The sequence below is a fragment of the Microplitis mediator genome, chromosome 8 (genome assembly GCF_029852145.1).
Source record: "Microplitis mediator isolate UGA2020A chromosome 8, iyMicMedi2.1, whole genome shotgun sequence".
Lineage (NCBI taxonomy): Eukaryota > Metazoa > Arthropoda > Insecta > Hymenoptera > Braconidae > Microplitis > Microplitis mediator.
In genome coordinates this window covers 6,462,012-6,581,576 of record NC_079976.1, presented here as the reverse complement: position 1 = coordinate 6,581,576, position 119,565 = coordinate 6,462,012, and the positions used below count along the sequence as shown (strand labels likewise).

General features: G+C 28.9%; 13 protein-coding genes across 20 annotated transcripts; 3 read left to right on the top strand and 10 right to left on the bottom strand.

Annotated features, from left to right (window-relative positions):
• Positions 1–12,030: 12,030 nt before the first annotated feature.
• Positions 12,031–15,563, bottom strand: LOC130673079 (uncharacterized). The gene is made up of 4 exons (XM_057477987.1): positions 13,926–15,563; positions 12,837–12,908; positions 12,671–12,760; positions 12,031–12,590 (listed from the first exon to the last, which is right to left on the bottom strand). The coding sequence occupies exons 1-4, from the start codon at positions 15,030–15,032 to the stop codon at positions 12,525–12,527; spliced, it is 1,335 nt and encodes a 444-aa protein (XP_057333970.1). The 5' UTR covers positions 15,033–15,563; the 3' UTR covers positions 12,031–12,524.
• Positions 15,564–17,324: 1,761 nt separating this feature from the next.
• LOC130672870 (nucleolar protein 58) lies at positions 17,325–22,435 on the top strand. The gene is made up of 5 exons (XM_057477637.1): positions 17,325–17,512; positions 17,703–17,779; positions 18,816–20,257; positions 20,334–20,426; positions 22,223–22,435. Exons 1-5 carry the CDS (start codon positions 17,468–17,470, stop codon positions 22,363–22,365), a joined length of 1,800 nt encoding a protein of 599 aa, XP_057333620.1. The 5' UTR covers positions 17,325–17,467; the 3' UTR covers positions 22,366–22,435.
• Positions 22,436–25,568: 3,133 nt separating this feature from the next.
• Positions 25,569–27,928, bottom strand: LOC130672869 (fizzy-related protein homolog). The gene has a single exon (XM_057477635.1). The coding sequence runs from the start codon at positions 27,353–27,355 to the stop codon at positions 25,841–25,843; it is 1,515 nt and encodes a 504-aa protein (XP_057333618.1). The 5' UTR covers positions 27,356–27,928; the 3' UTR covers positions 25,569–25,840.
• Positions 27,929–30,567: 2,639 nt separating this feature from the next.
• Positions 30,568–33,988, bottom strand: LOC130673276 (gastrulation defective protein 1 homolog). Its single transcript, XM_057478245.1, has 2 exons — positions 33,842–33,988; positions 30,568–32,754 (listed from the first exon to the last, which is right to left on the bottom strand). The coding sequence occupies exon 2, from the start codon at positions 32,746–32,748 to the stop codon at positions 30,817–30,819; it is 1,932 nt and encodes a 643-aa protein (XP_057334228.1). The 5' UTR covers positions 32,749–32,754; positions 33,842–33,988; the 3' UTR covers positions 30,568–30,816.
• A 1,332-nt stretch (positions 33,989–35,320) lies between these two features.
• On the top strand, positions 35,321–39,200 carry LOC130673544 (lipase 1-like). The gene is made up of 7 exons (XM_057478579.1): positions 35,321–35,457; positions 35,536–35,716; positions 35,801–35,915; positions 37,428–37,671; positions 37,735–37,890; positions 37,965–38,192; positions 38,919–39,200. Exons 1-7 carry the CDS (start codon positions 35,371–35,373, stop codon positions 39,078–39,080), a joined length of 1,173 nt encoding a protein of 390 aa, XP_057334562.1. The 5' UTR covers positions 35,321–35,370; the 3' UTR covers positions 39,081–39,200.
• On the bottom strand, positions 39,180–40,304 carry LOC130673545 (poly [ADP-ribose] polymerase 1-like). Its single transcript, XM_057478581.1, has 2 exons — positions 40,276–40,304; positions 39,180–40,182 (listed from the first exon to the last, which is right to left on the bottom strand). The coding sequence occupies exon 2, from the start codon at positions 40,149–40,151 to the stop codon at positions 39,180–39,182; it is 972 nt and encodes a 323-aa protein (XP_057334564.1). The 5' UTR covers positions 40,152–40,182; positions 40,276–40,304.
• Positions 40,305–42,798: 2,494 nt separating this feature from the next.
• On the bottom strand, positions 42,799–73,529 carry LOC130674055 (probable serine/threonine-protein kinase ndrD). 7 transcript variants are annotated; one of them, XM_057479344.1, is made up of 17 exons: positions 72,955–73,529; positions 72,510–72,622; positions 71,029–71,086; positions 67,837–67,897; positions 67,206–67,287; positions 66,243–66,343; positions 66,002–66,164; positions 65,054–65,229; positions 52,955–55,181; positions 51,455–51,658; positions 51,129–51,375; positions 49,418–49,972; positions 48,151–48,368; positions 46,582–46,784; positions 46,328–46,503; positions 45,446–45,610; positions 42,799–45,361 (listed from the first exon to the last, which is right to left on the bottom strand). In XM_057479344.1, exons 1-17 carry the CDS (start codon positions 73,016–73,018, stop codon positions 44,871–44,873), a joined length of 5,304 nt encoding a protein of 1,767 aa, XP_057335327.1. In that variant the 5' UTR covers positions 73,019–73,529; the 3' UTR covers positions 42,799–44,870. The 7 variants fall into 7 exon arrangements, with proteins under 7 accessions (XP_057335327.1, XP_057335328.1, XP_057335332.1 ...); XM_057479345.1 differs by having other exon boundaries at positions 67,837–67,894; XM_057479349.1 differs by having other exon boundaries at positions 53,588–55,181; positions 72,955–73,492.
• A 3,181-nt stretch (positions 73,530–76,710) lies between these two features.
• On the bottom strand, positions 76,711–81,944 carry LOC130673509 (uncharacterized). 2 transcript variants are annotated; one of them, XR_008990896.1, is made up of 6 exons: positions 81,751–81,944; positions 81,440–81,682; positions 80,933–81,100; positions 77,492–77,594; positions 77,176–77,315; positions 76,711–76,828 (listed from the first exon to the last, which is right to left on the bottom strand). XR_008990896.1 is itself a non-coding variant. In XM_057478531.1 (3 exons), exons 1-3 carry the CDS (start codon positions 81,815–81,817, stop codon positions 80,991–80,993), a joined length of 420 nt encoding a protein of 139 aa, XP_057334514.1. In that variant the 5' UTR covers positions 81,818–81,938; the 3' UTR covers positions 80,340–80,990. The 2 variants fall into 2 exon arrangements, 1 of the variants encoding a protein (XP_057334514.1); XM_057478531.1 differs by lacking the exons at positions 76,711–76,828; positions 77,176–77,315; positions 77,492–77,594 and having other exon boundaries at positions 80,340–81,100; positions 81,751–81,938.
• LOC130673508 (putative ankyrin repeat protein RF_0381) lies at positions 79,061–80,812 on the top strand. Its single transcript, XM_057478530.1, has 2 exons — positions 79,061–79,197; positions 79,437–80,812. Exon 2 carries the CDS (start codon positions 79,514–79,516, stop codon positions 80,720–80,722), a length of 1,209 nt encoding a protein of 402 aa, XP_057334513.1. The 5' UTR covers positions 79,061–79,197; positions 79,437–79,513; the 3' UTR covers positions 80,723–80,812.
• A 1,039-nt stretch (positions 81,945–82,983) lies between the features above and the next one.
• Positions 82,984–84,802, bottom strand: LOC130673322 (protein draper-like). The gene is made up of 6 exons (XM_057478295.1): positions 84,550–84,802; positions 84,239–84,481; positions 83,928–84,170; positions 83,617–83,859; positions 83,306–83,548; positions 82,984–83,237 (listed from the first exon to the last, which is right to left on the bottom strand). Exons 1-6 carry the CDS (start codon positions 84,800–84,802, stop codon positions 82,984–82,986), a joined length of 1,479 nt encoding a protein of 492 aa, XP_057334278.1.
• A 1,252-nt stretch (positions 84,803–86,054) lies between these two features.
• LOC130673321 (transmembrane cell adhesion receptor mua-3-like) lies at positions 86,055–89,156 on the bottom strand. Its single transcript, XM_057478294.1, has 11 exons — positions 88,904–89,156; positions 88,593–88,835; positions 88,282–88,524; positions 87,971–88,213; positions 87,660–87,902; positions 87,349–87,591; positions 87,038–87,280; positions 86,727–86,969; positions 86,416–86,658; positions 86,105–86,347; positions 86,055–86,062 (listed from the first exon to the last, which is right to left on the bottom strand). Exons 1-11 carry the CDS (start codon positions 89,154–89,156, stop codon positions 86,055–86,057), a joined length of 2,448 nt encoding a protein of 815 aa, XP_057334277.1.
• Positions 89,157–89,786: 630 nt separating this feature from the next.
• LOC130673320 (protein draper-like) lies at positions 89,787–92,266 on the bottom strand. The gene is made up of 9 exons (XM_057478293.1): positions 92,014–92,266; positions 91,703–91,945; positions 91,392–91,634; positions 91,081–91,323; positions 90,770–91,012; positions 90,459–90,701; positions 90,148–90,390; positions 89,837–90,079; positions 89,787–89,794 (listed from the first exon to the last, which is right to left on the bottom strand). The coding sequence occupies exons 1-9, from the start codon at positions 92,264–92,266 to the stop codon at positions 89,787–89,789; spliced, it is 1,962 nt and encodes a 653-aa protein (XP_057334276.1).
• A 941-nt stretch (positions 92,267–93,207) lies between these two features.
• LOC130673319 (fibrillin-1-like) lies at positions 93,208–107,404 on the bottom strand. The gene is made up of 34 exons (XM_057478292.1): positions 107,315–107,404; positions 106,866–107,201; positions 105,924–106,070; positions 103,827–103,949; positions 103,289–103,360; positions 102,964–103,206; positions 102,456–102,881; positions 101,031–101,276; positions 100,792–100,962; positions 100,409–100,651; positions 100,170–100,340; positions 99,787–100,029; positions 99,476–99,718; positions 99,165–99,407; positions 98,854–99,096; positions 98,543–98,785; positions 98,233–98,475; positions 97,923–98,165; positions 97,612–97,854; positions 97,301–97,543; positions 96,990–97,232; positions 96,751–96,921; positions 96,368–96,610; positions 96,057–96,299; positions 95,746–95,988; positions 95,435–95,677; positions 95,124–95,366; positions 94,813–95,055; positions 94,502–94,744; positions 94,191–94,433; positions 93,880–94,122; positions 93,569–93,811; positions 93,258–93,500; positions 93,208–93,215 (listed from the first exon to the last, which is right to left on the bottom strand). Exons 2-34 carry the CDS (start codon positions 107,191–107,193, stop codon positions 93,208–93,210), a joined length of 7,452 nt encoding a protein of 2,483 aa, XP_057334275.1. The 5' UTR covers positions 107,194–107,201; positions 107,315–107,404.
• Between the last annotated feature and the right edge of the window lie 12,161 nt (positions 107,405–119,565).

Sequence of the window (119,565 nt, the reverse complement as noted above, 5' to 3'; positions counted from 1 at the left end):
AATGTTAACAAATAGAAATGTATGTTTTTATGGTCAGTTGCTATGATATGTACTCGTTGCATTGTTAATAAGATGAATTGCGTGTCACTCGATATTGATGGTATCATTGAATTGCCAATAATCTTAAAACAGATTGATAATAGATATAATTGATGTACACGGAGATGAAATTTCTACTTAGTAAATTAGGAAAATAAAAGTGTAATTTAATCAAAATAATTATACGAACTTTATTCAATTTTTTTATGAGGCTCATTTTACTTTACACTCCATTTTTATTAATAGCTGAATCTTCTTATGCAACAATCCAAGTGGCTGGTCGAGACCTTGATCAATAAAATCTTCCATAGATACTACATATATTTGCACAAGAGGACATCCCTGATTAAAAGAAACGATTCAAAACGATTTGCAATGTTAAATGCCCATAAGAAAGACGATTCAAAAGTATTCAACGTATTCAAAAGCATTAAGAAGTATTTACAATTTTTTTTTCTAATCGTTTTAAATCGTTTCTTTTAATAAGGGTATACTAAAAACAATTTAGTAGCAGTCTTGCGTTAATTCTGTAAAAGTGTCTTGCGAAAAACCTCTAGGTATCGATGTCTTTATATATCTACAAATCTATCACAAGACATTTTGCAGATTTGGGCCATAACTAATTGCCAATGCTTGGCCGAGCGACGGCAGTCAGACATCAGCCAACCTACGGCATTTTTTCCATTAACGGCGACTTTGCATGGTTAAAAATCCTTCTCTAAATTGTATTATAATTACAGCATATGTTGTAATTGTGTCAAGTATCTGTAAAAATAAAACAATTAATTATTAATTAAAATGATTAACTATCAATAATTATTTTTATTATAAATATATATAATTACAGTGAGTAAAAAAGGATTATCAATTGATGTTATATCAAACGCACGGCATTCTAATTTTCGATGCAATAAACTCAGGGATAAACTGCACAGCTGTAATTAATAATAAAAAAAAATTTTTAATAAATATATTAATATAAACAAGTATAAAATATAAAACTATGTTTACTGTTTCTTTGCTTTCATTGTCCATTGTACACTTATTTTGAAGTACGTGTATACAATATGACGTCTTCTTGCCCTTCAATTAAAAAAAAAAATTAACAAGTTAATAAATTGATAAGTTAATAATTTTTTTGTAAAAGCAGGAAAAATTGTATCAAAAAGAACTCTATTGCTATTAATTTACCCCCCACCCGCCATTTGTGGTCCCTGCTCCATTTTTGGACATGAAATACTTTATTTTAATTAATGAAAATGTATAAAAAAAACTTTCAATATCATAGTGTGATAACACTACTGTATTTTTGAACTCATTTAAAAAATTAATTGTCATTGCGTATTTTACAAACTTGCGTTCAAGGTGTGCAATTATTTTATAAAAATTTTTCAAATTTCCAAAACTGGCTCTAAAGCGGCTATAAACAATACCTCTACCTTTCCTGAGTAAAAAAAATTATTTGAAATGATTTAATACAAATTAAATTGGGTGATAAATAGGGGGCATTCCACGCCAAATCGACCACTTTTGAACCGACCCCTTTAGATTTGGCTGAAATTTTTTCTCTTTTTCTACCCCATCAAAAACGTTTCTCATAATTTTTTAAAATTTTTTCACCCAACCGAAAAAAAGTTATTAATTTAAAAAAAAAATGGCTTTTTTTATTTTAAATAGTTATAACTTTTTCAAAATTCGACTGATTGGGACGTTTTTTTTTTTCAAAATTTTTGTTTTTAAATGTTCTTTTTGAAAAAAAATACAAAAAAATTATTGCAACCTATCTTCATTGTTTTTTCGTAGATTTTTAGAAAAAATCAAAAATTTTTCGATGTTTACCATTTTCGATTTTTTTTTTTATATAAAACTTTGACATTATCTGCAGATCCTCAGATTTTTTCAGAGTGATGTTTTTTCGATTTATATTTTTTTTTTCCAATTGAAAAAATTTTGAAAAAAGAACGTCCCAATCAGTCGAATTTGGAAAAAGTTATAGCTATTTAAAATGAAAAAAGCCATTTTTTTCAAAAATTTATAACTTTTTTTCGGTTGGGTGAAAAAATTTAAAAAAATTATGAGAAACGTTTTTGATGGGGTAGAAAAAGAGAAAAAATTTTTAGCCAAATCTGAAGGGGTCGGGTTCAAAAGTGGTCGATTTGGCGTGGAATGCCCCATAGAGATACACTTAGTATGGATTAAATCATTTTTCTTAATCAGGGTTAACTGCTTTACATTTATTACTTTACCTGTTTAATTGTTTTTGTGACAATGTTAGTCATAACGACGAATACAAAAATTATCAACAAGAGTAACAGGATATCACTCGTGAATTTGTTCAAAAAAATATAAATAGTTTTTTTAGGCCGATTCAGCAAATTCTTTACACTTAATTTTTTCGACACTCTTATTAAACGCCATAAATCATATATTGTAGTCATGCCATATGCACCGAAATAAATAATTCCCAATAAAATAGGTAATCCATAAAACTCAAAAATTTCACACCATACATCACACAATTCACTATGAATACATTTAATATTATCAAGATCGCGAGCTATTGATCCACAAATTATTCTTCTAGTAATTATAATTCTCGGATAATAAATTTCACTTGATATCAACTCGTCATCTTCATAATCACTATTATTATCAATTAAATTACCCAATTTCAAAATTGAGATATTAATCATTTTGAATTGATTATTAATTATATTAATCATTAATGAGAATTGCATTATCATCCAACTAATTACTAAACTGGGTATGTATTCTAACAGTTCAGATATCCAATCAAATCGTCGTAATCGAAATATTAATAAACAAAAGAACAATAAAAAATTAATGAATAGTATAATATAAAAATTATTATCACTTTTGTAATTATTTTCCGTACAATAGAACGCTTTTAATTTTTTATTTAATTTAATTAATTTTTCAGTTGAGTTGAATATTTTTTTTTTACGCACAATGTAATGAAACCATGTAATTAACGTTATTATTTTTCCCAAACTTGGAATTATTATAGCAATCATTACAAAGGAATAAAAACTTTCAATCGATCTTTTACCGGAATCATCTGCAAAAAACATGAACCAAACGTAGAACGAAGACATGACAATTATAATTACACAATTATAAATTATGCCGATAATTGAATTTTTGAATAAATTATTGCTATAATAATTCATACGAGAATTCTTAATAACTTGAGACACATCAATAGTCCAGGGTGATAATCCAATGGCTTTAAAAAAAATGTATTGTAATATAATAAAGAATTTTTTGAATTTACAAAATAAATAATTTTTGGTTTCACTTATCCACGTCATAATTATTTTTGTATTTTTATAAATATAAATCAATGGGAAGGTGATGTTTTATACGTGAAAGTGTATTGATGACTAATGTTGACAAGTAGAAATAAATGTTTTTATGGTCAGTTGCTACTATGTGTACTCGTTGCATTGTTAATAAGATGAATTGCGTGTCACTCGATATCGATGGTATCATTGAATTGCCAATAATCTTAAAACAGATTGATGGTAGATATGGTTGATGTGCATGGAGATAAAATTTTTACTTTATGAATTAGGGAATTAAAGTAAAATTTGATAAAAATAATTATATAGACTTTGTTAATTTTTTTTGTGAAGCTCATTTTACTTGACATTTAATTTTTAATAATACAATAATTTGCTCAATAAATAAATTGCTAAATAAAGTAAACTACGTAAACTCACTTCAATAAAAAATCGTGTATTATTATCAAATAAACAATTAAGACGTTTGAAAAAACCGCCAGAATTATTCAAAATAACAAATAACCATAAACAATAGGGTGGGTTGAAAAAAAACTTTTTTTTTGTTTTTCTTAGCATGGGGGTAGAATTTGTACTTTATTTAAAAACAAAATTTTTCAAGAAAACAAAATTTCTTTACTCAACATTTTGAGGTGGCCCACTCTTTTTTTAAATAAATAATTGATTAAACGGGGTAGTTCCAACGAAAAAAATTTTTTTTTGTCTAAAATCGTGGAAAACATCTAATAATTGTCGAATGTGATTTTTTTTTACTTCACTTTCATTTTAATTCAAAATAAAATGCTTTTCATTTTTGACTTTTTTACTTAAATTACAAAAATAATAGGAAAAAAATTTTTTCAACTTCTGACTTTCAATTAGCTTTCAAGGGGACACCCTACAGATTCTAGAACACCATGTAATTTTTTTCGTTAGGACTACCCCGTTTGATCAATTATTTATTTTAAAAACGAGTGGGTCACCTCAAAATGTTGAGTGAAAAAAAATTTTTTTTTTTTTTCAACTTTTTTTTTTTTATAAGGTACAAATTCTACCCCCATGCTAAAAAAAACAAAAAAAAATTTTTTTTGAACCCACCCTAATAAACAAGATACATTATTTAAATTACTAATTCCACAAATTAATGAAATATAACTTCGACAAATTACTCGTACACGTGAAGAAAATATTGTTCCATTAATATAATCATTAAAACTCAAACTAGCTAAATATTTTGAATATTCATCTTTTGTGTACTCTCAAATTTTTTTTCTTACAAGATAATTCAAGCTTTAATTAAATAAATTTAAAAAATAAATATTAATTGTTTATTACACGGTTGACAAAAATTATTGAATCAATTTTTAAAAAATACCGATTTAATAAAATAACGAATTTGTGATGATAAAATTGATGATTCATCACCATCATTAACTAATTTATTATTTTTAAGATGTAAAGTCAACTCCTGATATTTACTTTTAAGTCCATATATTATTGGTTTATTTAAATTATTAAGTAAGTTTACGAAATTATTTTGAAATGTATGACCATGAAACCGATTATTTATATTGTTACAACGTCCCCTAATTTCATCTGTTGAATAATTGAAAAAAAAAAATAGTTTTCAAAAATAGTTCCTTGTTCGCTAAAAATAAATCATATAAAGCCATATATACTCTATATGTGCAATAAATATCCACATATGGTTCATAATTGCTGTATATATGATCCATATATACCTACATATAGAGTTTATATGATTCATTTATTCCGTACGCAGAGTAATTTTTTTTTAACTCCAGCAGTTCGAATAGTAGAGTGAATTCGGATTTGAATAAAATTCATATTTACTCCAAATCCACTTCTCATTTTTCACAATATAATATAGTACTTACATCCCTATGTAAAATAATTATATAAATGTATGTATATTAGACTGATTCAAAAAAATCGATTAATTTTTTTTTTCGTCATTATATCGAAAATATTGTTGGAAATGACGAAAAAAAAATACTGTGAAAGTTTGAGCTCTTAAAACTAATATTAACAGCTGCCGCATCGCAATTTTCTATTTCCCGTTTAAATAACATGGGAAAATTTATTTTCTAAGTTTTGCAATTTTGTAGCTCACGGTGGGACCAATACTTCCAAATGTTCAAGACATATTCCTATGGGAAATTTGACGCTCTACAAAAAAGGTCTCTTATAACTTTTCGATATTTTCATGTCTTCAAAAGTTATTCGAAGGTAAAGTTAGATTGACGATAAATTTTTACTTTTTTGAATTTTTTGACGCAACCATCAACTTTATCGGAAAATTTTACACTTTTTGTAGAGCATTTTATTTGCTATAACTTATCTCCGAAAAAGTTTTCGATATTTCTCACAAGTCGTAAGTTATTTGCAATTAATTGAAAATTTTCTTAAATAATCTAAATTTTGTTGCTTAAAATTAATTATATCAAATTTTCAGTTAATTGCAAATAATTTTTGTAGAGTGTCAAATTTCCCATAAGATTATGTCTTGAACATTCGGAAGGATTGGTCCCACCGTGAGCTACAAAATTCCAAAGCTTGAAAAATAAATTTTTCCATGTTATTTAAACGGGAAATAGAAAATTGCGATGCGGCAGCTGTTAATATTAATATTAAGAGCTCAAACTTTCACAGCACTTTTTTTTCCGTCATTTCCAACATTATTTTCAATATAATGAAGAAAAAAAAAATTAGTCGATTTTTTTGAATCAGTCTAATATATGTAGTAAATAAATAAAAATAATGATAACCTTAACTTTCAATGATCATTAACGAGAGATTAACATTTTTATTTAATAAATAGTATCCAGCAGTTAAAATCCTGTTAGCCCACCACCAATAATAATTACGTCATAATGATCTTGATTATTATCATCATAATTAAATTCTATACTTTCTTCTATTTATTGTAATTATATTTATAATTCATCCACATAACATTAATTAATTACAGAGAAGGTTAGGTATTTATTTATTTAAAAAAAATTTGTTTTGTTCACGCGTGCGTTTAATTATTTATGGATTGAAAGTGTATGAAAAATGATACTTATATAACATTAGTAATAAAAAAAAATTCTAATGTCTATTACTGAGCAGTTTATATAATATATATATTTAAAAATTCGTTTATATATCCTTAGTATTATACTAAATCTGTTCTAAATTGTATCATAATTACAGCATATGTCGTAATTGTGTCCAATATCTGCAATATTGAAACAATTAATTATTAATTAAAATGATTAACTATCAATAATTAATTTTATTATAAATATATATAATTACAGTGAGTAAAAAAGAATTATCCATTGATGTTATATCAAACACACGGCATTCGAATTTTCGTTGCAATAAACTCAGGGATAAACTGCACAGCTGTAATTAATAATGAAAAAAAAATTTTTTAAAATATATTAATATAATAAATATAAAATATGAAATCATGTTTACTTTTTCTTTGCTTTCATTGTCCATTGTACACTTATTTTGGAGTACATGTATGCAATATGACGTCTTCTTACTCTTAAATTATAAAAAAAATATGCCAGTCAATAAGCTTGTCAGTAAATAATTTTTTGTAAAAGCAGGAAAAAAGTATCAATAATAACTCTATTATTGCTATAAATTCTACACCCCCCACCGCGATTTGTGATCATTGCTCTATTTTTGGGCATGTAATACTTTATTTTAATTAATGAAAATAAATAAAAAAAGACTTCCATTAAAATGTTATAATCTAAAAAATTAATTGTCATTGCGTATTTTTGGTAAAACTGGTTCTAAAGCGAGTATAAACAGTACCTCTACCTTCCCTAATTAAGAAAAATTATTTGAAATGATTCAAAACAATTTGAAATAATTAAAAACAAATTAAATTGAGTGATACATAAATATACACCCGGTTGAGAAATCCGGTTCACTTCGATAAGATTTGATCGGAAATTTCCGATTGAATCCTATTAGAGTGAATCGGAAATTTCCGAAAAATATATTATTTTCTGATTGAATCCTATTCAAAATTTTTAATCGGAATGAATCGGTACCAATCGGGAAATTATATTTATATTTCGTTATTATTTTCCGATTGGAACCGATTCATTCCGATTGAAAATTTTGAATAGGATTCAATCGGAAAATAGTATTTTTATTTTTATGCACTTTGTCCGATTGAATCCTATTCATTCCGATTATACTCCAATCGGATCCCAATCGGATTTCAATCGGAATTCTTAGCCAGGGACACTTAGTATGGATTAAATCATTTTTCTTAATCAGGGTTTACTGTTTTACATTTATGATTTTACCTGTTTGATTGTTTTTGTGACAATATTAGTCATAACGATGAATCCAAAAATGATCAATACGAGTAACAGGATATCACTCGTGAATTTCCTTATAAAAATATAAATAATTCTTTTAGGCCGATTCAGAAAATTCTTTACATTCAATACTCTCGAATGTATCGTCGCCAACCAGATAAAATATATCGTAGTCGTACTATTTCCACCGAAATAAATAATTCCCGATAAAATAGGTAATTCATAAAAATCAAAAATTTCACACCATACATCACACAATTCACTATGAATACATTTAATATTATCAAGATCGCGAGCTATTGATCCACAAATTATTCTTCTCGTAACTATACTTCTCGGATAACAAATTCCACTACTTATCAACTCGTCATCATCATAATTACTATTATAATCAATTAAATTACCCAATTTCAAAATTGAAATATTAATCATTTTGAATTGATTATTAATTATATTAATCACTAATGAGAATTGCATTATCGTCCAACTAATTACTAAACTGGGTATATATTCTATGAATACATATGTCCAATGAAGTCGTAATCGATATATTAATAAAAAAAAGGACAATAAAAAATTAATAAATAATATAATATAAAAATTATAATCACTTTTGGAATTATTTTCCGGACAATAAAACTCTTTTAATTTTTTCTCTAATTTAATTAATTTTTCAATTGAGTTTAATATTTTTTTTTTACGCACAATGTAATGAAACCATGTAATTAACGTTATTATTAATCCTAAACTTGGGATCACTCTAAAAAGCACTACATCGGTATATGTCGAGTCCAAAAGTCTTTTATGGGAAATATCTACAGAAAACATAATCCAAATGTAGGACGAAGCCGTGACAATTATTATTACACAATTATAAATTATGCTGATAATTGAATCTTTAAATAAGTTATTGCTATAAATTATCATACGAGAATTATTTATAACTTGAGATACATCAATAGTCCAGGGTGATAATCCAATAGCTTTAAAAAAAATGTATTGTAATATAATAAAGAATTGTTTGAATTTACAAAATAAATAATCTTTGGTTTCACTTATCCACGTCATAATTATTTTTGTATTTTTATAAATATAAATCAATGGGAAGGTGATGTTTTATACGTGAAAGTGTATTGATGACTAATGTTGACAAATAGAAATTAATGTTTATATGGTCAGTTGCTACTATGTGTACTCGTTGCATTGTTAATTAGATGAATTGCGTGTCACTCGATATCGATGGTATCATTGGATTGCCAATAATCTTAAAACAGATTGATAATAGATATGGTTGATGTGCATGGAGATAAAATTTTTACTTTGTAAATTAGGAAAATAAAGTGAAATTTGATAAAAATAATTATACGAACTTTATTAATTTTTTTTGTGAGGCTCATTTTACTCGACATTTAATTTTTACTAATACAATGATTTATTAAATCAATAAATTGCTAAATATAGCAAACTAAGTAAACTTACTTCAATAAAAAATCGTGTATTATTATCAAACAAATAATTAAGATGTCTGTAAAAACCGCCAGAAATATTTAACATAACAAATAACCATAAACACGATACATTATTTAAATTACTAATTCTTCAAATTGACGAAATATAACTTCGACAAATTAATCGTGCACGTGAAGAAAATATCGTTCCATTAATATAATTATTAACACTCAAACTAGCTAAATATTTTGAATATTCATCTTTTGTGTACTCTTTGAAATTTTTTTTCTTACAAGATAATTCAAGCTTTAATTAAATAAATTGAATAAATAAATGTTAATTTTTGATTAATTTATTGACAAAAATTACTAAATTAATTTTCAAAAATTACCGATTTAATAAAATAACGAACTTGTGATGATATAATTGATGATTCATCATCATCATTAACTAATTTATTATTTTTAAGATGCAAGGTCAACTTTTTATATTCACTTTTACGTCCATATATTATTGGTATATTTAAATTATTAAGTAAGTTTATGAAATTATTGACCATAAAATCCATTATTTATATTATTACAACGTACGCCTGTATTATTACAAATTTCATCTGTTGAATGATAAAAAACAAAAATTGTTTTTAAAAATAGTTCCTTGTTCGCCAAAAATAAATCATATAAAGCCATATATACTCTATATGTGCTATAAATATCCGCATTCAGTTCATAATTGCTGTACATGATCCATATATACCTACATATGGAGTTTATATGATTCATTTATTCCGTACGCAGAGTAATTTTTTTTTAACTCCAGAAGTTTGAGTGGTAGAGTGAATTCGGATTTAAATAAAATTCATATTTACTCCAAATCCACTCCTCCTTTTTTACAATACAATATATTACTTAATAATAATTGCGTCAGAATGATCTGGATTATTATCATCATAATTGAATTCTATACTTTCTTCCATTTATTGTAATTATATTTATAATTCATTCACATGACATTAATTAATTAAAGAGAAGGTTAGGTATTTATTTATTTAAAAATAATTTGTTTTGTTTACGCGTGCGTTTAATTATTTATGAATTGAAAGTGTATAAAAAAATTATATTTACATAAAATTAATAATAAAAAAAAATTTTAATGTCTGTTACTGAGCAGTATATATATATATATATATATATATATATATATATATATTAGGGTGGGACAAAAAAATCAATTATTTTTTTTTTTACAAGTGACACGGAAAAATGGGTTGCTAGACACCTTAAAAAAACTCTCACGAATTATGAGTTCTTAATTTTAATAGGAAACTGAGAAACTTCAAAATATTTTTAAGTTTTCTTTTATGTGTAAGTATCTTTGTCTACATTTAAAAAAATAAATTTTACATTATTTATCGCTTAGTTAATTATTTGTTATTAAAAAAAGCAAAGTTTTTATTATAAAGATATGATATGTTTCAGTTCCAGAGAAAAAAATGTCCAATTAGTGATGAAAAAGTTTTTATCACAAGTATTTCAATTTTCAACTGCCCGATGAAAAAAGATTTCATACAATTATATATAGACTATATATAATTATATATAGACTATACATAATTGGATAGAACAAATGGCCCGATCCAATTGTATACAATTTGTATAGAATTGTATACAATTTTTATACTGTTGTATACAATTGGATCGGGCCATTTTTTGTATATAATTTTATACAATTGTATAAAATCTTTTTTCATCGGGTGAGTTATTAATTTTTAAACAATTCTTGTTGTAAGTAGGGTAATTTTTTCGATGCACTTTAACAACTTGCAATAAGAAATAAAATACAAAACAAAAATTCTGTAGAGAAGAAATTTTCCCTAGGACAATATCTAGCTATAGTGGAAAAATTTTTAAAGCCGTTTTGGAGACGTTATCGAAAAAAAACAACATAATTGTAATTGCTAATAATTAAAAATAAAATGTTTAGAATTATTCCAAAAAAACTTTTGAAAATTTTGAAAATAAAAGTCAAATAATATTCATATCAACGACAAAAAGTGGAATTTGTATGAAATTCATAAATTAAATTGAAATTTTTCGATTATCTACTCAAAAACTCTTAAAAACAGTAAACATGAAAGTTTGATGATGAATATATCTTTTGAACGCTTTATTTAATCGTCAAAACATAAGACATCATTTTTATAGAGCAGTCAATTTCCTGCAAAAACTTGTATTGCGCATTTTATAATAGTTAGTAAATTCGTCTTAAAATAATCAAACTTAAATCTCCAATATCATTTAAATGGTGAGGTTTACGGAAAAAATCAGAGATACCTTTTTGTAGAGCATTCAATTTTCTACTAAATTCTTTCAGAACATTTTTCTGTACAATCAATTAATGATGAGGTATGAATTTTTTTCTAGTGGACTGAGAAAAAAAAAACTGCGATGAGCACCATCTTCCTATCAAAATTAAGAGCTCATAATTAGTGAGAATTTTTTTAAGGCGTCTAGCAACCCATGTTTCCGTCTCACTTGTAAAAAAAAAATAGTTGATTTTTTTGACCCACCCTAATATATATATTTTTCAAAATTCATTTATATATTTTTAGTATTATATCCCATACAAAATAAAATTATAAAATATAACGAGCAATCTAATTAACATTTTTGATTAAGAAAAAAAAATAATGTCGTATTATTTTTAATGTAATTACGTAATTTTGTTAAATAAAACTCATTAAATTTAATTGATTATTTATCAAGAACCCAGTTGAATTATCTTGCTCTACCACCATTGTTAAAAATGACATTTATTATAAAATTTTATGACTAATTTTTAAATTAAATTAATCTTTGTAAATAAAGTTATAAAATTGCGGTTGGTGATTGCAAATAATAACGAACTAAAAAATATATAAATTGTTATTATTGTTATAAAACTTAGTTTACTTCAAAAATAAATAATTTTTAATTAAAGAAAACTATAATAACAAGTTAGTTGAATAATTAATAATTGATTAATAGATTTTTTCATTTAACAACAAGCAATCATGGAACACTGATTAACCAACAGAAGCCCGCAACGTTGCGAACCGATAATCAGCAGTCATTGGCCAGCCATCGGCAGCGTTGTATGACTGGCGTTTCCTTTATGGAAAGTCACATTCTGATTTGAAATCAGTAATACCATAACATATACATTCAAAAATTTAATTAAAAACTCATTTCGATTTAACTATACGCTATCTTGCTAAAAAGATAAACGGCTGTTGGTAATTAACCAGATTTGGGCCATTACTAATTTCCAATGCTTGCCCGAGCGACGGCAGTTAGACATCGGCCAATCTACGGTATTTTTTCCATTACCGGCGATTTTACGTGGCTAATTCTACTCTAAATTGTACTATAATTACAGCATATGTCATAATTGTGTCGAACATCTGTAAAAGTAAAATAATTATTTATTAATTAAAATGATTAATTATTAATAATTATTTTTACTACAAGTATATATAATTACAGTTAGTAAGAAAGAATTATCAATTGATGTTATATCAAACACACGGCATTCAAATTTTCGTTGCAATAAACTCAGGGATAAACTGCACAGCTGTAATTAATAAGAAAAAAAAAATCTTTAATAAATATATTAATATAATAAGTATAAAATATGAAATTATGTTTACTTTTTCTTTGCTTTCATCGTCCATTGTACACTTATTTTGGAGTACATGTATACAATATGAAGTCTTCTTACTCTTAAATTAAAAAAAAAAATTTGCCTGTCAATAAAATTATCAGTAAATAATTTTTTGTAAAAGCAAGAAAAATTGTATTAATAATAACTCTATTGCTATTAATTTTACTACCCAACCGCCATTTTTGGTCACTGCTTCATTTTTGGACATGTAATACTTTATTTAAATTAACGAAAATATATTTAAAAAATCGGTCTATCGCCCTGATTAAAAAAAGCGATTTAAAACGATTTGAAACAAAAAATTTTAAATACTTTTTAATGCTTTTGAATACCTTGAATACTTTTGAATCCCTCTTCTTATGGGCATTTAACATTGCAAATCGCTTTTTTTAATCAAGGCGGTTGACCCTGCGGGCCAGCCCTGAAACTTCCCGCTATATTCGAGATCCTTGAGCTCGAAAACATTGTTGTGAATACGTTTTCGAGCTCTTCGAGCTCGAAAAAACTTAAGGATGCCGTTGTTTTCGAAAAAAAACGTTTTTACCATTTTTTCTCCAACGATATCTCTCAAACGAATTGACCGATTGAGACGGTTGAGGTGGCAATCGACGCATTTTATCAAATTCTGAAGCTGATCAAATTTTGAAATTGATTCACGAGTCGTTTTTGAGAAATTTCAAAAAAACTAAAAAAAAATTTTTTTTTAATTGTTTCGATAACGGTTTCTCTTGAACTAATGAACCGATTTTGGTAATTAAGGTGACATTCGACGCGGCTTATAAAGTATTAGAGCTGATTAGATTTTGGAATCAATCCATTGAGCAAATTAAAAGTTATCCAGAAAAAAAATTTTTGAAAAAATTTTATTTTTGAAATATCTCCGAACGCACCCTACCGAAACTTCCAAAACTGGCTCTAAAGCGGCTATAAACAATACCTCTACCTTCCCTGATTAAGAAAAATTATTTGAAATGATTTAAAACAAATTGAAATGGGTGATATATAAATATACACTTAGCACGGATTAAATCATTTTTCGTAATCAGGGTTAACTGTTTTACATTTTATATTTTACCTGTTGGATTGTTTTTGTGACAATATTAGTCATAACGATGAATACAAAAATTATCAATATGAGTAACAGGATATCACTCGTGAAATTTTTAAAAAAAGTATTAAAATATCTTTTAGGCCGATTCAGCAAAGTCCATAATTTCAATACTCTCAACAATTTTATTGATAACCACAAGTCATATATTGTAGTCATACTATGTCCACCGAAATAAGTAATTCCCAATAAAATAAGTAATCCATAAAAATTAAAAATTTCACACCATACATCACACAATTCACTATAAATACATTTAATATTATCAAGATCATGAGCTATTGATCCACAAATTATTCTCCTCGTAATTATAATTCTCGGATAATAAATTTCACTTGTTATCAATTCGTCATCATCATAATTACTATTATTATCAATTAAATTACCCAATTTCAAGATTGAGATATTAATCATTTTGAATTGATTATGAATTACATTAATCACCAATGAGAATTGCATCATCGTCCAACTAATTACTAAACTGGGTATATATTCTAACAGTACAGATGTCCAATAAAGTCGTCGTAATCGAAATATTAATAAGCAAAAGGACAATAAAAAATTAATAAATAATATAATATAAAAATTATAATCACTTTTGTAGTTATTTTCCGTACAGTAAAGCTCTTTTAATTTTTTATCTAATTTAAGTAATTTTTCAGTTGAGTTTAATATTTTTTTTTTACGCACAATGTAATAGAACCATGTAATTAACGTTATTATTGTTCCCAAACTTGGGATTCCTATAGCAATAATTCTAGCGGAATATATCGTGTCATAACGTCTTCCATGCTGATTATTTGGAAATAAGATAACCCAAATGTAGAACGAAGCCATGACAATTATTATCATACAATTATAAATTATGCTGATCATTGAATTTTTGAATAAATCATTGCTATAATTAATCATACGAGAATTATTTATAACTTGAGACATATCAATAGTCCAGGGTGATAATCCAACAGCTTTAAAAAAAATGTATTGTAAGACGATAAAAAAATTTTTGATTTTGTAAAACATACAATCTTTGGTTTCACTAATCCACGTCATAATTATTTTTGTACAACTCATTTGCGAAGCAAGGAGATGTGTTCTACTAGCGCTTACTCGATCCGAGCTGATTCACTCACGTAGAAAAGATTTTACACTCGTTCAAATATACTCAAAAAGATTTAAATTCATACCATTTGAAAGATAATTTATTAATGAATAAAACAAATACAATTTCAAGTCTTTTTTTTTTTAAATGATGATTGAAAAAAAAAAATTTCAAACAAATCCTGTGATGACCCTCAGTATGTACGGATGTTGGTAAACGCATTAACTACAAAAATACACAACCGATTGATCTATTTTTTTTTTTATTACACTTGAATTCTTAAACATAAGAACCCTTTTAAAAACCACTATTCAAAACTTTTTGGTTCAATCACAATTAATATAAATAAAAAACTGACAATTCACGAAAAAATATAGCGGTCATATTTTTTTTTGCACAACTCATTTGCGAAGCAATGAGATGTGTTCTACTAACGCTTACTCGATCCGAGCTGATTCACTCACGTAGAAAACATTTTACACTCGTTCAATTTTATTTTTTTATTTTTCAATGTTTTTTTTTTAAATCAATACTAAAGAAAAATTTTTTTTTATCTGCAATTAAAAGTTTTTTTTTTTTTTTATTATCATTATTACTATCTATAGCATATAGGGGCGCTGTCTATCGACCGCCTTTTTAAATTATATTTTACACTCTAACTTCACATTATTTTTCGCTGTGTAACGGCGAGAGTAAAACTTTCTTTTTTTTTTTTTGCAGATGTCTTACACTTGGTTCGTAGATAAAATAACTTACGGTTTTTTTGAGCAAAACTTGCGCAGAACATTTATTAAAAACATGCTTACGCATTACTTGCGACAGATTTTCTCAACAAACGCTATTCAACTATCTCTGTCACTTTAACCCTTCCTCTGGCCTAGGATGTATATAAATGTAAATTTATATATTTAGCGCTTGTTGATCAAATCTATCGCAAACCAAGCGTGAGCAACTTTAATAAATTTCTGTCGCAAGTTTTGCGCAAGAAATACGTGGGTAATTTTATTAGCAAACTATGCGTTAACGTTCAAAATTCTTTAAACACATCATTTATAGTTTTTTTGGCTGTACAAAAATTGTAGTGTAAAACTCTTTACTAGTATTTGCAGCAAGATTCAATCATATTTAAAGACGTAAACAACTAGAATACTGGTGATCAAGTTTGCGGAAGATTTAATAAGATTTTTAACGGAGTTACTGACACCAAATTATTACTTGGATAGAAAAAAACAACCAAAGAATGAAATTCACACTTTGACAGTTTTCTCTCAGCGGTATACATTTTACCCCCCCCCCCCCCCTTTCCCTACATTAAATAGTGACTTTAAAATTTTTTTATCGCACATGTACTAAAAAATAAGAGTGTCAATGTAGCAGAAAGAGAAATTTAAAATTATAAATAAATAGAGAAAATAATTTAAAAAATTCACTTATTAATTTAAAAATTTTTTAAATGCGCATTCTTTCTAAATTTAATTTTATTAATTTTTTACTCTATTCATTAATAATTAAAAATTTTTTTGATGCACTGTTGAAAATATTTTGAATTTCCGTGAATAAAATGCCATGAAATTTCAAATGTTTCTTGCAAAATCGATTTAAGAACATTATATTCTGAATTTTAAAATTCAAACTTGAATTTTCAAATTCGAACTTAAATTTCAAAACATTTGATTGAAATTTACAAAGAAAATTTGAAAATTCAAAATATCTCACTAATTTTAAAATTCAACAATGGAACTTAATATAAGTTTATTAATATTCAAGTACATGTTTTAACTTTTAAGATTATTTGAAAATTCAGTTAAAAACTTTGTACCTTAATAATTTTAAATTTGTCTGATGTTTGCTACATTCACACTCATTAAAAATTCACCTGTACAAAAATAAATTTATAAATATTTTTCAAAATTACATCACTTTTGATGAATTTCTAATAAATTTAAAAACATAGATTTACATATATTCAAGTCGATATAAATTCACCATAATGATAAATGTCCACATTGTCCCTTTTTGTGGGCACAGCAAAAAAATACAAAATTCAAGATTTTTATTTTTCCCGCTCATTTAAGTAAAAATTCAATTTCAATAAAAAAAGTCGAAAATAAATTCATTGATATATTTGATATTAACAATATATAAATCAAATGTCGTAATTAATTAATTGTTTCATTTATTACTTGAAAAAAAAGAAGTTATTCTGTGACAACGACTCGCGTAGTAGAAACGCCATCTTGGTTTAAAAAAAAAAGTTTACCGGCACAACGCAGAACGCATTTCCATAGCGCGTTGCCATAGTGTACACGCACATATAAATGTCGCGTGGTTAAGTAATTAATTCTTTATAAATTTTGTTTTATATAATAAAAATTATAAATTAAGTGAACAATAAAAGTATTTAAAGATGTTAGTTTTATTTGAAACTCCGGCGGGATACGCGATTTTTAAGGTAATACTTTTTTTTTTGTATTTAGAATTTACTAGGTTATTGTAACCTCAAACAAACACGTGCTTAGCATTTGTGGAGGCATAAAGAAAAAAGTTGTTTCATTTCATTAATTTTATTTTAAAATTTATTACTTTACTTATGACTATTTTTTATTTAAAATATATATAAATATACATATACTTTCTTTCAGTTACTCGACGAAAATAAATTGGAGAAAACAGATAATTTATATCGTGATTTTGAAACTCCAGAAGCGGCAAATAAAATGTGAGTTTTTAATTATTTTATGAAGTAATTTAATGATCCTCAAGATCGCAGACAATTTATAATTTTCGAATTTTTTTTTAACAAATTAATTACAAAAAAATAAAAAATATGCGCATGTAGATAATTAAAAAATCTATGGGTGCAATTTTTTAAATATTTTTTCTTTTAATAATTATTCGTTTTTAAAAAAATTCACAAATTATCAGGTGTCAGTTACTTCAGAATCATGTAATTTAAATATGATACGGAAATCAGCAGACAATTACAACTTTTTGGACTTTTTTTTTAATAATTTAATTTAAAGAAAAAAAAACTAAAAATATGCTCATGTAGAAAATTCAAAAAACTGTAGGTGCAATTTTTTTTGGTATTTTTTTTTTTTTTTATAATTTATCGTTTTTTAAAAATTCCAAAAATTATTAAACGTCTGCTAACTTCATGATTATAATTTAAATAATAATTTTTTTTTATGGTCCTGAGGTTTACAGACAGCAATTTTCGGATCTTTTTTTTAAACAAGTCGATTACAAAAAAAAAAAAAAAAATATGCACAAGTAGAGAATTACAAAACTATAAGTGCATTTTTTTTAAATTAATTTTTTAAATGGTACTGAAGTTAGCTGACGTCTAATAATTTCTGGAATTTTTTTACAACAATAAATTTAAAAAAATTGCACTTGTGGTTTTTTAATTGTCTACATGTGCATTTTTTTTCTTTTAACTCGAGTTGTTCAAAAAAAAACAATCCACAAATTATTAATTGTCTGTTAACTTCAGGATCATTTGAAATTATCCGACACCTAATAATTTTTGAATTTAAAAAAAACGATAAATTATAAAAAGAAAAAAATATTTTAAAAAATTGCACTTGTAGTTCTTTTAACTGTCTACATGTGCATATTTTTTTTTTTTTTAAATTGATTTGTTTAAAAAAAATCCAATAATTGTGGACTGTCTGCTGAGTTCATGATCATTTTAAAAATAATTTTGTAATTAAAAAATCTCGAATTATTAATTAAAAAAAATAAATTTACAGTTTGAAATTGAAACATTTCCAAAAATTCGCCGACACAACAGAAGCCCTAGAAGCAACAACCGCCGCAGTAGAAGGAAAACTCAGCAAAACTCTGAAGAAAACTTTAAAAAAACATTTCGGAGACCTTCAAGATTCTCTGGCAGTAGCCGACGCAAAATTAGGAAGCGCCATAAAAGAAAAATTAAATTTATCATGTGTCAGCAATACATCAATCCAAGAGCTGATGCGTTGCATCAGAAGTCAGATGGATTCTCTGCTATCCGGTCTCCCAAAGCGGGAAATGACCGCAATGGCGCTGGGTCTTGCCCACAGTTTATCTCGCTACAAACTAAAATTTTCTCCAGACAAAATCGACACAATGATTGTCCAAGCTGTCGGTTTACTTGACGAACTCGACAAAGAATTGAATAATTACATAATGAGAGTACGCGAATGGTACGGATGGCATTTTCCAGAGTTAGGAAAAATTGTAACAGACAATTTAGCGTTCGTTAAAACGGTTAATCTCATCGGTACACGTGACAACACATCAGCAACAGATTTATCAGAAGTACTTTCTGAGGATATCGAAGAAAAAGTTAAAGAAGCTGCCGAAATTTCAATGGGAACTGAAATAAATGATGGCGACATTTTAAATATTAAACATTTGTGTGATCAAGTCATTGAAATATCGCAGTATCGTGCGACATTATACGAATATTTGCAGGCCCGCATGATGGCAATGGCGCCTAATTTGACGGTATTGGTTGGAGAACTTGTTGGCGCTCGTCTAATATCATCTGCTGGATCACTGATCAATTTAGCTAAGGATCCATCATCAACTTTACAAATTCGTGGTGCAGAGAAGGCACTTTTCCGTGCGCTTAAAACTAAAAAAGATACACCTAAGTATGGATTAATTTATCATGCTCAATTAATTGGTCAGGCGTCGGCTAAATTGAAGGGAAAGATGTCACGTATGCTGGCTAATAAGGCCTCGCTTGCTACTCGTTTGGATGCATTGGGTGAAGACGATGCTGGAGTTAAATTGGGAATGGAGCACAGAGCCAAGTTGGAATTGAGACTAAGAATGTTAGAGGAAGGAAATGTTAAGAGGATCAGTGGAACTGGTAAAGCTAAAGCTAAATTTGAAAAGTATCACAGCAAGAGTGAAGTGATGCAGTATCCAGCTGCTGCGGATGTTGTTGTTGGCAAGAAGAGAACTCATGATGAGAGCAAGGTCTTGATTGAAGAAATAAAGACAGAGGATGAGGAAATACCGAAGAAAAAGAAGAAGAAGGAAAAGAACGAGGGTGAGGGTGGAGAACAAGCTGAAGATAAAGAGAGTGAAGCTGTAGCTGGGCCTGCTGGTGGGGAAAAGAAGAAGAAGAAGAAGAAAAAAGCACAGGAAGCTGGACAAGATCTGGTTAAGGAAGAAGTCACGGAGGAAGTTGACACTAAAGGTAATTTATTTAGTTTGTAATTTGGTAATTTTTGTTTTTTTATTTCGTTGTTTAATTTTTTTATTTATTTTTTTAGAGCAAAAGAAAAAGAAGAAAATTAAAACGGAAATTGATGAAAGCATGGAAGTTGCTGATCAAGTTACTGAAGAACATTCTGAAGAATCTAAAGGTAAATTTATTTTTAAATCTGGATATTTTTTCGTTTAATTTTAAAGGTCACGTTTTTTCTTTATTTATGAAGAAACACTTTTTTTTTTTGTTGAAAAAAAAATTAGTGTCAACGCGTGTAAAAAAATTTGTTTTTGAAAGATTCTAAAAAAGTTTGACATGTAAAACTTCTAAACTTGAGACAAATTAGAACTTCGAGTGGAACTTTTTTAATTTTGATTTTACCCTCTTTCATCAAAAAACGTTTATAAAAAGTTCAAAGTTTATGTACTTGAAGATCGAAAAGTTTTTCGCGCTTATACGACTGCTTAAAGAATAGTTCCTTAAGTCGGAGGTGTCCTACGATTTTTGGCTGACATACCAGCATCTATGAGCGAAACATTTCAGAAATCTAGTCATCCAGTAGATTTTTTACTTCTCAATTTTTTTTTCGGTGCGCGAAAAACGTTCCGATCTTCAGGTACATCAAAATTTGAGGTTTTTGAACTTTTTCGGAACGAAGGTAATATGTAGTAAAATTATGTTTTAAAAATCTTCTTTTTTTACCAAAATTTCGCTCTTATAAAATCCTAGACAAACTTTTTTTTTTTTTTTTTTTTACTATCAAAATTACAAAAGTTTCACTCGAAGTTCTAATCTGTCTCAAGTCTACAAGTTCCACATGTCGAACTTTTTTGTAACGAATTTTTATCACTCGAAAAGTTTCAGTTTTTAATTTTAATTTCAAGAACTTTCTATTCGATTTAAAAAATTTTTAAACTTTATGATATTCTGCCGGTTTAAGTGGTATCCAGGTGTTGTTCCTCGCAATTCGTAAGGAATTTGATGTTCTTCAAAAGTATCCATAGTAACTTTACCTCAAACAGTTTCACTTTTGTCTTGCTAAAATCAATTTCTCTATAAAAATTACCTTATTTTGCCTGTAGAGCTTAAACTAATAATGTTACACAAAAAATTTTGAAATAAATTTTGTAGGAAATTTAATTTTCTTCAAAAAACGTCCTTTGAGTCAAAACGCTAAAGCCAATAATTTCCGAGTTACAAATATTTTAGTAATTAAAAAAAAAAAGTAATTTATTGACTTTTTACTTTTAAAATTACGAAAGTATCTGTAACTCGTGAGCTATTGACTTTAGCATTTAAAGTCATAGGAACTTTTTTGAAGAGCATTAAATTTCCTACAAAATTGTCCTCAACATTTTTTTTTTATTTTCATTAGTTTACGTTCTGTAAGTAAAAGAAGATTAATTTTACAGAAAAATTGACTTTCGCTACAAGTGAAATAGTTGGAGTTAAAATTACTATGGGTAATTTTGAAACTTATTAAAATTATTGCTGTTATTAATGTATATAAATATATATATATTTTTCTTTTTACTTTCTTTTAATTTAAGTCGAGAGCGTAATAAAAAAAAAATATTCCCAGCGAAGCAGGTGCAGAAATCGCTACTTTGTATTAAAAAACAGTCAAGGTTCATATTTTAAAAATATCTCAGCTGTTTTTTCACCGTAGCTCGAAAATTTTCATTAAGAAAAATGGTGACCAAGCAAAAATTAGTCCCTTTAAAATTATTTACGGTTAAATTTTGTTAGATGTTTAAATGCTTCTTCATATGATGGGAAATTTTAGTCAGTAAAATTTTAATGTCCGTAACTGGGATTTTTAAAAAATGATGTCTAATTAAACGGGTTTCTAAATTTAATTTTGAGTCTACTGTGATTTTCTGGAGCAATTTAATAAAATAATAATATTAAATTTTTGAAAAATTATAATTTTTATTTCTTGATTTGTTGCAGAACAAAAGAAAAAGAAGAAGAAAAAAAAGTCCGAAGCAAGTGAAGATGTAGAAGTAAAACAAGAAGTTGATGAAGATGTTCCAGCACCGACAAGTGAAAAGAAAAAGAAAAAAAAGAAAAAATCACAATCTGAAGATTCATAAATTTATCTTTCATAATTGTATTGATTATAATTAATTATTAAAACTATATATTATATATTTTTTTTTTTTTTATAAATAATATACCACAATTTTTTCCTCCGCATTGTAAATAAAAAAAATTACATCTCTCAATATTTTCAATATTTTTTGTAATAATATTGTAATTTAAATTACAATGAATTAATAAAAATTTAAATAAAAACAAAAAAAAAAATTTTATTTTTAAAAATACAGTAAATTTTTAATTACTGCGAGTGAGTTAATCTACGATACACTAAAATAAATCGAAGTGCCAATAATTGGTATTGTAATCTCGTGTATAAAATAAATAATGACTAAAAAATGTCATCTTCCTTCGCATTTGAGGTGTGCAATTACATGATCCTCAAATTTAAAAATAAAATTACTGAGTAGTAAATTTTTTAACACAAACCAATATTTTCTTTAGCTATGGCTAACAATATTATCTTGGTTGATGAAATATCTAAAATTTAGTAGTGAAAAAAGGTGATAGATTCCTGAGAAATCTCGGCTTCTTATATAATGACTAAGAATTTGAGTTAGGGCTCGCACGCACTTACACTGGAATGAATTTCTGCATGTCTGGTATTTGTCACTATGAAAAAAAGGGCAACCAATTTGGCATCTGACAAGCTACAATATTTTGTTAATAACTACTGTATACTCTTTATTATTAAGGGCATTCTCAGACGGTCCCCTCCCCCTCCCCTTTTTTTGTAATTTTCAATGACAACTGTCATTAGCGTATCAAAATTTTATCAATTAATTAAATGTACCTGAAGATCGGAACGTTTGTTAAAAAACGAAAATAAAAAAACAGAATGAAAAGTAAAAATCTACTGGATCTAGATTTATGAAATTTTTCGCATAGGCGCTAGTTTATTAGCCGAAAATTGCAGCCACCCCCAATCACCCTCACGCAGTAGAATTTCATAAATTTTTTGACTTTCGTTGCGCGAAAAACGTTCTGAGATTAGATCATTTCTCACGCAACAGAAATGAAAAAAAAGTATGCAATTTGACTGCTTAAGGAGTAGTTAGGGTCGGCCTGCAATTTTCGGCTGACATATTAGCGCGTATGCGAGACATTTCAAAAATTTAGATCCAGTAGATTTTTCACTTATCATTTTGTTCCGACCAGGTACATGATTTTTTTAAGAATGTCATTATACAATTATCGAAATCAATAAGTTTGTATATGAATGACATACTTTTTTTTATTGAATTTTAATGATAATAAAAATATCCGAGAGTTAATTGACAAAGATTTAATGAACGGCCACGTAGTGACTACAGATTACAGGTTGCTCGTTACTTGTAATAATAATAATAATAATAATAATAATAATGAGAATATTATAGATTGATAATTATATTAACTAACGATACAAAACATATAAATAAAACAATTTCTGTTGTTTATTTGTTTATTTATTAATATTTTTATTTATATTTTCAGACAGTGCTTAGAGAAAAATTAATTTCATTAATTATAATTTATTAAGCAACAAAATTATAAACATAATTAATTTATTGCTTACGAATGTATATCGGATAACTATAATGATATTTTATAAAGTTAAATTAATCTGTGAATTAAAAAAATGAGTTAGCAGTTCGTAGTATTTTTTTTTTTACTTTATATTTATTTAATGATTCACACAAAATTAATAACAAAAATCGATGTAAAAAAAAACATTTATAAATAAAAAAAAAATTTTAGAAATTAATAGAATTTAATTTTCTGTAAAAAAAAAATATATAAAAAAATATTTGATTTATTTCAATTATATTGAAAAAAATGTATGAAATATGATTGCAATATTACATATATATAAATATATATATATATATAACATTAAATTTTTAAGCATTTTTATATTTTTCAAAACCCTAAACCCATTAATTTATATTTATATATATTTAATATATTTTATTTATGTATATATTGATTTATTTGTACAAAAATGACCTTTAATTGATTAATTAATAATTATAACTAATTAGTACAATATGTAACTAACTACTTATTTCTTATTTCAAATGGAAAATAAAATTTGCATTTTTTTTTCTACTAATTAATTAATTAAAAAAAAAAATTACTAATTAATAAAGTATATTTATATATATTTTATTACAATGCTACCTTATAATTAGAAAAAAAATTTTATTGACTTTGTAGCAGTATAAACAGCCTTTATATTCATATATTTTTATTAATATTATTTTATGTAAATATATTTATATTTCTTTTTTTTTTTAATCCTTTTTATCTTTTGTTATATGACTTGAGTGCCTGCTTACTAGTTGAATACTTAAATTAATAATAATAATAAAAGCAAAATATGTTACTAGTTAACGTATAATTATTTTTTATATTAAATACAAACGCAACTTAGTTCTTAATTACTTAGTATTTTATTAAGCAACTAAATTAATTATTTTATTTAAATAATTATTTGAATGGAGACAATTTTTTAAACAATTAATTATTTACTATACAGTTCAATTGATTTAATTTATTTTTGCTGCACGTTTTTTTTTATTTACACGGTAATTAATTTTTTACCAATAAATTGAGAAAAAAAATTTTCTATCTACTAAATTTTTTTTTAGTAAAACGAAAAATAAAAAAAAAGAAAATGAATTGTCTACACTTTAAATTTTTGAAAGCTGCAATAAATTTTGAGAAAAAATTTTTAATACTCTTACATTTGAAAATTCATCATTGAAGTGCAAAAAATTTTTTATAATGTAAAATATATAAGAACCTTGTCATATTTATTAATTTTTCGGTATAAAAATTAATTTATTCTTGTAGATCAGGATTCAAATTATCAATTAAATCAATTTTATTTTTTCAAAATTGTAATCAAAAATTTTTTTCTTACCGTGTATCCAAAATTTAATTATACTAAAAATAAATATTTATTTTTGTAATTAAAAATATTAATTTTTTTCTTACCGTAAAAAAAAAGTTTCATCTTAAATTCAAAAATTAAAAATTTCCCAATTATTTTTACTTGGCATCAAAAAATTAATTTTCTAATTTTCCACTCGCTTACAAAAAAATTAAATTAATTTTTTTTACCCCCATTTTTTTTTAAATATCTGCAAAAATTATCAATACAATTTTTGAATTTTTTCCCTCAAAAAATTCAAATTACTCAAAATAATTAACACACTGGTAATTAGTTAATAATTAGTCTCCAATCCAAAAAAAACTTATTGCACAAAAAAACTAAAACTCCAATTGCATTCTTGAAATATATATTCATATATTTATATATCAATCACTCATAATAATTATTACAAGTAATTTAAAAAAAAAAAAAAAATATATATAATTGCAGTTTCTCAAATAAATTCTTATACTAAAAAAAAAAAACCTTAACAATATAATATTATATATTAATAAATATATACAAGACAAAAAAAAATATTACAAAAATATTTATCGGATACTAGTAAACAAATTAAGTCCAGATTTATTTTCCTTTTGACTTCTAGCTTTGCTGAAGACATTCCAAAATCTAAGAGTCTCATCACCCGCACCAGTGACGATCGCTTCGCCATCAGGACTCATTGCCAGATAAAGAACCCGGTAAGAGTGTCCAGTTAACTTGGCAACCTGAGTTAAACTCGGATATTTCCAGACCAAAATTTGATTCTGCGAGTATCCATGAGTGCTGACCAACTCCGAACTGTGTTTGCTCCAAGCGAGATTACAGACTTGAGACCCAGTATCGACACATTGCATCGGTTGTCCAGTCAAAGTGTTCCAGAATCTGATACATCTATCAGCAGTACCACCACCAGATGCTAGAAGACCGTGATGATGTGGAGACCAAGCGATGGCTTTAACAGCAGCGAGATGTTCCGTATATGTTTGAACTGGTGACAGTGAATGTAAGTTCCAGACATATAGTCTATTGTCATTACCACCGGATGCCAGATACTGATTATCTGGTGACCATTTAAGTCCACATACTTCTTGACGATGAGCACCGAGTCTGCGTTCACCAACAACACACGGAGTCCTGACGTCACGTTGTAATATCAGTCTATCACGACTTCCAGATGACAAAATTTCACCGTTCCAAGCAAGCGCACCAACTCTAGCACTGTGACCTTGTAATTTAGCGACTTGTTTATTAACAGCAACGTCCCATACTTGAATGTAACCAACGTTGGTACCAACAGCAACCAAATTACCCCTTTCATTCCAAGCAACTGATGTCACACTATTCCCATCACCAGACAAATCACATAATCGCGTTACCTGACTAGTACAAGCTGACCATAAATAAACACAACTGCCTAGACCAACACTCAGTACATTTTGGGATGACCAGTCAACTAAATTTAAATAAAAGTCATCTTGCAATTCTGGAGCGTCCAATACTTTGAAAGGTATCCGTGAAATTTTACGCGTTGTTTTACGCGGTGATCTTAATAATTTTTGACTTTTTGCAGACAGTGGTGACAATGAATAAGGCGAGCTGCTGTCAAGTGTACGGTCTTTTGACGGAGTTGAATATTTAAATAAATTTTTACCTTGCAAAATAGATGAGGAATAATTACCACGTTCTTCTGTTTGATTTTTGACGTCTTCGATACTCGCACCAAGTAATTCGTTTTTTAAAAGTGATGAGTAAGCGATACCGTCACGATTTCCTTCACCATTTTCACGTGTACTTTTTTTGCTGATCAAACTGTTGCGAGAAGATTCGGTTATCATTGAAAATGTTGTGTGCCAGTTGTTACCTGATCGTAGTGGAATAAAACGATCGTAGCTGGTTGAAGATTTTGACGGCGAAATGTAAGTCGATGATGGGCTCATGGTGATACTGCTGCTGCTGGTTATTATCGATGGTTTATTATTATTATTTATTGTATTCGTGTTCTGATGATTGCTGATGTCGTTGCTGGGTTTCAATAAACGTTTTTCGTACTCGTGATGATACATTTTTATTTTTTTTATATATTTTTTATATAATTTTTCACGCACGTAACCTCAAAGTCATTACACTTTTTTTAAAATTTAAAAAATTTATTTTTATAGAAATTTAGGATTTATTTTATTTTTTTTCTTATGGAAATTTAAAAAATTGTTGATGTGTCAGGTGACGACTTTTTTTAAATGGACATTTAAATGCGTGCGCTTCGTTTTTTTTTTATTTTCTTCTTTTGGTTAATGGACGAAACGATTTTTTTTTTAATGACGGACTTAATGACGAGATAGCATTAGAAACTTTTTTGATAATGGAATATTGAGTCACTAATAACACACGGGGCAGTGAACACACAGACGGCGAAGGTTTTATGGGGGAGAGAAAATTTTAAATTGTTATCTTTTTGTTGACTAGGAGGTAACTTTTATTTAAGTTTAAGGTTTCTTTTTTTTTAAATGTGTATACGTAAAACACAAATCACTAGCACGGATATACCTCCCCCGATTTATTGGTGTGTGGAGAGTGTGGATTGTGGATGTCGACTTGGTCTGTTGTCTTTTTTTAACTTTACATGGACTGCGAGTGTGTGGCGTTGCAGGGGACAGTTAAATTATAGATGGCGGGAGCGGAGGTTCATTTTAAAAATCAATAATTTTTATACTTTAGAGCGGGAGTTTTTGAATTTTTTTATTTTATTTAAATTTATTATCGCTAGCACACGGCTTTGTGACAGCTATAAAATAGAAATTTTGAAGCCGTTTTTTGACGTCAAGACACCAAAATTTTGACAAAGCAGAAATTTATCACCGAGAAAATATCTGCTTAAGACTTGACGCAAGTGACGACTAGGAATTAATTACAAATAATTGGCAGAGAAGTCATCTAAAGAATTTTTTTAATGAAGTGACTTTTTTAGGATGGAAAAAAAAAAGACAAATTTGCTATGACTCCTAGGAGCAACATTGGTAGGTCTTATTTATATAAACAAACTTGGGTTTGAAACAAAAAAAAAATTTGTCTGTCCTTTTAAATGACATCTTCAAGTTGTCTCTGTGCCACTTGGGATATGACTGATAATTAAATAAAATTAAGGCCAGTTTTTCAACTAAAGATTTCTCAAACCCGGGAATAAATTTTTGTTGCTGGTATATCGATGTATTGTAAATATATGGATATACTTACAATAGCATTTTAACCCTGGGTTAAAAAAAATCTTGGGTTGAAAAACTGGCCCTTAATGTGTATGTAGAATAATTTAATAATTTAAATTTTTCGGCGGGAAACATTTAATAATTTATATTATTAAGAGAATTAGGAAAATTTTATTCCAGCCAAATCTCTACAATAGAATTAGTTTGGGCTTTTTTCAAATCGGGTTTATTTTTAATCCGGGCTTAAATTATTATTGCTGGTATTAATGTATAGATATACCAGCATTATGGCCCTTGATGTATTAAATTTGGTTTTGTTGAAAAGGTTTTGTCTTGAGTTTGTGCCGTTTCAACTCTTTTTTATTGTCAAGTATTGAGATAAATAAATTTATTTATATCATTGGCAATACTTTTAAACCAGGCGCGAAAAAAAAGACTCTCGTATTTATTTTCTCTAAATAAATTAATATTTCACGGCCAGTTTTCAAACCAAGTTTATTTTTAACCCGGGTTTAAATTATTATTACTGTTATATCTACTGGCTCGGCTGGAACAAATCTCAATTAGAATAAAAAACATAAAATATGAAATCGACATCATAATCCTATGTATGATCTGCAACCTTAAGGAGCGAGAAACACTCGAACATATTTGCTGTAGATGCCTAAGGTACACGGACTTCAGAACGGCTTTTAATTCACTAATACTCATTTCCGATATCCTTATGATCAAGACGACTCAAGAAGCTAAAAACCTGTGCTACTTCATCAAGAAATGCTTGAACTTGCGTGCATTCATGCTATCCGAAAATTAACGCTTAAAGTAACCCAATCTAACTTAACAGTCGTGTTAGAATAATCCTAACGAATTTTGAAATCCGACTGATTGCCACTGTAATTCGTATCGTTGCATAAATGAGTTCAAAACTCGGTGTAGTACTATATAAAAGGACCTTCAGGTCACTTGTAAAAGATCTGGTATATCTATATATTATTAATGTATATAGATTAGAGTGGTTGTTAAAAATGAAATTTTTTCAGACGTTTTAAGGATTACAAATTTTGAAAATAACATTTTTCTAAGTATATAGAAACTGTAACAAGCATTAATAATTGATATGTTACGAGTTACGAAGTTGTCTATATTTAAGAAAAAACGTTACTTTTAACATTCGTTATCCTTAAAATACCCGATTGATAAGATCGAAAAAAGTTTTTTTAAAATATCTTCATAAATACACATTTTATAAAAAAAATGAACATGGCCTTTTTTGTCAAGAATCTAATTTGCTACAAAATTGTTCCCATGGTTTTTTCCTTTAATCTGCATATTTCATGAGATATTTGAAAAAAACCGCGATTCATTGCAAATGAACTTTGATCGCCCTTCGGCACGTGTTCTTTATACTTAAAATGAAAAAACCAAATTCTCCACGTATTTTTTCATTAAAAAAAAGCTTTTTATGGGGCGTCTAAGAAAATTTAATTTTTAACGACCACCCTAATATAGATATACTAGCAATATAAATTTAAACCTGAATAAAAATAAGCCCGGTTTGAAAAACTGGCCCTTAATTATTCTATCGAATATATCTAATATCCGTAATATTAAGAGATGAGAATAAAAAAAATTTACTCCATGGAATGTCTATATGATAAAAAAAATTAAACGAATTTAATTTAGGGCCAGTTTTTCATACCGGACTTATTTTTAATCTGGGCTTAAGTTATTATTTCTGGTATATCTATATATTACTAATGTATACATAATTTAAATCTGGATAAAAATAAACCCGATTTGAAAAACCGGCCCTTAGTATCAATGAAAAGATCTTGACTTTAGTTTCTACCTTTTCATAGTTTCAGATGTTTCTATTCAATGTCTCAAGTTTTATGAATAACTATAAATATATCTATAAATTTTGCGCTAAAAAATCTTGATATGATTTTACAAAATTACTAAAGAAAATTTTTTCAAATTCAAATTTAAAAAATAAATGATTATTACATCTCCGATATTTTTTAGACCTGACACTAAAAATAAATATGTGACATATGTTTGTCACATTTATTTATTTTTATCCCTTACAACCCTTTAAAATATAATTATTTTTAGTCACAACTTAAGTGATTTAACATCAACTCGATAATTATTTTTTAATGACTTCTACAAACTCCATTTAAATTTATGTAAAAAAAAAAATTCAATATTCATTTCATTAATTTTTATTTTATTTACATTTATTATTAATAAATTAAAATTACAATTTTTTTACTTAAAATCTAATCCTTAAAATTTATAATTCAAAATATATTACAAAAAAATTAAGTTTTACTTTTTTTTTCCGGAGGTTCGTCATCATTTTCCCCATCAGCAAAAATAGTTTTCGGTTGTGTCTTTTTGTACGCAGGCGCAATCCAATAAGGATTTTCTTCAGCTTCTTTAGCATACTTCAAAATAGCTTCCCTTGGATCCTGATCATCTTCAATTCTCTTACTCAGTCCCAAATTTCTTATAACAAACGAACTCAGAGTACCTCCCGAAGAAGCGACACGTCCTCCCTGACCAGAAGTTATCGGCAAGTCAGGTCGTCTTGACTTGACCGGGTCCATCCTGTCTTTCTCCATCTGTTTCCTCACCGACTTGGGACGGTCTTGTCTAAAGAGCGGCAGAGCATGCGGGGTAATAATTTGCTGGGTCGACATCATTTCGATATGATTCTTCTTGTGTCTTGTCTTGACTACACACAATTTAGCTCCTCGCAAACTTTTCTTAGCATCGTAATATGTCTTGACAACTCCGTTACCACAACCAACAAATATCTGGTTCAGTTTTGGATGCCAAAGTGTTTTGATAACATGAGAATTAGTTACTTTTATTTCATTGACCAGCTGGAAATTTTTAGTGTCATAAAATAAAACCCGACCGTACGTCTGTCCCTTAGCCAAAGACTCTCCTGTTATAATCATCGAGTCATCGGGACTAAACATGCAGTCAGTGGTGTCGTATCGTGAAAATAAATTATCTGCCAGGTGAATTGGTTTCTTGAAAGCTCGCAAGTCCCAAAGTTTTAGTGTGTCATCGCAAGACCGTGTCGCTAAATTATTACCGATGTAAGAAAAACTAATGCTGGATATTTCCGATCCACTGGTATGGGCGTCGCGTAAAATTAATGAAGGATTTATAAAATTTTTACGATGATCCCACATCTGAATTGAGCCGTCGATGCATCCGCAGGCAACGACACTGCCCTCGCGACTGTAAGAACAAGTTGTGGGAATTGTTTTAACGCCGTTTGATGCACGGCATTTGATAAGATGTTTGTGTCCCCTTGGACGATACAGGATCCAAATGCGACAAGTGCTGTCTTGTGAACAAGTTAAATATTCTTCTTTGGTAAACGGATGCCAGGCACCGCAATTGAGACCCGCAGTGTGTCCTTTAGTGCGAGCCATGTCCGCGATATACTGATCCCCTTTTACAGTCTCGCATTTTTCGAAACCATCACGGTCGAGTACTTTCGCTTGGGCTGCTCCGGATACTACGAGTATCACGTCGCCGGTCATTGAATACTGGAGACATTTTATTGGATGATTCTCAAACGGCTGGAGAGTACGGAAGCTACGGAGAGACGAGTCCATGCCGGAAAAATCCCAAAAACTTACGTCGTAGTCCACGGATCCGGATGCCAGACGAGCTCCAGATGGATCTGCTGCTATTGCGGTGATCGCTTTCACCCCGTGAGTCATTGACACTTCGTGGGTACAAGGAATTTTGTCAATGATTGAAGAATCTTCGGACTCGGAGTCAGAACTGTAGTCTTCGGAGCCTGATGATTCAGTTGGGAGTTTTTTCACTGATGTTTGTGGAGGTTCTGGTGGAAGGGGTCCGATTACATCTTCGTCATCATCAGCTGACTCGGGGTCACTTGATTCAGGTGCAGGTAGAACCGGGTCCTCTTCTGGCTTAGGCTTCTTGGAGATTGTCTTGCTGATGTTCTCCATCATTTCTTTGACATCAAATGATTTAGCTTTTTTACCGAATCCGCTCATACCCATTACTTTTTTTAGTTGTTCACTTTCTTCTTCATCTTCTGCCCTAATTTCTTTCATTTCCGTTATCTTGGACTCTTGTTTACCAAAAACACCGAAACCTGATGATGATGCTGCTGATGATGATGATTCTTCTGGAGGAGCATCATCAGCTATTTTTTTACTCAGACTTATTTTTCCAAATGTTATTTTTTTACTCATCATTATTATCTGGAAAATATAAAATTGATAAATAAATTTCGTTGTTAAAATTATTATTATTATTATTAATAATATTCGGTCATTTTTTTTTATTTTTTTACTGTACCCTAAAAGATAATTTCTTATACACAACTAGGGATCTAGTTGCAATTTTAGACAAAATTTATAATAATAATTTAATATTTCGCTTAACTTATCAAGTTTTTCTCCAAATTTAAAAATAATTAAAAAAAAAATTTTTAATTTATGAATGGGAATTATGAAATACGAGAAATTAAATAAAATAATTAAGTAAATTTATAATACTGAAGTTAGCTGACGTCTAATAATTTTTGGATTTTTTTTCAAAACAATAAATTATAAAAAAAATATTTGAAAAAATTGCACCTACAGTTTTTTGAATTTCCAACATGTGCATATTTTTTTTTTTTTTTTTTCGCAATTGATTTGTTGAAAAAATCCAAAAATTGTTGACTGTCAGTTTCAGAATCGTGCAAATTTTTAAAGATCCTGAAGTTAGCAGACAGTTCAAAATTTTGAAATTTTTGTTTGAACGACTTAATTTAAAAAAAAAAATAAAAATAAAAATAAAAATATGCACATGTAAAAAATTTGATAGACTGTAGGTGCAATTTTTTCCAATATTTTTTTTTCAATATTTTATTGTTTTAAAAAAATCCAAAAATTATTGGACGTTGGCTAACTTCAGAATCATAATTTTTATAACTTACGTTTCGTGACATATGACTAAAAAAAAATTATTGTAATTATTTTTAACAATAATTTTAATTTATGTCATACAATTATTTTTTTTTCAATTACTAAATATATAATGATCCTGAAGTTAGCAGACAATTCAAAATTTTTGGATTTTTTTTTGAACAATTAAATTTGAAGATAAAAAAAAAATAAAAATATGCACATGTAGAAAATTTAAAAAACTACAGGTGCAATTTTTTAAAAAATTTTTTTTCTTCTGGTTTATCGTCTAAAAAAAAATCAAAAAATTATTAGACGTCTGCTAACTTCAGTTTCATAATATATATAGGTTATAAGTATAATAAATATTTATTGTTTATATACTACTTTTACTTACATTTGATAATTACAATTACTTGTATGTTATACGATATTATTATTGAAATAAAAAATGATTATTAATTAATTATCAATAATATTTATAATAACTTATTTATTTAATACATTTTCAGTATTTTTCATGTCACAAATGTTTGTTATTTTTTTTTTCTTGGTTAGAATTAATGTCATAACAAAAGTGCACATGCGCATTTCATTTATGGTAGCGCTCATGCGCAGACTACTTATCAACCACTTGACTAAGGCGCGGTAAAAGTTTGAATTTTTGAATTTCAATTGAATAGATAATTTATGTTAATTCACTGATATCTTTATCGTGACAACTTTTTCTTAAGTTTATAATTTAAAATTCATTTTCGAAACTTATTTGAAAAAACAAAAATATTTGTAAAAAAAATATTCAATTTTAATAGTAAATTAAGTGACAAGGGATGAAATAAAATAAATACAGGCTAGGGTGAAGTCCACCTGAGCCAAAAAAGAGGGCTAACATTACACCCGTTCGTGTATTTATTTTTCATCCTGTCACTCGTTCCCAGATAACTGAGATTTCTCAGCGAACGTTTGCTTTTCATTTTGCGGTCCAAAATACCAGCCGCAAATTTTGGGCAAATCAAATTTTCACAATCGCAATTATTATAATTAAGATAAATTTTATTTTCATTCAGATAAAAGCTGTCGATTATTTTCACTTTCAAATAGTATATTGTGTCACAAGGGCTGAAACAAAACAATTTCTGACCAGAGTAAAGTTGGCTGACATCACCCGCAGTCTGACATCGTGTTTTATCCTGAGTTACACACAATATTTTTCATGATTACCTGCATTGGAACTTAGTTTCATTGTCAGCAGCCAGTCAGAAATAAGTTAATTTAAGACCAATGGTGCAATCAACTATTAGCGTAAGCGTAAATTGTCATTTGCAATTTATAATTTAGCAGAAACTATAAATACTATTCATTATTCACACTAATTTTTATAAAACTTAATCACAAAGTAACAACTGTTATTTACGTAAATGAAATTAATCGTCTACTGAAATTACTTGTAAGCAAAAGGATGTAGAAACACTGAAACTAAGTTTTGATGCTGGTATTATGAAAATATAATTGACAAGTCTTAAATTTGTGACGAATTCATTACAGAATAAGCTAGTGAATTCTATTACTACAATGGGGTCATCAGTTTGCCATAAAATCAAAAAATAAAATTTCATATTCACCATGAAAATAAATTTTCTGATCCATTTTTATAAAAATTCGACTCGAGCCGTCAAATATCGTATGAAAAGTTTAATAAGGAACTTAATTATTTTTTTTTAGCATTTGGGCCTGCTAATATATATTTTTTTAAATTTATGTACTATGATTATAAGTTATTTTCCTTGTAGATAAGCTTAATGATCAATTACTTTTTGTTAATCAACTTAAAGTAATTAACATAACTCCCATTGCACCGGAGCATTTAACGAGTAAACTAGAATACCCAGTATTGTTTAAAGCGTTCACGTAATCAGTTAATTTAAAATGACATGCGTGTTTTTACATATTATTGCAATTTTAATAACGTCCGTCACCTACTCCACGAGCGATATTTTCGAGTCATGGCCAACAGTGATTGACTTTATTATTCTTACATAAATTTATGGTTTTAAATATTAACACATATATTTCTTATCTATTTATTTGTAGAATAAAATATTGGAACGTGACGGGTATAATGGAGAAACTCATAATATTACAACTGAAGATGGATTTATCCTGAGTGTTGACCGTATTCCGGGTAAATTAAATTCAATTCCGGTATTATTGATGCATGGGCTATTGTTAGACTCGACAATGTGGATTATTTTAGGGAAAAATAAGTCATTAGGTAATAAGTAATAAGTAATGAATAATTAGTAATTAATTATTTAATATATATTTTGCGTACTTAATTTATAAAATTATTGCTTAGCATATTTGTTAGCCGATCGAGGGTATGATGTTTGGATGGGAAATTCTAGAGGAAATACTCATGGGATGTCACACGTTAATTTGACAACGAATGATTATGAATTTTGGGATTTTAGGTAAAATAATATTTATTTTGTTTTTAAATATTAATCTATTAATTATCGTCATAGATGAAAACTATATATATTAGGGTTTCCATAATGGGGTGAAAAATTAACAACCCAGCAATCTCATCCCATAACTGACCCTTTTATGTACACTATCAAAACAATAGGCAAGATCAGTTGTCGTGGGATCAGTCGAAATAGAACTATGTGATTGTTACTTTCTATAGTGAACGAAGAAAACAAAATAGAAATTTTCCCTTTTTGGGTTTTTTCTAATGAAGGACATCATAAAGAAAGAAATTGTTTATATTGTGTGGGGTTATTCCCAACAGAAAAAATTTGAAAAACTTGTAATTATTTGTAAATTTTTAAAATCTGCGTGCTCAAAAAATATTTGGACCGAAAAAAGTATATTTCACTGAAAAAAGGTAATTTTTGTCCGACGATGTCTTGGGAGTAAACTAACCGATTTGCACGTACTTTACGACAACCAATGAGGCTTCTTCAGACTTAAATTTGATTCAATTTTGAAACAAATCGGTCGCGTGAATTTTGAATTATGCAAAAAAAACCACAAATAAACTTCTTTTTTATTTTTCGAATTATTTGGAAATTACTCTACCCATCGACTTTAAAATCTAATCAGCTTTAACTCTTGATGAGCCCTTTCTATTGCCGCCAAGTTTGTTCAAATCGGTTGATTTGTTCCAAAGATATCCTGAACAAAAATTAGTTTCCACACACACGGACGTCCATCCTGAAATAGTCAGAATAACAGCATCCTAGGATCTAAAAACGTCAAGATCCGATGACAACTCGATTTTTAAAAATTGGACCCAAACCAATAACTTCTCTTTTTTCAAAAATTTTCATTTTCATAACGGAAAGTTAAAAAAAGTTACAGGCGCCTGTTCCTTTTTTATTAGGTACTTTTCAGAGTTTTTTCTGCTACATGGAGAAAAAAATAAAAATTTTTCCAATCCTAGCTTAAAAAATTTCACCATGTTACCATAGAGATAATTCTTATGTTACATGGTAAAAATCAACCGGGATTATTTCGGCGAAATCTGTAAATTCAGTACACAGAAGCTGCCATCTTGTAAATGACACATCTATTAGAACCCTCTGTATATACTCAGCTTTTTTGGAGGGTATATTCGCCCTTAAACTGTAACTAGCACCGTCCTAAAACTCACTCACAATCGTACTAAAATGGTCCCAGTAAGAGAATACACCTCGGAAATTGTCCCCACCACCGGACATTTATGAACTGAGCATGCCCACAGAAAAGTGGGAGAACATTTAACACATAAAACATCCAGAGTGGGAGTAAAAACCGACGACACCCGAGGTGCATTCTCTTGTTGGGATGACAATACGCATGTCTCACAAGAGTAACCTATAATAAGACCTGCGTAGTACGATTGTGAGTAAATTCTACAACAGTAGCTATATAGGTTACTATGCTGGGCAGTATCCAAAGAAATGAAGTACGAACTACTAAGCACCTTGTACTTTTAGCTTTAATGAAATGGGTATTTATGATTTACCTGCAACGATTAATTATATTAAAAACATAACAAATGATACTGTGATTATTATTGGTCATTCACAAGGAACGATGATTAGTTTTATAATGGAATCTGAACGTCCAGAAATGGCTAAAAATGTAAAAGCGTTAATTTGCCTTGCGCCGGTTGCATTTTTGGAACACATCAATATAAGAGTAAGAATTATCGGCCCTTTCTTGACGATGTTCGGAAGAGTAAGTAATTTTTTTAACAAATTATTGTAACAAAATAAATTTAATGATAATTATATTTTTTAGCTTTACCGTAAATTAGGAATTTTTAATTCTTTTGGAGTTCAAAGTCCACTATATAAATTTATGAACTCACTTGGATGTAAACTGTCAAAAATTCAAATGGCTTTTTGTCGTAATATATATTTTACCATTCTCGCAGCTGATAATCAGTTTAATAATGTAATTATAACTAATTAGCAACATTCATAATTGTTATTCAGATAATAACTAATTATTTTTATTTATTTTTTCAGAGTATTTTTCCACTAGTTTTATCACATTTCCCAGCAGGAACATCATCTAAAAATTTATTTCATTTTACACAAGGAATAACATCAAAACGTTTTGCTAAATATGATTACGGTAAAAATAAAAATTTGGAAATTTATAATTCGCCAAAATCACCAGAGTATAATTTATCGAGAGTTACTTCTCCAGTTGCTTTAATATATTCTGACGCTGATTTTGCTACAGATCAAAAGGTAAATACATAGCATTGCCTTGATGAATCTGAATTACGGTATTTTACGGCAAAAGTGCAGTATTTTTACCGCTTTTTTGCGGCAAGCCTATAGTATTTTACCATAAAGTGAAGTATTACGCTGTAAGATTGTAAAAATAAAAAAGTATATGGTACTTACGGTAAAAATTCCGGAAATTACGGTAAATTGCCGCAAAACCGTAAATTACCGCACGCCTTAATAAATTGCCACAAATAACCATAACATGCCGAAAATTACGGTAAAAAATGCGGTAAATTACTGTGATTTTCCGTAATTCAGATTCGCCAGAGCGGCTATTAATATCCTGATTAAAATCTTTGATCAAAATCAATCGAAGCCCGAGGGCGCTTCGAACGCCTTCTCATTGACCAATTGAATCCGATCAGAATTTTTAATCACAGGGAAAGATTGGAACCCGACTGGTCACTGTTCTGTACCCGACTCAGTACGGTGCTGGAAAAAAATGCTCGATTGTGGTGCAGCACCACACTGATTACTGTGCGGGACCTGACTAAGTGATATAGGCACACGACTCAATCAGGTTCCACACAGTAATTAGTATGGCGCTGCACCACAATCGAGCATTTTTTTCCAGCACCGTACTGAGTCGGATGCAGAACAGTAACCATTTGGGTTCCAATCTTTCCGTACAGGATTATTGAATACTTTTCGTAAAATTTATCGTTGATAATTATTTTCTACCAGGATGTAGAAGCTCTATCTAAATTATTGCCAAATATAGCCGACAAATATAAAGTGAAATATCCGGATTTTACCCACATGGACTTTATATGGGCCAAAGACGCTAAGAAATTAGTTTATGATCACGTTATCGAACTTGTTAAAAAATTCAGTGATAAGGATTAACTGAAAAAACAAATTTATATATTTATATTATATAATATGAAATAATAATTTATTAACAAAAGCAATTACTTTTAATTTTGAGTCATAATATTGTCTTTATTACCGCGTGCAGTATTCGAATTTAACCGTTACAATATAGCGAATTTTAATTCGATCAAAATTATAAACAAAAAATTCATCATGACGTAAATCTGTCCTATTAAAATTTTCAACAAGCGGCCCACAAGGAACTTTAACATCACGGTCTATTTTTTCAACAATATTATTATCCGGCGATAAAAATCCTCTTCTTAAAATTGAATTTTTACCAACAATCAATTTCCGGTTATCGTTATCAGTTTGGTGGCATTCCATTACATTGCCTAGGGCAACTTCACACAATAACAAGATACCATTTTTATTTTTACCATAAGTACCGCAATTGTTAGCAGCCTTGGACACAATATTTGTGAATTTAATCCCGTTATCTAAATCAGAACTGCGGCCATTTGATCCTGAGTTATTCCAGCCTTTAGACAAAATGGCTGCGATATTATGAACTTCGGTTCCATACCAAAGTAATATTTTATTATCATAATTTTTCAGGTGTTTGTTATCGTCATCTTGTTTTTGTACAGAAAATATATTGTTCACTTTGATAGTATAGTGATCGTGGAATCGCGAATGAGAATTTTTGATATAGCTGATAATTATTTTAAATATGTCAGTATTGACGCTGATGGCTTCGATAGCTGAGTGTAATTTATTGTAACAAATGTCTAGTAAATTTTCAGTTTGACTGTACATTCTATGCACAAAGTTGCATTTATCAGTACTTGAGTCAAATAACTCTTGGATCATTTCGTACATTACGTTAAAAATTTCTTCATTGGTGAGGTGCAATGACGAGCGATGTTTGTAGTGAAATGCGTAAAATTGCTTATGGCCACGATATTTATTTAATTTTTTATCAAAAAGTTTTTTATTTTTGCTATCCAGTTCGTAATTTTTCATAATCTCTTTCAGCATTTTAATGTCAAATATTAATTTTATTAAATTTTGAACGGGCAATGAAAGCGTAGATTTCACCATTTTAAGTAAAAGTTACTTTGATTTTTTTTATCTGTTCATAAAATAAATAAATCATGATTAGAGAAGTGAAAATATAATTTTTTTAATTTTACCTTTAGACGGAATTAATAATTTTTTTACTTACATGGAAAATATTCTTTTGAATTTGAAATTTAGAAACGTTAATGGGCACACTTAAATAACGATTTGAATACTTGTTGGTATCACAGCTTAATTGTAACTAGAGTATGAAATTTATATAAAGAAAAGGAAACGTTAATAGACTTGGAGTAGGAAAAAAAATAAATGCGCCCCGAGGCGAAAGATAAAAACTTTTGTATCAGAAATTGTTATTTATTTTTTTATGGGCGAAATGGACAGGCTTATATATTAATTTATTATTTATATTTTGATCGAGGCTGTAGTTTTGCCAGGATCTTGCGCAGTAAATTTAAATATTTACAAAATAAATTATTAGGAATTAGAGAAAACTAAAAATCGTAGGTCAAAATAAAATGGCGGCAGAATATGATCGCAAAATGTTTAAAAAATTAAAAAAAAACACGCAGGTGTTTAAACAAACCTTGGTGGGGAAATAATATGCAGAAGGGTGTCCTAATACACTTGGAGATTTAATTTAAATTGTTCCAAGTGTATTGCAGCTAAAAAAACGTCACTTAACTGCTATTTCCCACCAGACGATGCCAGATGATTTTGCTCAGGAACTTGGAAGATATCAGCATCAGCAATTCGCAACACTTTACACTAGCACTAAATACTCAACACTTAACGACATCACAGACACTTTGCACAATTTTAATTTTACAACCACTGGACATTTTAATTAATCAATTCCTATGAGCAATAAATTTTATGGATAATTCCGCGAGTTAACTGAAATACTGTGTTTCAATTTAAACGTAAAGAAGGATCTGGACTATTACTGCCATTGTCGATGATACTGACTGCCGCTTGTGGACCGTCAGTTGCTACAAAGCAATCGAGTTAGCGATTCATTCTCTCACCCCCTTTAGCGAAAATTCGAACATTGAATGGAGCAACGCGCAGTAGCGCCATCTTAGCGCGAAATTTAAAAATTGAAATTTAATAATTTCATTAAAATTTATTTGTGTCAATAATTATATTAATTAGACTAACAAGTATACTCGAAATTTTTTATTTTCTTTTATAATTTATTAATTATTCTTATTACTTGCGTGGTAAATTTAGATATTCGAAAAATAACTTATTAGAAATGAGAGCGAAATTGAAAATCGTTAATCCAAATAAAATGGCGGCAGAATATGATAGAAATATTTCGAAATGTACCCTAAATAAATGATGAAAATAAAAATTTTTGAATATATTTTTTAGTCTGATTAACATACTTATTGACACAAATAAATTTCAATGAAATTATTAAATTTCAATTTTGAAATATCGCGCCAAGATGGCGCTACTGCGCGTTGCTCTATTCAACGTTCAAATTTTTGCTAAAGTGGGGGTGGGAGAATGAATCGCAAACTCGATTGTTTTGTAGCAACTGACGGTCCACTAGCGGCAGCCAGTATCCTTGACAATGGCAGTAGTAGTCCAGATCCTTCTCTACGTTTGAATTGAAACAGTATTTCAGTTAATTCGTGGAATTATCCATAAAACTTATTGCTCATAGTCATTGTTTAATTAAAATGTCCAGTGTTTGTAAAATTTAAATTGTGCAAAGTGTCTGTGGTGTCGTTAAGTGTTGAGTGTTCAGTGCTAGTGTAAAGTGTTGCGAATTGCTGATGTTGATATCTTCCAAGTTCCTGAGCAAAATCATCTGGCATCGTCTGGTGGGAAATAGCAGTTAAGTGACGTTTTTTAGCTGTAATACACTTGGAGCAATTTAAATTAAATCTCCAAGTGTATTAGGACACCCTTCTGCATATTATTTCCCCACTAAGGTTTGTTTCAACACCTGCGTGTTTTTTTTTTTCAATTTTTTAAACATTTGCGATCATATTCTGCCGCCAATTTATTTTGACCTACGATTTTTGGTTTTTTCCAATTTCCAATAATTTATCCTTCAAATATTTAAAAACAAAAATTTACTGAGACAAAAATTAATAATCTAACCTGGAACCTTACAATAAATATGATACCTATAAATAATATATATTACTAATAATTAATTTAAATTAAATAACCAAACATCGAAGTCTTTTTTCTTTAACTTTTTATTTAATTAACATTAAGTAAACATGAATAACAATAAATGATTAATGATTAATGATCATGATTTAATGACAATATCAATTAATAATCAATAATAATAATAATTAATAAAACAAGTATAATATAATAATTACAATAATCAATAAAAAAAAATTACATTATTTGTTAAACTTAATAATAAAAATTTATTTTCTTAATAATTATTTTTAAGATCACTCACTCATTCATAATTAATTATTATTATTTCTATACAATTGCACAATTATTTACAACAACGGACGTTTAGTTTTGTTATTAACAATTTTTTAAGCTTTACAATAATTTATAAATTATTAATACAATTTAAAAAAAATTAATTATCATTCAATAATTTAAAATAATATCAATCATAAATGCCAAAACTTTTTTTTCATTTTTTTTATCATATATATATGTATATATATATATATATATATTTTGTCTTGTTCTCATTTAATTATTTAAGTCTTCGAAATACGTTTCCTAAACATCGATTCTACTTTACGATTTTTTATTTTTTTTTCTATGATTAAAATTTTATTTATTTATTAGTTTATTATACACAATTTTTTATTTCAAGTGATAGTGAGCGTTTAATACTCTAGTCGTTTTATTTTTATTTTAATACACTAGTCACATGACTATTCGCGCTTGATAATTTTTTTTACTCAATTTGATATTTTTATTTTATTTTAATTTTTTTTTATTCATACAAAGACAGAAAATTTAACTGCCATTTTATTTATTGTAACTCATTATTATTTTTTTTTTTTTTATATTGGCACAGATTTATTTTTTATATAATTCTGGACGATTTTCTTATGATTGTTTATGTTTTTGTTTATGTTTTCGTTTAAATATGTTTTGTTTTTGTGATACTCGGTTTTATATATATTTTAAATTCATTCAACAAAAAAAATATAAAAGGGAAAGGCGGCAAAATGAAGCGCAAAAAAATTTAAGAGTATTTTTTTTTCTAATTAAACTTTTTTTTAGAAAAAGTATTTGAGAATATGGACCAGTTATAAAAAATTTGTAATGTGGAGTAAAATGGGCTAATGTAAAAGTTAGCAACGTTATGAAATGTCATATTTGTATAGAAAAATCCTGATTATAGAAATCGATTTAAAGGGATTCAAAAAAAAATTTTTTTAATACTTTTAAATAATTTCAAATACTTTGAATCCCTAAAGTTTTGAAGAATCGAAATCGTACGAATCGTTTTTAATCACTTGTCTCTAACGAATTTGAAACGATTAAAAAGAATATAAAAAAACAAATACTTTCAAATTACTTTTAATTGCTAAATAATAATTTAATTTCGGGTTCATCGGGAGATTTAAAATGATTTAAAAGAATTCAAATTTTTGAACATCTTCGAATCTTTTTTTTTTTCTAATATCTTTCCGAGGTGATTTAAAAGTATTCGAATTTGGAAATTTCAAATCTTTTCAAATACTTTTTAATACCGTATAAGGATCTAATTCGATACGAAAAAATTTGAAATTTTTGAATCGCTTCTAATCGCTTTTTTTAATCAGGGAAAGATGATACCGGAAGTTAAATGAAATAATAAAGTGTCAAAATTGGGTCTGTTATGTTAAATATTAATTTTTGTTAAAAAATAATTGAACTAATTCAGACTCAAGTGGTTTTAAAAATTTTAATTAAATTATTGAAACAAAAAATTTTTTGAACTGATGAAATTAAAAAATTTTTTTTTTCAAATTCATGGGGCCCAATTTACCTCGAGTCTATTTTGCCCGGGTCCCATTTTACCTGCAGGACCCATTTAACCTCGAGGCCTAGTTTACCTCATCTAGCTTACGACAGGGGCCCAATTCATCTTTAAGGCCCATTTTACCTCAGGTACCCATTTTGCCCCCATTCCCTTATTTGTTATTTTTAATAAAAAATTGTTGACAGAAATAAAAGATTTTCAAATAATATATATTATCTATCTATATATATTTATATATATATATTTTTTAAATTTATATTTATATATGGTTTTATTTTGATAATTTCTTTTGGATTTTTTTTATTGTAAAAAATTATTTGAAATATTAAATATCTGTTTTTAAAATTTTAAAATTTAGAATTCTTCTTTTTATGTTTTTGATATTTTAAATTTAAAAAAAAATTTTTTTTAAATTAATGACTACTTAATCCATAAAATTAAATTTCTAATTAATAGCAATTATTTTTATTTTTTAAAATACTTTCTTATAAAAAAAAAAAGTAATATTTAATTAAGTAAAAATGCCGTTGAAAAAAATAAAATTAGTTGTAATAATTAAAAAAATTTTTTAAATTTTAATCTCTAAAATAAAATAATCCCTAATTATTTTTTGTTTCTAAAAAAATTTGGCATTAAGCAGCAGCTATCAATAAAATAAAAAGTTAATATATACTATTGTTAGTAATATAATATTTGTGAATAATTAAAATAATAATGAATTACTTAATTAATTATTTAACATTATTATAATTAATATCAATCGTGTATCACTGAACCCAGGTAGCCGGTACCCACTGAGGTTCTCTTTCCAATGAATTTATTTCGGTTAATAATTGATTGTAAGCACGATCGGTATCATTGTTAATAATAATCATATCAAATAAATGTCCATATTTGTCTTCCATATCGCGTGCCTTTTCAATAATATCTTTAAGTTCATCTTCTTTGTAATTTTCGTTATTTTTAATCCGCTTTTGTCGTAATTTTTCTAAGCTAGGTGGCGCGACAAACACTACGTACGGTTTTAAATCCGAATTACGTAATATTTTTAAACTTTGTGGATGTAAATTTAATACACATATTTTACCAGAATTAACAACACTACGTATTGCTTCAATAGATGTACCATAATATGCTTTTTCATATTCCCCATGTTCGACAAATTTACGGCCGACAATATCAGTTTCAAATTGTTGCCGTGTTATGAAATGATAATCTTGACCATCAACTTCTGAACCCTTCCGTGGTCTACTTGTATCTATTTGTTTTAATAATTAATTAATCAATTAGTTTATTAATAGTGTAATTAATTAATTGATTGATTTATTTATTTATTACTTACGGGGTATAGCAGCAGCAAAACGTTCGCTGTCTTGCATAAGACGTTGCCTTAGTTCATGGCGCCCAATATTTGGCGGTCCGATAAGTACTATTGGCCTTTTATGACTTGCGCGTGGGTAATAAAGAGCTACTTCTTCGTAAGTTAGCACTTCTTCGCTATCATAATCTATAAATTTATATTAAATTATTATTAATCTTATAAATTTTAATTAAACAATCTAGAGTAAAAGCAGTATAAACTCTAGATGAGAGCTAAAATAATTATATGCAGTGATGAAGTAATTACATAAAACAGTAGACAAGTAAAATTTTTTAATAAATTTTTTTGGGAGAATTTGAATTTATTATTTTTATCACTTTTGATTAGTGATAAATAATTTAAATTTCGTGAATAATTCAAATTTCGTGAATAATTCAAATATTTCAAATTTTTAAAAACTTTTCATATCCACAGAAAAAAATGATTTCTTGATGCAAAATATTTTTGTTCACGCCAAGAAATTTTTTGAATTATGAATTGAAAACAAAAATTTCCTGAGGCAAGAAAAAATTTATTGAGCCAAGAAATTTTTTCTAGTTCTAAAAAAATTTTTGTTTTCATTTCATAATGAAAAACATTTCATGTGCCAAAAAATCCTTGTTTTTTTGGATAAAAAAAAATTACAATATGCCCAAAAAGATGAACATTTATTGAACTTTTTGAAATGATACTGAAGTAAGCCGACGTCTAATAATTTTTCGACTTTTTTTTAAGCGATAAATTATGAAAAAAAAAATATTTGAAAAAATTGCACTTATAGTTTTTTAAATTTTCTACATGTGCATATTTTTAGTTTTTGTTTTTTTGTAATTTATTTGTTGAAAAAAAAAAAATAATAATTACCATCAATTGTCGTCGTTGAATAACTAGGATAACCATCATCATTTATACTCCCGCCAAACTTTGCCCTCTTTTTCTTTTTCTTTGGGTTTTTACGTGTACACAACAACGTACTTGATTTTTTAGACCCACGCAATGTCGTTTTCCCCCCAGTAATCGTTTGTTTCATCGATTCACGCCTTAAAAAAAAAAAAAAAAAAAAACAGTTAAAATCAAACCACAATTTATTTAATATTAAAATAATAAATAAGACTTACTGATGCTGAAACGCTTTGCTAGGTATCAAGCCTGCTAAAGTTTGATCTTCCTCTCCTTCACGATAAGCTTGCCACCAATTAGAATCATCTTGCGATATTACATGCAACACATCGCCTTTTTGAAAACTTATACCCAATTCACGACATGGTATATAAGGATCTTCTTCTGGATCATAGTCAAAGTGTGCTCTTACATGATGTATCTATTCAATAATAAAAAAAAACAAAAGTAAATGAATAAACTCATAAATAAATTTGAAATGTCCCTGATTAAAAACTCCGATTGAACCTCAATCAGATTCAATTGGTCAATCGAAAGTGCCTACGCAGATAAGATTACGACTGGACCCAATATAGAAAAATTTCGATCGAAGTCAATCAGAAAATAATATTTATATTTGATCTTTCATCAAATTAATAATTTTCAATCTGAGTTTTTTATTTACACTGTAAAAAATCGGGAGTGAATCCGGATTTATTTCAATTCGCATTCACTCAGGTCCAGAGTTTTGATACTTAAATAAATTTATATTTAATAGAAACAGCTGTTAATTAGAAACATAATTATTTCAATAAATAATTCTTTCAGATATTAATAATTAAACTTAAAATATCATGTTTTTAATTTATGAAATGTTTTAGTAACTCACTAAATTACACTGTAAAAAATTTCGGTGTAAAAATGGACTTGGAGAACTTTACACGGCCGTGTAGTGTAAAATAACGGTGTGAAATTCTCTCAGTGTAATTTTGACACTGTGTAATCTACTTTTTTTACACTATTCCGTGTTACGTGTTATAATTTTAATTAATGAGCAACAAATAATGTTGAATATTTTAACTACTTGATCAATAACTATATTAATTTTATTTAGATATTAAATACCTAGTATTTTAAACATTTCAATATTTTTATGATTATTTTACTTAACGCAAAATTATGATAAACTACACACTTACACGATTGACGGTGTAAAAATTTTTACACCACACCGGGTCTAAAAAATTTTTTACAGTGTATAATTTCATGTATATAATACATAGTGAAAATATTAAATTATTTAATAGTTATAGTGACATAGTTTTCATGGGAATATTTTATAGTTCGGTACAATATACGAAAAGTTATCTCTGGTATAGTTGACGTAAATCATACAACAGTTTGTGACTCAGTGAAATTATATTTGCGAAAATTTTATTATCAGCTGTTCATAATTTTTAAAAATCATTTCGCGTGAATATATGGACAGGGAGCTCGTAATTATTTACGTGCTCAATATAGATGTCAAAATATCATAGACCTAAGCTCACTATGTATTAGTAATGTTTTTTATAATTAATATTTTCCGAAACTCCCCTTCGGAGTGAAATTCACTCCGAAGAAATTCAATAAATAAGAAATCATCCACTCCACGATAACTTCCATCCGGAGTGAATTTCACTCCGAAGGGGAGTGAATAAATAAAAATTCATCCAATCCGCATTCACACCGTAAATTTTTTACAGTGTAGAGATGTAGATAAGGAATAAATAATATTTTTAAAACTAATAAATAAATTATAAATTTACCAAATTATTATCTTCGTGTGACGTATCAACGTTATTACGACTAATCGTTGATGAAGCTGGTAATACTATAAATGTTAAACTGCCTTGCATGCTGGCTAATATGTCGCATACTTCATTAACACTTTTTCCTCGCATTTCAACTCCATTAACTTCAAGTACTTCGTCCCCTTCATTAAATAATCCTGATTTATCTGCAGCACCACCACGTACAACTCGACCTAATTAACATTCAAAGAACATCATAAATATTTATTAATTAATTAATATTAGAGCAGCAATGCCCAGTCAGAATTAAAAAAATCTTGAAAATAATTTAAATTTAACCCTTTCTCTTTTTTACTAAGAATTTATAAAAATATTAATTTTAATATTACGATATTTTTGTTAACAAAAAATCACATTAGCTTTTTAATTGCAAAAATATTTTCTGGAATTTTAAAAAACAAACATTCTAAATAGTTTTTTTAAAATTAAGGTAAAAGTCCCTATACCCGCTTACTTTTCATTGGAGTGAGATTAAATTACTCAATATAAATTAATAAATAAAATGAAAAACAATTTTTTTTTTTTTTTTAGTTATTTTTTGAAGTTTCGAGTATTAGAATAAAATTTAAATTTGAAGAATAATGTTGATAATTAATTATTCTTAATTTTTTAAATAAGGTCCTTGAGTGTACCCATAGTCACTCACTAAAAGTTGTGATGTACCATTACTCGATCAACACATGGCCCTATAGTCGCTCAAAGACCATATCAATTAAACTATGATAAGTTTATTGATTTGGACAAATAATTTATAAATTATACTACTTTATTCTTTCATAATAAAAATTTTCATGAATTTTAAAAATGTACTTAATAATATATAGTTATAACAATTCTTAAAAAATTTGACGTAACCTAAATTTAATCTAACGAATGAACGTAAAAGTAAAAATGCCCGGCTAAGCGCGATTTTGAAAACAGTCATTTAATTTAAATTTATAATCTATTATAACATAATTTGATGCATCATATTTTAATATATGTAGATTCACAAATAATTATTTATCAATAATAATATTTTTAGTTGTAATTTTTTTTTATAACAATTATAAAAAATCGCCTTAAACAGTTAAAGTGAGCGACTAATGGTACTGAGCGGGTATAGGGGCTTTTACCTTAAAGCAAAAAAAAAAAAAAATTAGTCTATTTGAATTCGCGTTTTATTCAATCAGACCATTTTACCTCGCGTAATAATTATCGATTAGGCGTAAAAAAAAATTACCAATGATGACAGCATCTCCTTCATTACGTACAGTAGCACCAAGTGGTTCATTAGTTTTTTCAATTTTAATTATTTTAATATTATCTGTGTTACGTAACGAATCGCGTAAGCTTGAATGACGACTCAATGATTGTTCACTAGCTGATGACGACAATGGACCATCTTTTAATTGTATTCCATCGCAATATGAAATAATGGTGTCGTGTGCAAATAATAATCCTTCCATTTCATAACTCGTTAATAAACCAGTTAATTCTTCGATTATCGCAATCGTCTCGGGTGATTTAACTGTTTGTGTTGTTTGACATTCTTCAAATAATTCAATACAGTCACGTGCTAAATTTGATGCGTCATCAATATATGGTTTTTGTAATTTCCCAGTACGTAATTTTGTTTTTACAAAATTATGAGTTGCAAGGGCAGTTGCAAAACGTCGCTGATGTACTAATGAACGGAATGCTTCTAATTCAGCTTCTACACCTGGTCCTAAGGCACCTGATAGATTCCTTAATTGTAATTGTAATCTTTCCAGTGTTGCCACAACTTCTCCATACGCTGAAAATTTATTTAGATTTTATAATTAGGAATTTTTTTCGCACCAACAAAAAGACAACAAAATACATTTAGTTTTTTGGGATTTTTTTAATGAAAATTGAAATATTTGTTGATTATTAAATTTTTTTATTCAAGTTCATACTTTCGCGAATAAAATGAGCTGTAATGAAGTTATTTTTGATGACAGGCAGTAAATGATATAATTTATTAAATTTTTAAAATACCAAAAAAATTCTGAATTTTCGAGTTTTGAAGAGAACTCAGTATTTAAGGATTTTTTCCATGAAAACGAAGTTATCGGTCAATGATTAAATTTTTTCATAAAAGTTGATACTTTTACGAGTAAAATGAGCTACGACAAAGTCAATTTTGATGCAAGGATGTAGATTAAAAAAATAATTTAAGATCTGAAGGATTAAAACGGCTTAATTTTTGATAAAAAAAAAGAAGACTTTGTTTTTAGGATTTTTTTTATGAAAGTGAGACTTTTTGTTTGTGGTTATATTTTTATATAAAAGAGGATAGTTTTACGAGTAAAATGAGCTATAACAAAGTTAATTTTGGTCAGGGTAAGCGGATTAAAAAAATTATTCAAGATTCAGAGTATTAGAGGGGATTGAAAAGTTTTAAACAAAGGACTTCAATTTTTCATGATTTTTTTTACTGAAAGGATTAAATTAGTTAAAGATTATAAATCTGCGTGAAAGTAGATACTTTCACGGGTAAAATAAGCTGCCATGAACGTATTTTTAGGTACAGGAAGAGAATTAAATAGATTATTGATTTCGAGGAATTAATAGGATTGAATTTTTCGATAATGCAAATCAGCTTAGTTTTGAAGGATTTTTTTAATGAAAATGAAATTATTAGTGCGTAATAATAATTTGATGTTAAAGTAGATACTTTAGCGAATAAAATGAGCTATAACAAAGTTATTTTTGATGTCACGAACCTTATTATAAAAATTGTTTTACACAAAATCGGTAGCAAATTTAGAAAAATTCTAAATAGTTACGATTTTTTTCTAGAAGATCAATTTATTTTTAAAAAATAGCTCTTCCACATTTATTTTGGCATAATAATTTAAAAGATGGGTCACAATTTCTTTATTCAAGCCTTGACAAAGTTAAAAAAAATCTTAAATAAAATAACTTACATAAAATTTTTGGATCCTCTGGTAATTCTTCAGCAACTTTTGGACTAGCTCGCCCTGAAGTTTGCTCCTTTTCTTTTCGTAAATTACTTGTCGTAGTTGTAATCTCGTCTTGCGTATAAGCTGGATTTTCCTGTCCGGCAAGTTGTTTCGCATGACTCTCAAGTGCATGAAGTTTTTGTGAACCCCGTAACGATTGATTAAGAAATTCGCGTTTTTCTTCATGATCTTTTCGCAGTCTCAATTGTTCCTTAAATTTAAATAAATGTTAACTCAATAGTCCATTAAACAATCGCTCATTTAATTACAAGAAAAAATAAAAAAATTACCTGATATTTTTTGATCGAATGTAATTGCTGTGGTGTCGGCTGTGATACTATGGAAGATTCTATTCCCGTATTACTACTAGTATTGTCATTATTAATATCATTAATATTATTATTTCGCGTTGATAAACGTAGATTATCTTTCGGCGGACGAGCTGGTGCACGTTTTTGATCTCTCGGTGGTAATAATGGCTTAACTCCATTACCCTTCAAAAATATGAATCAGAACAAAACGACTTGTTTATTAATCAGTTAAGACAATTGATAATTCGGTTAAGACGACTGCTATCTTCGAAATTATGAAATCAATTTTTATTTAGTCAATTTTGCAAAAATAATTTCACACTTCAAGCGCGAAGTACAGAGTGTAATCTATTCTTAATTAATTAATAACAAGCAATCCACAGTCACTACTTAACAATTTACTTTCAGATATTTTCATTAATTCGCAAACCAATCGATTTCAAAAATTGTGTTAATTACAGGATTTAAAAAAAAATCTACACGACCAAATTCTTTTTGTAAGTCGTCGATACATTTTTGTTCCTAAAATATATCAACTACGATGAAAAATACAACAAACTGATTAAATTTCGTGGGTTTACCACAAGGCTGTTGCCTTTTATTGATACGAATAAAATCCAGTATCTAATCTCAGAGTTTTTTAAAATTTTTATGCCCGTAATTTTATAGAATCATTAATTATTATCATAGAGACATGGCGTAGACTGAATTTTTATTATTCTCTCTTAATAATGTAGATATTAGATGTATATTCAGTGATAGAATAATTAAAGTATTAATTTATTTATTTAAAGAAGATAAATACGATCGTCTTTTTTCGCGCCTAATTTAAATGTATTGCGAATAATATAAATAACTTCGTTTTACTCAATACTTAGCAATGAAAAAGAGTTTGAAGTATGGAAAGGCCAAATTCGAGTTAAGACCTTTCTAACGATACCATTTTTAATAATATTAACTTATTTTATCATATAGATATGGCGGGAAAAAAATTTTCTTTATTCTCTTAATAATATAGATTAAAACTGATACATTTTTAAATGAAATAATTGGTTTGCAAATTTAATCTAATAAATTTTGTAATTATCGTCAATTTCCGGTTATAAAATTTTTACGACGACGTCAGAAATTATTAACAATTTTTTTCAATAATTTAAGAATACTCAAGATTTTTCGAATAATTCGAAATTTTGATTAATTTCAAAACTTAGGAATAATTCGAAAGTTCAAATCATTCGATTCGATTTGATATGAACAACGTATGTAAATATATAAAAAAAAAATTAATAATAATAAATATTAATTTTTTTTCGAATTATTTTTGCAATAATAAAAAATTGGTTTCATTTATTAATGCAGTCTTCCCCATAAAATCAATCAATAAATCAAAGCTTCCAATACCTTACATGCAAATCCCATCACCAGATTTCCAATTAGTAATTAAAAAAAAAAAAAAAAAATTAATCCATCCCAAATTACCTTGTGATCTTGATGACTATCTACTGCTTCTACATCCCGTTGTGTATCATCATTTACACTTATAATATTATTACTATCAAAATCATTATCAACAGTATTACAATAACCGTGTGGTGATTTAAGCATTAAACAAGCGTCATTTGTGTTTACATTTAACGAGTGATTATTATTAATATTATTATCATTATTACTTGTCAATGATAGTGAAGAATATGAAGAAGAAGCAGTAGAAGCGTAAGAGGGAAGCGATAAGGATTCATATGCATTAAATAATGCCGTATTTTCAGCATTATCTAAATAAATATTTACTTTTGAATCATTGTTATCATCAATAATATCATCATTATCAACAAATGATTTGATATTATTTTTTTTATTATCACTATTTTCATTACGAAAACTATAAAGTCGTGAAAATGATAATCCAACACATGAATCATCATCATCAATCATCAGAGAATAATTTATTGATTGATTATGATTGTCATCAATCGATGACAATTTATAAGAAATAGGTAAATTTTTTTTACGATTTTTATTAAATAATTTGTTAGGAAGTGTGTTAGATAATAAATATAGTGGACGTGGTGGTGTTAAAAGCGTACCCGGGTGCATTAGACGCTTTAATCTTACCTTATGTCCATCATCATTATCATCCAATCCACCAATACTTTCATTTGATTTCGTCCTATCATTCATTAATAATTTATTATTATTAACAATATTAACATTATTACTATTATTATTACTATTATCACCATTTTTAATATCTTTACGGCCATCAATTTTATTAGGCGGTGGATAAATAGGATGGCTTTTAGTAACCGGTATAAAATCTGGAGGACAATCAACAGCAACTTCACGATAGCTTCGTAGTGAGCTTTTATGATTATTGTCATTTCTTAATGTTGAGTATCCATTAATTGTCGGTACTTGGGGTGGTAATGGCGCTGGCGTTGGTAATAATGGTAAATTATTTTTTTTAATTGGTTTTTTAATACTGGTACGAGTTACAAAACCAGTCAAATCTGCTGCAAGTAAATCATCTGTTGATTTAGCTCCTATTAGATCAACATCAAAGCTAGACGTATTTTTAGGCTTCTTTTTTTTCCCCAATGATTTTTCTGGTTTCCCAATAGGAATTATCTCACAGTTTTTCCCGTTGTCACCGATAATACGGAGATCTAAGACCTCGTCTGAACGGATCAGGAGACCTTGATGTAGATCGTGGTGAAGATCCAATCCGTAAGCGGGATTGTCAAATGAAGTTGTGTCACGTGTCATTCCGTAGATACTTAGATCTGGAATAGTGCGACAGGGGGAACCTAGATCAATTCGTCTCGCGTCATAGAGAGGTGACTCTTTGCCAGGAATTATAAGACTGGTATCCAAAGCGGTCGTTGAATCAGAACGTCCTGATGAAGATCGCGGACTCGCAGAATCGTCGCTGCAGGTCTTCAACATGGTGGGATAGTCTTCTTTAGCGAACGGATAATCGTCGTCGATGTCGACGTTTGATTCCTTTATTTTGAGATGGTGAAGGTGATTGCTGGTCGGACTGTCTATTTCGTCGAATATCGATAGGATTGGAGACTTTGTTGTTGAATCGTTACTTGAGTCGTTATCGGAATTTTTGTCGATGGTTATTTCAATTATACGTTGAGTCAAGTTTGACAGGTCATCAACTTGATCAGAACTGTCTAAGTTAAGATTTGATAAATTGTGATTATTTGAACGCGGGTTATTATGGTGGTGATTATTTTTGTGATTATGCTGATGGGATGAATCGTTTTTAATGTTTAGGGTTAGCTCGCGTAATTCACAAAGCGGTGATAAGTCAACTTTATTAACACTAGCGCTATTAAGACGTTGGTTGTTGTTGTTGTTGTTGTTGTTATTGATGTTGTTGATGTTGTAGTTTGTTGGTGGATATACTGATACTGAAGAGTCGGTTATTGGTAGTGGTGGTGGTGGGGGTGGTGGTAATGTTGATGGTAAGATTACCTTATTGTTAGCGTATGCTTGTTGAAGTAGGGTGTCGGGTACGTCGACTGGTAACTCGCGGTGGTGACCCGGGGTTACCCCCGGGACCCACATCTCATCTGGATTAACGTTTGGGTTACGTGAATCTTTTGATTCACGTAATGAAGGGGAGTTATTGTTGTCCTGCAGCTGGGTCTGCTGCAGGTGGATGTCAGTAACGCCACTTCCGCTACGTCTACGAGACCTGAAACAATTATATTATTTATTTTTTTTTAAGTGTCACTTGTTGGTACTCTTTTGAGAGGAAATTTTATAATTAACATTAAAATTTGTTTATTTTGAAGAAATTTTTTTTTTTGAAAATATTGATTTTTGGAGTTTGCAAAATGAAATTTAAAATATGGCATGTGGGTACTCTTTTTAGAGAAGATTTCATATTCAATTTAACCAACAGGTTATTTTCCACTTAAAATTAGTTTTGTGAAAAATTAAAATTTTTATGGGGATTAAATTTAAAGTATAACTTGTTGGTATTCGTTTGAAAGCTATTACTCGCATTAATCTTAAAATAATTTATGATTTTAAATTTACATCAGGTGATTTAATTTTAATGAAGATAGGCGGAGTTAAAATTCATTACTCAGTGTCATTTTTAATAAACTTTAACTCAATAATTAATGTGATCTAGAGCATAAAATAAATCCGTTACGAAATATTTCAATTTACAATAAATAATTTTAAAAAACCAGTCGTCTATTTTTCAAAATTCTTTTGTGTTTTTTTATTTAGTCCACAGTATATCGATTAACACATGTAAATGAACACGCATATAATATATATAGATAGATGTTTTTGTATTGCGATGAACAAAGAAATTAAACAAAAGCAACCTGAGGACAATACCCAGCAATGAGCAATAATACACCGTGCCTGTACCACCAATGCGGTTACGCGCCAACCGTTGATCAAATAACTTGCATTCAACAATTTTTAAATTTTTTATTATCCTCTAAACACGCATACCAACTTTATTTAATCTCCAACCGTCATTTTTATTCATCTGAAAATAGTTGTGATTTTTTAATTCTTTTCTGTTGGAATGAAAAAAAATTCCAATAAAAACTTTTTTCTCTCAGTTTTTTTTTTTTTTTTTTTTTTTCAAGGTGTGTGTTATGATAATTTACGCACACTAATGTATGTAATCATTAAACACTATTGGTCGTTAAAGTATCATCAAAGTTTCTCTTTTCTTTATCATCATTGGAATTAGCAATAACTTAATGAGGAAAAATGTTTTTACACATCGTTGAGTCACCAAAGCAACTGAGACGATTTCTAAAGAAAAAATAGCTTTAGATATTTTTTTCTATTTATTTTAAAGGGACATTACTCATTGAACATTAGGGTAATAATTGTAATGATAATAGTAAGGTCATTTTTTAAATTTTGAAGGAAAATATTTTAAAATAAATACGAGATAAGTGAAATGAGGAAAGAGGGTAAAATGGGTTTTTGGAATAAAATGGCCCATAATGTCAATATATAAATTATTAATATGAATAATTTTTTTCAAAACAAATTAACACTTGCACTGACTTTTAAAAAATGGATTGTATTTTTTCATGTAAAAAAATAATTTTTTAAATTCAGAGTGACCTCTAAGAATAACATTTTGCAATTTATGTAGACTTTCGATAAGTATAGATATATTTTTATGACACGAATTCAAATAAAAAATACAATAAATTTTTATTGTCACCCTGACACTTTAGATATTTAAATATTTTTAAAAGCCAATAAAAATTATTTTATTGACAGTTTGACTTTGAATTCAAAATGCAAACATAATTTTCATAGATATATGTATAAATATAATATACATATATATGAGTTTTCAATGATTGTCCGTGACGAAACGAATGAAAAATAACAGAAGTCCACGAAAGTTTTTTTTCCATACGAAAATTAAAAAAAAAAATAAATCAGTCAATTTGGTCATAATTTTTTTGTCTAATCAATTCAGCTACTAGTTTAAGTTCATACATATATTTGTAAAATCATTACCACACCTTGAAAATAAAAAAAACTAATCTTTTAAAGAATGACGATCCCTTTAGACTTTTAATTTTTCAATAAATATTAACGATATCTATATATGTATATATGTAATCCTCCAAATGGATATATGTATCTGATTATATGATGAATATCTAAGGATTAAAATCAAAGGAAAAAATCTATGTGTGTATATATATATATATATATATATATATATATATATATATATATATATATATATATATATATTTTTTAATACAATATATAAATAATTTATGAGCCGTGATTATGAAGTACGAGGATAGATGTTAATCCCCTTGAAGTATCAAATAAACTATTCGAGTCAAGTTCTTGAAGCGAAGGACAAGAGGACAAAATAACAATACAACTAAAGCACTTACAAGTTAACAAGTATATTATATATGTTGTATAAAAAATAAGTATGGGCTTAGAAAAAAATGAAAAAAAATTTACAAGTTTCCACTTGAAAAACAAGTGATAAGTCAAGTAATATAGATGTAAAGTGAAGTATATATTAGAGTACATTGTTCTTTCGTGGAAAAATTGATATATATATTTATATATGCAAATTTATTTTAACGAATATTGAAATGGAGTAAATTAATAAAAAAAAATTGCTTCATAAATATTTTTTAAAACTAATTATAACTTGACTATAAATTATGCACAGAAAAAAAGAATTTCTTGGCGCAAAAAATTTTATGATACTGAAGTTAGCCGACGCCTAATAATTTTTGGTTTTTTTTTTTCAGAACGATCAATTATAAAAAAAAAAAATATTTTAAAAAAAGCACCTATAGTCTTTTGAATTTTCTACATGTGCATATTTTTAGTAATTTTTTTTTTGCAATTCTTTGTTGAAAAAAAGAATCCGAAAATTGTTGGTTGTCTGTTAATATCAAGATCATAAAATTTTTACGTATCTCAAAAATTTCCTTGCATTACAAATTGAAAACAAAAATTTTCTTGAATTTGAATTTTAGATTAAAAATACATTTAAATAATTAATAAAATTATAAATAATAAATGATACTGAAGTTAGCCGACGTCTAATAATTTTTTGATTTTTTTTAAGGAATAAATTATAAAAAAAAAATATTTGAAAAATTTTCACCTGTAGTTTTTTAAATTTTCTACATGTGCATATTTTTAGTTTCTGTTTTTTTGTAATTGATTTGTTGAAAAAAAATTCAAAAATTACTAATTGTCTGCTAACTTCAGGATCCTAATAATAATTCAAAAATTAAAAGGAGTGGATCGTAAATTTTTGATTTGGTCTCAATAAAGAGCTTCGCGTTCGAGGTGTGCAACAATAATAAAAATTAATTTGTTAAATAATTTCATTTAAATTAAAACTAAAAATTTAAAACTCCATTTAAATATTTAAAAAATTTAAATTCATTCAAAGTAATTTAAATTCTTAGGAAAATAATTGAGGTATTTAAAATAAAGTGTCAATTTAAAATAAAATTTAAACCTACCAATGCAATGTTTTAAGGATCCTCATGTCGTGGCTTTTAAATATATAATCTCACGATTAAATTAAATGCAACACAATGAAATTTAATTATACTTTAATTCTATTCTCAACGTACGTTTTATGTACGTGGGCGCCTCTTATGGGTGCAGTCGTATCTTTTATTTATTTATTTATTTAAAAAAAATAAAAAAAACTAAACTGTCAAACCAGACGTGAATTATCAATTCCAATTGTCCTTGCTCGGTTTAAATCCTCCATTATATTAATTATTTAATAATTAATGAGTTTGTTAGTCATGAATAATGAGCATTTTAACTTTGTCATTAAAGTTTCTTAGCCTTTATGTAATTAGACATAAATAAATGTTCTTACCGGTCTTTAAACCGGCGATTTTTTATGTTACTCCAAAACTTGTAACAAAATAAAATTATTTTTCTTTTTTAAAAAAAATTATTCCTCGTAAAAAAATTATTATTTCAAGCAAACGCCATTTTTGCACTCGCACAATTTAAATTGAATTTTTTTTTATTAAATTAATCATATAAAATAAATATATAAATATATTTTTTCCACAAACGCACATTTATCACAAAAAAAAATATTTTTCATTATATTACGTCATCACATTCCAAACAACCTGTTTTGTTCCCACACAACTACAAACTACACACAAATACCGAGTCAGGTTAAAAATTAAAAATTATGAATCACTCGGAACTTCATGTCAATCTTCACTAAAACAATTCATAGTATTTATCACATTTTAAATATATATATCTTCTTTCTTACTCCAAAATGAATTTAAATCTTCACCAAGTCTACATTTGCTATAAATATTTATTTATTTACTATATGATATTATTCATAATTTAAAAATTTATAAATACATATGTATATATATTTGAAAACATTTATATATATGTAAAGGTGTGCAGTGACGCTCGGACAGTTTTAAACTGAGTTTGTTGGCTTCGTTCGTTTGCCAGTCCCCTCGGCCGCGACTTCCCGGATGAAGGTGGCCCCTACTTTTACAAATACATGTATATGTACATATATTTATATATATATATATATTATCCCTACTACATAAAAGAATGCAGAAATGCATTGAGTCAAAGGCTTAATGCATTTACCTGTCTTACAAATACATACAAATATATAAATATATATATATATACACACATATATATGTATATATCTATATATATATGCACATACATTTAGAAATATATATGTATAAGTGTGAGAATTATAAATGTAGCAAAATAAAAATTTAAAAATGTGAAAAAAGCGCCATCTAGGGGGAGCGTCTTCATTTAAAATATAACTAGTAAATATAATTATTATTTTTAAAAAATATTATGAATCTTTCTTTCAAAGCATTGAAGTCACTGTAATATTACTGTATTTTTAAAATTATGACGTTTAGCTATGATGAATATATATGAATGTATATACGAATTGGTGTGTGTTTGTGTGAGTGTGTATTGGTGTGTGTGTGTGTGTGTGTGTGTGAATGTACGTAGTGATCTTCATGGTCATGGGAAAAAAACATACGAGATATAATGATTACTGATATAAAGTTTTGTATACTTGTTTGCAAAGTGATCCTTACTTTTTTTATTCATGATCTCCCTTTACGCTTACTTGTTTTACTACGATTGTAATTAGATTCTTGCTGATTCATAAACTTTTTTTTTTTTTTTTTATATTGTTTTAGTGAAAATCAATGAAACTATTTTATGGTGATGAATTTTGTTTATTTAAATTGGAAAATTTGTTGATAATAGAAAAATAAATAAATAATTTTGAAACTGATTCTTTGCTCCGATTTTATGTATTTTTATTTAGAATGGAAAAAAAACTTGAAATTTTTAAAAATAAATCTCCAGTTTAAACCGAATTCAGTAAAAGCTTTGAAGTAAATTGTTTAAAAAATATTCAAACCAAAAGTTAAATTTGAAATTTCGCGCCTTTAGTTGAATAAATTCCAAAAGCTAAATTTAAAGAAAGAAATGTATTTAAAATTTTCTAAATTTCCCGGTGGTATTTGCGGTATTTTTTCAATGACATAGCAGTATTTAAAAAAAGAAAGTCACAATAGACAAAATTTAAAAACTCTGAATCTCAAGTAAAAGAGAAACTATTTCAGTATTCGTAGAAATATTGGCTATTGGTATTATAAAATATTTAAGTACCAGATGTTGTGAATTTTAAGCCCTGTACCGAGAATAAGGATATAAATATAGAAAGGTCAAGAAAAGGACCAGTGGACCAAGCACGTTTTTGACCCTCGGCTTTGAAAGTGTTGCTGTCAGTTAGTGTCAGTACTACACCAACTTTACACAATTTCATTCACCATCGACCTCTACCTGTTTTAATTTTTAAATTTTTCTTAAAAAAAAAAATCCGTACACTCTATATACTTTATACTTTTCTATTATTATAAATATATACACATATATTTAAATATATATACAAGTACAAAAATCAGTCAAGAAACTTATCAATCAATAAATTTATTTTTAAACTTATGACGTCAATTGTTATATTTTTAAATATCATTTTATTTAGTATCAATAAAAAAAATTATTCAAATACTGAAATCAATTATTTTTTTTTGAAAAATATTTTTTCTAAAAAAAGTTAACACACTGAGTTTTGTGTTACAGAACTTCACATATATTTTTTACATTCCCAAGGACTGTTTCTACGAATAACCGGCATTATACTTTGATGTTAAATCCATAGAATTTAAAAAAAAAAACTACGTTTCGTTCACATACACTTTTTACATGTTATATATTTATTTATGTTGCACACAAGCACCTGAGTATATGTATATGTATAGATACTATGGAAATATAATTAAAAATGGAAGAAGTATTTAAAATAATAATTAAAAAGTAAATGAGTTATTAAGGACTATATTGCTGTAAAAAAAATACTGCGTACTGCGTTAAAAATATCGAGACAATGATAAATAAAATTAAAAGATGGAATGTCATTTATCATTCGGGCACCTGATACTTCTTATCTAATGTTTCACTTGTATATACATACGTACATACACACACATATGTAAATATACATATATATCTATCTGTATAAGATACATATATATATCTATATAATATATGTTTATATTTAGATATTTAAATGTATGTATTTTAACACATTGTATGTTTAATAATATAAATATTTAATATCAAATTAACAAGTTACTTTTTGTAGGCCGCTTTATTAAATTTACAGCGAAATTTTTTTTAATTAATTGGATATAATTATAAATTTTTAAAAAATTATTAATTTCTATAACTTTTTTTGAAAAAAAATTATGCATTTAAAGTAAATTTGAACTTGAGTAACAAAAAATTTTTTATAAATTATTTTCACAAAACAATTCCATCTGTATATAGAATTGTACCGGAAATAGGTACATATGTTTTCATTGTTTTATAACACTTTTTTATTGTTTCATCAAGTTTGCTAATTGTTTTTTATGATAAAATAAAGAATATAAAGCAAACAAAGTAAATGGTATTACGTTTTGAAATATATATATAATTTGAGCATAAATTCAAAAATTTATAAGAATGATTTTAAGTAGATATAAAAATTAAGTTGAAATTTAGGGCGAATTCAGATTTTTTCTTTACAGAAAAATATTTAATTAGAGCTGATATTTTGCGGAAAAAGGCGGCATCAAAATTATGAAGGCAATAAATTATTTTAATGTTTAGATGTAATTTGACGTATACGAGCTAGGTTGTAAAAAATGCACAGAATAAACGTGGAATCTATGCGGATTCACTGTGAAATGAATGCGGAAGGATTATTTTTAAATTATTCAACCCCCTCAGAGTAAAATCGAGTGCGCGAAAGAGTATTGTTAATATTACTCAATGTTTAGCTATTAGATAAAATTTAAAAAATTTATTTAAAACAATTAATAGCCACACTGACAAAGTATAACTTTTTTTAAAAGAAAGCATCCTTACGGCGATGAATTAGTTTATTTAAAATTTTGAATAAATTTATTGTTTGCCATAAGAAATTCGTTTTTTACCAAAGAATAATTTTATTAATACATAGTGCGCTAGCTAATTAAAATTATTTTGTCAAAATTAAAAAATTTCCTCATACAGAAAAAAAAGATTTCTTAGCATAAAAAATTTTCATTTGCCCTAAGAAATTTTTTGCCTTTAAATTGAAATCAAAAATTTTCTTAGGGCGAAAAAAAATTTTTCGCGTCAAGAAATATTTTTTTTCTGTGCATGAATTCAAATTGAGAACTTTCTTTATATAAAAAATTTATTTCTTTGAGTTAAGAAACGAATAATTTATTGGCTCATGATTTTTTTAAAATTTCTTTACTGTATAATTGCTAAAATTTCTTCATTCGACTCTATAACACACCGATTACCCAAACGTTTTATTAACTGTTTTCAAAAGGTATTTCGCTTAAGTCTTAAGTTCGTAAAACATTAAAAATATAATAAAAAAAAAAAAGTCTTAACTACTGTATCCAGTATAATAATAACTCAATAACATGCAATAAAATATGAAACGTAGGTAGTTAATATTTACGATTGTAATAAAAAATTTATAGATTTATATGAATATGTATATGTGTAATGTGAACACATGTTTGCAGGATTTACCCTAAAGTCGTATCCCTTGGATGAGTCATCCTCGGCAAGTTGGGCGGGGGCCTTAAGACCCCTAATGTAAAGAAAAACATTATGTTAGGGGAACCAAACAGAGCAGGTTGAAAGTTATGGCTAGTGAAAAGAAGTTATTGTACGTTATAGTTCAGTTGCTGGTAGTATGTGTGTCTATAGGTGTTGAAAAATATAAAGGGCCTTTGAGGTGTATAGTAGTTTGTGTAGGCACTGGCTTAGCTCTCTTGTACTGTAGTACTGCACCATACATTAAGTAAGAGGGTCGACAACCGTATTCGGGTTTCCGGTTGTCAGGTGGATTTACTTTTTTTTTATGACAAACTCTAGCTCCAATGACTATCAATGCTGGTGTCTCTTTAGTTTGGTAACGCAGGTGAAAATACTTTATAGAATAAGGGAGTTTGAAATTCAAAACCTACCCTAAGTATAAATTATGTTATCTGTGCTTTGTATCCATAAGATCTTGTAGATTTTTTAGTTAAAATTGGTTATTTTTTATTTTTTATTTTTTTTCATTTAATAGTAAATTCTTTTTAGCGAAGAGTCTTGAGTAGGCAGTTTTATATTTATTTATTGAAAAGTTTGAGATATATGTATATATATACAGAAAAAAAGGATTTCTTGGCACAAAAAATTTTTATTCACTCTAAGAAAATTTTTACTTGTTCCAAGAAATTTTTTGTAATATCAATTGGAAAAAAAATTTTCTTGAGGCAGACAAAAATTTTTGGAGCGAGACCAAATTTCTTAGCGCAAGAGATTTGTTCAAGCCCTAAAAAAATTTTTGTTTACAATTCATTATGCAAAACATTTTTTGCGCCAAGAAATCCTTTATTTCTGTGTATATATATAAATATATATAAAAGATTACAACCAATTATTTAAAAAAAAATTCAATGATATTCATATAGTTATTTATTATATATTTTTAACAAAGTCTATAAACTAATCACGTAAAAAAAAAATTTATCAGCAGTAGCTATTAGATACTTAAAACACATGTTTTTTTTCATGAATCACAAACCATATTGCTCTGATAATATTTTGATAATATATATTTATATTTGAGTTCGATTAACTCATGGCCTCGATTTAAAGATTACAAATTAATTTTGTAAAACAAATATTTTTTTCATCTTATCTAAAAATAATAATAGATAGGTATTTGTTTTTTATAAAAAAAATATCTCAATATTAATAATTGAAAAATGTTCAATACCGTACATTTAAAGGGAGACAATCGTTTGAAAAAAAAAGTGTCTTTTATTACCGTAAGCGACGATAAAGAACGAGTAAAACTAAAAAAAAAGTATCAAGTATAAAGACCTATATTCATATATGTGTACATATATACATATATACTTATACTTTACTCTATCTTTTTGTCAATGACCGAGGCCATGCCCATTATATATGTATGAATAAATAATAAATACGAGTAAACATTATTATTTTTTTTTTTTATCAAGAAAAGTTTTGAGAAAACTATTATATAGAAGCTCAGATGGCTTGAGGGTGAATTCTTTCTAATATTAAAAATACTTGGACGTTAAATATTCGATAGCAAATATCAAATACTTGAAAAATCCAAACTTGCACAAGTTAACTCACTTGCACATTGATAAAGTGATCAATAGATGACGCTCCTATACGCAAGAATTAAAAAAAAAACGGCTTAAAATTGTACTCATTTTATTCGTTAATAAAAATTATCTTTCAAATATGGTACGAATTTCAGAGGTAAAAATATGATTTTTACATGAGTGAGCGAGCAAGCGTTAGTAGAATACATCTCATTGCTTCGCAATCGAGTTGTACAAAAGTTTCATTGAGTATTTAATAATTTTTTTTTACAATAATAACAATAATTACCTGCAAATAGGTTCTGGATTGTCGGTACTCAAAAAATTTTCATTAATAGCTGATGATGTCGAACCACGTGGCGATCTTGGTCCACCTTCTGGTTCACCAATTAATACTTCTGTTCTACCATTTTGGAATGGACTACTCGAACGTCTTTCACCTAATTTTGCTGTGAGCGATGGATGCTATTATCCGAGAAAAAAAAAACGTAATGTTAAAAATAAATACAAAATTTAAAAAAGCGGGATTAATTATCAATAACTATTCAAAAAAATATTAAATACTTTGAACATGATCCCAAAAAAAATCAGTATGCATGACCAAGCATGGTCGTCCATGATTCAGGCATGACCAAGCATGATTCAGGCATTAACAAGCATGATTCAGGCATGACCAAGTTTGATTCAGGCATGACCAAGTTTGATTCATGCAAAATTGATGCGAAATCATGCCTGATTCATGTAAAGTCATTCTCGATCTCGCATGAATCATGTAAAACCTGAATGCTTGCACAGCCGTAAGAAGACTTGATCAGGCATAATTATGCTTGCTCGTTCATGATCATGATTGTACGTGTTTAGACATGACCAACCATGAATCGTGTTTGGATCATGCCTGATCATACGAAATCATACTCAATTATGCAAGAGCATGCATGATTCATGTAAAATCATGATTGATGGTATATGATTCATGAAAAGCCTGAATATTTGCCAACTATGGTCATTAGTTGGTCAGGCATGATAACATTTGCTCATGCATGATCGTGCTTGTTCATGATTGGCTAACATTCAGGAATTATCATGCACAAGATTCACAAGTGATCATGTGTGATCAGGTCTGACGACTTTTTTTCGGGATATGCAATTTAATTTTTATACTGGATACTCTTGTATAGTATTATGATTCGATTCCCGAATATTATTTTAATTATCAAAATAAAAATAAAATAATTACCAATAATTTGAGTTCTTCTGAATGATTTCGTTGTTTTTCTAATACTTCTTTATTAATGTAATGATCATCTTTGTTTATTAATAAGTCATTATTATCATCGTTACTTATACTTTTTGGCACTGTTCCATTACTTAGTTTCGGCGGAGTACGATTAACTGGTTGTCTTTTAATAATTAATTTAATTTTAATAATAACGTAATAAAAAATTATTTGAAATTTTATTTTAAAAATAAATACTTACCCATCAGCAAGTGTTACTGTTATATGACTATTTGTATTATTAGAATCTTTGATTATTGGTGTTTCTATTTTACTCGTTGATGCTGATATTTCTTCATTAATCTACAAAAAAAACATTCATACAATTGATATATTGTACTAATGATTATATAATTGTTGACTGATCAACTTTTTTTTCTCCGTAGTCCACTTTGCCTCTGTTTATTAAAAAAATAATTTTGCTGTCTAGTAATAAGCGAAATTTCGCTCTCCAAAATTTAAATTTTATTAAATATATCATGATGATATTTATAATAATGCATTTGATAATGACTAATTTAGAAAACCTAGGTTTCAAATTTTTTTTGTATAAGAAAAAAAAACTCCGCGCATTGTTTTAAGATAAAAGGAATTAACGTTACTTTAATTAAATGTTATTTGCATTAATTGGTACATTTTTTTATATATTTTTTCTACTAAATACATTACGTTTAGAAGAAGAAAAAACAATATATATATATATATATATATATATATATATATTATGCAATAATGACGTTTCGATCCACAGATTTAATTATCGTGGTATGCGATATAATTACACCGCAACGTATATATGTCATATATGTATATATGGAAAGAGATTAAGAGATAAAGATAAGCAATAATCGCATATAGATGTATATATATATATATATATATATATATATATATATATATATATATATATATATATATGTATAAATTACTGTGTCAATGGTTAAAACCGCAATTGAGTTTCAACTTAAATGTGAATTTTTTTTTTGTTTCATAAACAATTAATGGTTTTATGAGCATAATTCGATAATAATAGGCTAGTTAAATAAAGAAGTAATTTCAACAATTAGCCTATTATATATATAAATAATTTTATACCGCTTAATTGAATTATACAAAACTAAAAAAACAAAAATAGATAAAAAAACTTTTTCATGAATAATATTACCTGTTGATGTAATATTGCCTGGATATCACGTGGTTTTATTTTTTTCAATGCTGGTAATTTTTGTAAACGTTCTCTTGCTCCTCTGGAACAACAATAGCAATAGTAAATTCATTATCATGGTAATGCATGCATGAAGAGATTAATTGTTGTTGTTTTTTTTTCTTTTTTTTTTTAAATACTGTTCATTCTTCTTTTTTTTTTTCAATAAACTTAGTAATCAAAAATAATTATTAGTTACACTATTATTAATTAGTAAAAATAAATTGGAGTCAACATTCATTATTTTATTTCAAGTTTACTTATATTAAGTTTATATTGATATATAAATATAACATACTACAATAAAATAAACATTAACAATTTTATTTTTTATTTTTGAAAACAAAATGTATGATAATAAATTAGCCGGCGTCTAATAATTTTTGGATTTTTTTCAAAACTATAAATAATAAAAAAAAAATATTTAAAAAAATTGCGCTTATAGTTTATTAAATTTTCTACATGTGCATATTTTTAGTTTTATTTTTTTAAATTGATTTCTTGAAAAAAAAATCATCTGAAAATTGTTGATCTTCTACTTTTTGGATCATGCGAAATATTCATGTTAAAAATATATATATTTTTTTTTTACCTTTCTAATGCTATTACCCAGGCATCGCGTATTCTATCAGCATTTGGACCATCCAATTCTTCTAACGACAATGAAAAATGTTATTAATATTTCACAATGAAAATTAATTACAAAAGAAAAATATTTTTAAAAAACTAATCCATTTAAAAAAAGAAAAAAAAGTTACCAGATAAATAATTTTCCTCATCATCATCAATAAATTTAATATTATCGATATCAAAAAATAAACTATTACGGCAATTAGTATCAGTATTATCATTTATTATAAATTCTTTATCATTATTATCATGTAATAAATTATTATTATTTTTTTTTGTATTATTATTATCATTATTATTTACACAACAAATTAATTTTTTAAATAAATTATTTTGCCATAAGTTATTATGTTTATTCATATTTATTGTTATCGATTTATATATTATTAATGTGCGGTTTTATTTATAATAAATGTATATATATGAGCGATATTTAACAGTAGACTGTATTTTACATTGAGACTGTATGAACTAGGTTGAGCAAAGAGCCCATTTATATTTGGAACCATCGCGATGATTCTTTTTTTGATGATAAAAAAAAAAGTATAAGAAATAAAAAAAGAATTTTAAGTCTCGAGAGTGAAAAGACGAGATGATAAAGAATAAGAAAAGAAGAGCTTGAAGATAATAACTAGAATAGGAAAAAATAAATTGAAAAAAAATATACATGAATTATAAATATCACAAAAGAGTTCTATTGGACATTTTTTTTTTTTGACATTTTTTAAAAAATTATTTATTCATGAAAAGGTTTATTTTTCGATTAGGGAATAGGTTTAACTTTATGGATGTTAATTGGAAAGACTTTAATATTTAATTAATAAATTATAGAAGTAGACGAATTTAACTTTTGTTTTTTTTAATTTTTGATATAAAATTTTTAAATATAGCCCGTGTAAAAAAAAATTGTTGAAAAAACGTTAAAAAAGTGCTGACTATTCTAAACTTCAAAACGTGACATATTGACGAACTTTTTTTAAACGATTTTCGAACTCCTTAAAAAACAATTGACTTAATAAAACAAATTAACATTTTTCAGTGCAAAATACGTTCAGAAAAAACTGATTTTAAACTATTTTTGAACGTTATTCATTTTAGCATCTTCATAATATCAGGATATCTATTGATTGTTCTTTTGAATTTTCAAAAGATTAAAAAACGTTCAAAAAAAGTTCGTTGTGTCACGTTTTGAAGTTTAGAATAGTCAACACTTTTTTAACAATTTTTTTTACAAGGGGAGTTAAAGTATAGGATTCATGGAAAAGTTAAAAAGAAATGTTTTGTTAGAGAATTCAATTTTCTACAAAAATGTTCTTGGCATTTTTGTTGCAATTGTAATATTTTAATCAGAATTTCAATTTAAATGATTAAAGAATAAATTATTATAGAAAATTTGCTAGCATTGAAATTATCAGATTTGGAAAAAAACTATTAGATACTTATTTGTAAAGAATACAATTTCCTACAGAAAATAATTGCATATTTTAGTCATATTTTTGATAGTACAGCCAAAATTTCAAATTATAAACTAAAATCATAATTTTCATAAAAGTTGAATCTTCTTAAAAATCGTCTAGCATCTAAACTATTCAGTTTACAAAAAAAATTATTAATACCTTTTTGATAGAAAATTGAATTTCCTAAAAAAATGTCCTTTGTCACTTTCATTGTATTTCAATAGTTTTGCCAAAATTTTCATTGGAAATCAAAGAAATATAAACTTCCATAAAAAATTACTGCTTTATTAAGTTAGTTGCTTATAAATTTTATATTTTTACTTCTATAAATAATTTCTAATAAAATCACGAACTCAAATTACTCTACATGGTTCTTATAAATAATCAATATCATTTTTTTTTTAAATAAAAAGTGAAAGTAAATTCCGTCCCTTTGACTTGAAAACAAAACAAAACATAACAAATAAAATGACAATTAATTTGATAATTATTCAAATTCCTATGACACAATAATTATTATGACCTTATATTAAAAAAAAAAAATAAATATGTATATACATTTATATTAAAAAATAATAATACGTCACAAACAATTCGCCATTAAATTATATTTGGTCCTCAAAAACCAGTTTCCTAACTGTACAATTTATCACACGTTGAAACCATTCATTTTAAATATATACACAAAAATATATAAACATTTTTTTAAAATTTATTTTTACAAAATCTATTCTACTCGAAACCAGAATAAATTTCGCTACAGAAAAATTTTTTCAAAATTTATTATTTTATCCGAGCATAATAATAATTATTATTATAAAAAAAAAAAAAAAAAAAAAAAATTATATAAAAATCCATATGTTGTTCTAAATGTGTTAAAAAGCGTGGATAGTCACGGTATATATAATTACTAATTACAAATATATTTGAGATGAAACAGAAAAAAAACCTGCATATGTTTAAAAAAAAAAATATTTAAAACTTAATAATAATTCTTAAATATATGTGTTGATAAACTCTCACCTTAATAAATAATTTAATTTTTAACACTATTTGATAATAAATAAATAAATTTTTAAAATTATAATTTAGATAATTAAATAATTATTAAATTGTTGGAATGTTTTTAAAATCAAATTTTGTAATGAATGAATCACAGCAACTGATTTAATGTAATGGTACATCGTGAAACATGAAAGTCCATACTACTGTAGATAAATATATATTGTTAATATATATGTATGTATACATGCATATATATATAGGTATATAATATTCGAAGGTTGCATTCCCGCATTACCGGTATTTATTCACTGTTCAATACAAATTGACCTATGATTTATTATCCTTGTCATCCTTATATTATTTATATATATTTATTATCTTTATTTAATGTATAATACAACAACAAATACATTCACTAAGCTAGTAAGAATGTACAGTAGTATAGAGTAATTTTTATTTTCACCTGAAAACTCGTGAGCTATTTACCTGGAATCGTGACTTACGGGAACTAACGAATGATCGTGAATAACGGCCGAGTTGTACCGAATTTATACGGACCTACTCGTGGATATACGGAAACAGTCGAATGGTTCACGAACAGTACCGAGTTATGACGGAAATAATTTTTTTTTGAATAGTTTTTTTTCTATTAATTGTTTTTAAAAATTGATATTGTGCAATTATGAACTTACTCATTTTATGACCAGATCTTCGAGTCACCTGAAGACTAATTGTTCCTGATCTAATGCACTGTAATTAAAAAGTTGTATACAGATTTTTTTAATGTTTTTATTTGGAAGTAGGTTTTTGTTTTTTTCGATATAATACATTTATATTTTTTATAAATTATTAGAAATGAATAGTTAGAGTTTAATTTTAAAGTTGAGTTATAAAAATAAGTAAGATTTCATAATTTTTGGAAATTAATAATATTTTATATTTTAATACAGAAAAAAAGTTGTATAAAAAAATCGACTTCAAAATTCAGTAATAATTACTGTGTATAAAATAAACTTGAACTGCTAATGGAGCATGATAATTTTTACTTTTGACAAGTAAAGATTACTGTTCTATGAGTAAAAGTTACAACTGCTCAGTAATTTTCAATTTATAGCAGAAATTTTTATTTATGGAACAGTAAATTTTACTGTGGTCAAAAGTAAAAAATGATTGTGCTCCAGTGGAGAAAAAATGATAAAACATATCCACTTTTATAGAGTAATAGCTACTGTGAAATAGATTGTGTGAAATCGTGAACGGAACACGATAATTTTTACTTTTGACAAGTAAATATTACTGTTCTATAAGTAAGAATTGTAAATACTCAGTAGATTTTACTTGGGTCAAAAGTCAAAATTACCGTGGCTCGATAATGAAAACTGGTAATATTTACTATTCTTGAGTAATAGCAACCCGGGAAAAAATGTCCAGACATGACTATGCCTGTTCATGTATGATCAGGCCTAAAATTTGACATGATCATGTCTGTTCATGTATGATCAGTCCTGTAGTTAGACATGATCATCACTGTTCATGCATGATCATGTCTGAAGCGTTAACTACATTCAGGCCTGATCATGTCTGTTCATGTCAATCATGCCTGTTCACGTCTGATGTCAGGTCTGATCATGCGCGGTCATTTTTCATGTCTGATCAGGTCTGATCATTTTTTCCCGAGAACTGTTACGTATATATAATAATAATTATTATGCAACAATTTTTACTACTTTAGTTGCTATTCAAAGCAGTTACTTTATCAGTGCAAATATTAATAAAGTAAGATGGTAACGATTACCATAGCACATAATAAGAACAACGATGCGTACTGTCATTGTTAATATATAAGCATGATAAAAATTATACACTTCGCAATTGTAATAATTACATCGAAAGTACAGTAGAAACTATAATTTTTTGGAGTGTTTATATAATTTGGGCAGTTCAGAAATTCGAAATTACGAAAATTTCTGTGGCGTGAAAATTTTTAAAATTCAAAATGGGTAAAATAGTAACAATTAGAAAAAAATTGACTTGTATATTCTAAATACATAAAATTATTTACTTTATACTTTTATTATAGAAAATTCATCGATTTAAAGTATAAAAGTCATAAATTATTATAAACTAGGGCCCCGATAAATTTACATATTAAATAATTTGAAAAATTATTAACCTGATGAATATGCTGACTAACTTCTGCATCAGTAGCATTTTCCAACGTCCGTCCATTGACTTCCAAAATTTCGTCACTAACTTCCGGATATTCAGCATTATCAGCTGACGATCCTATTAATTTAAAAACCATTTAGTAAATTAATTAAAACCAAAAACAAAAAATAATAATAATTGTTAGTACTCGAAAAAAAAATTAGTTAGTTCATACTTTTTTTGTAAATATATAGAAAGAGAAAATAAAAACATAATTAAAAAACTATAAATATAAAAAAATAATTAAAACGTACGACAAAATAATTCAAGGATGAAATTTTAATATCCACTATCACTCTAGCGTAAAAAAAAAACTCACGTTACGTCGAGTATTATTAATTTATGACCTATTTAATTCTTTAACAATTATTATTAAAAAATAATCAATTTAAAAATAATATTATTCTTACCATATAATTTAATTTTTCCATTATCATTAATAAGTATGATAATATATCCACTGAGATCAACCATTTTTGTAAATATTTTCACTCAAAAATAATTTAAAAAAAAATAAAAGGAACAAAAACTATTTTCAAATCATTCTTCAGTTGCGAAAAAGAAAAAAAACGATAATTATTTTCTTTTGTTACTTAACAGTTACGAGAAAATCCACGCGTACACTTGAGATTAAAAGAGCACTCGATTAACCCTTGCCTATAACTCCACCCCAATGGGATAGATACACTTTCGAAAGTATTATTTCTCATCCATGTATTATTCAATATATCTGTATATACATATACGTATATATATTTGTTGGTTGATAAATAATTGAATCAATAAAAACACTAATTAAATAATTTATAGTTGAATAAATAATTTAAGTATTTTCACAATAAATATTTGATAAAAATCCTCGTGTCCACCACTCACTTATCACAATAATAATCATTTTAATATATTTTTTAATTATAAAAATTATGAATTATCAATAAGTCTTATATGTGAGATTTAATTGGAAGACGTCATGGAAGACGTCGATTATATTTTAAGAATTAATTGAATCTAAAAATAAAAAAATTTTATTGTTTAAAATTTAAAAAAAATGAAAAATGGAACATTTTAGTTAAATTATTTTTTATTTTTTTTAATAAAATTGCTGGGACGTTTAATTGATTTACGAAAATTTATGATTGATGTGCGGACAGTGGACTGTATGATTCTGTGTTCTGTAGTCTAGTGTATGAGTCTATGTATAGGAAGATATATACGTATGGATATATGTATATATATGTGGCGTATGTATATACCCTATGTGCCCTATAGCCCTATTTGTAGTTTATAGTCCATCCCTCATTTATAGACGATAGGAGTAGAGCAATAACGACGATAACGACCACAGTGGATAGACAATTGGGCAACGAGATGCGCGCGCTTTCACGACGACGCACAATTGTTTACTTCTTTTATCTTAGTATAAAAAAAACCGCGAATTACTAAATATCTAAAATTATCTAAGCTACTGATATATAAATATATATACGGATATATTACTAATAATAATCATTATCAATACTATCAATTTTATTTTATTTATTTTTGGAAATGAATTTTTGGATGATTTTTTATTTTATTAAATATTTAATTGGTTGAGATATTATTAATATAAAAACGAACTATGAATTATGAATTTATATACATGTGGGATAAAAATGATTTTTATTCCAATTTTGAAGTTATTTTATGTAGATTTGAATTTATGAATGAATTACTTGATTTTATATATTCGTAAATTTCTAGAATCAAAATACTTAGAAATGATCATATTTGATAATGCATGATTATTTGTGATCATGTTTAATCATGCATGGTCATTTATGACCATCACCTTTAACCCTGCATGACCATATTTCATCATATATATGATCATAAATTACCATGCAGGTCAAATATAAGTATATTTGATGATGCATGATTGTTTGTGACCATGTTTAACCATGCCTGGCCGTTTATGATCATATTGAACCAAGCATTTTCATGCATGATTGAACATAATAAAGTATGATCATAAATAACCGTGCGTGATCATATGATAAATTATAATCACATGATGTGTGAGATTATAAATTATCATGTATCACCATATATGAACAGATATGATCCTATGGCATTATACGTGATCATATATGATCATTTTTTAAATTTGATCGAATCTGAGTATTGTTTCTGGTCTTTAATAAAAATTATTTTTAAAACTTTCCTATCTACGAAATTTTTATAGATTGTATTTTGAATATACACTCATACCATAAATTAAAGGAACAGAAAAATTTTGGAATTTTTTAGTGATTTTTGCAAGGCTGTAACTTCGTGAAAAATAATCGTATAAAAAAAAAAGCATTTTGTAGCTTGAAATCTCTAGTTTCGACGCATTTTAATTAAATTTTTTTTCTTATGTATAAATTTTATAACTTATCCAGAAAATATATTTTTTTAAATTTATTAATAATTTTGTAGTAAAAAATTATATCGTTAATAAAAAAGACTATAAATTCGTATATATATTTATTAAAAATAATACTTTTATATCAGGAATAGAATCCTTGAATATATAATAAACTTATTGATCTATATTTAATAGGTATATTTCACAACCACATATTAAATTTATTCTCATAAATTATTTATTCGAATAAATTTCACCCTAAATATAATCTTTTAATAACTTTACCAATTAATATTAATATTAATCATCATTTATAAGATAACAAATAAGACTCGATGATATTTCGGCACATTATTTATTATTTAATAAATATATATGTCCACTTATTTTGGCACATTAATTATTAATTTATTTTAAATATAAATTCACGTTCCATTTTATCATAACATCACTCTTAAATTAATACTGTTATTTTTCTTACTGTAATTATTGTAAATATTATTACATATATTTATATTATCGTTTGAATAGATTTTATTATTGTTATTAATATTAATATTAGTAATGATCATATTCATGTGTAAACTTGCACAAACCGAAAAGGCACCACGGTTGCCACTGAACACCCCGGGATAAGATGAAAAAAATTATTAATAGTCAGTATCATCCCTTTTTGATACTTTTCTATACACTACAATATTACGGTACATACAATACAAACCCCTATGTACATATGGGGGTGTAAAATAAAATATATTTGAGTTTGCGCACTTGAGATAAAACAATACGCATGCGTATTAATTAAGATTTTATTTTCGATTATTTTTTTTTCAATTCCGTGTCAAGTCTAAGGCGCGGTTTAATTTCAAATTAATTAAAATTTTTATCGATTTGATTATAGGCATTGAAATTAAATCATTAAAATGATCGATATCCCTCATAATAGCTTTCGTTATAAGTTACTAGTCAAGACACTGGTCACTAAAACCTTTTAATAGACAATACAAAAGACAATTTTAGTAGCAGTCTTGTGTTAATTTTGTAAAACTGTCTTGCGGAAAACTCTTACTATGTTTAGATATATCTATAAATCTGTTGCAAGATATGTGTGAAAGATTTAATCAAGATTTTTGTATTACTTGCTCATGATATTGCACGAAATAATATTGCAGATATCTTACACATGACTTGTTGGTAAAATCACTTACGAATTTCTTGAGCAAAACTTGCACAAGAAATTTATTAAAAATATACTCTCTCATTACTTTACGCCTTCCTTTATCCTACGATATATATATATACATAGCGCTTGTTGAGCAAATCTGTCACAAGCCATACGTGAGTTATCTTTACCCTATCAAGAAAAATCTATAAGAGAATCTAGCCTAGGTTCCTATGTGGGTTCCCACATGACGTTTTTGGTTGGATCCCCATATGGTTTCCTATATGAGGAATCCAGTATAGATCCTGATAGAGATTATCACGTAGGTTCCTATGGAAATCCACATATTATTGATATTTATGTATCAATAGGCGTTAAATATAGAAATCCAGATATCCCGAATTCTATAGAAATTACTTATATAGAAACCCATGGTCATCATAAAGTCCTGGACTCAAACACTAAACCTTTTAGCAGCTAAGGCTGTCCAAAGCTTTAACCTATGCAGCTACGGCGGACCCAATTTCAAAATGTAATATATATTATAATATATAGTTATTTCTTAATAATTTTAAAATTTCTTAGTTTTTAATAATAAAAAAAAATAATTTTTATCATCTCATAATAATTTATTGAATTTTACGTAATGTATGGTATATACATTTTAATTGCAGCGAAAATTAAATTCAACATTATCGCAGCGTCCAGTACAACACTCTTCATTTTTGTTACACTGAAAAAAAAAAAAAAAAAAAAAAATTTGGTAAAACCATAAAATATCATTTCTTAACTTACATCCGCAAATATATTAACTATTAATTAACAAACTTATATACACATATATATGTAGATATATAATGTATGTATATTATTTTTTGCACACCTCAAGCGCGAAAGTGCTGAGGGTGCTTTATGATCGCTCTAAATTTTTTCTAAATAGGCAGACAGTGAACTAAAATCTTAAAAAAAGTGTGAAAACTAAAAAATGGAGTTAACTATTTTATGTTGGATTCGAAAAAGATTTTTTGGAAAAAACGTTCACTACAATAAAAACTATTTTAATGAATAATATTTACTTACAAAATCCATGAATCTTTTGCATTGGCCGATCTTCACAATTTCACCATTGGTTTCTATCATAATATTTATGATATGCATCATAATCATAACAAATATTAGTGGGTAGAATTTAAACATTTTTCGAATCTGTTAAAAAAAAGCTACAAACAAAATTTTTTTATTAAAAAATATTCTATGACATAAATGCCATCCCATAATTATTATTCTGACGTTAACATTTATTTTATTTAATTAATTAAATAAAATTAAAAAATTAATTTAATCTTAATTATATTCAAATATCCCAATTATTTATAAAAGTAATCCATATACTCACAATTATTAAGAGTACTTTACGTTTACGACGAACTGATATCTTGTCTTCTCAAATAAATAATAAATTTATGATAGACATATTAAGTTGGTGATATATATATGTACTGAAATGTATAAAAAAATTTCCACTTCTTATTTGTTTAATAAATCAAAAATAGATGGAAATAATTTCGTTGTTACTTTGAAGCTGAACTTTGTACTCTCATAATAACTGCGTGATGATTTCTATGAATTTATCAAAAAATAGATAATGACACGACTATACATACGTCATTTTCAATTGAGCCTATAGTGACTTTAGAAAAAAGAATTGTTATCATTTTTAAAAAATTCCACTGTTCGAAATATCTAATAGTTCATTCTTTATTATGATCACCAAATTACTTGACTGTTTTTTTCCATTGTTGACAGTACAGTTCTAAATTTGGACAATGATAAAAAATAAATAAGCTAACATTAACGAGTTATTAGATTACAAGATCTTTTATTTCTTTGTAATAATAAGTCCTATAAAAATTTTTATACAGTCCTGTATTTAGATCCGCCGGATTTCTACAAGACTTTTACAGAATCCCAAGGGTTTTCGTTTGTATTCTTAAACGGCGTTACCAATATGGGAATTTTTTCCATGGATTTCCATATAAGGACCGAACAATTTTCTCCGTGGATTTCCACCGAAACCTATAGAATTCTAAAAATTCCCACAACGGATGTTTTAGACAGTGAAAAAAGTATTTTCCGGAAGTCTTAGAGGGTCTTATTTACTTTTCGATAAAGTCACAATATTTTCAACTAAGTTTTTATGAAACCCTATGGGTTTCTATAAGATTATATAAATATACTAACAGATTCCCATTCAAATTTATTGGTACAGACAATTATTGTCTAGAATTCTTATAAATATTTGGAAAATCCAACTTTCTTAATCATACATTTCCATGATTTCTTAAGACAACGGGTAAAAATTTTTCGACAAACCATCCACCCTCTAAAATAGCCAGTTAAGCTTAACTAACAGTCAACATAAAGCGGATATTTCACGTATACGTTAGATCAAAACTAAGGTAGCAAAAATTGACTTCGATGAGAACTCTCTAGATTAACATTTTAACTCCATTGATGCGAAACATAAAACATTTCATTCCAATGTTTTTTTCTCTCCTACACGTAAAATAGTATATAAACTATATGTAAAATAATAGCTTTACTTTTACGTCAAATTAATATGTTATTTTACGTACAAGAGAGCTAAAAAGTTGAATTGGAATTTTTTAGATATACTGTACGTCATCGAGATGTCAAAAAATTTATTGCGATTTCTGAGCTAAAACTCTGATTTTCTGGGCACTTGGAAACTTTCTTTCATATCCCTCCAATCATGGTAACAATACGAATCAGGATTTTGGCGGTTTTCGAGATAGTGAAAGCACAGCGAGCCCTCTACTGTAGATGGCGACATTCTATGTATTTCCATCATTACCATCCGTTGTACAAATAGACAATTACGCCTGATGGTTTCCGATTAGTAATATAGATGCCATTATAATAGATCTCGATTAGTACGAGATATCGCAAATGACATTGAAATTGATAATCGACTTATTTTAGAGTTTGCAATTGTAAAACTTGTAAACACGTGAGCATGTGAACTCTTTATAAATGTATCGTTTTGTAACATTATGAGATTATATAGATTTGAATTATCAAGTAAGTAATTTTATAATGAGCCTTAAGATTATTAATTTATAATTTATTGTGAGGATCATATCTTGAAATTCTAATAGAATCCATTCAAAAGTGCCGAAACCTCATAATTACTTGTGAAAATCTATTTAAGAAAATTTAACTGAAAATAATGATTTCCGTATTTATTTAAAACTTAACACTTTTCGTTGCTATCCTTTTAATCCTCAAGTCGTATTAAAAAAAAAAAAACTTTGTTTCAGCAAATTACCATCATTGACTACATAATAATTTTACCTTAACTATCGGAATAATATAGAATAATTTATTGGGAAAAACAATGAGTCGAGATAAAAAAAAATTAACTTTTGGCGAAGACCTAGATCTTAAAGCAATCAAAGATTGGATAGAAAAAAAAGGCATTGATGTTAACTCTATTCTAACTTATTGCGAAGAAAGAAATTGGACTTTTGTTCATATAGCTGCTGATACTTCTAATGAAGAATTGTTAGATTACTTATTAAAGAAAAAAGCAAACTTAAATATCAACAATGATGACTGGGGTACACCTCTTCACATTGCTGTGACTCGTGAAAATATTAGAATTGTCAAAAAGTTAATCGACAATGGCGCGGATATAAACAGTCCAAGAGGTTCCTTTGTTTGGACACCGTTACATACGGCGATAGAAAGTCTCAATAATGAAGCGATCAAATTATTGATAGATAAAGGTGCTGACGTAAATGCTGCTTGCGATGATGAGATAAGAACCGGTTGCACACCCCTACATCTTGCAATTGAAACAAATAATGAAGAGATAGTTGAATTACTTGTGAAAAAAAATGTCGATGTCAATGCCAAAATAAAATTATTCAGTTGGCCAATTTTTTCTGCTTCAACTCTTGGGAACCCCAAAATAATTGAAACTCTCATTAGACATGGTGCTGATATTAATTTGCCCGTTGAGGATAAAGACTCTCCGTACTATCGGTTCACATCACTTCTAATTGCCGTTATATTTAAGCATCGTCAAGCTGTAAAGATTTTAATAGAAAATGGTGCCAATATTGATGCTGTCACTGATCAAGAAGATACTGCGCTTCATCTTGCTGTTTTACATCCCGACGATGAGATTGTCCAGGAACTACTTAACGCTGGTATAGATGTTAATAAACTTAATAGTGAAAATAAGATAGCGCTTGATTACTGCGATGATGAATCAACATGTGAATTACTAAAAAAACATATTGTTAAATTGAAAACAGCTGGGGTATTTGTGCATAAAAAAAATTTTAATATCATACTTGAAGATGTAAAGTTAAAAAATTTACGGTTCAAATGTCTTGAGGAAATTAAAAAAATGGAAACTACTCACATTGGGGTGGATTTGACGTTTAATGAATTAATGAATGATGTCGAGAGTAAGTTGACAGCATCAAAACAACATTATGATGAGATATTAATGATTCCCGAGAGTACAATTATGAAAAAATTTCCTTTGTATGCCAATCTACTGGTTAGTCGTTTGAATAAAATTGTAAAAAAATAAACAATTATAGATATTGAGAGTTATGTAATTATAATTTTGTATGTATGTTGGTTCAATAAAAAAAATGTTCGTTGAACAAAAAAAATATTAAAACTGTTCGATTTCATATCTGTGTTTTAGATTAGAGTACAAAAAAAAACCAAATCAAGTAAATCACGTAATCAATTAAATAATAACTCAAAGTATGGAATTATTTTCATTATAACTTACTGTGATAGATATTATACAGAATAATGAAATATTTTGAAATTAAAGTAACGAGTTGAATTTATACTGAACGATTACACATCGCAGAATACAACCATTGGAAAGTATTAAGGACGATCGTTTTAAAATGGTGTGATTTTTTAACGATCTCGGTGATCAAATCTGCAAATGCTATAACAAAAAAAAAACGATATCCGTTACACCGTGATAATAACTCATAATCGGCTGCAAAAACTAAAATAAACTAATGGAAAGAGATAAGGTAAAAGGTTCAGTACCCGATCACTTCATGTATTTATATGTCTAGATTTCGAAAAAAAAGTATAAAAATGCATAAGTGAACAGGTACTGGTTCGCTGATCAGGAAAAGATACAAGATGACACAAAAACTTAAATACATAACGTAAAATATTTAAAATACAAATTAAGAAAAAAATAAATAGTAAACAGTGAGTAAAAGTCAAACCGCTGTAAGAGTAAACGATAGAGTAAGATTGAAATAGGTCTTACTTTCCACTAATTTATAAGATTCCTTTGGAGATCCGTCGTAGTGACCATCACATTGACAGGTGCCGTTATTACATGATAAATTTGCTAAGCAGTTGAAGTCGGACGTACAATTGGCGCCTAGAAGTCCTTTACAAACGTCACCTTTCCGCTCGAAGTTCGGTAGACACTGACATTTCTCATCAACACATTGGGTAAATGGAATTTTTTTACAATCAAGGTGATCAGTGCATGAATCATCGATATCTAAACCCATATTATGTATCAAGAAGCTAAAGAAGTAAATCATAACGTTAAATTAAATTATGTCTTACTTTTCACTAATGTATGACATTCTTTGGTAGTTCCTTCGTAGTGACCACCACATTGACAGGTGCCCATATTACATGATAAATTTTCTAAGCAGTTTGAGTCAGCCGTACAATTGGCGCCTGGAAGTCCTTTACAAACGTCGCCTTTTCGCTCGAAGTTCGGTAGACACTGACATTTCTCATCAACACATTGAGTAAATGGAATTTTCTTACAATCATCGTGATCAGTGCATGAATCATCGATATCTAAACCCATATCATGTATTTAGTAGCTGAAGAAGTAAATCATAACGTTAAATTAAATTATGTCTTACTTTTCACTAATTTATGACATTCTTTGGTAGTTTCTTCGTAGTGATCATCACATCGACAGGTTCCCTTATTACATGATGAATTTTCTAAGCAGTTTGAGTCAGCCGTACAATTGGCGCCTGGAAGTCCTTTACAATCGTCGCCTTTTCGCTCGAAGTTCAGTAGACACTGACATTTCTCATCAACACATTGGGTAAATGGAATTTTCTTACAATCATCGTGATCAGTGCATGAATCATCGATATCTAAACCCATATCATGTATTTAGTAGCTGAAGAAGTAAATCATAACGTTAAATTAAATTATATCTTACTTTTCACTAATTTATGACATTCTTTGGTAGTTTCTTCGTAGTGGTCATCACATCGACAGGTTCCCTTATTACATGATGAATTTTCTAAGCAGTTTGAGTCAGCCGTACAATTGGCGCCTGGAAGTCCTTTACAAACGTCGCCTTTTCGCTCGAAATTCGGTAGACACTGACATTTCTCATCAACACATTGGGTAAATGGAATTTTTTTACAATCATCGTGATCAGTGCATGAATCATCGATATCTAAAGCCATATTATGTATCAAGAAGCTAAAGAAGTAAATCATAACGTTAAATTAAATTATGTCTTACTTTTCACTAATTTATGACATTTTTTGGTAGTTTCTTCGTAGTGACCATCACATCGACAGGTTCCCTTATTACATGATGAATTTTCTAAGCAGTTTGAGTCAGCCGTACAATTGGCGCCTGGAAGTCCTTTACAAACGTCGCCTTTTCGCTCGAAGTTCGGTAGACACTGACATTTCTCATCAACACATTGGGTAAATGGAATTTTTTTACAATCATCGTGATCAGTGCATGAATCATCGATATCTAAACCCATATCATGTATTTAGTAGCTGAAGAAGTAAATCATAACGTTAAATTAAATTATGTCTTACTTTTCACTAATTTATGACATTCTTTGGTAGTTTCTTCGTAGTGATCATCACATCGACAGGTTCCCTTATTACATGATGAATTTTCTAAGCAGTTTGAGTCAGCCGTACAATTGGCGCCTGGAAGTCCTTTACAAACGTCGCCTTTTCGCTCGAAATTCGGTAGACACTGACATTTCTCATCAACACATTGGGTAAATGGAATTTTTTTACAATCATCGTGATCAGTGCATGAATCATCGATATCTAAAGCCATATTATGTATCAAGAAGCTAAAGAAGTAAATCATAACGTTAAATTAAATTATGTCTTACTTTTCACTAATTTATGACATTTTTTGGTAGTTTCTTCGTAGTGACCATCACATCGACAGGTTCCCTTATTACATGATGAATTTTCTAAGCAGTTTGAGTCAGCCGTACAATTGGCGCCTGGAAGTCCTTTACAAACGTCGCCCTTTCGCTCGAAGTTCGGTAGACACTGACATTTCTCATCAACACATTGGGTAAATGGAATTTTTTTACAATCATCGTGATCAGTGCATGAATCATCGATATCTAAAGCCATATTATGTATCAAGAAGCTAAAGAAGTAAATCATAACGTTAAATTAAATTATGTCTTACTTTTCACTAATTTATGACATTCTTTGGTAGTTCCTTCGTAGTGACCACCACATTGACAGGTGCCCATATCACATGATGAATTTTCTAAGCAGTTTGAGTCAGCCGTACAATTGGTGCCTGGAAGTCCTTTACAAACGTCGCCTTTTCGCTCGAAGTTCGGTAGACACTTACATTTCTCATCAACACATTGGGTAAATGGAATTTTCTTACAATCATCGTGATCAGTGCATGAATCATCGATATCTAAACCCATATCATGTATTTAGTAGCTGAAGAAGTAAATCATAACGTTAAATTAAATTATGTCTTACTTTTCACTAATTTATGACATTCTTTGGTAGTTTCTTCGTAGTGATCATCACATCGACAGGTTCCCTTATTACATGATGAATTTTCTAAGCAGTTTGAGTCAGCCGTACAATTGGCGCCTGGAAGTCCTTTACAAACGTCGCCTTTTCGCTCGAAGTTCAGTAGACACTTACATTTCTCATCAACACATTGGGTAAATGGAATTTTTTTACAATCATCGTGATCAGTGCATGAATCATCGATATCTAAAGCCATATTATGTATCAAGAAGCTAAAGAAGTAAATCATAACGTTAAATTCAATTATGTCTTACTTTTCACTAATTTATGACATTCTTTGGTAGTTCCTTCGTAGTGACCACCACATTGACAGGTGCCCATATCACATGATGAATTTTCTAAGCAGTTTGAGTCAGCCGTACAATTGGTGCCTGGAAGTCCTTTACAAACGTCGCCTTTTCGCTCGAAGTTCGGTAGACACTTACATTTCTCATCAACACATTGGGTAAATGGAATTTTCTTACAATCATCGTGATCAGTGCATGAATCATCGATATCTAAACCCATATCATGTATTTAGTAGCTGAAGAAGTAAATCATAACGTTAAATTAAATTATGTCTTACTTTTCACTAATTTATGACATTCTTTGGTAGTTTCTTCGTAGTGATCATCACATCGACAGGTTCCCTTATTACATGATGAATTTTCTAAGCAGTTTGAGTCAGCCGTACAATTGGCGCCTGGAAGTCCTTTACAAACGTCGCCTTTTCGCTCGAAGTTCAGTAGACACTGACATTTCTCATCAACACATTGGGTAAATGGAATTTTCTTACAATCATCGTGATCAGTGCATGAATCATCGATATCTAAACCCATATCATGTATTTAGTAGCTGAAGAAGTAAATCATAACGTTAAATTAAATTATGTCTTACTTTTCACTAATTTATGACATTCTTTGGTAGTTTCTTCGTAGTGATCATCACATCGACAGGTTCCCTTATTACATGATGAATTTTCTAAGCAGTTTGAGTCAGCCGTACAATTGGCGCCTGGAAGTCCTTTACAAACGTCGCCTTTTCGCTCGAAATTCGGTAGACACTGACATTTCTCATCAACACATTGGGTAAATGGAATTTTTTTACAATCATCGTGATCAGTACATGAATCATCGATATCTAAAGCCATATTATGTATCAAGAAGCTGAAGAAGTAAATCATAACGTTAAATTAAATTATGTCTTACTTTTCACTAATTTATGACATTTTTTGGTAGTTTCTTCGTAGTGACCATCACATCGACAGGTTCCCTTATTACATGATGAATTTTCTAAGCAGTTTGAGTCAGCCGTACAATTGGCGCCTGGAAGTCCTTTACAAACGTCGCCTTTTCTCTCGAAGTTCGGTAGACACTGACATTTCTCATCAACACATTGAGTAAATGGAATTTTCTTACAATCATCGTGATCAGTGCATGAATCATCGATATCTAAACCCATATCATGTATTTAGTAGCTGAAGAAGTAAATCATAACGTTAAATTAAATTATGTCTTACTTTTCACTAATTTATGACATTCTTTGGTAGTTTCTTCGTAGTGATCATCACATCGACAGGTTCCCTTATTACATGATGAATTTTCTAAGCAGTTTGAGTCAGCCGTACAATTGGCGCCTGGAAGTCCTTTACAAACGTCGCCTTTTCGCTCGAAATTCGGTAGACACTGACATTTCTCATCAACACATTGGGTAAATGGAATTTTTTTACAATCATCGTGATCAGTGCATGAATCATCGATATCTGAAGCCATATTATGTATCAAGAAGCTCAAGAAGTAAATCATAACGTTAAATTAAATTATGTCTTACTTTTCACTAATTTATGACATTTTTTGGTAGTTTCTTCGTAGTGACCATCACATCGACAGGTTCCCTTATTACATGATGAATTTTCTAAGCAGTTTGAGTCAGCCGTACAATTGGCGCCTGGAAGTCCTTTACAAACGTCGCCTTTTCGCTCGAAGTTCGGTAGACACTGACATTTCTCATCAACACATTGGGTAAATGGAATTTTTTTACAATCATCGTGATCAGTGCATGAATCATCGATATCTAAAGCCATATTATGTATCAAGAAGCTAAAGAAGTAAATCATAACGTTAAATTCAATTATGTCTTACTTTTCACTAATTTATGACATTCTTTGGTAGTTCCTTCGTAGTGACCACCACATTGACAGGTGCCCATATCACATGATGAATTTTCTAAGCAGTTTGAGTCAGCCGTACAATTGGTGCCTGGAAGTCCTTTACAAACGTCGCCTTTTCGCTCGAAGTTCGGTAGACACTGACATTTCTCATCAACACATTGGGTAAATGGAATTTTCTTACAATCATCGTGATCAGTGCATGAATCATCGATATCTAAACCCATATCATGTATTTAGTAGCTGAAGAAGTAAATCATAACGTTAAATTAAATTATGTCTTACTTTTCACTAATTTATGACATTCTTTGGTAGTTTCTTCGTAGTGATCATCACATCGACAGGTTCCCTTATTACATGATGAATTTTCTAAGCAGTTTGAGTCAGCCGTACAATTGGCGCCTGGAAGTCCTTTACAAACGTCGCCTTTTCGCTCGAAGTTCGGTAGACACTGACATTTCTCATCAACACATTGAGTAAATGGAATTTTCTTACAATCATCGTGATCAGTGCATGAATCATCGATATCTAAACCCATATCATGTATTTAGTAGCTGAAGAAGTAAATCATAACGTTAAATTAAATTATGTCTTACTTTTCACTAATTTATGACATTCTTTGGTAGTTTCTTCGTAGTGATCATCACATCGACAGGTTCCCTTATTACATGATGAATTTTCTAAGCAGTTTGAGTCAGCCGTACAATTGGCGCCTGGAAGTCCTTTACAAACGTCGCCTTTTCGCTCGAAGTTCGGCAGACACTGACATTTCTCATCAACACATTGAGTAAATGGAATTTTCTTACAATCATCGTGATCAGTGCATGAATCATCGATATCTAAACCCATATCATGTATTTAGTAGCTGAAGAAGTAAATCATATCGTTAAATTAAATTATGTCTTACTTTTCACTAATTTATGACATTCTTTGGTAGTTTCTTCGTAGTGATCATCACATCGACAGGTTCCCTTATTACATGATGAATTTTCTAAGCAGTTTGAGTCAGCCGTACAATTGGTGCCTGGAAGTCCTTTACAAACGTCGCCTTTTCGCTCGAAGTTCGGTAGACACTGACATTTCTCATCAACACATTGAGTAAATGGAATTTTCTTACAATCATCGTGATCAGTGCATGAATCATCGATATCTAAACCCATATCATGTATTTAGTAGCTGAAGAAGTAAATCATAACGTTAAATTAAATTATGTCTTACTTTTCACTAATTTATGACATTCTTTGGTAGTTTCTTCGTAGTGATCATCACATCGACAGGTTCCCTTATTACATGATGAATTTTCTAAGCAGTTTGAGTCAGCCGTACAATTGGTGCCTGGAAGTCCTTTACAAACGTCGCCTTTTCGCTCGAAGTTCGGTAGACACTGACATTTCTCATCAACACATTGGGTAAATGGAATTTTTTTACAATCATCGTGATCAGTGCATGAATCATCGATATCTAAAGCCATATTATGTATCAAGAAGCTAAAGAAGTAAATCATAACGTTAAATTAAATTATGTCTTACTTTTCACTAATTTATGACATTCTTTGGTAGTTTCTTCGTAGTGATCATCACATCGACAGGTTCCCTTATTACATGATGAATTTTCTAAGCAGTTTGAGTCAGCCGTACAATTGGCGCCTGGAAGTCCTTTACAAACGTCGCCTTTTCGCTCGAAGTTCGGTAGACACTGACATTTCTCATCAACACATTGAGTAAATGGAATTTTCTTACAATCATCGTGATCAGTGCATGAATCATCGATATCTAAACCCATATCATGTATTTAGTAGCTGAAGAAGTAAATCATAACGTTAAATTAAATTATGTCTTACTTTTCACTAATTTATGACATTCTTTGGTAGTTTCTTCGTAGTGATCATCACATCGACAGGTTCCCTTATTACATGATGAATTTTCTAAGCAGTTTGAGTCAGCCGTACAATTGGTGCCTGGAAGTCCTTTACAAACGTCGCCTTTTCGCTCGAAGTTCGGTAGACACTGACATTTCTCATCAACACATTGAGTAAATGGAATTTTCTTACAATCATCGTGATCAGTGCATGAATCATCGATATCTAAACCCATATCATGTATTTAGTAGCTGAAGAAGTAAATCATAACGTTAAATTAAATTATGTCTTACTTTTCACTAATTTATGACATTCTTTGGTAGTTTCTTCGTAGTGATCATCACATCGACAGGTTCCCTTATTACATGATGAATTTTCTAAGCAGTTTGAGTCAGCCGTACAATTGGTGCCTGGAAGTCCTTTACAAACGTCGCCTTTTCGCTCGAAGTTCGGTAGACACTGACATTTCTCATCAACACATTGAGTAAATGGAATTTTCTTACAATCATCGTGATCAGTGCATGAATCATCGATATCTAAACCCATATCATGTATTTAGTAGCTGAAGAAGTAAATCATAACGTTAAATTAAATTATGTCTTACTTTTCACTAATTTATGACATTCTTTGGTAGTTTCTTCGTAGTGATCATCACATCGACAGGTTCCCTTATTACATGATGAATTTTCTAAGCAGTTTGAGTCAGCCGTACAATTGGTGCCTGGAAGTCCTTTACAAACGTCGCCTTTTCGCTCGAAGTTCGGTAGACACTTACATTTCTCATCAACACATTGGGTAAATGGAATTTTCTTACAATCATCGTGATCAGTGCATGAATCATCGATATCTAAACCCATTTCATGTATTTAGTAGCTGAAGAAGTAAATCATAACGTTAAATTAAATTATGTCTTACTTTTCACTAATTTATGACATTCTTTGGTAGTTTCTTCGTAGTGATCATCACATCGACAGGTTCCCTTATTACATGATGATTTTTCAAAGCAGTTTGAGTCAGCCGTACAATTAGCGCCTGGAAGTCCTTTACAAACGTCGCCTTTTCGCTCGAAGTTCAGTAGACACTGACATTTCTCATCAACACATTGGGTAAATGGAATTTTCTTACAATCATCGTGATCAGTGCATGAATCATCGATATCTAAACCCATATCATGTATTTAGTAGCTGAAGAAGTAAATCATAACGTTAAATTAAATTATGTCTCACTTTTCACTAATTTATGACATTCTTTGGTAGTTTCTTCGTAGTGATCATCACATCGACAGGTTCCCTTATTACATGATGAATTTTCTAAGCAGTTTGAGTCAGCCGTACAATTGGCGCCTGGAAGTCCTTTACAAACGTCGCCTTTTCGCTCGAAATTCGGTAGACACTGACATTTCTCATCAACACATTGGGTAAATGGAATTTTTTTACAATCATCGTGATCAGTGCATGAATCATCGATATCTAAAGCCATATTATGTATCAAGAAGCTAAAGAAGTAAATCATAACGTTAAATTAAATTATGTCTTACTTTTCACTAATTTATGACATTTTTTGGTAGTTTCTTCGTAGTGACCATCACATCGACAGGTTCCCTTATTACATGATGAATTTTCTAAGCAGTTTGAGTCAGCCGTACAATTGGTGCCTGGAAGTCCTTTACAAACGTCGCCTTTTCGCTCGAAGTTCGGTAGACACTGACATTTCTCATCAACACATTGGGTAAATGGAATTTTTTTACAATCATCGTGATCAGTGCATGAATCATCGATATCTAAAGCCATATTATGTATCAAGAAGCTAAAGAAGTAAATCATAACGTTAAATTAAATTATGTCTTACTTTTCACTAATTTATGACATTCTTTGGTAGTTTCTTCGTAGTGATCATCACATCGACAGGTTCCCTTATTACATGATGAATTTTCTAAGCAGTTTGAGTCAGCCGTACAATTGGCGCCTGGAAGTCCTTTACAAACGTCGCCTTTTCGCTCGAAGTTCGGTAGACACTGACATTTCTCATCAACACATTGAGTAAATGGAATTTTCTTACAATCATCGTGATCAGTGCATGAATCATCGATATCTAAACCCATATCATGTATTTAGTAGCTGAAGAAGTAAATCATAACGTTAAATTAAATTATGTCTTACTTTTCACTAATTTATGACATTCTTTGGTAGTTTCTTCGTAGTGATCATCACATCGACAGGTTCCCTTATTACATGATGAATTTTCTAAGCAGTTTGAGTCAGCCGTACAATTGGTGCCTGGAAGTCCTTTACAAACGTCGCCTTTTCGCTCGAAGTTCGGTAGACACTGACATTTCTCATCAACACATTGAGTAAATGGAATTTTCTTACAATCATCGTGATCAGTGCATGAATCATCGATATCTAAACCCATATCATGTATTTAGTAGCTGAAGAAGTAAATCATAACGTTAAATTAAATTATGTCTTACTTTTCACTAATTTATGACATTCTTTGGTAGTTTCTTCGTAGTGATCATCACATCGACAGGTTCCCTTATTACATGATGAATTTTCTAAGCAGTTTGAGTCAGCCGTACAATTGGCGCCTGGAAGTCCTTTACAAACGTCGCCTTTTCGCTCGAAGTTCGGTAGACACTGACATTTCTCATCAACACATTGAGTAAATGGAATTTTCTTACAATCATCGTGATCAGTGCATGAATCATCGATATCTAAACCCATATCATGTATTTAGTAGCTGAAGAAGTAAATCATAACGTTAAATTAAATTATGTCTTACTTTTCACTAATTTATGACATTCTTTGGTAGTTTCTTCGTAGTGATCATCACATCGACAGGTTCCCTTATTACATGATGAATTTTCTAAGCAGTTTGAGTCAGCCGTACAATTGGTGCCTGGAAGTCCTTTACAAACGTCGCCTTTTCGCTCGAAGTTCGGTAGACACTGACATTTCTCATCAACACATTGAGTAAATGGAATTTTCTTACAATCATCGTGATCAGTGCATGAATCATCGATATCTAAACCCATATCATGTATTTAGTAGCTGAAGAAGTAAATCATAACGTTAAATTAAATTATGTCTTACTTTTCACTAATTTATGACATTCTTTGGTAGTTTCTTCGTAGTGATCATCACATCGACAGGTTCCCTTATTACATGATGAATTTTCTAAGCAGTTTGAGTCAGCCGTACAATTGGTGCCTGGAAGTCCTTTACAAACGTCGCCTTTTCGCTCGAAGTTCGGTAGACACTGACATTTCTCATCAACACATTGAGTAAATGGAATTTTCTTACAATCATCGTGATCAGTGCATGAATCATCGATATCTAAACCCATATCATGTATTTAGTAGCTGAAGAAGTAAATCATAACGTTAAATTAAATTATGTCTTACTTTTCACTAATTTATGACATTCTTTGGTAGTTTCTTCGTAGTGATCATCACATCGACAGGTTCCCTTATTACATGATGAATTTTCTAAGCAGTTTGAGTCAGCCGTACAATTGGTGCCTGGAAGTCCTTTACAAACGTCGCCTTTTCGCTCGAAGTTCGGTAGACACTGACATTTCTCATCAACACATTGGGTAAATGGAATTTTTTTACAATCATCGTGATCAGTGCATGAATCATCGATATCTAAAGCCATATTATGTATCAAGAAGCTAAAGAAGTAAATCATAACGTTAAATTAAATTATGTCTTACTTTTCACTAATTCATGACATTCTTTGGTAGTTTCTTCGTAGTGATCATCACATCGACTGGTTCCCTTATTACATGATGAATTTTCTAAGCAGTTTGAGTCAGCCGTACAATTGGCGCCTGGAAGTCCTTTACAAACGTCGCCTTTTCGCTCGAAGTTCGGTAGACACTGACATTTCTCATCAACACATTGAGTAAATGGAATTTTCTTACAATCATCGTGATCAGTGCATGAATCATCGATATCTAAACCCATATCATGTATTTAGTAGCTGAAGAAGTAAATCATAACGTTAAATTAAATTATGTCTTACTTTTCACTAATTTATGACATTCTTTGGTAGTTTCTTCGTAGTGATCATCACATCGACAGGTTCCCTTATTACATGATGAATTTTCTAAGCAGTTTGAGTCAGCCGTACAATTGGTGCCTGGAAGTCCTTTACAAACGTCGCCTTTTCGCTCGAAGTTCGGTAGACACTTACATTTCTCATCAACACATTGGGTAAATGGAATTTTTTTACAATCATCGTGATCAGTGCATGAATCATCGATATCTAAAGCCATATTATGTATCAAGAAGCTAAAGAAGTAAATCATAACGTTAAATTAAATTATGTCTTACTTTTCACTAATTTATGACATTTTTTGGTAGTTTCTTCGTAGTGACCATCACATCGACAGGTTCCCTTATTACATGATGAATTTTCTAAGCAGTTTGAGTCAGCCGTACAATTGGCGCCTGGAAGTCCTTTACAAACGTCGCCTTTTCGCTCGAAGTTCGGTAGACACTGACATTTCTCATCAACACATTGAGTAAATGGAATTTTCTTACAATCATCGTGATCAGTGCATGAATCATCGATATCTAAACCCATATCATGTATTTAGTAGCTGAAGAAGTAAATCATAACGTTAAATTAAATTATGTCTTACTTTTCACTAATTTATGACATTCTTTGGTAGTTTCTTCGTAGTGATCATCACATCGACAGGTTCCCTTATTACATGATGAATTTTCTAAGCAGTTTGAGTCAGCCGTACAATTGGCGCCTGGAAGTCCTTTACAAACGTCGCCTTTTCGCTCGAAATTCGGTAGACACTGACATTTCTCATCAACACATTGGGTAAATGGAATTTTTTTACAATCATCGTGATCAGTGCATGAATCATCGATATCTGAAGCCATATTATGTATCAAGAAGCTAAAGAAGTAAATCATAACGTTAAATTAAATTATGTCTTACTTTTCACTAATTTATGACATTTTTTGGTAGTTTCTTCGTAGTGACCATCACATCGACAGGTTCCCTTATTACATGATGAATTTTCTAAGCAGTTTGAGTCAGCCGTACAATTGGTACCTGGAAGTCCTTTACAAACGTCGCCTTTTCGCTCGAAGTTCGGTAGACACTGACATTTCTCATCAACACATTGGGTAAATGGAATTTTTTTACAATCATCGTGATCAGTGCATGAATCATCGATATCTAAAGCCATATTATGTATCAAGAAGCTAAAGAAGTAAATCATAACGTTAAATTAAATTATGTCTTACTTTTCACTAATTTATGACATTCTTTGGTAGTTTCTTCGTAGTGATCATCACATCGACAGGTTCCCTTATTACATGATGAATTTTCTAAGCAGTTTGAGTCAGCCGTACAATTGGCGCCTGGAAGTCCTTTACAAACGTCGCCTTTTCGCTTGAAGTTCGGTAGACACTGACATTTCTCATCAACACATTGAGTAAATGGAATTTTCTTACAATCATCGTGATCAGTGCATGAATCATCGATATCTAAACCCATATCATGTATTTAGTAGCTGAAGAAGTAAATCATAACGTTAAATTAAATTATGTCTTACTTTTCACTAATTTATGACATTCTTTGGTAGTTTCTTCGTAGTGATCATCACATCGACAGGTTCCCTTATTACATGATGAATTTTCTAAGCAGTTTGAGTCAGCCGTACAATTGGTGCCTGGAAGTCCTTTACAAACGTCGCCTTTTCGCTCGAAGTTCGGTAGACACTGACATTTCTCATCAACACATTGGGTAAATGGAATTTTTTTACAATCATCGTGATCAGTGCATGAATCATCGATATCTAAAGCCATATTATGTATCAAGAAGCTAAAGAAGTAAATCATAACGTTAAATTAAATTATGTCTTACTTTTCACTAATTTATGACATTCTTTGGTAGTTTCTTCGTAGTGATCATCACATCGACAGGTTCCCTTATTACATGATGAATTTTCTAAGCAGTTTGAGTCAGCCGTACAATTGGCGCCTGGAAGTCCTTTACAAACGTCGCCTTTTCGCTCGAAGTTCGGTAGACACTGACATTTCTCATCAACACATTGAGTAAATGGAATTTTCTTACAATCATCGTGATCAGTGCATGAATCATCGATATCTAAACCCATATCATGTATTTAGTAGCTGAAGAAGTAAATCATAACGTTAAATTAAATTATGTCTTACTTTTCACTAATTTATGACATTCTTTGGTAGTTTCTTCGTAGTGATCATCACATCGACAGGTTCCCTTATTACATGATGAATTTTCTAAGCAGTTTGAGTCAGCCGTACAATTGGTGCCTGGAAGTCCTTTACAAACGTCGCCTTTTCGCTCAAAGTTCGGTAGACACTGACATTTCTCATCAACACATTGAGTAAATGGAATTTTCTTACAATCATCGTGATCAGTGCATGAATCATCGATATCTAAACCCATATCATGTATTTAGTAGCTGAAGAAGTAAATCATAACGTTAAATTAAATTATGTCTTACTTTTCACTAATTTATGACATTCTTTGGTAGTTTCTTCGTAGTGATCATCACATCGACAGGTTCCCTTATTACATGATGAATTTTCTAAGCAGTTTGAGTCAGCCGTACAATTGGCGCCTGGAAGTCCTTTACAAACGTCGCCTTTTCGCTCGAAGTTCGGCAGACACTGACATTTCTCATCAACACATTGAGTAAATGGAATTTTCTTACAATCATCGTGATCAGTGCATGAATCATCGATATCTAAACCCATATCATGTATTTAGTAGCTGAAGAAGTAAATCATAACGTTAAATTAAATTATGTCTTACTTTTCACTAATTTATGACATTCTTTGGTAGTTTCTTCGTAGTGATCATCACATCGACAGGTTCCCTTATTACATGATGAATTTTCTAAGCAGTTTGAGTCAGCCGTACAATTGGTGCCTGGAAGTCCTTTACAAACGTCGCCTTTTCGCTCGAAGTTCGGTAGACACTGACATTTCTCATCAACACATTGGGTAAATGGAATTTTTTTACAATCATCGTGATCAGTGCATGAATCATCGATATCTAAAGCCATATTATGTATCAAGAAGCTAAAGAAGTAAATCATAACGTTTAATTAAATTATGTCTTACTTTTCACTAATTTATGACATTCTTTGGTAGTTTCTTCGTAGTGATCATCACATCGACAGGTTCCCTTATTACATGATGAATTTTCTAAGCAGTTTGAGTCAGCCGTACAATTGGCGCCTGGAAGTCCTTTACAAACGTCGCCTTTTCGCTCGAAGTTCGGTAGACACTGACATTTCTCATCAACACATTGAGTAAATGGAATTTTCTTACAATCATCGTGATCAGTGCATGAATCATCGATATCTAAACCCATATCATGTATTTAGTAGCTGAAGAAGTAAATCATAACGTTAAATTAAATTATGTCTTACTTTTCACTAATTTATGACATTCTTTGGTAGTTTCTTCGTAGTGATCATCACATCGACAGGTTCCCTTATTACATGATGAATTTTCTAAGCAGTTTGAGTCAGCCGTACAATTGGTGCCTGGAAGTCCTTTACAAACGTCGCCTTTTCGCTCGAAGTTCGGTAGACACTGACATTTCTCATCAACACATTGAGTAAATGGAATTTTCTTACAATCATCGTGATCAGTGCATGAATCATCGATATCTAAACCCATATCATGTATTTAGTAGCTGAAGAAGTAAATCATAACGTTAAATTAAATTATGTCTTACTTTTCACTAATTTATGACATTCTTTGGTAGTTTCTTCGTAGTGATCATCACATCGACAGGTTCCCTTATTACATGATGAATTTTCTAAGCAGTTTGAGTCAGCCGTACAATTGGTGCCTGGAAGTCCTTTACAAACGTCGCCTTTTCGCTCGAAGTTCGGTAGACACTGACATTTCTCATCAACACATTGGGTAAATGGAATTTTTTTACAATCATCGTGATCAGTGCATGAATCATCGATATCTAAAGCCATATTATGTATCAAGAAGCTAAAGAAGTAAATCATAACGTTTAATTAAATTATGTCTTACTTTTCACTAATTTATGACATTCTTTGGTAGTTTCTTCGTAGTGATCATCACATCGACAGGTTCCCTTATTACATGATGAATTTTCTAAGCAGTTTGAGTCAGCCGTACAATTGGCGCCTGGAAGTCCTTTACAAACGTCGCCTTTTCGCTCGAAGTTCGGTAGACACTGACATTTCTCATCAACACATTGAGTAAATGGAATTTTCTTACAATCATCGTGATCAGTGCATGAATCATCGATATCTAAACCCATATCATGTATTTAGTAGCTGAAGAAGTAAATCATAACGTTAAATTAAATTATGTCTTACTTTTCACTAATTTATGACATTCTTTGGTAGTTTCTTCGTAGTGATCATCACATCGACAGGTTCCCTTATTACATGATGAATTTTCTAAGCAGTTTGAGTCAGCCGTACAATTGGCGCCTGGAAGTCCTTTACAAACGTCGCCTTTTCGCTCGAAGTTCGGCAGACACTGACATTTCTCATCAACACATTGGGTAAATGGAATTTTTTTACAATCATCGTGATCAGTGCATGAATCATCGATATCTAAAGCCATATTATGTATCAAGAAGCTAAAGAAGTAAATCATAACGTTAAATTAAATTATGTCTTACTTTTCACTAATTTATGACATTTTTTGGTAGTTTCTTCGTAGTGACCATCACATCGACAGGTTCCCTTATTACATGATGAATTTTCTAAGCAGTTTGGGTCAGCCGTACAATTGGCGCCTGGAAGTCCTTTACAAACGTCGCCTTTTCGCTCGAAGTTCGGTAGACACTGACATTTCTCATCAACACATTGAGTAAATGGAATTTTTTTACAATCATCGTGATCAGTGCATGAATCATCGATATCTAAACCCATATCATGTATTTAGTAGCTAAAGAAGTAAATCATAACGTTAAATTAAATTATGTCTTACTTTTCACTAATTTATGACATTCTTTGGTAGTTTCTTCGTAGTGATCATCACATCGACAGGTTCCCTTATTACATGATGAATTTTCTAAGCAGTTTGAGTCAGCCGTACAATTGGCGCCTGGAAGTCCTTTACAAACGTCGCCTTTTCGCTCGAAGTTCGGTAGACACTGACATTTCTCATCAACACATTGAGTAAATGGAATTTTCTTACAATCATCGTGATCAGTGCATGAATCATCGATATCTAAACCCATATCATGTATTTAGTAGCTGAAGAAGTAAATCATAACGTTAAATTAAATTATGTCTTACTTTTCACTAATTTATGACATTCTTTGGTAGTTTCTTCGTAGTGATCATCACATCGACAGGTTCCCTTATTACATGATGAATTTTCTAAGCAGTTTGAGTCAGCCGTACAATTGGCGCCTGGAAGTCCTTTACAAACGTCGCCTTTTCGCTCGAAGTTCGGTAGACACTGACATTTCTCATCAACACATTGGGTAAATGGAATTTTTTTACAATCATCGTGATCAGTGCATGAATCATCGATATCTAAAGCCATATTATGTATCAAGAAGCTAAAGAAGTAAATCATAACGTTAAATTAAATTATGTCTTACTTTTCACTAATTTATGACATTCTTTGGTAGTTTCTTCGTAGTGATCATCACATCGACAGGTTCCCTTATTACATGATGAATTTTCTAAGCAGTTTGAGTCAGCCGTACAATTGGTGCCTGGAAGTCCTTTACAAACGTCGCCTTTTCGCTCGAAGTTCGGTAGACACCGACATTTCTCATCAACACATTGAGTAAATGGAATTTTCTTACAATCATCGTGATCAGTGCATGAATCATCGATATCTAAACCCATATCATGTATTTAGTAGCTGAAGAAGTAAATCATAACGTTAAATTAAATTATGTCTTACTTTTCACTAATTTATGACATTCTTTGGTAGTTTCTTCGTAGTGATTATCACATCGACAGGTTCCCTTATTACATGATGAATTTTCTAAGCAGTTTGAGTCAGCCGTACAATTGGTGCCTGGAAGTCCTTTACAAACGTCGCCTTTTCGCTCGAAGTTCGGTAGACACTGACATTTCTCATCAACACATTGAGTAAATGGAATTTTCTTACAATCATCGTGATCAGTGCATGAATCATCGATATCTAAACCATATCATGTATTTAGTAGCTGAAGAAGTAAATCATAACGTTAAATTAAATTATGTCTTACTTTTCACTAATTTATGACATTCTTTGGTAGTTTCTTCGTAGTGATCATCACATCGACAGGTTCCCTTATTACATGATGAATTTTCTAAGCAGTTTGAGTCAGCCGTACAATTGGCGCCTGGAAGTCCTTTACAAACGTCGCCTTTTCGCTCGAAGTTCGGTAGACACTGACATTTCTCATCAACACATTGAGTAAATGGAATTTTCTTACAATCATCGTGATCAGTGCATGAATCATCGATATCTAAACCATATCATGTATTTAGTAGCTGAAGAAGTAAATCATAACGTTAAATTAAATTATGTCTTACTTTTCACTAATTTATGACATTCTTTGGTAGTTTCTTCGTAGTGATCATCACATCGACAGGTTCCCTCATTACATGATGAATTTTCTAAGCAGTTTGAGTCAGCCGTACAATTGGCGCCTGGAAGTCCTTTACAAACGTCGCCTTTTCGCTCGAAGTTCGGTAGACACTGACATTTCTCATCAACACATTGAGTAAATGGAATTTTCTTACAATCATCGTGATCAGTGCATGAATCATCGATATCTAAACCCATATCATGTATTTAGTAGCTGAAGAAGTAAATCATAACGTTAAATTAAATTATGTCTTACTTTTCACTAATTTATGACATTCTTTGGTAGTTTCTTCGTAGTGATCATCACATCGACAGGTTCCCTTATTACATGATGAATTTTCTAAGCAGTTTGAGTCAGCCGTACAATTGGCGCCTGGAAGTCCTTTACAAACGTCGCCTTTTCGCTCGAAGTTCGGTAGACACTGACATTTCTCATCAACACATTGAGTAAATGGAATTTTCTTACAATCATCGTGATCAGTGCATGAATCATCGATATCTAAACCCATATCATGTATTTAGTAGCTGAAGAAGTAAATCATAACGTTAAATTAAATTATGTCTTACTTTTCACTAATTTATGACATTCTTTGGTAGTTTCTTCGTAGTGATCATCACATCGACAGGTTCCCTTATTACATGATGAATTTTCTAAGCAGTTTGAGTCAGCCGTACAATTGGCGCCTGGAAGTCCTTTACAAACGTCGCCTTTTCGCTCGAAGTTCGGTAGACACTGACATTTCTCATCAACACATTGGGTAAATGGAATTTTTTTACAATCATCGTGATCAGTGCATGAATCATCGATATCTAAAGCCATATTATGTATCAAGAAGCTAAAGAAGTAAATCATAACGTTAAATTAAATTATGTCTTACTTTTCACTAATTTATGACATTCTTTGGTAGTTTCTTCGTAGTGATCATCACATCGACAGGTTCCCTTATTACATGATGAATTTTCTAAGCAGTTTGAGTCAGCCGTACAATTGGCGCCTGGAAGTCCTTTACAAACGTCGCCTTTTCGCTCGAAGTTCGGTAGACACTGACATTTCTCATCAACACATTGAGTAAATGGAATTTTCTTACAATCATCGTGATCAGTGCATGAATCATCGATATCTAAACCCATATCATGTATTTAGTAGCTGAAGAAGTAAATCATAACGTTAAATTAAATTATGTCTTACTTTTTACTAATTTATGACATTCTTTGGTAGTTTCTTCGTAGTGATCATCACATCGACAGGTTCCCTTATTACATGATGAATTTTCTAAGCAGTTTGAGTCAGCCGTACAATGTGCGCCTGGAAGTCCTTTACAAACGTCGCCTTTTTGCTCGAAGTTCGGTAGACACTGACATTTCTCATCAACACATTGGGTAAATGGAATTTTTTTACAATCATCGTGATCAGTGCATGAATCATCGATATCTAAAGCCATATTATGTATCAAGAAGCTAAAGAAGTAAATCATAACGTTAAATTAAATTATGTCTTACTTTTCACTAATTTATGACATTTTTTGGTAGTTTCTTCGTAGTGACCATCACATCGACAGGTTCCCTTATTACATGATGAATTTTCTAAGCAGTTTGAGTCAGCCGTACAATTGGCGCCTGGAAGTCCTTTACAAACGTCGCCTTTTCGCTCGAAGTTCGGTAGACACTGACATTTCTCATCAACACATTGAGTAAATGGAATTTTCTTACAATCATCGTGATCAGTGCATGAATCATCGATATCTAAACCCATATCATGTATTTAGTAGCTGAAGAAGTAAATCATAACGTTAAATTAAATTATGTCTTACTTTTCACTAATTTATGACATTCTTTGGTAGTTTCTTCGTAGTGATCATCACATCGACAGGTTCCCTTATTACATGATGAATTTTCTAAGCAGTTTGAGTCAGCCGTACAATTGGCGCCTGGAAGTCCTTTACAAACGTCGCCTTTTCGCTCGAAGTTCGGTAGACACTGACATTTCTCATCAACACATTGGGTAAATGGAATTTTTTTACAATCATCGTGATCAGTGCATGAATCATCGATATCTAAAGCCATATTATGTATCAAGAAGCTAAAGAAGTAAATCATAACGTTAAATTAAATAATGTCTTACTTTTCACTAATTTATGACATTTTTTGGTAGTTTCTTCGTAGTGACCATCACATCGACAGGTTCCCTTATTACATGATGAATTTTCTAAGCAGTTTGAGTCAGCCGTACAATTGGCGCCTGGAAGTCCTTTACAAACGTTGCCTTTTCGCTCGAAGTTCGGTAGACACTGACATTTCTTATCAACACATTGGGTAAATGGAATTTTTTTACAATCATCGTGATCAGTGCATGAATCATCGATATCTAAACCCATATTATGTATCAAGAAGCTAAACAGGTAAATCATAACGTTAAATCAAATTATGTCTTACTTTTTACTAATTTATGACATTCTTTGGTAGTTCCTTCGTAGTGACCATCACATTGACAGGTTCCGTTATTACATGATGAATTTGCTATGCATTCTGAGTGAGACGTACAATTGGTGCCTGGAAGTCCCCTGCATGATCCGTTTTGTAACCAATATGTTTCGCGACAAACGCACGTTCTATCCTTCCCACATTCAGTATATCTGACATTATCGCATCCATAATTATTGTCACAGAAATCTCCAGGACCTACGTTTTAAAAAAATACTTTATATCTTCAATCCGTGTGAAAGTTATTTTTTGTTTTCATTACTTTTCAGTAACGAAACATTTTATAATAGTAGTTTATCTATCAAGTGCGATAGTGTTTAAGATGCGAGTGTGAAGATCGGTGCCCGAGCCGAAGGCACGGGTATTAAGACACAAGCGTCTTAGACTCGACTGTACTTGATAAATACATTAGTTTTTGTGACAGATATTTCAAATTTACTACATTTAGTGCCTATAAATGGCAGGTTATAAATTTGCGATTATTTATTTGGTAAGTTTGTTTTTGAGTTTTCGTTGAAAATTAGCGAGAAGTTGGTAAGTGGACGAATAAAAATGATGATAAATTTTGTTTTAAGATGGCTCGTTCAGTTACTTCAATATTTTTTGGTCGTTTGCTATCGCACATGTAACCAAAAAAGTTTTTTTGATCCGATGATGACGTCATTATTAGAATGAATAGGTACCTTCTTTACCAGCTGTATCTTATCTTATATTTTTAGCTGCCGGCTATAGGCGCTAAATGTCGTAGATTTCAAGTGTCTGTCACAAACAATACTTTTCAAATACTCTGTGATCAATATCGACCTCTTTATGGTTTATTAAACTCTTCTTGGTCGTTGTAAGAGAATAATTATTCTTTCATTAATTTCTCAACCTAAGCTTTAAATGGTTGGCGATATTGATTTGTTTTCTAGTTCAGCTCTGGAGACTAACCGCTCCTCAAATTTTTTTTATTTGTTTTTTTTTTTTGGAATTCGTTGATAATTCTATCTTTATTGCTTGCGAAGGGATAATTATATATTGGAATGAAAGTAAGGAAAGTCAAGCAAAATTTTATTATTGTATCATAAACCTATTGCCAGTAGTTTGACTTCTATTTTATACTTTGATGCAGCATTGTTAGTGATATTTGTTTAGCTCCTTTTGTTCGATCAAAATATCTCGGCGTAAATTCAAAAATCAGGCTTTATGTTTTCGTGTATTTTTTACTATTTACGTTTTATGCAAATAAACGCTCTTTTTACCCCTTCTAAAAACAATTTATCGACCAATTTTTACTACTATGGAAGTCCAACAAGGAGAGTACTATAAATCTATTTGAGTTCAATACAGAACAAAGGCCCCGCCCTTTAATATATTTTCAACTTTTGTACTTACGTTCAGCTTTATTTAGACACATCGTCTTAATTGTTGTTGAATAGAAATTTTTTTTACACTCGCATCTTGTATTTGTGCATTGAGAATTTTCAATCCGACATTTTTTCGTAGCACTACATTTTTCGCCAATTTTCAAAACACAAACCCCGTCTTTTGAAAATGAACTACTTTTGCACATACATTTATCTATCTGACAAATTAAATCATTTCGCATATCACAATTTTCATCAGTTTTGCAGTTCTCACCAATTTGACCAAGATTTTTTTCGCATAATATTAAACTTGAATCAAAGGTTGTTTTTTCTGGACATTGACATTGATTTTTTATGCATTCTAGATCAACATACTTATCTTCAAGCGTAATATTTTTTGTACGTCCCCAAGTACACTGGTTTTGGTGATTACACTTGTTTCCATAGGTGGATTCTTTAAATAAAATAGAAAAATAAATAATAGTATTGTATTATGCCGAATTAAAATCCTATGCAATCTATAGGTATTCATATACTTTCTAGGCAGCGGTCGACACCCACAGCGGTGTAATTATCTTGACATCGACAAATCTTTTTACTTGTACAAACTGAAAATTTAACTTGACAAATCTCTCCTTCAGAACAAGCTGCGTCGATTCCAGGTACACATTTTGAATTTTTCTCAAAATATTTGTCTGTACATTGGCATTGATTGTTTTTACATTCTGTATGCCTAAGATTTCCACAGGATTCTTCTTCCGTACAATTCCCATTTATTTCTGAAATATTAATAATGTGTTATTCAAAAATTATTAAAAAAACACGAGTCTTCTAAAGTTATTATTTAGTTTCGTAACTTACTTGTCGTATAGGGTAAGCAGGTTTTACTTATTGCATCAAAATATGACTTGATAGAACACTTAAAACTTGGATCTAAAAAAATTTATAAAAATTTATCGAAGCTATCTCTGGTGGATCCGAATTACGGACAATTACGGCATTCGGAAAAATACTGTATTTTATTGAAATTTGCGGTATTTCACGGTAAATTACGGTATTTTATGGTTAAGGTACGGTAATTTACCGTAAATTTTTGGCAATCCTGCGGTATTTTACGGTATAAGTGCAGATTTACTTTGAAATCACGGTATTTTGCCGTAAAGTCGAGGATTACACCGAGTTACGGTAAAAATGCCGCAAATCGCGGTATTTTTTCGTATTTTACTGCAAGTGGCTCCAATGTACAGTAATTTGTCGCAAATTACCTCAAAATGTGGAAAATTCGTAGTAAAATACGGTAATTTACGGTAAATACTGTTATTAATCGTAATTCGGATCTGTTAGCGATTGCAATTATAAATTTCTCCATGCGTTTTCAATTCTAGTCTTCCGTTATTACCTTTCTCGCATTTATCTCTTGTCCCATAGTAACGATATTTTTTACATCTACATACATTAAAGTCGTTACATTTCGAATCCTTGGCTTTGCATGTTTGTACTGGCGAACACTTTTTACCCAAACCTAAAATCCATACATATATTGTAACTCAAAGATTTCATATTTCATTTTTTCATTGTTTTTACTCGTCTATGGATATCATTTCTATACATTATAAGAAATATTGAAGTACTCATTGGAAATGTCTTCATATTGCTTCTATTCCCATAATATATAGAACGGTTACTATGATATTATGTAGGAATGGTTTCCATAAACTATGAGATCGGAAGATATAAAGGAAGAATTCCATTACATGCATATAGAAACCATCGTAGAATGGAAAATCATGATTAATCATTTCGTGTTTATTGAGTATGTGCTATTTTGTTATGTTATAAACTCAATTTGATTTAAAAACTTATGATATGTTACTTTTTTGTGATAAAAAAATTGTTCTATTACAGTTGAACTCCATTATCTCGGAAGTTCCCCTGAATTTTGACTCCGATTACGAGTGACGCTGTCTCCCATCCGATGCCATACATTTGTATGGGTCTATCTATATTCATATACGCATCACTCATGTAGATTAGGGTGGGCCGAAAATCCGCTTTTTTTGAATTTTCATTATTAATACCAAAAATATATTTCTTTGTACAAAAAACAAATTTTTCGGAAAACAAAAAAAATTTTAGGTTGATTTCTTAGGCTCGTCAAATCCCGCTAAAGTTACAAGTTGTTTATAGTATATTACACACCTAGGGAAGTAAAGTAACAAATGTGATCTGAGGCTTTCTTATTTACTTCCCGAGGAGTGTATACTATTTTTCTTCTCGACAGAGGCGGAAAGCGGCAACTTCGTTTTGCACAACGGGACGAAAGTTGACGCTTTCCGCCCGGAGGTGAGAAAAAATTTTTTTTCCAACTTAATTTGATCGGAAATTTTATTCTCTACAAAAAAAGTTCTGTAATAAAATTACGGGAAGTTGATAGTTACTAAGACAATTGCAACTTTGTTCTAAAAAATTTAATTTTTCAAGATATTATCACTTTTTCAGGGTAAAATATGAATTTTATCGCATAAATTTCATAGGAAATTAAATTTCTTACAAAATTAGCCTTTTGATAAAAACTTGAAATTTATAGTTATTCAGAAACTGGCAGTTTTATGTTTAGATAGTCACATTTCTCGTTATTTGGAGGCTTACACCAAGAATTGCTATTATCTTTGTAACTGTCAACTTTAAATAAATTATTATCAGGTCTGCTTTTTAGAAAATTTAATTTCCTATGAAATTTTTTTGATAAAATTCATATTTTACCCTGAAAAAGTGATAATATCTTGAAAAATTTCATTTTTTTGAGCAAAATCGCAATTATCTCGGTACCTGTCAACTTTACATAATTTTATTACAGGACCTTTTTTGTAGAAATTTAAATTTCCGATCAAAATAAGTTGGAAAAAAAATTTTAAAAAACTTCTAACTTTAGTGGGATTTGGCGAGCCTAAGAAATCGATCTAAAATTTTTTTTGTTTTCCGAAAAATTTTTTTTTTGTGCAAAGAAAAATATTTTTGGTATTAATAATGAAAATTCAAAAAAAGCGGATTTTCGGCCCACCCTAATGTAGATGTAAGAGTACATGCGTTATACTTTACTTTTCAAGAGAAAAGAGAAATCCGTTAACTCGAAAATTTCAAGAAATTTCCGCTTCTCCGTAAATTATCTGTCTGAGTTAATGGAGTTGAACTGTATCAGATGTGCATAAAACTTGATTTGCACGTACGAGTTTCAATTTTCCATTTTTCATATTTTTTTTTTTTCTGCACATTATATTGACAAAAAATATGCCCTGATTAAGAAAAATTATTTGGAATGATTAAAAACAATTCGAAATGATTTAAAACAATTTTAATCGACTGATATATAGATATACACTTAACATGGAGCAAATCATTTTTCTTAATTAGGGTGACGGAAATAAATGAAAATGACAATAATTTGCATGCACCGCAATATAATATTAAATATCTTAATATCATACTAACTAAATACCTTTTTCACTATTCTCGCATCCTAATTTCAATTTAACAAATTGTTTGTTGTTATTACATTTGCATTCACCATCAACACAATCTATGGATTTTAAACCATATTTTTTACATACATTATTATTTGTACATATTTCACCGTACATTAATTCTGAAAAATTAAAAATTATTTATCAATCTCTCAAATCGTATTTACCAACCCCAGTATATGGAGAAAAGTGGAGACAAAAAATATATGAATTTTTACTATGCTGTCGGCTAAACTTAAAACAGAAATTTGATTCGTCTCAAAGTTGCTATGCTGCACTATAATTATTGTGAGTCTTTAGAAATTTTTTATTTTCTACTATAATCCCTAATTTAAACAAATAACATTCATTATAATTTATAAATAAGCGCCAGTTTTTCAAACCGGATTGATTTTCATTCGGGTTCAAAATAATATTGCTAGTATATCTAATAGATATTATCTATAATATAGATATACTAGCAATATTATTTTTATATTAATTTTAATATTAATATATAGATTCCATATATTAATAATATTATACCATTAATTAAAAATATTAATAACAGATATACCAGCAATAATAATTAAAACCCGAATCAAAAGTAAGCCCGGTTTGAATAACTGGCCCTAAGTTTGAGCTGTATAATTTTTTTTGTAGTGTAGCATTATAATTTTTTGGCGACTCAACTTTTTGTTTCGTTTGGTCGATAGCATAATAAAAATTCGTACATTTCTTAAGCCCATTTTTCTCCGTGTAGAATAGGTTGAACAAAAAATAGATAAGGGGAAGAAAGTGTCACATATAATTTTAAGAAGACAAGTGGTTCGTTATAAAATTACATGGAACAAATGTAAAATATCAAAATTTATTGCTTGTTAATTTTTATTGGAGCCATTTGATGATAGTATTTATGAATGTTGTTAATAACTTACTTGATACTCTTTGTTTTCCCGTTTGTGAAGTATAATCCGTCTTCAAAGAACAATTTGTGCTGTTGCAGGTATAGTGAGTTATAAACTCATAGCTCTTATTGAATATGATATTATTTTCTAAACATACTGTTTCATTCCACTCAACAGCATTATTCTTACAGACACACGTGTTATTTTCTGAGCATTTCGCGTTTAGTATACTTTTACAATGATCAAATTTTTCACAATCCTTTCCCAATTTTCGTTCATTTGAAGATTTTATTGCTATCATGATAGTCAATAAAACTATTACATATGTTGTGATTGAAAAATGATTAATTGTTCCCATTTTTCAACCTAAAAATTCAGTCAAGATAATTTTGAATATTTTTGTTAAATTCAATTAACTATAACTCTATTTAAATAATCGTAAAAAATCTAAGTACAAAAAAAAAAAACTATTCATGTACCTGAATCAGTAGAAAATGAATAAAGTTGAACGTCGGTTTTAATCGATATAATTTTTATTTATTTTCCCCTTAAATACATTTAGCTTTCAGTAGTTATTAGTACGAAGTGAAATTTTTTTATGGTCGAGCAACTAAATATCACTTACCTTATTTGTATTTTCGTCGATGTTATTCTGATTATCTTCTACTTTCCGTGTTCTGTACCGCATTCTTGGCCAGTTTTTTTATCGATAATGACAAATAAACAGAGTTTTTAATTTTTGTTTATATTCATTGTTCATTAATAATGAGGAAATGATTGTTGAAGGTATGCGACAATCTACATATATACAATCATATCAATTGAGATGTATGTAAATCTTATTGACTAAATTTAGAATTATAATAGGTATTTTTTTTATATAAATATTTTATTTAAAATTATAAAAAATACAGACTTCAGCAACAATTCATTACATAATAACATGGCTTACATTGTAATTTTTTTTCTTTCAGTGAAATGTAATCATAATTCTAATTCTTATAAATAATTTATAACATATCATATTTTCTAGAAGTTAAATTACTTTTGCGCAGCATTTAATATCATCCTATAAAACAGATACATAAACGGAACAAACTTCATTCATTACAGTGTAGGATATATATAATTTTAAATCATATACATTTCAAAAATACTTATATAATATAAAATATAGAATTTATTTGAAATAAAACAAATAACATGATACAAAAATCTACAAGGTTTCGTACAGAAAAATTTGTCAAAAATAAAAAAGAGAAATTTATTAGGGAAGGGTGGGCAAAACGGACCACTCCATGAATTCGAGAACAAAATTTTTTTTCAAATTAGTTTTTAATTGACGTGTACGACTTTCATTCTTATTTTTGTACGAGTTTAAATGCATCAGAATTTTTTGTAAAATAGGTTTTTTTTTTTCTGTCAGGAATTTTTCTGTGCAAGGGAAAAGACGTAGTATCCAATCAGAGAACTAGTACTCGATCATGAATTTGTATATCTATAGTTAGGAAGATTTGGTAAATATAGATCTACTGATACATGAATAATCAGATACTAGTTCCCTGATCGGGTACTAGAACTCTTACTTTTATTTACCATCCTTTCTTTATTCACTAACAGTTTTTTAAATTTCTTTTTTTAACTTGGATTAGATATAAATACTTTAATGATTACCTTTAAAATTTTTAATTTTATTTTTGTACTTTGAATCTTTAATTTTTGTTTAACTAAAACTTTTTAAGTACACCACCATTTTTTTTATACGTTCCTTTTTTTGTATTTCATTTTTGAGATGTGCATGATGTTTTATATCTTCTTTTTTTTTTTACTGTGGTCCACCCGCAGAGAAAACTTTACACTCTTCTTCATGAATAAATTTAATGATTTCGTTATCAGAATCAAATTTAATTATTCCCTCTTCTTTAATACGATTAATCCGGTCAACATTTTTACGACACACACGAATAAATTCACAAACATCGACATTTTTAGTAACATTCTCATAAGACAAAAAAACTTTTTCAATTCCTTCATGGACATTAACCGGAAATATAGTTACCAATTCTTTACTAAATTTTTTTTTTCTCAGAATATAGTCTGTGTACTCGTCCAAAGTAGGAAATTTACCAAAATCATCAACACACCGTATAAATAAATTATACAGAGACAATATTTTTGAAAATTCCAATGAATCTACTTCACTATAACTAATATTTATTTTTTTCTCATCATCATCATTATTAATCACTACTTTCTTAGTTACTTCAAATAATTCCGAATAAAATGATTTATTTTTGGCGATTACAAAAAAAGGTCGAAAAGTTTTTTCACAAATTTTAATATTCGAATTATCCGTGGTATTTTTCGTATTATCAACAGAATAAAGAAAATTAACATAATCACTTAGATGAATTTTTTCTTCAACTATATCGTCGTTTAACATTCCTTTGTGATTTAATTTTAAGAAATTGAGTTTATGTAAATTAGAAGGATTAGCGATTTCACTAACTAAAAATCGATTTTTTTTCTTAAATATTTTTTCTAACAAATAATAAATCTTATCGCTATGAATCGGGATTCTTTTTAAAATCGTAACATGTCTAATTAAATCACTACGTTTATTGATAAATTCAGTATCTAAATTATAATTTAAGTATTTCAATATTTCAATCACATGATGTGCAACTCCATGATACATTCTCAGTCTTTCGTGCATAAAATTATTCGGATCGTCTTTAAATATATATGAAGACAATTCAACGCAGTACCATAGTGCAGTCGGTAATGACGTTATTTCCTGAGGGTCAAGTGGTAACGATGATAATCCTATTTTACATGTTGTCATCTTAATGCGTCTCATAACATACTTTTTAAGTTGATCAATAACATTTTTATCCATCCATTGTTTACTTTCACAAATTTTGTACAACACATAATAAAATAAACCAATATTGTAGTTTATTTTTTTATAATCAAAGTACGTTGCGGATAATATATAATCGTTATATTTATCAAATTCTGGGGTATCTATCAAAACTATACCACCATTAAATGGTTTACGTGTACGTGGTTCTGTTCTTGAAGTTTTTTCTAATAATTGCTTGTAAACATTTAAAGTGTAAAAGTATCCAATTGATTCATTGAGATCCACATCATTTATTAAAAATAATGGGCACTCCATTGTTGATTTGAATTTATTGAAACTTGCCAGCAGTTGTTCAGATGATTTTTCAGTTGAGTGAAAAATTATTTTATTTATTAAATTTAACTCCGTTAATAATATTACTGGAATACCTTTATCTTCATCTAAAATAATATCAGGAAATTCAATTTCTTGTTCTAATGAAAAATTGACATCAACAATTGGCTCTTCGGTAACGCCAACGTTAAATTTTTTATCAAATTTCAATGCATCAAATGCGTAAGATTTTTTATCGCTGACAATATAATTTATCATTGTAGAAACTGATTTTTCAATATCTATTTTTAAATCATAAGATGGATTGTTAAGATTTTTATACCAATTTGTATTAACAAATTCACTTAAAAATTTATTTTTATCTTGGGTATTTAAATTGACTTTATAGTCATGTGATTTTGATGATAAATTATCAAATAATCGATCCCGTAATTTTTTCAATTTATCGATTTCAGATAAAGCAGATTCATTATTTTTATGCATATTTATATATTTTAATTTAATATAAGACTTTAGTTTCTCTTTTTCATCAGAAAAATTATCAACTGTTATCGTTTCATAATCGAATTCTTCACCAATATTTATATCATCAATTATTTCATAGTTACGGTAAATACTGCACTGTCCTTTTAAAAATGATGACGCAACAGAAAGATCTATACAATCTAAGTTTTGATTAAAAGCATGAAAAACAAGATTTTCGAAATTTAAATTTTCAGCCAATGTCAAGCATTTGCTTACACTAGTTGTTCTCATAACACCGTCTGTTATTATATATATTAATTTTATTTTATTATTATTGTCATCAATATCAATATTTTTTATAATCCATTCAAGAATCGTTTCCGGTAATGTATCTTTACCAGTTGCATTTAATCTTTCATACTCATAGAATATTGTATTTTCAGGAACTTCAACACATTCGTGCCCCCAATGTAAATAAACTGACTTTGATTCGGTTGCCGCTAATTTTTCCTCGATTGATAAATTTTTTTTTATTTTGTCAACATCACTTTTAAATTCTTCAAGAGTTTTTAATCCATTTTTATGATAATATTTTTCGTCCATCGTTGAAATAGAAAAATCTTTTGCGTAAATAAAATAATTAACCATTTTTACTGTTAATATTTTATGGTAAATTGATAATAAACCGAGAAAACACGCGGATGTTTCACAATATTATGTAAAAAATTTAAACTGATTCTAAATTAGAAATTGTTTACGTGACACACTTACAATAGTGTTAATGCGACTGCCGATAGAATATGACGCAGAGATAAAATAGATGGTGGACAAGTTGGTGGGAGACCGGCATATCAAATGTTTTTGACATTGAACTCAAGTTTCAAGTAATGCGTCACAAAAATTGACTGTAAGGGAATACCCAAAAACCAGCTAGACAAACAACTTAGCAAGAGGAGAAATAAAAAACCCAATTAATAGATAATGCATACTTTTAACACTACATAGTATATTACACTACGTAGAGTAGTAATTGATCGCTCTAACACATTCCAACTTTACGAGCGTGTAAGTGTGAATATGATTATTTTCATAGCCGTGGAGGGAGATTGTCTCTAATAGCAACACATGTTGACGGACTCATAACGAGCGGATTTATACCGCGACTCGACTGTATCTAGAAGTTGCGGTCGAAATTGCTAATGTGGGTATATGTATAAGGTTGTGGGATAAATGGTTATCTTCTATACTGACAGTTGTAAAAATAAGGATTACAATATTGGGGGGAAACAGTTTCGGTCGCGACATTACTGCTACATATTGTGAAGGTTTGTATAGTAGTATAATTACCTTATATTATGGTAACGATTACTATACATTATGGGAATCATTACTATAATATATGGTTTCTGAAGGTGTAACCTCATGCTGACGCTTGACGCTGGTTATGAGCGTCAAATTGGGTCACGTGGTTAATTTAGGCCGTGCTGCCACCTGGAAAAAATTTAGTAGCGTCAAATTGTAAAAAGCTAAACTCAAATTAGCTTTTTATTTTAAGGATTAAGCGAAATTTAGAATCTATATAATCGAACTCGAAGGTAATCGATATTGAATAAGTTGAGAATCTTGTTATTGTTTATTTTAAAAATAAATTTCGATTCGATATTGAATAAGTTAAGAATCTTGTTATTGTTTATTTTAAAAATAAATTTTTTTTGTGTATATTTTTTTCTACACTCATGTATAACTAGTTCATTGCATAACAAAGCACTAATAAATCTTTTGCTCCTGATTTTTTTTTTATTTCAGCTTCACGAATTATTTTTTGACACTGATAAATCCACAATTGATAATCATATTCCCCTGCCATTGAAATTTTGATAAGTCACTTAAATTTGATGTAATTATTTCATTAATACTTAACATTTATTGTTGTCATAAGTTATTTATTTACTATTACCATGTGTTTTTATAAAAATTAGGTTAAGAACTATCTTCGAGGTATATCTCGAGATATCGACTTTCAATGTTCATACATTTTTTCGCCGCTGATTTTTTTAATTTGACGCTGGCGTTTGACGCTGGACGTGTTTTTATTTATTTTAGCTAGGTGGAGCTATAGTTTGACGCTGAAAGCTAGCGTCAAGCGTCATCATGAGGTTACAACTTGACAGCCAAGTTGGCAGCAAGTTGGCGACAACCTACTGTAGGTACTTGTCATCAAGTTGGCTGCAAAAATTGACGTTTCCGTAAGTTTATGTCAACTTTCTGAGAAAGTTGGTGGCAAAAATTAGCATTCCATTAGTTGACGAAATGTTGCTTTCAATTTTCTCAGAAAGTTGTCGACAGGTTGCGGCAGTAGATTATCGCCAACTTTTTAAGAAAGTTGGTGACTACTTGTAGTAGTCAACAGTCAAAAAAGCTGAAAGTCGATAACTTGTCGTCAAGTTGGTCGCAACTAATCTACATGCTAACTTTTGCTAACTTTCTGATCACTGATCAGTTTATACATATGTGGAATGACCTTGAAAACTTCGAAAAAATAAAGAAATATGAATTTTCACAGCTTTAACCTCAGACAACTTTTGAATAATACAGCATAACAAAAGTATGTTCCATGTATATTGTAACTTATGAAATGCGGTGCAAATAATATAACTATTATAACATAATTGACACATGTCTTTTGTTTTATAAGCGCCTGCATCAGCATGTGTCAAGCTTGTGATATACGCCGATAAGAATTTTATGGCAAATCTTTAACTTATTTTGATTTCAATTTTGTAATAACTTTTACTGCTTTTACGAGAGTCAAAAATTTTTAAAACTTCTTTTAAGATATCTATCATAATCATTCTCTGACAATCATATCAAATGAGATGAACATAAATCTTACTGACTAAATTGGAAATCACAATTGGTATTTTTTTGTGTAAATATTTTATTTAAAATTATAAAAAATACAGACTTCGGTAACAATTCATTATGGAGTTATATGGCTTACATTGTAATTTTTTTTTTTTTTTAGGTGAAATGCAATCATACTTCTAATTCTTATGAATAATATGTAACATATCATGTTTTCAGGACTTAAAATTACTTCTGCACACCACTTAATATTATCCTATAAAACCTCTGCATAAATAGAATAAAATTCATTCATCACAATGTATGATATATATCATTTTAAATTATATATATTTGAAAGATACTCATACAACAAAAAATATAGAATTTATGTTAAAAGAACCGAAAGTGCACACCTCAATTGTTTAAAATAATTATGAATTAAATTTTCATTTATTACGTCTATATTTTATTTATTTTGTATGATTTTAATCTTTTATTTTTTCTTATCAATTCTAACTTACCTCTGAAATTATTAATTTCATTTTGTAAGTCGAGTCTCATTTTTTTTCTTTTTTAACGTTTTTTTAGATGTCCTGCCTGTTTTCTTACATATCGCTTTTTTTTTGGATTTAATCTTTGAGGTGTGCAACTTTTTGTTTTACGTTTTTTTGGGGGTGGTCCACTATCCTCGTCCGTAACGAAAATTTTACTCTCTTCTTCATGAATAAATTTAATGATTTCGTTATCAGAATCAAATTTAATGATTCCCTCTTCTTTAATGCGATTAATCCGTTCAACATTTTTACGACACACCCGAATAAATTCCCAAACATCGACATTTTTAGTAACATTCTCATAAGACAAAAAAACTTTTTCAATTCCTTCATGGACATTAACCGGAAATATAGTTACCAATTTTTTATTAAATTTTTTTTTTCTCAAAATGTAGTCTGTGTATTCGTCCAAAGTAGGAAATTTACCAGAATCATTAACACACCGTATAAATAAATTATACAGAGACAATATTTTTGAAAATTCCAATGAATCTACTTCACTATAACTAATATTTATTTTTTTCTCATCATCATCATTATCAATCACTACTTTCTTAGTTATTTTAAATAATTCCGAATAAAATGATTTATTTTTCGCGATTACAAAAAAAGGTCGAAAAGTTTTTTCACAAATTTTAATATCCGAATTATCCATAATATTTTTCGAAACATCAATGTAATAAAGTAAATTAACATAATCATTTAAATGAATTTTTTCTTCGACTATATCGTCGTTCAACATTCCTTTGTGATTTAATTTTAAGAAATTGAGTTTATGTAAAATAGAAGGATTAGCGATTTCACTGACTAAAAATCCATTTTTTTTCTTAAATATTTTTTCTAACAAATAATAAAACTTATCTCTATGCATCGGAATTTTTTTCAAAATCATAACAGTTCTAATTAAATCACTACGTTTATTAATAAATTCAGTGTCTAAATTATAATTTAAGTATTTCAATATTTCAATCATATGATGTGCAACTCCATGATACATTCTCAATCTTTCGTGCATAAAATTATTGGGATCGTCTTTAAATATATATGAAGACAATTCAACGCAGTACCATAGTGCAGTCGGTAATGACGTTATTTCCTGAGGGTCAAGTGGTAACGATGATAATCCTATTTTACATGTTGTCATCTTAATGCGTCTTATAACATATTTTTTAAGTTGATCAATAACATTTTTATCCATCCATTGTTTACTTTCACAAATTTTGTACAACACATAATAAAATAAACCAATATTGTAGTTTATTTTTTTATAATTAAAGTACGTTGCGGATAATATATAATCGTTATATTTATCAAATTCTGGGGTATCTATCAAAACTATACCACCATTAAATGGCTTACGTGTACGTGGATCTGTTCTTGGAGTTTTTTCTAATAATTGCTTGTAAACATTTAAAGTGTAAAAGTATCCAATTGATTCATTGAGATCCACATCATTTATTAAAAATAATGGGCACTCCATTGTTGATTTGAATTTATTGAAACTTGCCAGCAGTTGTTCAGATGATTTTTTAGTTGAGTGAAAAATTATTTTATTCAATAAATTTAACTCCGTTAATAATATTACAGGAATTCCTTTATCTTCTTCTAAAATAATGTCAGGAAATTCAATTTCTTGTTCTGATGAAAAATTAACATCAACAATTGGCTCTTCGGTAACACCAACGTTAAAATTATTTTCGAATTTTAATGCATCAAATGCATAAGATTTTTTCTCATCGACAATATAATTTATAATCGTAGAAATTGATTTTTCAATATCTATTTTTAAATCATAAGATGGATTGTTAAGATTTTTATACCAATTTGTATTAACAAATTTACTTAAAAATATATTTTTATCTTGGGTATCTAAATCGACATTAACTTCTTGTAGTTTTGATGATAAATTATCAAATAATCGATCCCGCAATTTTTTCAGTTTATCAATTTCACATAAAGCAGTTTTATTACCTCTACGCACATTTATATACTTCAATTTAATATAAGACCTTAGTTTCTCCTTTTCCTTTGAAAAATTATCAATCGTTATCGTTTCATAATCGAATTCTTCACCAATATTTATATCGTCAATTAGTTCATAATTGCAGTAAATACTGCAGTGTTCTTTTAAAAATGATAACGCGACCGAAAGATTGATACGTTCGAATTTTTGATTTAAAGCATGGAAAACAAACTTTTCAAAATGTAAATTTTCGGTTAGTTTCAAGCATTTGTTCAAACTAGATTCTCTAATAACACCGTCTGTTATTATACATAATAATTTTAATTTATTGTTATTGTCATTAATATCAATATTTTTTATAATCCATTCGATAATCGTTTCCGGTAATGTGTCAGTACCATTAGCATACATTTTTTCATAATCATCGATTAGTTTATCTTCATTGACTTCAACACATTCGTGCCCCCAATGTAAATAAATTGATTTTGATTCCGTTGCCGCTGATTTTTCCTCGATTGATAAATTTTTATTTATTTTTTTAACATCACTTTTAAATTCTTGAAGAGTTTTTAAACCATTTTCATGATAATAAGGTTCTTCTATCGTCGAAACAGAATAATCTTTTGCGTAAATAAAATAATTAACCATTTTTACTGTTAATATTTTATGTTAAATTAATAATAAACCGAGAAAACTCGCGGATGTTTCACAATATTGTGTAAAAAATTTGAACTGATTTTAAACTAGGAATCGTTTACGTGACACACATACAATAGTGTTAGTGCGACTGTTGATAGAATACGACGCAGAATTAAAATGGGTGATGGAAAAATTGGTGGGGGACCGGCATACTAAATGTTTTTGATATCGAACTCAAGTTTCGAGTAATGCGTCACAAACATTGGCCGTAAGGGAATACCCAAAAACTAGATAGATAAAGAACCCATGAAGAGAAGGAAAAAAAAATCTTAGTCATAGGCGATGTATACTTTTTGCACTACATAGTATACTCCACTATACAGAAATATATGGATATCATATGTTATTTATACAGTCTAGTCGCGTTATGAACCCGTTTCCATAAGGGTGCAGTGGAAGATGATCATAAGAATTCCTGTATCCATTTCTGCTCAGGAATCGACCGTTGTAATTTACACTCCCCTACTTTACTAGCGTGTGAGTGTGTACGGGATTATTTTTATAGCCGTGGAAGGAGAATGTTTTTAATAGAAATATATGTCGTCTGACTCATACCGCTAGAGGGTATAATTTCGATAATCTTATCTGGTAAATCTGTATAATTTTGATAAAATTTAATAGAATGTTAGCATTCGGCTTTATTTTTACTTAAAATAATAAAATTAAGTCATTTATTTAAATATACCCAGATAACCACAGATTGTCCTTAACTAAGTTATAGACAAACAGTTTCGGTCAATGTACCGATAAGTTGAGGGTATCAATTGGCTATCCAACTATTGGCTTACAAGTTGGCTCAAACTTTCCCACAAAGTCGGCGACAATCTGAGGCTGCAATATGAAAACTAGTTGACAGATAAAGTTTATGTCAAGTTGTTGGCAGCAACTGCTTGCTTGCTAAACTTGTTGCATTCAATTTGGCGACAAGTTGCTATTCACTCTTGTGCAGGCTATTGGTTTGCAAGAATGTTGGCGTGGGTTTCAGCTCCAAGTTTACTTCAGCAAGTTGCGGGCGAGATGGCTATGGATAAATGGTTTTCTTCTATATTGGCAGTTGTAAAAATAAGTATTGCATTATTGGGGGGAAACAGTTTCGGTCACGACATTACCATAATAGTATCCCTGATAGCCAGGCTGGCAGCAAGCTGGTGATAACTTTCTGCAGCAACTTAGTTTGCACCAAGTTGGCCGCAAAAGTTGACATGCCATTAATTGACTGCAACCTGTCGCCAACTTTCGGATAAAATTGGCAACAACTTGTAGTCAACAGTTAGAAAAGCTGAAAGTTGTCGACAACTTGTCATCAAATTGTTCGCAACTAATGTACACCAACTTCTGATCAAAAAGTCTGGCTTCCAAGAGATTCCTATACATTATGGAAATCATTACTATAATATATGGTAACGTTCTCCACAATAATATTATGGGAACGGCTACCATGATGTATAAAGGTTGACTATTCCCATGAGTATGGAAATAATTACCATAACTCAGTTGCCATACGACGTAGAAGCTATTACCATAACTATAGGAATTGTTCCCGTAGGTATGGAAACTTTTCCCACAAATCATTACCATAACGTTATGGGCTGATATTACACAAACCAACTATATTTTACCATAATTTTCTCTCCATGTCGACAGTATTTGAATTCGCTGTTTTAACCTCAGATAACTTTTAAATAGTACAGTATAACAAAAGTATGTTATATGCATATTGTCACTTATGACATATGGTTCAAATAATATAACTATTATAACATAATTGACACATATGTCTTTTGTTTTATAAGCGCTTTCATGAGCATGTGTAAAGTATACGTTATACACCGATAAAAATTTTATGGCGAATCTTTAACTTATTTTTATTTTCATTTTATAATGACTTTTACTGCTTCTATGAATTCCCAAAATTTTTGGCACATTTTTTATAGCAAAAGCTAAGAAACGATTGTAATTAATGAAAAAAATATATAAAACTAATTTACTTGCAGCCCTTATTAAAAGAAAATATTTAAAACGATTGAAAAAAAAATTTTCAAATACTTTGAATACTTTTGAATGGCCCTTCTTATGGGTATTTAACATTGCAAATAGTTTTGAATCGTTTCTCTTAATCAGGAACAAGCCAGCGCTGAACTTTGTCTCTGTTTTTTCATGGGAAAATTGAAGAAATAGAAAATAATTACATCCGTTTATTTAAACTCGAAAAAACCCGTAAAACAAACATCAATTAGCCGCTTATAAAACAATAATAATTATAATTATAATGAGTTATGATTACTTCCCGTTTGGTCAGTTAAATGTGAAATCGAACGTGCTACACGCGAGTATGAAAAATGAAACTACAATTCTCTTTCATATCTCGTAGCACTCACATTTAGATGTAATATCATATGTGATATTTTTTTTTCGCCTTATGCCAATCAGTTCTACGATTCATTGATTAATCCTTCGGTTGTTTAACGGGACTTTCTTTCTGCTAACATCACTTAGTGTATTATAAATGGTTATTAATTTTTTTAAGAGACTTATAAAGTATATAAACTTATTTTTTTACATATATTGGTTTTCTAGAGTACATACTGAATAATGTAAAGCCGTAAATTAAAGAAAAAAAGAGTACACTCAGTGAAAAAAGGTACTTATAATTACCGTATAGACCTACATTGTAGTTTTACAAAGTGTTAATAATATAATTTATTTATGTAAGTAGCAACCATGGTGAGACCATTTATGACTACGTTTGATCCAAGGATTTTTATTATATATATTTTTTTTATTTTACCATTTTTGCAAGGACGTTATAAGTTTATGATGCTGGAATAACTTTAAACTATTTCATTCGTATATATAAATATATATATACATATATATGAGTTTCATATTATTCATATTTCTATGATGAGAAAATGATGTTATCATATTTGTATATACGACCCATATTATCTACAGTACGGCATTGAAGATGATAGATACATAAATTATACATAAAGTAGAGTA

What these genes read in the sequence shown, in the direction of transcription:
- LOC130673079 (XM_057477987.1), bottom strand. Translation starts at nt 15,032, where the DNA reads ATGAGTTGTACAAAAATAATTATGACGTGGATTAGTGAAACCAAAGAT. An exon ending in TCACAAAAACAATCCAACAG is followed by an intron (nt 12,909 to 13,925) that starts GTAAAATATAAA and finishes TTTTAATTTAAG; the next exon opens with AGTAAGAAGACTTCATATTG. An exon ending in ATAATTCTTTCTTACTAACT is followed by an intron (nt 12,591 to 12,670) that starts GTAATTATATAT and finishes TTACTTTTACAG; the next exon opens with ATGTTCGACACAATTATGAC.
- LOC130672870 (XM_057477637.1), top strand. Translation starts at nt 17,468, where the DNA reads ATGTTAGTTTTATTTGAAACTCCGGCGGGATACGCGATTTTTAAG. An exon ending in CGGGATACGCGATTTTTAAG is followed by an intron (nt 17,513 to 17,702) that starts GTAATACTTTTT and finishes ACTTTCTTTCAG; the next exon opens with TTACTCGACGAAAATAAATT. An exon ending in CCAGAAGCGGCAAATAAAAT is followed by an intron (nt 17,780 to 18,815) that starts GTGAGTTTTTAA and finishes ATAAATTTACAG; the next exon opens with TTTGAAATTGAAACATTTCC.
- LOC130672869 (XM_057477635.1), bottom strand. Translation starts at nt 27,355, where the DNA reads ATGTATCATCACGAGTACGAAAAACGTTTATTGAAACCCAGCAACGAC.
- LOC130673276 (XM_057478245.1), bottom strand. Translation starts at nt 32,748, where the DNA reads ATGATGAGTAAAAAAATAACATTTGGAAAAATAAGTCTGAGTAAAAAA.
- LOC130673544 (XM_057478579.1), top strand. Translation starts at nt 35,371, where the DNA reads ATGACATGCGTGTTTTTACATATTATTGCAATTTTAATAACGTCCGTC. An exon ending in AGGGAAAAATAAGTCATTAG is followed by an intron (nt 35,717 to 35,800) that starts GTAATAAGTAAT and finishes ATTATTGCTTAG; the next exon opens with CATATTTGTTAGCCGATCGA. An exon ending in ATTTTGCTACAGATCAAAAG is followed by an intron (nt 38,193 to 38,918) that starts GTAAATACATAG and finishes ATTTTCTACCAG; the next exon opens with GATGTAGAAGCTCTATCTAA.
- LOC130673545 (XM_057478581.1), bottom strand. Translation starts at nt 40,151, where the DNA reads ATGGTGAAATCTACGCTTTCATTGCCCGTTCAAAATTTAATAAAATTA.
- LOC130674055 (XM_057479344.1), bottom strand. Translation starts at nt 73,018, where the DNA reads ATGGTTGATCTCAGTGGATATATTATCATACTTATTAATGATAATGGA. An exon ending in TGGAAAAATTAAATTATATG is followed by an intron (nt 72,623 to 72,954) that starts GTAAGAATAATA and finishes TTAAATTAATAG; the next exon opens with GATCGTCAGCTGATAATGCT. An exon ending in CACACGAAGATAATAATTTG is followed by an intron (nt 46,785 to 48,150) that starts GTAAATTTATAA and finishes ATTATTGAATAG; the next exon opens with ATACATCATGTAAGAGCACA.
- LOC130673508 (XM_057478530.1), top strand. Translation starts at nt 79,514, where the DNA reads ATGAGTCGAGATAAAAAAAAATTAACTTTTGGCGAAGACCTAGATCTT.
- LOC130673509 (XM_057478531.1), bottom strand. Translation starts at nt 81,817, where the DNA reads ATGGGCACCTGTCAATGTGGTGGTCACTACGAAGGAACTACCAAAGAA. An exon ending in ATGTCATACATTAGTGAAAA is followed by an intron (nt 81,683 to 81,750) that starts GTAAGACATAAT and finishes ATATGGGTTTAG; the next exon opens with ATATCGATGATTCATGCACT. An exon ending in ATCTTATAAATTAGTGGAAA is followed by an intron (nt 81,101 to 81,439) that starts GTAAGACCTATT and finishes TTTTTGTTATAG; the next exon opens with CATTTGCAGATTTGATCACC.
- LOC130673322 (XM_057478295.1), bottom strand. Translation starts at nt 84,802, where the DNA reads ATGGGTTTAGATATCGATGATTCATGCACTGATCACGATGATTGTAAG. An exon ending in ATGTCATAAATTAGTGAAAA is followed by an intron (nt 83,549 to 83,616) that starts GTAAGACATAAT and finishes ATATGGCTTTAG; the next exon opens with ATATCGATGATTCATGCACT. An exon ending in ATGTCATAAATTAGTGAAAA is followed by an intron (nt 83,238 to 83,305) that starts GTAAGACATAAT and finishes ATATGGCTTTAG; the next exon opens with ATATCGATGATTCATGCACT.
- LOC130673321 (XM_057478294.1), bottom strand. Translation starts at nt 89,156, where the DNA reads ATGGGTTTAGATATCGATGATTCATGCACTGATCACGATGATTGTAAG. An exon ending in ATGTCATAAATTAGTGAAAA is followed by an intron (nt 88,836 to 88,903) that starts GTAAGACATAAT and finishes AAATGGGTTTAG; the next exon opens with ATATCGATGATTCATGCACT. An exon ending in ATGTCATAAATTAGTGAAAA is followed by an intron (nt 88,214 to 88,281) that starts GTAAGACATAAT and finishes ATATGGGTTTAG; the next exon opens with ATATCGATGATTCATGCACT.
- LOC130673320 (XM_057478293.1), bottom strand. Translation starts at nt 92,266, where the DNA reads ATGGCTTTAGATATCGATGATTCATGCACTGATCACGATGATTGTAAA. An exon ending in ATGTCATAAATTAGTGAAAA is followed by an intron (nt 91,946 to 92,013) that starts GTAAGACATAAT and finishes ATATGGGTTTAG; the next exon opens with ATATCGATGATTCATGCACT. An exon ending in ATGTCATGAATTAGTGAAAA is followed by an intron (nt 91,635 to 91,702) that starts GTAAGACATAAT and finishes ATATGGCTTTAG; the next exon opens with ATATCGATGATTCATGCACT.
- LOC130673319 (XM_057478292.1), bottom strand. Translation starts at nt 107,193, where the DNA reads ATGGGAACAATTAATCATTTTTCAATCACAACATATGTAATAGTTTTA. An exon ending in ATGTCATAAATTAGTGAAAA is followed by an intron (nt 99,097 to 99,164) that starts GTAAGACATAAT and finishes ATATGGGTTTAG; the next exon opens with ATATCGATGATTCATGCACT. An exon ending in ATGTCATAAATTAGTGAAAA is followed by an intron (nt 94,434 to 94,501) that starts GTAAGACATAAT and finishes ATATGGGTTTAG; the next exon opens with ATATCGATGATTCATGCACT.